This window comes from Plecotus auritus (genome assembly GCF_963455305.1).
Source record: "Plecotus auritus genome assembly, chromosome: 6".
Classification (NCBI taxonomy): Eukaryota; Metazoa; Chordata; class Mammalia; order Chiroptera; family Vespertilionidae; genus Plecotus; species Plecotus auritus.
The window spans coordinates 203747-325642 of record NC_137773.1 but is presented as its reverse complement, the minus strand read 5'-3'; the positions used below and the strand labels follow the sequence as shown (position 1 = coordinate 325642).

The 121896-nt window shown below is 63.7% G+C and overlaps 3 protein-coding genes and 1 long non-coding RNA gene across 12 annotated transcripts in view; 2 read left to right on the top strand and 2 right to left on the bottom strand.

The window, feature by feature from the left end:
* Window positions 1-3298: 3298 nt before the first annotated feature.
* DNAAF5 (dynein axonemal assembly factor 5) lies at window positions 3299-24020 on the bottom strand. 2 transcript variants are annotated; one of them, XM_080674208.1, is made up of 13 exons: window positions 23208-24020; window positions 21676-21860; window positions 19385-19509; window positions 18619-18737; window positions 15951-16183; window positions 15235-15447; window positions 13496-13639; window positions 12440-12608; window positions 11080-11227; window positions 8656-8806; window positions 7860-8019; window positions 6247-6438; window positions 3299-5098 (listed from the first exon to the last, which is right to left on the bottom strand). In XM_080674208.1, the coding sequence occupies exons 1-13, from the start codon at window positions 23812-23814 to the stop codon at window positions 4962-4964; spliced, it is 2583 nt and encodes an 860-aa protein (XP_080530334.1). In that variant the 5' UTR covers window positions 23815-24020; the 3' UTR covers window positions 3299-4961. The 2 variants fall into 2 exon arrangements, with proteins under 2 accessions (XP_080530334.1, XP_080530335.1); XM_080674209.1 differs by having other exon boundaries at window positions 7860-8016.
* Window positions 24021-29355: 5335 nt separating this feature from the next.
* On the top strand, window positions 29356-92932 carry PRKAR1B (protein kinase cAMP-dependent type I regulatory subunit beta). Of its 2 annotated transcripts, XR_013960902.1 has the most exons (12): window positions 29356-29488; window positions 30472-30658; window positions 43528-43695; window positions 44700-44791; window positions 63265-63326; window positions 64452-64498; window positions 73391-73549; window positions 79515-79575; window positions 80673-80794; window positions 91213-91294; window positions 91660-92758; window positions 92809-92932. XR_013960902.1 is itself a non-coding variant. In XM_080674210.1 (11 exons), exons 2-11 carry the CDS (start codon window positions 30485-30487, stop codon window positions 91830-91832), a joined length of 1140 nt encoding a protein of 379 aa, XP_080530336.1. In that variant the 5' UTR covers window positions 29356-29488; window positions 30472-30484; the 3' UTR covers window positions 91833-92932. The 2 variants fall into 2 exon arrangements, 1 of the variants encoding a protein (XP_080530336.1); XM_080674210.1 differs by having other exon boundaries at window positions 91660-92932.
* Window positions 92933-103257: 10325 nt separating this feature from the next.
* Window positions 103258-106559, bottom strand: LOC308249894. Of its 5 annotated transcripts, none has more exons than XR_013960789.1 (4): window positions 106442-106559; window positions 104865-105976; window positions 104340-104419; window positions 103258-103552 (listed from the first exon to the last, which is right to left on the bottom strand). It is a non-coding gene; the product is annotated as an uncharacterized lncRNA (long non-coding RNA). The 5 variants fall into 5 exon arrangements; XR_013960791.1 differs by having other exon boundaries at window positions 104340-104394; XR_013960788.1 differs by having other exon boundaries at window positions 103258-104419.
* PDGFA (platelet derived growth factor subunit A) overlaps window positions 106520-121896 on the top strand; it is a 17583-nt gene continuing 2206 nt past the window's right edge. The window contains exons 1-6 of one of the 3 annotated variants that reach the window (XM_080671950.1): window positions 106520-106837; window positions 109634-109730; window positions 114153-114263; window positions 115901-116088; window positions 120357-120483; window positions 121050-121896. The exon at window positions 121050-121896 is cut by the window's right edge and continues 1156 nt beyond it. In XM_080671950.1, coding sequence (XP_080528076.1) covers window positions 106766-106837; window positions 109634-109730; window positions 114153-114263; window positions 115901-116088; window positions 120357-120483; window positions 121050-121105 — 651 coding nt within the window. In that variant the 5' untranslated portion in view covers window positions 106520-106765 and the 3' untranslated portion in view covers window positions 121106-121896. Of the gene's footprint in view, window positions 106838-107409; window positions 108240-109633; window positions 109731-114152; window positions 114264-115900; window positions 116089-120356; window positions 120484-121049 lie in introns of those variants that run through there. The other 2 variants (XM_080671949.1, XM_080671948.1) reach the window with 2 other exon arrangements.

The window sequence follows — 121896 nt, the reverse complement described above, 5'->3', positions numbered from 1 at the left end:
GAAAACAGAGTTCCATCTACTCTTTGCCCAGTTTTCCCTGACGTGAACATCTTAGGTAATTTTAGTACATCAAAGCAAGGAAATAAATGCTGGCACAATACTATCTCAGTCCGTTTGGGCTGCTATCTATACTAATAAAAGGGTGATATGCTAATTAGGCTGGGTGACCGGACACCTTCCAGACGTCCGATTTCCTTTTGGGCAGTTGGGGGGCAGCCAGTCCGGCAGGGGGGCAGTTAGGGTGTGATCAGGCAGGCAGGCAGGCAGGCAGGTAAGCGGTTAGGAGCCAGTGGTCCTGGATTGTGAGAGGAATGTCCGACTGCTGGTTTAGGCCCAATCCCTGTGGGAGAGGGTGCAGGTGGGGCTGAGGGACCCCTCCTGCCATGCACGAATTTCGTGCACTGGGCCTCTAGTAAAAAAATAAACAACAAACTGTTATGTTGTTTGTGTCGCTGGAAGCCCAAGTCAAGGCGCCAGCAGATGTGGCGTCCGGTGGAGCCACGTGAGGCTGTCGATGGCTCTCTTCTCGCTGTGTCCTCAGTGGTGGGAAGAACAAGGGAACCCCCGGGGTCTCTTGTAGAAACAAGGGCACTGATCACATAATGAGGTCCCACCTCCTAATACCATCACACCGGGATTAGGCTTAAACATATGAACGTTTTGGGGAGGTGTGGGGAGATGAGCATTCAGTCTATAGCAAATACTGCCATAAACTCAGACTTTATCCAGAGTCCACGCTTCCCATTAATGTCCTCCCGGTCCTGCCAATCCAGGCAGCGCATGCAGTCGGTGCGGGGTCTCCGTGGCCTCCTGGGGGCTGGGCAGTCCCTCCGAACTTGACCCTTCCAGGGAGCTCGGCTCAGTTACGCTGCAGAACGTCCTGTTGGGGTTCGCTGATGTTTTCCCGGGAGGGGGCCGAGCTGATGCATTTTTGGCAGGAAAACCACAGCAGGGCCTGAGTCCTCAGGGCACCGTGTGAGGCTCCCGGTCACTATGGGCTCCGCCCAGGTCGCTGGGTTAAGGCCTGTGGTCCAGCCTCCCCATGGTGACGTCACCACGCCCCTCTGAGACTCACTCGTGTCCTGGGGGAGACCTGACGACACAGCCACCTGTGGTCTCAAACCTTCCCGCCCGCGGATCAGGGGACCACGGTGACCGCTGCTGGGAGCGGCGCTCCTCTGCTGTGGCCTCGCCTCCGCACACCTGTGGGCACCTGTGGCCGGCACATTCCCGAAGGAAGCGCTGTGCCCGCCCCCACCTGTCTGTGCTTCCGGTCCTCGTGGACTCGAGGACGTGACTGTAAGACACGGTCCGAGGCGCTGGTATTTGTCACGCTTCCGGCCCGAGCCCGCAGTTTGCCCGGGACGAGGGCGGGGCGGCGGGGCGGCGGGGCGGGCGGGCCCAGGGCGGAAGCTGCCTCAGCTGCTTGAACATGCCGCCCGCGGCGACGCAGGCTCGGCACGCACCTGTCCCCCAGACAGCACGCCGCGCGCATCTGCGCATGCCGGCCACACCCGCGCCCGATTGGCCGAGTCCGGGTCACGTGGCTGCGGCCTTGCCCTGCCGCTAGGGCAGCTGGGAACGACGGCCCGGCCCGGCGCGTGCGCGAGACGCGGACGCGGCCCCGGCGGGACGCGCGGGGAATTGGGGTGCGTTACGCGCTCGCGGCGGCTGAGACTCTGGGAGGCCGTGCCGGGCTCCCGGGCGCGGATGCAGGCGGTGCCCGCAGGCCGCGGCGGCTCCGAGCGAGCGATTCCTGATCTTGGCTCGCAGTGTCGCAGGTTTCGGGGTGACGGACCCTGGGTGTGACGTCAGGACCGGGTGCCCCTGCGGCTTCCAGCGCCGGGCACCTGCCGGTCGTGGCCAGCGCGGCTGTGTCCTGGCACTAAACCTGGAGATGCTTCCGCAGGGACGGGGCCCAAAGAGCTGATCCCGACGCTGTAAACGCCACCTCGTGCCCGGCGCCGGGGGCCTGGACGGGCGCCAGCGGCCCGCTCGGAACCGCTCCCTGCGCCCGGTCACGCCTAGTGGTCACCAGCGCTCTTCGCGCTCAGTCTTCGCCAAAACGTCAACAGTGTGGAGAGCGGGAACAGAAAGAAACGGGCACGAACGAGGATAAGGGCGCCGCTCAGGCCAGGAAGGGACACGGAGACTTCGGAATCGATCCTGCCGTCTACAGTTACCCGCTGTCAGCCAACACCTCGCCGCGCCTCGCCTGCTCAGGTGACACTTCCCAGCACATTCGGACAACCCTGCGGACACGCCGACAGCAAACGAGGACGTGCTTTGCCCGCGGCCCAGGTTCCAGGCCTCAGTGCCCTGCCAGCTCCCAGCACCATCATTTGCTGATGGGGAGGAGGCCGGGACCCCGGGGTACAAGGCCAAGGGCACCGCTAGGCCATACGAGAGGCTGAGGTTCGTTCCAGGGTGCAGGCTGCAGCCTCCCTTCCGAGACGCCCGCGGTGCCTGTAGCCTCTTAAAATGCCTTTAAAGTCATGTGACTCAGCCCTGGCCGGTTTGGTTCAGTGGATAGAGCGTTGGCCTGCGGACTCAGGGGTCCCTGGTTTGATTCCGGTCAAGGGCATGTACCTTGGTTGCGGGCACATCCCTGGTGGGGGTGTGCAGGAGGCAGCTGATTGATGTTTCTCTCTCATCAGGGTTTCTGGCTCTCTATCCCTCTCCCTTCCTCTCTGTAAAAAATCAGTAAAATATATTTAAAAAAAAAAAAAAAAGTCAACAAGAAAAAGAAGTGCCCCCCAGAGGCCACCTCTCCATACCTAAGAGTAATCGCTTCTCTTCCGCCAAACCTCACAAGGCAATGCCTGGAGGTCTGGATGGCACTGGTGTTTAGAGAATCCTGGAGGATACGGAAAAGTCGGGAAGACTTACCTTTCGGAAACATGGCCTGTTCCGGCTGCCAGGCAGCTGCTAAGGGGACCCTCTTCTCCCTCTGGTTGTAATACTTGGTTGTGACACAAGAGTCACCCATACGCGGTCGAGAGGAGTGTGACGGGCAAACGCCCATTGTGGACTCGGTGATTGGAAAGAAGGAACAGCTCCGCCTGCCCTCCCTCCACGGCCCGGGGCCTTTGCTCCGCTTCTCCAGCTCGGCCTGTGAGCTCCGCCCGGGCTGTGTGCCTTCGTCCTCTGCTCCTTTTTGTGGCAGAATAAATAAATTCTGTCGGTGGGTAAACTATACTGTTTACCCATCCATAGCTGTTGGTGGACATTTGCACTATTTCCTGTTTGGGCCGGGAACAAAGCCGCTGTGGACACGAGGGTACAAGTCTTTGCATTTCTCAACAAGACTTTATTTTTACAACTTTTATTTTTAAATCCTCACTGAGGATGTTTTTATTTTGAGAGAGGAAGGGAGAGAGAAACATCAACTGTTTGCCTCCCACATGTGCCCAGAACAAACAGTTTTCTGCGCAGACAAGGAAACCATCAACAAAACAGGTGGGTGAGTTGAGTGTGTTGTCCTCTCAGCCAAGCTCGCTGCCATTTCTGTGTGCTTCCTGTGACACCTAAGGGCTGACCAAACAGAAGATGGGTCTTCAGGCTGGGCGTGAAAGTGCCTGGTGCTTCGGGCAGGGGTCCTCCCACTTTAGGGGCCCCACCCCTTCTTATCCAGGAGGTCTGGGCTGAGGCCCAAGAACTGGCATTTCTAACAGTTTCCATGTGACACGGAGGAAGGAAAAGGCAGTTTGGGAACGAATACCTGAGCAAGACCATCGCAGAGGGCCGCCTCCATTCCTGCAGCCATCAATCAGAAACAGCTCAGAAGGGGGCACAGACGGGTGATGTCAATGGAGCCAGGGACGCATCCCCATGGGGCCTTGGCTGTGTGCACTCAGATCACACCCCTTCTGCAGGCCGCGGTCCCCCATCCCAACACCCAGCCTCTCCCCCAGAGCCCAGGGCAGCCTTGCTGATGGCATGCCATCTCGCGGGAGCTCCTGCCACCTGGTGTCCAGAGCGGGCACTGCGGCGAGCGGTGACCACCCCTTTCCCTCCACAGGCCCAGGGTTCTCCAGGCTGCCTTTCCCGTGAGGTTAAATCTAAGGAAAAAACAGTTTCTAAAAATTTCAACTAATTATCAAAACACATAAAGACAGGCATACAAAACAATTATAATAAATACTTTTAATTAAGTCAAACACCAAAACATAAATGTTAATATTTGATTGTTAGAAAACACAGCATTTGGCTTATGGAAATAACCACTTTAAATGAAATCTTTTAGGCACTTGGGTGTAGAAAGTGCTGGAGAATAAAGTACAATTTACATTCCTGCTACTGAGAGCAACGAGAATCTGATTAAATCTGTTTTCAACACTGTAAGCATTACTGACCTAAGAAAAGATACTGACTGAATTGGTCCTTAAACATTTTAAGTTCCAGTATATTTTAAACGGGAAAAATTTCACTAATAGTTCTTAAGATTTCAAATTCCTTTAAGTCTGTTCACTAAAGTGTCAACAGACAGAAGCCAAAGGAAGAATGAAAAATTTAAATCCCTTTGGCTTTTTTAATGGTCAGGAACGTCCGCGGTGGCACTGAAGCAGATGGAGCAGGAACCCGAGCCCAGCAGCGCAGAGCGCGTAGGAAGGGCCAGGGGGCCTGCCTGCAGTGTGCACGTGGACATTCAGTTTTAATGTCAAATGAGCTGTAGGCTTTTGGCTGACCTTTCAGTGAACTCTATAAACGGGACATAAAAACACAGAGCCACCCGGAGAACCCTATTTCAGAAACGGCTGGGTTTGAAACATCGCCCCACGACACTGCGCGTTTTCCTTAGGAAATACATTCTTGCTGTCAGTCTTCTTGTTCGTGTCCTGGGCTGTGACAAAAAGGCGCCCTGCTGTGGGGTGCAAGGCCGCTGACCCCAGCCAGCGGGGGCGAGGGCTGGCGCGGGCCCCACCTGCAGCGGTGGCACCGACGGCCTGCCCGGAGCCCTGTCATGGGGCGGGCGGCCGGGCCTGCACGTGCTGCAGCAGCTGCTCGCAGCGGGTGGGGGAGCGGTGCTTGTGCACCACGGCCTCGGTCTCTCGCACCAGGACGTCGGGGAACAGGACGCTGCCTGCCTGGAGCACCTCTGTAAAACAGCAAACACCCGGGGGCACAAGTAAACGCCAACCCAGAACACCAATCCCAGCGGCACGGCACGGGCACGGAGCAGACATCGGCCCTGGGACAGAGCCGAGTGCCCAGTCCACCCGTGTCTGCAGTGTTGATGCATCCGTGACAAAGGAGGCAAGAACACACAGTGGGGTAAAGAGTCTATTCAATGACGGGTGTTGGGAAACCTGGACAGAGACATGCAAAACACATGAAATCAGACCACCTTCTTAGACCGCGCACAAGGACACACTCAAGATGGGCTGAAGACTTAAGTGTAAGACCTGAGACCCTACAACAGGCAGCAGCTCGTGGCACCCCTCTTGGCGGTATCGTTTTGGATGTCTTCTCAAGGGAAGAGAAGGACAAATAAACAAATGGGATGACATCAAACTAACACGTTTTACATGCAATGGACACGTAAAACAGTGACACCTTGCTCAGTATTTGGTTTTGGGAAATACATCTTTCAGAAACACGTTATTTATGTTAACACTAGAGGCCCGATGCACGAAATTCGTGCAAGAGTAGGTCTTCCTTCCCCGGCTGCTGGCACCGGCTTCCCTCTGGACCCGGGACCCGGGCTTCCCTCACAGCCCGGCTTTGTCTGGAAGGACGTCCGGCCTAATTAGCATATTATGCTTTTATTATTATAGATTATTATAGATAGAATGGGCTTCCTGTTACATTTTTAAAAAATATTTTTATGGATTTCAGAGAGGAAGGGAGAGGGAGAGAGAAACATCGATGATGAGAGAGAATCATCGATTGGCTGCCTCCTGCACGCCCCCCACTGGGGATCAAACCTGTAACCCAGGCATGTGCCCTAACAGGGAATTGAACCGTGACCTCCTGGTTCATAGGCCAATGCTCAACCACTGAGCCATCGTGGCCAGGGTGGGCTTCCTGTTACTTTTAACAAATTAATAAATATCTCAAAATTTACTCTATTTTAATTTCTATTACAGTAACTATCGCTGGCCTCACACAAAGACCAGCATCCTTTGGGGTGTCCAGTGGCCCTGAGGGACCCCCACTGCCCTGCCTGCTGTGCTTGTGCGCCCGTCTGACAGCCAGGTAGAGCGGCTCGTACCCAAAAAGGCACAGGAGTCACCACAGGCTTACCCAAGATTGCGTCCTGCACGGCGCTGTCGGGGTCATCCAGGTACACGAGGAGCTCCTTGTACAGGTGCTGGACGTCACGCTGGTAACAGGCCTCGGCGCCGTCCTTTCTGATGCACTCCAGCCAGACGGCCAGGGCGGAGGCGGCCGCCAGCCTCACTTCAGTGGAAACGTCGTCCAGCCGTTTCAGGAGTTCTGGAGGGAGGGCAGCGTGGGGTGGGCCTGGCCTGCACGGTGCTCGCTGGGTCCCGGAGACCCCGTCCTGCACCCGGAGACCCCGTCTGCACCCGGAGACCCCGTCTGCACCCAGACCTCCTGTGTAAGGTGCTGGGGGGCGCCGCCGCGGACACTGCTGGGCCCCAGCTCCTCTGCACTCATCTGCGCACCTGCCAGGTTCCCAGGCCACTTGGGCCCCGCGATGCCCAGATTCAAAGCCTGTCACCCAGAGGCGCCATGCCTAGCCACCCACCCGCCCTGACGAGCAGACAGCACAGGGGGTGTCTGTGGCCCCGCCCTCCGAGGCTCTGGGGACGGAGACACAGCAGCTGCTAGGGAGCCAGCCTTGTTCCTGCTGAGCCTCCAGGCCTCTGCTGCTGAAACAGCCACCTCCCACTGCGGAGTCTCACCATTCACCGTGAGGCTTTGATCTAACATACGCTTGTCTCACATGCCCCCCAAGAACGCCGGCCCCCACAACTGGGCGTCCTGTGGAGACGCAGCAGGCGCTGGCACACACCACACGCACGGGGACGAGAGCTTGGCAGGACAGCGCGGCCTGTGTGGTGGGGGCCGTCCTCAGACGAGGTCACGACCTCGCACTCATGAACTGTCTCAGCGGGTCCAGTCCACCGTTATCCAGTGCCCCAAGTTTTCAGTGTCGGTAACTATTGTTCATCCCCAGGAGTCCTAAAACCATCTTTAAACTATCTCGCCATCTTTGTGGCCAGCACAGGCCATGAAAACGAGTTTGAGAAACAAGAGCCCAGCCCGGCATCCCTTCCCCAGCCCTGCGCCCGGGGCGGCTGCCCTGGGCCCTGGGCCTCAGCCCACGGGTCCACCTGCACTTCCTAGTGGATTCTCTTTCCCACGACCCTTCTTCATTCCGTCACTGTTTTGATTCTCAACTTGTAATGGGCGTTACCCATGGACCTTTTTGAGGACCGCAGACGCGTTTTAAAAGATAGCTCTGAGGGTGGATAACCCGCGTTTTGCTCTCGTGTGGGACGGAAGGAGCTAGCTTTCCCGCCTCCAGGGGCCTTGAGGCAGGGCATCTGGGATCCACCTGGTGCTTTGGCTCCTAAGAGGCAGTGGCGCCGGGGGTTCAAGTCGAGGGTGGCGCATGCCTCGCCCAGGCCTGTGCTCGCACCCAGGGGTCCCGGCCGCACGAGGGCTGCATGTGGACACCTGAGCGTCCGCCCGCTTCTGCCGGTTCGCGCCCACGGCCGGCCCATCTGCCTTGTTCCCCAAGTTGGCTACTCAGTGACCTTTTTATCTGTCACTGATGAGTTTGGCCTCTTAACGCCAACTTCCCCGGAAGTTAAAGTAGCGTTTTCTAATTTTCCAATAAAACAGCTCTCAAATACATGCAAGTGCTTTGGGAAAGAAGGATGTCCTACCAGGATAAATCTTGATGAATTTATCTGGCTCAGTCGCACCACCAGAGGATTTTAAAAACGCGCTAACAATTCGGCAGGAGGTCAGTCGGGTCATCTGGGAATCTTCTTCCAGGGCGGTCAGGACCGGGGGCAGCAGCGTCTCCCGCACGTCCTCCACCTGCTAGCACCAACGCGGGTGTGATGTGCACCTGCACGCACTGGCCGGCACGCACCGGCTGTAAGCACGGACGTGGTTTGGTGCCAATACAAGGGGTCTGGATGCTATTTTGGAATTTCTACATAGGCAGACGAAGCTGGATTTTAAAATCTAGATAATTTGAACAACTTTTGTTTAACTTGGTCAGTTGATTTTTAAAAATCATTATTCGCAAAGTCTCACTGGGACAAACCCCGCCAGCCTGCTATTTCCTAGCGCGACTGCCGTGTCCGAGCAAACCCGGGGCATTTTAACGGAAGTCAGGCTGACCGGTGCCAGGTGAGCCCGCCCCCGGGGACACGTGTCCACAAGTAGGGAAACCACGTGAACACTCTTCCCACTGCTCCCCGAGCCCCCTGCTGGCCGGGAGAGAACACGCACGTTGGTCAGGCTCCTGTGACTACGTTATCTTGGGAAGAGGAACATTCGATGCGCAAACCTAAGAGAACCCCCAAATGACCAAAGGAAAACACCCCGACTCTGCATCCACCGACTCGTCCCCCCAGGACCACACCCTCCCGAGAGGACCCTCAGCCCAGGAGACCCGGGGGGACCGCCGCAGCCCCCCGCCCGCCTGGGCCCGGGACACCCCAGCCGCACCTGTGTGGCCGACAGGACCTCGCTGCTGATGAGGGCCCAGAGGCAGGATACGGCGGCCGTGCGGATGGCCGCGGCCGTCCTCCCCGCGCGCCACTGCAGGTTGGGGACCAGGATGTCCGTGACCACGGCGTCGAGGTGGCGGTGCAGCTGCCTGGAGGAAGCAGAGGCAGGTGAGGGTGGGCCCTTCACGGGGAGCCGCCTGGCCCAGGGGGACAAGGCCAAACAGCAGAGACGGAGCCAGAGCGGCACCCGCGCAAGGGCCCTCTGCTCCCAGAGGAAGCGGGGCGTGGTCACAGCCAGGCGAGTCCCCAGGCCCCTGCTGGCCTGTCCTGGGAGCTGCCTGGGTCCGGAGCCCAGGAGCCCAGAGGAGCCCAGGGCCCCAGGACCCCGATGCTCCGAGCGCTTCCCCACCACTCCTCCGGCTCCAGGGAGGAGGTCAGCAGCCACTGCACGTGCGATGACCCTACGGAGACAGGTCTACAGTCCCACCACGCCCCTCCTCAGACAGGAACCCCAGGCTGTGCCCGGGACCCCGAGTGCAACGACAGAGACGCAGATGGTCCCAGCTCATCGGGGCTGCCTCTCTGGTGACCTCCACATCGATGCCACCAGGACACACACACACCGGACCCCAGCCCGGCACTGGTGGCTCCGAGCTGCAGGTGCCAGCTCCCTCCACATCCGAGACTGGCCTCCGCACGGCAGCCACGGCCTCCGCTCACAGATCAAAACACGTCACTGAACAAGCAACTCCTCCCTACTGTCCCAGCATCATCACAAAGCCACTTCAAAGCGGCTCACGTCTCTGCCCCTGCTGTGGAGAGCTGGGGAGACGGGGTGCAGGTCCGCGGCCTCCAGCAGGGGGCGCTGCAGAGCCGAGGACGGAGGAAAGGGCGCAGGTCTGGAGAGCACGTTTAGCTCAGGATGACTTAAGGCTTTAATCGTAGGCAGAGCTGCGGCTCCCTGGGCAGCGCTGACAGAAGCGTCTTGGAAAGACGTGCCGTGTCCTGTGCTCTGAGCAGCCCTAACGAGGCTGGAGGCCCAAGGGCCAAGCGCTGGCCTCCAGGAGCCGGGCAGTGGCCTGCGCTGCGTCCCACCCTGACCTGCCCTCGCGGCACAAGGGCTGCGGCGTGAACACCGCCCCCCGCACCAGCTCTGTGCAGGGATGCACCTGGCAGGCCCGCCTGCCCGCCCGCCCGAGGAAGGTGGGCTGGCCTCCGCCTCGCCTGCAGAGCCATACAGAAAGCCCGGCCCCAGGGGACCTGCTCGCTGTTGATCCGAGCGCTTTGCACAAAGGGGGCAGGTCAGGGTGGGAAACGGCCGTGCTCATACTCAGACCATGTCCTCACGGCTTCCACGGAGCGCCTGAGGGCGCGTGGGTCTGCGGAGACGCGACGCAGGGCCGGAGCCAGCCCCTCGCCCCAGAGCAGGGCTGACCGATGAGCGGACACCAACAGACGAGGCTCCCGGCCAGCGAGTCAGTGACATCACAGTCACCATTTCACAGCCCTAACGATCCAACCACGTGGGACTTAACCTCCTGCCTGTGGAAATAGCTCCTCCTTCCCCGAAGGAACTAAACCGCAGACTTTCTTCCCCCAACACTGGTTCCTTCCAGCGTGAAGCTCAGCACAGTTTCCCTTAAGGACTTCGTCCACACTCGGCCGCAGGTCAGCAGGTGAGTGTCCTCGGACCCGCGAGCACAGGCTCCAGGTGAGCACCTGGCTGGCAGTCACGCAGCCTCAGGTTACCCCGCGAGGGCCTGCAACGGCCGTACTGCCCGCCTCACTGCTTCCATGGTCCCTCCTGGGCCCGGTTTCTGCAGACGAGCCGAAGTCGGAGTTCCTGACTGACGTCTGGCTGGAGGCCCAGCGGAGAGGGACCCGTGCGGCAGCCAGAGGGCGTCTGGGCGGCCACGCGTCTGTGGGAACGCCACGGCGGCCTCGACACGCAGGGCTCCCTTGGGGACGGCCCCGCAGCTCCCTGCGCCCACCTGAGCCACGACCCAGTTCTGCAGGTTTAACAAAGGTCGGGGGGCCCTGGAGGCTCTGCCCCCAGGAGATGGGCGTCCACAGGCCGCTCCCGACCCTGCAGCCGCACAGCAGCCAGCGGCTCTCGAGGCTCCCACCCCCACTGCGACGCCATCAGGTCTGCGTGGGGTGGGAAAGGTGCCGGAGGCCTTTCCAACGGAGCACAGCTAACAGAGGAGCATGAACGGTCAGTGCGCCCTGAACCTTCCCGCTCAGTGGAGTTCTAACGACCACACCGAGCGAATGACTGGGATCAGGCCTCCCTGTGCACTGCCCGCACTGCCCGCCTCACTGCTTCCCCGGAGGGGCCGCTGCAGCAGGGACTCGCGTGGGGAGGCGGGTGCAGCGTGGGGGTGCGGCAGCGTGGGGCGGGCCGCAGGGGGAGCCCACATACCCTTGGGAGTCCACGGTCTCCTTGGCGCTCAGCAGCGCCCGGGACAGGACGGAGAGGAGCCTCAGGCGCATCTGGGGGTCTCTGTCCGGCTGCAGGCAGCTCCGGAGGACGGGGACCAGGTGGGGCAGTGCTTCTCCGAGGGCAGGGCCTGGAACAGAGCAGCCGGGTCCTGTCCCCGTGGGAGGCGGGAGCCCCGCCCGCACCAGACAGGCGAGCAGCCCCCCTGCGGGCGGGGCGACCCCTCCCCATCGTGGACGTGATTATCCAAGAAAAGTCACCAGAACATTCAGCCCCCACTCACGCTAATCACTCAATTTGTAAACTTCCTACTTACCTTTTCCCAAATTATTAAAAATTAAAGCCAAGCAATGTATTAAATATCAACAAAAGTCAATTACTAAAAAAAAATGGGATTCCCTGAATGCCACGCCAGGATCTCAGACAGGCCACAGACCCCCATGCGCACACGCACCCCCATGCACGCACTCCCGCACACAGAGAGGACTCAGAGGAAACCCAGTCAGGTGACTGAGCTGTGCGGCCAGTGTTTTCTGGGTAGAATGTGAGGTGTGGCCCCAAAGAGTTGGTTTTCCAAGGTGCCAATCAGTGACGCCACCACCATGAGAACCACCTTTTGAAATTGCAAGTAGGAACAGATGTTAGGAGACTGCCTCAGGGGCAGCCAACTCAGCCCTGCATGTCCCACCACGACGCAGGCTGGTCCCCGGGACACCTGCCCAGCATCCCCATCTGGGCTGTGACCCCGGAGCACCTGACTCGTGGGCCTGCTTGGGGAAGGAACATCACGGACACGCGAAACACAGCCCCTGGCCCCATGACACGAGACCCTCCAGAGCAGCAGGGGAGAGGCTGGGCTGTCACACAGGACAAACCTGCCCAGGCTCCCACCGCCCGGGGAAGGACAGGCACAGGGCGGGCAGGAGGGGCTCAGGAAGCAATACGGGGACTAACGGACACCAGCACAGGGACGCACCGCTCGCGCTCTCACCCCTTCGCGCACTCACCCCTCCGCGCATTCACAACTGTACAACGGCTCGGCCCACCCTGTCTGCACTGAATCGCTGGAATTCCGTTACTGAAAGCCCCCCTCCCCCCCCCCACCCCCGTTCATCCAGGAAAGGCCTGGCCGGAGGCCGGGGAACCTGGGAACGGCTGGGCCAGATGCCGGCAGCCACTCCACCTGCCCGCCCACGCCAAGCTCTGCCCAATGAGAGCCGTGGACACGTGTGCCGAGTGGACTTAGCTACATTCCAGCTCAGCACAATGTCCTCAGCGTTTCAAAAATTAAGGTTTGTCCCTCGCTCAGCACAGCGCTGGGGCACGGGGCCACGGGGCTCACCTGCGTGGGCGACCAGGGTGCTGAACTGCAGGAGCTCCGGGGAGTGTGCCGTCCAGCCCCGCTGGGAGCTGCCCAGCCACTCCAGGAGGGGGCCCACGTGCTGGTGGTAGAGGTCCTGGACGTCGCCACTGCTCTCCACCGTGGCCAGCGCGGCCTCGGTCTCCTGAATCTGGAAGGAGTGAGTCACAGGCTGGGACCATCTCCTCTGCTCAGCCCACTGGGGCCATGTCCCCGTGAGGAGCGCAAACCCTCGGACGCCGTCCCAGGGACCTAGGACTGCAGCGGCCGGCCGCTCCCCAAGTGATGCAGCGGCCTGGTGCACATGAGCACAGACGCACCCCACCCCGTGTCCTCTGCTCGGCTCTCGCCCCGACAGACCCGTGGGCGACAGTAACTGCTGTCCTGGACAGAGGGTGAGGGAAGCCGGGTGCCCCCACGCGCCCCTCCCTGCTTCTCCTCGGGTGGGGACAGCCAGGAAGGTCCTGGACCCCGAGCAGCCGGCATGTCTGTCTGCAGACCTGTGAGCCGATGGCTGTTACTACCTCACGCCCTGCCGCCCGAGGAGATGGCCTCTGAAAGGTGGTTATTAGAAACAAGCCAAGCTGAAGAGGCCCGGGGAAGGAGGGGGAGGGAGGAGCCCCGTCCCGTCCCGCAGGCTCTCAGAGAAGCGGCTCCTGGGCCCGCGGGGACGGACGTCCACGTTTCAAGCCTTAAGGCAGGGCCAACGGGACCGCACAGCTGCCTGAACATTAAACAGGAAGCCACGCCACCGGCGCCTCTCCAGCCTTCAGCCATGGGTGCACGTGCGTTAGCCGCGCTCACCACAGGTCTGTCTGGGCGAGGACCCTCCCCCACACTCCCTGCAGTGATGCCCACACTCAGCCGTCTTCACCGAGACCCGGAAGCTGGTGACTGGAGGGCACCCCGATCCTGGGCACCTCGAGGCCAGCTCACGGGGCTCTTCTCTCATCTTTGAGAGATTTACAGTCGTGATTGCATCGGTCAGAGGTGGGCATCGTCACCCACAAGGCCGAGCGGGGTCCCCGGCAGGCTCACCTGGTCGCCGAGGCCCGAGGCCCCTGGGAGCGCCATCACGGTCACCAGCACTTGCATGAGCTGCAGGCCGCTCGCCCGGCAGTCCTCCCCACACGTGGACACCACCGCCTGCACGCACCGCAGCAGGTGCTCCCCGTAGCGCAGCTGTGAACAGGGCGGGAGCCGTCAGCCGTCCCCTGGGCCACTGCCCACCTCACGGGGCCACGGACATGGCCACCACGAGCCACCGAAACAAGGCGTGGTGCCTGGCCACGGCGTCCAGTGACGACCATAAAGGGCATTGTTTAGACAGTGGCCAACTGAACACAGATTGGGAACGAGCACGTAATTGCTCATTTCGTTAATTGCCTAATGGTATTTTATGGGTGTTTTTAAGTTCTCATGTGTTAGGGATGCTAACTCGTAATGGAGAATTTACCAGCGAATTGACTGGGCATCTTGGATTTGCTTCAAAACACCTCAGCTCCTCCCGAGTTCAAGAAAAAGGGGGCGGACGGCACAGGAGCGCGAGAGCCAGTGACGGGCCCTGGAGGTCTGTTCTGTTCTGCTTTTGTGCATTTGGAAACACTCTGTGTCTTCACCAAAGTAAAACTCTAGGGACAAAACGGCTTCCCGATGAACGTGGGACAGGTGGCGACGTGGCGGGTCGGCCCGACGGCACTGCCTGCAGGACCTGGACGCCGGCCCCGGGAGCAGCCGTCTGGTGCTCATAACGGACCCCTGACTTCTTCCACAGTCTGGTTTCTTTTAGGCCGGGGCTGGGTGATCGGCTTTTTGAGGATGTGGTTTTGTGTAGTTCCTAAAAGGGCCTACAATGTATGTTTAAGGAGCGGCCATTTTAACATAATTACGTTGAACACAAACATAACGCACACGTGAGGAACAGCCATTAAAGTAAAAAGGAATTTGCTTTCTAAGACGGGCCTGTCCTTAGCGCGTTGGCCCTGCTGTGACCATGGCAACGCCTGGAGGAAACGCTGCAATTCTCCATCTTTAACGGGGAATTCCAACATCTACCTACACACACAGACAACGCCACCCGAGCCCCCGGGCCCCGGGAAAGCTGGGGCCGGCACCCCGCACCTCCGCGAGACAGGACGTGGGAGCCACCGGTGTCACCCGACTCCTCACTGCAGCTGCCTGTCACTAGACAACATTCCAAAGCCGAGGCCGCGTTCCTGCGCTGAGCCCCGGCGCACGCTTGGCCGGACACCTGGGGCCGTGGCACCACGCCCAGACCTGCAGCTCCCAGCGCCCCGGCCCCTCGGCGTCACAGGGGAGTTTTCCAATTTCAGGCTGTTCTTGCAACACACTTGTGGCCTGTTCTTACAGCGACTGAAGGTAATTGCAGGAAACGTCACTGCCTTCCTAAGGACACGTGGCACACACACGCTCACACACTTAGACACATGCTCACACTCATGCACACGTGCACACGCACTCACACGCTCATGTGGGTGCACATTCACACACACGGGCACATGGGTGCACTTGCCCACATGCACACACACGTCTGGGGTGGGGCAGGGTGCCCCTGCCCACACGGAGGTGCGGGACACTGGTCTGTCCAGGAGCAGAATGCGTCTCGGGGTTCGACACGCTGACTCCCTGGCCCGGGCAGGGCTGGGACGCATCCAGAGACGCACGTGTGATGGGACTTCATCATGGAGGCGTCTCTTTCTGTCAAGACCATGAAAACGTTCCCGGATAACGTGACGGCGCCCCACCCGCCCTCTTACGTTCTCCGAGCCTTGACGGATGCGCTCCCCGGCCAGCTCCATGGTGATGGCCTTCAGGTGCAGCCGCAGGGCTTCCCTCGGGCAGCCCCTGATGAGCGCGGCGAGGACCAGGAGGCCAGAGGCGGAGGGCGACTTCTTTAGCATCGGCCACAGCAGCTTCAGAAACACTTCTGGGCTGACGAACGTGCCGATCAGCTCTGCGGACCTGGTACACTGCGGAGGAAACCAGGGCTGAGGGCCGCCACCCGGCACGTCTGCTTTCTAACTAGAAATGGCCTGGGCCCCCTCGGGCCAGTGCCCGAATCAGGCCCGCGCTGCGCTCAGAACGTCCCTGAGCAGAGCTGACGCCACTGGGTGCAGGCAGTGCGTCTGCTGGTGGGAGGCTCAGTTCTGGGGGGTCCCTAACGTGGCCACCGCACAGGGCCCCTGGCTGCGAGGAGGAGGGACAGCTTGCCACACAGCTGGGTGACCCAGGGTGTGGGGATGCGAGAACACCCCCCACCCCCCACCCCCCAGGCTGTGCGTCTCCAGATGGCCTCAGAGGACGGAGCGCAGAGCGGGGTGGGGCGGGCGCGGTGAGGGTGTTGGGGACGGGGAGTGTTCTGGTCTCAGCTGTGGGGCTGGGTCCTTGGCTGTCACCCTAGAAGGTGACGGTGCCGCCCAAACAGAGCACACTGAGGGACCGGGAAGGCTGGGGAAGGTCGGGAGGGACTCACGCTGCTGACCACGGCGCCCTCCTCGTCGGCGCAGGCCAGCAGCAGGGTCCGCAGCAGGACCTCCAGGTGCTGCGTGGCGTGGTCCTCGGCGTGCAGCAGCAGCACCGCCAGCAGCCGCGCGGCCTTCACCCTGGTCTCCGCCACCCAGTCGGTGACGTCGTGGCAGATGGCGGGAAGGATCTTGGAGAGGTTTCTGAAGACGAGCTCCCGGCAGCCCAGCCCTGGGCGCGTCTCTAGGTTAAAAAGATGAGGAGTGACCGTGAGGCTCAGGGCCGCCCCGTGCCTGCAGCTTTGTCCTGTCCAGGGACATCATGTCACGTACACGAGCTGCTTGGACTGAGCGTGTGTCTGAGACCACCGTGTTGCAGCCGTGTCAGAACTCCATTCCTCTCACGGCCAAGGAACACGCGTGCCTCAGGGACCCGTGTGTGCCCCTCCGCTGCCGGGGTCACGCCCGGTGGGGCTGCTGGGAATGCCCCCGCACAAACCGGGTGGTGGACAGGCCGCCTCTCGCTGCGTGTTAAGTGGGTGCCTGGAGCCCACGTTAGCAGTTAACGTGTGGGGACGCCACCGTGCTGCTTCGGGCCACGTGTGAGGACCACATCTGCAGCCCATGCCTCTTCAGAGCTGGTTACTGATTTTTTAAAAAATGTATTTTTATTGCTTTCAGAGAGGATGGGAAAGGGCGAGAGAGATCAGTGATGAGGGAGAACCAATGATTGGCTGCCTCCGGATCCAGCCCACAACCCGGCATGTGCCCTTGACCGGAATCGAACCCGGGACCCTCCAGTCCGCAGGCCGAGCTCCATCCACTGAGCCACACCAGCTGGGGCCAGAGCTGGGTATTCTGAGGCAGACACAAGGTGAGGCCTTTGCCCGGTAGCAGAGGCGGCGACGGGTCCGGGGAGGTGCCTGGAGGCGTGTGGATGAGCACCTTCCCGCCCAGAGCGCGGACAGCCCGCGGGAGCCCAGAATGCGCAGTTACCCACCAACCTTCTCTGAAAACACAACTGGTACTTCCACAACCAAAAAGCCCGAGGCGACAAGGGCTCCCTCGGGGCAGGGAGAGGCCAGCAGGAGCCCTGCCGGGGGTGGGGCACACGGAGGCCTCGGCTGTGTGCACGTTAGACTGAGCGGAACTTAACTGCAGCAGGAGAACAGAAACGGGTGTCTTACTGCTTCCTCCAGTCCGACGGCAGGCCTGCAGGCTGACTCCCAGGCCCGCGCCGCAGGCAGGCGCTGCACTCAGCTGGGCCCAGCTGTGCCGAGGCAGAGCGCCGAGCGCGCCGGCGTGGGCCTTCCCTCCGTGCAGGGGCCGGGGGTCAACTGAGATGGGGTCAGGGAAATGACCAGGAGCCACACCTCTCGGACCTGAGACTTGGCCCAGCCAGGTGCGCACCCTTTCCCTCCTGGGCCTCCGCTGCTCCTGGCAGGAGGCGGCACTCGGGCCGTGAGCGTGAACCAGGTGCGACGTGGCTGCCGGATGGCGGAGGCCCTGTCCCGTCCCTGCCCACAACGGGCAGTACCCCGGTCCTCACACTCGGAGCTCGGACCCGCTGGGCTCCACTCGGAGCACACCTGCCCTCCAGCCGCCTCTCCTGCCTTCGCACAGCGTAACATTTCTGACGACTACTCAGGCTCTTTCCTGACACCTTCCGAACCCCTGGATGAGCTCAAAGCCGAGCTCCGGGCAGACATGGGAACAGAGAACAACGTGCTGGACGCGGAGACCTGTGCTACCGTGGACCTGGTCAACGGCTCTGCTCCTCCTAAGACGGTCAGCTAAGCCGCCTCCACGCCTGTGTCAGAGGCCCCCCCCCCCGCCACCGTGTCAGAGGCCCCCCTGCGGGGGCTTCCTTTCCCTCGAGCGTTATCAAGGAAAAGTCTCAACAGGGGACGACTTCACAGCAGAGGAGCCCGGGATGCAGTCGCCTGCCTGTGTGGGTTCAGACACCTGCCGGGTGCCCGGGGCAGGAGCACCGTCAGGTGAACACCGACGGCAAGGCAGCAGCGAGGCCCTGACCAGACTAGCCCAGGTGCTGGACGCAGGCACAGACAAGCCTGCCCTCTTGGACGACGGGAGAGCAGAGGTTTACTCAGAAGCAGCCCCGTCAGCTGTGGAGGGCGGCAGGTGGGAGGGAGGAGGCACCGAGGAGGGAGCCCCGGGCCCGCTGGGCCGCCGGGTGGGGACAAGCTGGGGACCAGGAGCCACAGAGCACGGGTCTGACCAAGGACCAGGTCCAAGACGGCAGAGAAGGCTCGACACTCCTGAACAGGATGGCCCACCCACTCAACACCACTGGGCGGTCCTGCCCAACGCCCACAAGGGGACACAGTCGCCCTGCCCGGGCCTCGGGCCCACACGGGGCAGCCCCAGCGGCCGCCGCCCAGAGCCCGCGCTCAGCATCTGCCTGGGAGGACAGCCACGCAGAACCCGTGTGCAGGTGGGACGATGGCGTCACAGGAAGTCGCCCACATGACGCGGCCGAGACGTCCTTCGAGGAGAGACAGACACAGACTCGGCACCAGGACACCTGCCCGAGAGGGGAGGCCCCAGCGACGAGCCCTGCGCAGCCCCGGCTCCAGCTCCACGCTGGGCTCGTCCTCTTCTCCGGGGCAGGCTCTCAGGCGGCCCCACCGAGTCACCGTCCGGGGAGGCGGCACCCACCTGGCGAGGGGTGATGGGCAGGTGGGGGGGAGGCGAAGTCGAGCTTGTCCTTGAGGTCCTCCTCGTTCTCCTTCTGCCACTGCAGGCCGGCCTCCTCCCAGAGGCTGGCGGCCTCCTGCCTGCAGACAGACAGACGGACAGACGGACAGACACAGGGACAGTCAGGGAGGACGGTTCTGAGTGTCCCCTGGGGACGGGCCAGGACTGCCGGGCACTTGCTCACTTTACCGACAGTACCGAGCGCTGACTGAGGTCTGTGCCCAAAGTACTAAGAAGGGAAAATTACATTTAAAAAACCAGAGCCGCCGAAACCGGTTTGGCTCAGTGGATAGAGCGTCGGCCTGCGGACTGAAGGGTCCCGGGTTCGATTCCGGTCAAGGGCATGTACCTTGGTTGCGGGCACATCCCCAGTGGGAGGTGTGCAGGAGGCAGCTGATGGATGTTTCTCTCTCATCGATGTTTCTAACTCTCTATCCCTCTCCCTTCCTCTCTGTAAAAAATCAATAAAATATATTAAAAAAATAAATAAAAACCCAGAGCCCTTTTATGCCACGTGACCTCACACATACAGACCAAGGGCACGGGCTGGGCTCCGTGAGCACACGACACTGTAGTCAGTGACGGGATCGGGAAGGCGGGTCCCTGACAACCAGCCCACAGGGACACGCAGCAGCAGCAGCAGCGGGGAGGCGGGGGGGGGGGGGGGGGGGGGGTGTCAGCCCCACCTCCCCGCACCTGGACGGGGGCCCGCGTCCCCGTCACTCACACGATGTGCGGCATCTCGTCGTCGAGGCTGCTGAGCAGCAGGGGGATGAGCTTGTGGAAGAAGGAATACCGGTCCCGCAGCGCCAGCAGCCAGCCGCCCACCACACGGGTCACCGCCTGCCGGACCTGCGGGGCAGAAAGCAAGTTTCACGCTGGGCAGACAGCGCCGAGGGCAAGTGTGGGCACGGTCGGGGAGGACAGCTCTGGGCCGGGGCCAGGGCTGAGCCCGGGTCCCAGAGCTGCTCCAGGCGCTCGCTTGGCTCGCTGGCCGATCCCGGGCCGGTCCATGCTCCGGCCCGACCCTCTGCTGGGGAGAGCGAACCTCCTGCCCCAAGCACAGTGTCTGCAGTGTTCTGTGGGGAACCTGCCGGCCACGCGTGTTTAAATCAGCTGCTGGCTACCTGCTGGGAATCTTGGGGAAGCCAGCGGGGCACCCCCAGTCCTGCTGCTGGCTGTCTGTAAAGGTGATGGGCACACCTCTACCTACCTTAACCGCCACAGGGAAGAAAGGTGCCCAGGTCTAGTTCCCTGAGGGGAGCCCCAGTTACCAGTGGGGGAAGCAGGAGGGGCAGAGACGTAGCTCGCCTGAAGCCCTGCCCCCACCTGGCCCCTGGCGATGTAGTTCATGACCAGGAATTTAGTACAAATTAACAACAACAGCCAAGAAGGTTAAAATGGCAAATCTTACGTTCTAAGTACATACATATATATATAGGCTGATCCTCACTCGAGGATTTTTCCCCATTGGTTTTTAAAGAAAGGAAAGGAAGGGGTAGGATGGTAAGGAGGGAGGGAGGGAGGGAGGGAGAGAGGGAGGGAGGGGGGGAGGGGCGGGCAGAGAGAGAGACATTGATGTGAGAGAAACACATGGGTTGCCTCCTGCACACGCCCCGACCAGGGACAGAGATCAAACCTGCAACCCAGGTAAGTACCTTTGACCTGGAATTGAACCCGAGACCCTTTGATGCGCGAGCCAACGCTCTAATCACGGAGCCAGGCCGGCCAGGGCACGTTCCATGTATTTTACCAAAAAGTAAAAAAATACAAAAGCATGGAACACTTTAAGTAAATTGTATGTCACGTGAAGTAGAGCTTAACAGAGATGTCTAACATGTTAAGCGCCCAGTCAGTCACCGGTGACTGACACTAACTTTCTGTCCAGACGACAAAACAGGCTGGGTGCCTAAGGCGTTAAAAACTAAACAAGCCCTAGCCAGTGTGGCTCAGTGGACAGAGCGTGGGCCTGCGGATCAAAGGGTCCCCAGTTCGGTTCTGGTCAAGGGCACCCACCTGGGTTTTAGGTTCCTCCCTGGCCAGACCCTGGTCGGGGGCGCGTGCAGGAGGCAACCCATCCACGTTTCTCTCACATCGACGTTTCTCTGTCTCTCCCTCTCCCTTCCACTTCCCCTAAAAATCAATGGGGAAGTACCCTCGGGTGAAGATTAACAACAAACACAAACCAAAACACCAAAGCAAAGTAACTGGGAAGAACGCCGTGCGCCTGAGGGGGGAGGCAGCCTGGTGCCACCAGGTTGGCCGGAGGCTCCCTCCAGCTGGGCGACCCTGAGCACGTCACATAGCTCAGGCCTCAGGGCAGGGAAAGCGCAGACGTGACGCGAGACACAGGAGAGGCTGGGACACAGGGTTCCATGCACGGGGCTAACCCTTCCACCGTCGGGGGGCAGGGCCATGCCACCACCCAGGGGCATTAGAGCTGACGGCAGGGGCGCCTCCTACCCCCTCTAGGGTTCCTGCCTGGGGCCGCAGCCCCTCACCCCTGTGACTGGGAGCACGGGGTCCCCTCCACGTGCCTCCCTGGGGAGACAGCTGCCTGCTGCAGCCTTCCTCTGCCCCTCGGGACGCTTTACCAGCTATGCCCTCCGAGGTGGCTTCTGCCAACAAAGAAAGCCAACGTCCCGAACTCTGTCTGTCTGTCGCTCAACGGGACCTACAGCCCAGAGGGACGCGTCAGCCCCGACCCCCCTTCTCCTCCCAGGCCCGTGTGCCACGAGGTCCGCCTCAGTGGGGGCAGGCGAAGAGGCCTCTGCACACAGACGCACACGGCTGAGGCTTCCCTCCTCCCCCTAAGGGGGAACAGTGCTCCTCGCCTTCCTCGGGCTGAGGAAAGCAGACGTATTCAGACACTTCAGCTCCCAGTTCCTGGAAGAGGTGGAACGGGCACCGGGGCTGAGGCACGGCGTCCGGTGTAACATCCTGGAGGAAAAGGAGGCCAGTGCCAGCAGCACACCAGCCTGCAGGCCGGCTCGCTCCTGGGCGGAGGGGCCCCGTTACCTGCGGGACGTCATCGAAGAGCCGCTGAGCAAAGTGCGGGAGCACGTCGTCCACCGACTTCCCGTTGCCAAACTGGATCACCGTGCCCGTGGCCTCGATGACGGCCACGCGGACCTTCCAGTGCTGGTGCGAGATGCTCTGCATCAGGGGGCCGATCAGAGACTCGGACTGCATGTGGAAGTGGTCTGCGGGCGGGGAGGCCGCAGTGAGCGGGAGGCCGCAGCCCCTGCCCAGTGCCTGGGTGCCCAGGACAGGCCACGACCCTGGGGCCTTCCCTTCCCACCAAGGTCCCTGCACAGGACGGCACTGGGAGAGGCGCAGGAGCAGGCCTGTGACCCAGCAGCACCTCTCCGACCAGGCGTGGGAGCCACGGGGAAAAAAGGCTGGGGCTTGAGCCCCTCCGCGGAAGATGGCGGCTGGGAGGAGAGCCTGAGGACTCCGACCAAGAGAAAGAAACCGAGCCAGGAAGACCCTGCCCCAGCCCCACCCGAGCTGTGCCCAAGCCAGCCCCCCAGCCCCACCCCAGCTGTGCCCAAGCCAGCCCCCCAGCCCTGCTGTGGGAAGCGGGGCCAGCGCCGCCTGCTTGAGGACTCAGCACTGGAAGACAGCCAGGCCGAGCCGGCCAGCAGGGTCAGGGGTTGAGCATTGACCTATGAGCCAGGAGGTCACAGTTGGATTCCTGGTCAGGACACATGCCTGGGTTGCAGGCTCCATCCCCAGTGGGGGGTGTGCAGGAGGCAGCCAATCAATGATTCTCATCATTGATGTTTCTATTTCTCTCTCCCTCCTTCTCTGAAACCAATAATACATATAGACAGCCAGGCCAGCCTGCTGGCCTGTCCTGCCGCTGCTTGAGACCTGTCTACAGGTCATTACCTCGTGCTCCCACCCCTCCCCTGGCTCCCACTGCACTTCATACTAAATTCAACCCCACCAGCCCCTCTCCCTCGCCCCTCCTTCCCTGAATTCAGTCACCTTGGCCTCCTCTTTGCTCCAACCTGCCAACCTTATTCCTCAAGCCTGGGTCTCTCCTGACCACCCAGCACCCACCTTCCCTTCAGGGCTCTCTCCTGCGGGAAGCCTTCCGGACCGGGACCGGACTAAGTCGGTGCTTCCCCTACCTCGTCACACCCCCGCCTGGTAAGGCAAGATGCCGCGGAAATGGCTGCTTAGGAAAAGGGGAGTCCACATGAGACAAGCGTTTCTAAAATAGGGGAGGATGGACTGACGGAAGCAGGAGAGGAGCGGCCTCCCTCCATTTGGGAGGACAGCGGTCCACGCCAGGAGACAGGGGGACCCCGGAGGAATGCGGGTGAAAAGACTGGAGCGGTGTTTCTCAAAGCGTGTTCCCCCGCGAGGGGCAGGCCCGTCCCATACCCGCTTGAACTTCAGCGGTGGGTTCTGCATGTTGAGAGAAAGGCGATGGGAAAGCGTCCAGGAGGAAAGAAGGGGCCCAGGAGGGGACAGCGCAAGGCAAGGCCGGGCAGGTGCTGTGGACGCTCCCTCCCCGCGCCCCCCTTCTCCCCGCGCACCTGGCGTGGCGCGCGCCAGCCCCGCGGCGCACTCGCAGCTCTCGCGGCGCACGGCGGCGAAGGGGTCGAGCAGCGCGCAGCGCAGTGCGCGCACCGCGTCGTCCAGGTGGGGCGCGAGCGCGGCGCCGCCCAGGTCCACGGCCACGCGCAGCAGCTGCACGAGCGCCAGGCGCAGCTCCTCGCAGGCCTCGGGCGGCGGGCGGCGCGCGGGGTCGGGTCCGGCCAGGCGCGCGGCGAGCGCGGGCAGCAGGCGTGGCAGGGCGTCGCGGGGCCGCGCAGCGCGCCGCAGGCCTAGGCCTAGCAGGTGCACGGCCAGCGCGCGGCAGCCCTCGGCCGGGTCGGCCAGGCAGCGCAGCAGGCGCGGCAGCAGCAGGCGCGCCCAGGGACCCTGGAAGGCGGCGGGGTCGGCGGCGGGCGCCTCGGGCCGCGCCGTCTCCAGGGCGCGCTGCAGCGCCTCGAGCGCGCGCCGCCGGCCCAGCTTGCTGTCGGCCTCCAGCCCGGGCAGCAGGCGGCTCAGGGCGCGGCTCAGCTCCGCCGCCTCGGCCGGCTCGGCCGCCTCCGCCGGGCCCGGGAGCGCCGCGGCCTCCGCCGCCACCAGCGCCGCCATCTTCCCGCGTTACCCGTCGCCTGGGGAGACCGGCGCTTTTACGACGGTGCGGATTACGGCCCGGCTTCCGGTGGGCTCGGAACGCGACCTGATTGGCCGCCGGGAGCCTGATTGGCACGCCCCTTGCGCCGGTGGCTGCGCGTCCGGAGCCTGGGAACCACTGCCGGAGGCTTCGCATCTGGGGTCCCGGCCTGCAGCCCGGCTCCCCCCGCAGGTAAGTGGGGCTCCGATCGGCCCCCGGCCCGCTCCCGTCTGGGACGCTGCGCGGAATGCGCTTTCAGAAAGCAAAGGGACCTTCATTTTAAGGACCGAACTTTATTTCGAACCCAACCCCTCTTTGTTGGCATTTGTTTGGTAAAGTGGTGGTGCTAATGGATGATCCTTGTGTTTTTAAGTGTCTTTAGGTCGCATTGGGTACCCCTCGTTCATGCTTCCCTCCAACCGGCGAGGGGCCACCCTGTCTGAGGCACCTGGGAGGCGAGGACCTGGAAGCGCAGGAGGCTCGCAGGCTTTACAGGGCAGGGAAGAAAGAACCGGCGAAGAGGTCCCTTGCGGTGGGGGTGTTATGGCCAGAATCGTGTCCCCCAAAGTTCCTGTCTTGGAGTCCTAGCCCCCAGGACCTCCATAATGAGAGGTAAGGCCTTTACAGAGATAAAGTTAAAACCAGGTCGTTCGGGTGGGCCCTAACCCAGCAGCACTGGTGTCCTTATCAAAAGGGGACATTGGGGGTGGACACATACAGGGAGAGCCCCGTGAACACGGATGCCATCTGCAAACCCAGGAAGGACAGAGGCGGGTGCAGGAGGCCCCAACGTGGGGACGCCTTCACCTCGCACCTCAGGCTTCCCGGATGGTGAGAAAGTAACTTCCTGGAAATCATAGCTGCCAGAGCCGTTCTGCTGTGGGAGAGGTCAGACCCTGGTGGGCAAGGTTGGGGACGGCAGATGGAGAGTAAGACGGGGAGGAGCAGGTGGCCTCTGTGCAGGCTGCTCCCAGGCCTCTCTGCCTGATGGTTCCATAGGACTGACTGCTCCTAGCCACTGAGATGACATTGGGTTTACACGTTTTTACTAGAGGCCCGATGCACGAAATTGTGCTATGGGTAGGGTCCCTAGGCCTGGCCAGTGATCAGGGCCCATCTGTGGGGCGATGCCCCCCCCCCCCCCCCCCCGCCCCGCTCCCCGGCTGGCACCCACCTTGGCTGGCCTGGGGCCTGTGGGCAGCTCCTGTGTTGACCATCTGCCCCCCGGTGGTCAGTGCACGTCATAGAGACCGGTTCCACCGTTGGGTCGATTTGCATATTAGGCTTTTATACTATAGGATTGATATTAGAGAGAGAGGAAGGGACAGGAAAAGAGAGAAACACCCATGTGAGAAACCAATCAGCTGCCTCCCTACTGAGGATCAAGCATCCGGGGCATTGTCCCTGACCGGGATTCAAACCAGTGACCTCTTGGTGCACGGGACGATGCCCAACCAGCTGAGCTACCCCAGCCAGGGCTGGGTTTATTTCTTAGCGTTAATTGTAGAACTGGGAAGTCTCTGCATCTGAGCCAAAAGGGGGCGGATCTGTCCAAGTGCGTATCGGGGGCAGAGAAAGCCCCCTCCTCTGAGTACGTGTAAAGAGCGGTGAGAGCCGGGCCGTGTGGCTCCGTGGATGGAGGGTCCTCTCATGCAGCAAGAAGTCACGGGTTTGATTCCCAGTTGGGGCACTTGCCTAGGTTGCAGGCTCGATCCCCCAGGAGGGGGTGTGCAGGGGGCAGGTGATCGATGATGTTTCTCTCCCTCTCTCTCTCAAAAAAAAAAGCGCAGTGAGAGGTAAGAAAAAGCAACTTGGTCTTGTTCCAGGCTCACGGTGTGGTGTCCTGGTTACACGCAATATAAAGTGTGCCATTTAAGCAAGTGCAATAAACTGGTTTTAGCAAATAGTACTCACTGGACTCGTTATTTCATCCAACAAGTGTTGGTGGGAGGTGTGCCCGGCCCTGGAGCGGAGTGGTGAGTCACAGCCCTCCTTCTGGAGCTGGTGGCCGGGTGGGGAGATGGCTAACGCAGTGGTAACGCCCGGGAGATGTGGTTGTGACGTGAGTGACCCGGATGGGCTGGCTTCTCGGGGGGGACGTGGGAGGTGGGATCTGAGGAATGAGGTTCTGGGGCCCTGTGATGGGGAAGCAGCAGTGGGGGGCGGTGTGTGGAGAGGGGACTTGCCTTGGAAAAGGTGTCTGTCTCCTCGCCATGCAGAGCGAACAAAGAACAAGACAAACACCACCCGTGCCCGGGAGACAATTAGCCAAACAGCCTCGTGTGTAGATACTCAGCATGTGATGAGAGCTACGAAGTACAGGGGCCCCGGGCAGCACCCCCCCACCCGGAGGTGCCCAGCGTCCCCGCAGGTGTGGGTGCCACAGGGAAGTCCCCTGCAGAGGTAATGTTTTCACGTTGAAGCGTGGCGTGGCGGGTGAACGGGCTTTGCAGTTGGATCTCTGTAAGGCTTGGACACCAAGGCCCTAACCCAGGGGTGGGCAAACTTTTTGACTCGAGGGCCACAATGGGTTCTTAAACTGGACCGGAGGGCCGGAACAAAAGCATGGATGGAGTGTTTGTGTGAACTAATATAAATTCAAAGTAAAGGAGCGGAGGGGAGAGCAAGAGAACCGGATAGAACAGCTGGATCCGGCCCGCGGGCCGTAGTTTGCCCACGGCTGCTCTAGGGCAGTGGTCGGCAAACTCCTTAGTCCACAGAGCCACATAGCAACAGGACAACGATGGAAATTTCTTTGGAGAGCCAGATTTTTTAAACTGAAACTTCTTCTAACGCCACTTCTTCAAAATAGACTCGCCCAGGCCGTGGTATTTTGTGGAAGAGCCACACTCCAGGGGCCAAAGAGCCGCATGTGGCTCGCGAGCCGCAGTTTGCCGACCACTGGTCTAGTGGAGAAGAAGGAACCCCCAGATCCAGGAATGTGAAAACCTGCTGGGGAAGGTGAAGGGCCAAGCACAGGGTGGGTCCTTCCCTGTGGGTGGAGGGACACGCTTAGACAAGCACAATTTACAGGAGTTTTGAGTGGGTAACACCGTCACTAGTTGCATATTTCCATTTTAAAGAACTTTTTTTTTTTTTTTTTTTACTGATTTCAGAGAGGAAGGGAGAGGGAGCGATAGAAACACACCAATGATGAGAGAGAATCATGGATCGGCTGCCTCCTGCACGCCCTCCACTGGGGATCAAGCCCGCAACCCAGGCATGTGCCCTTGACCAGGAATTGAACTGTGACCTGGTTCATAGGTCAACGCTCAACCACTGAGCCATGACTGCTGGCACTGGTTGCATATTTCAATAGAAGGGCGTGGATGTAAAACCAGGATTTGTCACTGTCCAGCGAGTGGCAACCTCGGCCCGGCTGCGTGTGCCAACGCTGTGGTCCGCATGTTTCACATCCAGCCCCGAAAGGGCCTTCCTCCATCCTCAGGCAAGGGCACCAGCGCCCTTGTCCAGTCCGCTTCCTTGCCTGGCCCTGTGCCCGCCAAGCACCACCCACCCCTCTTACCAGGGGCCATTTCATGGGCTTGTCTGTGGCGAGGATCGTGTTCATCAGGGGTGGACCCAGGGGATGTTTCTCCGCCGCCAAAAGCAAAACACCAACTGTGTAAACAAAGGCAGGCCAGGCCCAGGGTGAGCGTCGGCATGGTGCGATCATGGCCCGGTTCCCCCTCTCGGCGTTGGCTTCATCCTTGGGACGAAGCAGAGAGCAAGCAGGGTGTTGGGGAAGTGCTTGCCCTCCACCTGAGCTACGTGGGGGACAGCAAGAGAAACGGGAGGCTTGTCGGAGGTGGGGGCAACAGGGGGTGCCCTGCCTGCTGCTGGGGTGAGCGGGAGAGGCAGTTCACGTGGGGCCAAGTTCCTGGTGGGCTCAGGGCACCCCGTGACCGCAGGCCCCTGACCCGGGCAGGTCCTCGGCTTGCAAGTACACTGCCCAGCAGTGTGAGGGTGTGGAGGCCTCGGGGTCAGGAGGCTGTCCAGAGAGGGCCGCCCCCCACCCCCCGCCCCAGAGCAGTTATGGGGATCCTCAGTCCTCAGAGCACAAGCCAGCCCACGTAATAGGAGCGGGGAGGGGAAGCTTGGAGACAGCCAAGGGTTGAACTGGGTGGTGGGATGAAGATTTGGTTCAGATGAGACTGGACTCAGGTTCTCCAAATGATTCTCCTCCCATAGGTGTGACCAGGACAGGCGTGGTGTGCCTGAGACACGGGCAGGGCCGGGAGGCATGCTGAGGGCAGGGCTGGGGAGGCAGGAAGGAGATCCTGGTTTGTCCATCTGAGTGCAGCCTGTTCCTTCCCCTTCAAGGAGACAGAAAGAAGCAGCCGGGGCAGGGCAGCCAGCCTGTGGTGTGCCTGCATGGACAGGTGAGCAGGGATAGGAGAGTGTGGACAGGTGAGCGTGGACAGGAGAGTGTGGACAGGTGAGCGTGGACACGTGAGCAGGGACAAGTGAGTGTGAACAGGTGAGTGTGAACAGGGGAGTGTGGATGGGAGTGTGGACAGGTGAGCAGGGATAGGAGAGTGTGGACAGGTGAGCATGGAGAGGTGAGCAGGGACAAGTGAGCAGGGACAGGAGAATGTGGACAGGGGAGTATGGACAGGTCAATGTAGACAGGTGAGCATGGACAGGGGAGTGGAGACGGGAGTGTGGACAGGTGAGCGTGGACAGGTGAGCAGGGACAGGTGAGTGTGGACAGGGGAGCAGGGACAGGGGAGCAGGGACAAGTGAGTGTGAACAGGGGAGTGGAGACAGGGAGTGGACCGGAGAGCAGGTGACTTCCCCGTCAAGGCTTGGGCTCCCAGGACAGTAGGGACTCAGACTGGCTGACATGAGGTCTCTGCCACCACGGGGCAGCCTGGGGCAGCCTGGGGCAGCGGACAGCTTGCTGGGAACAGAAGAGAATGATGCCTTGGTGCAGCCTGGCCTGTGGGTGAGGCAGCCATCAGGGCTCGGGGGCCTCAGGGACGCCCTGCACACCCGGGGTCGCAGAAGAAGTTAGGGCGCCCCTGTGACTTCCCACTGGGGCGTCAGGGTGAAGCTGGCGCCCTTCAACCAGGAAAGGAAGTACGCTCCCTCTCCCTGGAGACAGACCCTGAGGGCTAAGGCACCTGCCTTGTACCTCCTGGTGTGAGCAGTCCCGGCCCTGCCATGGCTTTCAGGCCCACGGCCGGCCTGGTGGGCGTGGGGAGCGGGAGGACAGGGAGCGGGCGGTGGTCCTGGCCTGGCTGCGCATGGGTCTGGGGCCTTGTCTGTCCGCCTGTCCAGGCTCCACGTAATGCACCCCTGAAAGCCAAGGGGTGGAAAGTGGGGGGTGGGGCAGAGAGGCGGTGGGGAGAGGGAGGGGAGGGGGGAGTGGGAGGGGAAGGCGGGTAGAATGGGGAAGGGGGAGAGGTTGGTCCTTGGGGAGATGTGGGAGTGGAGTGTGGGAGACACACTGGGGTGGGGGCGGGGGGTGGGGGTGAGGGGGTGGCGGCAGCGGTGAGTCCGGCGCGGGGGGCGGGGATCCGCGCTGCCGGGGGCGGGCGGAGGGCGGAGCTGCACTGCGGACCCGCGCGCCCTCCCTGCGTCCCCGCGTCTCTCCTCCCGGCGCCCCGCGCAGCCGCCTCCCGCCTCCGGCTCCGTCCGCGCATCCAGGTGCGGGGGTCTGGGGTGGGGTCTGCGCTGGGCCTCAGCTGGCCGGGAGGCTCCGGGAAATGTGGGTCTTTGGGGAGCCCCAGCCCCCGTGGCTGGCCCCGGGCCCGCAGGGCCATGGTGGTCGGGGCGCAGAGGCCCAGTGTGCTGGGCCCACGGCGGGGGCACGGAGGCCTGGGAAAGGGCTCGGGGGCCGGGAGCGGCCGCGGGGGCCGGGGAGGGGGCGCGGGCCTGGGTCCCTGCCGCTGGGTGCGGGCGCCGACGGGCTCCTGGGCGGTCGTGGTGCCCGAGGCCACGGCGCAGGCTGAGGACGGCGGCCCTTGTTCTCCAGGCTCCATCCTCCCCAAGCCCCTCCGCGGGGTGTGGGCTGTTTTCCTTGTTCTTTTTCGGGGAAGCGCCTCCCCAGCCCCTGCCCTGTGGCGGGACCCGCCCCCCCCCCCCCCCCCAGATCTCCAGCAGCCCCAGGGGGGATCTCTTTCCCTTTCTCACAGCTGTGCTTAAAAAGGGGCGGGGGTGGGCGCGAGGGGGACCCCCGCCGCCGCTGGACACGGAGGAGTTCTCTGCCCGCACAAAGTGGGGGGCCCCTCCTCCCCGCGGGGTCTGCTGAGGGGCGAGGCTTTGCGGCTGTCGCAGCCACGTCGCAGCGGCCTCGGCTTTGGCTCCATGACGCTGAGCCTTCCGCACGTGCGTCACATGCATATTCATTCATTCATTTTATTTATTTTTTAATCCTCACCCGAGGATATTTCCCCGTTGATTTTTAGAGCGAATGGGAGGGAGAGGCACAGACAGAAACACATCCATGGGTTGCCTCCTGCGCACGCCCAACCAGGGCCGAGAGCCTGCAACTCAATCATGTGCCCTTGACCGAATGGAACCCGGGACCCTTCAGTCCGAGGCCGATGCTCCTCCTCCCCCCTCCCTCCACCCCCAGGACACGGCCGGGGCTCCGCAGGGGGTGCTGAGTAGGCGTGTGTCTCCCGCAGGACGCCGGGCACCATGGCCTCGCCGCCGCCCCACCCGGAGGAGGACGAGGGTCTGCGGGGCTGCGAGCTGTACGTGCAGCGGCACGGCGTGCAGCAGGTGCTGCGGGACTGCGTGGTGCACCTGTGCGTGGCCCGGCCAGACCGCCCCATGCGCTTCCTCCGCGAGCACTTCGAGGCGCTGGAGAAGGTCAGTGGGTCTGCGGGGCTGCCAGCTCGGCCTTCCTTCCTCCCTGTCCCTCAGGATGTGACGGCCCAGGAGACCCCGTCGTGGGCTCTCTGCAGAGAGAGAAGCCGGCGGGTCGCCCTGCGGTTGCCCTGCCAGAGTCCCTCCCCTCCCGGCGATCAGGTAGCCTCTGGGGCTCACAGGCCGGTTCACTTGAAGGGCCAGGTGGGGCCGGGCCAGGGATGGATGCCACGAGCACTTGGGAGAGAGGGAATGGCTCTGAGGGACGTGATGTGGGCGGCTGAGCTCAGACTCCCGTTAATCTGCCCACTCGGGTGGGACAGTGCCCCTCAGACGTGTGCGGGGTGGGGGAGTGGGGGAGGGAGACCCCTGCTGGGTCCACCCCCCAGGACAGGCCCGGGAGCAAGGGACACAGCCTTGAGAACTCGGCCTGCTTCCCTGACCTGCCCCCCAAGCTCTCTGGTGCCACCCAGGCTTCCTCCTCGTGGCCCGTTCGTCACCCTGAGCTGTCCCTGGCCCGTCCCAGGGGCCTGAGGGGCCCAGTATAGGCTCAGTCTGTTCAGCACCCAAGTCCCTGCAGCACCCCCTTAGGCGGGGTCTCGAGGCCGCGGAGCCCTGACCAGGGGGACGCGTTTATTCCTTCCCTTTGAAGCAATCTGTTAAAAGACATTCTATTTATTTTTTAAATATTTTTATTGATTTCAGAGAGGAAGGGAGAGGGAGAGAGAGAAACATCAATGATGAGAGAGAATCATTCATCGGCTGCCTCCTGCACGCCTCTTACTGGGGATGGAGCCCACAACCTGTGCACGTGCCCTTTGACCGGGACTCGAACCCGGGACCCTTCAGTCCACAGGCCGACTCTCTATCCACTGAGCCAGAGGAGCTAGGGCTTAAAAGACATCTTAGAGCAATGAAGCCTTTTAAAGAAAACGGAAAGTTCAGAGGAGAGAGAAGAAAGGAATCCGTCGGCTCTCCTCTCACTGTGACCATGTTATAGACGCCCCTCATGTTCCGTGTGATGTATGTATCCCAGGTCTCCCACTGTAAGTGACGGGCAAGGGTGTGCTGAGCAGTCACGTGGAGGTTCTCCCCACCTTTCCCTCGTGACGGGAAGTGGTTGTCTCTGGTTTTTCAGATTAAAAGTAACGCCACCCTAACGTGTACACGCATCTTTTCCGTGCGTACTTTTGTGGGTTCAGTGTGGCTTCTCAGCAGTGAAATTCCTGGGGTTCTCACTGCGGCCTCTGGCAGAGGGGCCCCGTCGGTGCTGCCAACAAGATTTTTAGAGAGAGTGGGAGAGAGAGGGAAAGACAGAGAAACGTGGATGTGAGAGAAACACATCCATGGGTGGCCTCCTGCACGTGCCCTAACTAGGGCCCAGGCCGGGGGAGGCGCCTGCAACCAAGGTATGTGCTCTTGACCTTGGAATCGAACCTGGGACCCTTCGCTCTGCAGGCTGGTGCTCTAGCCACTGAGGCACACCGGCCAGGGTGGCTGTTTTATTTATTTATTTTTATTTTTTAATATATTTTATTGATTTTTTACAGAGAGGAAGGGAGAGGGATAGAGAGTTAGAAACATCAATGAGAGAGAGACATCGATCAGCTGCCTCCTGCACACCCCCTACTGGGGATGTGCCCGCAACCAAGGTCCATGCCCTTGACCGGAATCGAACCCGGGACCCTTCAGTCCGCAGGCCGACGCTCTATCCACTGAGCCACACCAGTCAGGGCCAGGGTGGCTGTTTTCATTTAAACACGTTTTCCAGCGGAGAGAGGGAAATGGCCACGGGCCCCAGTCCACTTCGGTTACTTCTGAGGTCACGTGCTGGGGAGACCGGTCCCCGAGCACCAGGACAGAGGACGGGGGCGGGGAGTCCCAGCTCCCGCACATTTGAAGTGGGAGACTCAGGCAGGCGATGTCTTTAACCTTCTCCAACCGTGGCTTGGCTGGAACTGGAGCTACTGCACTTGGTCCGTTCACAGGTGACCCCCAGCCGGGGCACTGGTCTCACAGGGTGTGTGTGACGTATCAGCCGTCCCAGGCAGGGAGCCCGACAGGACGCCGAGGCCGGTCCAGGCGGGACTGAGCTGAGGGGCTCACCTGGGCGCACTTGGCACGCCGGGGACACGTTCCGTGGCTGGAGACGTTTCGGCGGTTCCATGGGGTGGGTGTGGCCGTCTCCTGGGAGGTGGGGACTGGAGGCGGAGACACGGTCAGGCGGGCCTTGCTCTGGTGGGGATGCTCCCGTCTTGCTGGCGGCCCGGGTGTGGGGTGAGGACAGAGGCCTGGGCACCACGCCTGGGGTTTAGCCTGGGCTCTCCCATGGATGGGGTGCCACTTGCCAAGAAGGGGCATGGGGAAGAGGCAGGATGGGCGGGAGAATTAGGAGTTCAGCTTTGGACGTGCGGGTGAGTCCTCCGGGAGGCTGAGGGTTTGGAGCTGGGGGAGAGGCCGGGCGAGGACGGAGGCTCAGGGAGCTCACGGGTCCCTCTTGCCCTGGGAGCTGGGGACCGCCTGCCGGGACAGGTCCAGACCGAGTCCCGTGGAGGCCGGTGGCCCGCGCAGCACAGTGAGGGACCCTCGGGTCCAGTCTCGGCTCTGAGCCGAGCATCCTGCTGTGCCCGAGGTCGTGCCTGAGTCCTTTGTTTCCAAGGCACGGTTGCCATGGCGACTGCGTCAGTAACCAAGTCCCACAAGCTGGGGCTGAAGCAGCGGGAACTGGCTCAGTGCTGGGGCTGGTGTGGGCAGGGGTGCCGGAGGCGCACAGACCGAAGGTGGCCACGGCTGACGGAAACGCGTGGACCTCTGGGCGCAGGGGAAGCGTGTGTCCGGGACCAGACCATAGGCTGTTGCAGCCGTGGGCAAACGACGGCCCGCGGGCCGGATCCGGCTGTTCTATCCGGTTCTCTTGCTCTCCCCTCCGCTCCTTTACTTTGAATTTATATCAGTTCACACAAACACTCCATCCACGCTTTTGTTCCGGCCCTCCGGTCCAGTTTAAGAACCCATGGTGGCCCTCGAGTCAAAAAGTTTGCCCACCCCTGGGCTGTTAGGTGCCGTCTTTCTGTAAGAGCTGCTGGGACAGGCTTCGGGCGATTTCGCCAATTCTTTGAAACTGGACGCGTGCGTTCATCGGTGCATCTCGGATCCTCAGGTGCCCTGCGCTCCTCAAGCAGCAAGTCCTGGCATTGCAGTGTCGGCGCCGTCCCCTCGGAGGGCCTCCCCACGGGCCGGGCCGCCGGCAGTGAGTGATAAGGGCCAGGAAGCGTTCTTTCCTCTGGGAGGCCCGGCTCAGGGCCTCGGGGGCCTCGGGCGGAAGCGCTGTCACAGGCAGGAAGGCTGTGAGCCTGAGGCTGGCGGGTGTGGCGGGCGGCACAGACCCAGGATGGCCCAGCTCTCGGGGCGCTGCCCTGGCGGGCCCCGCGTGGCACCCGGTGCCCCAGCCTCGGTGAGTGCGGGCGGCGTCTCGGGCCGGTGATTCCGGGAGGAGACGGAAGGGGTAAGACGCTCCCTGTCCCCTGGCGCGTCTGCAGGACTCGGCCTTCCAGGGGGGGTGTGTGTGACGACAACGCCACCCCCTCCTCACAGTGCGTTTTGTGCCCATCAGGGGTCCTCAGACTTTTTAAACGGGGCCAGTTCCCTGCCCCTCAGACCGTTGGAGGGCCGGACTATAGTTTAAAAAAAAACTATGAACAAATTCCTATGCGCACTGCGGGCCCGGGACACGTCGGCTGCTAAGCAGGACAGGCAGCGGCACCCGGCGGGCCGGATCCATGTCCTCGGCGGCCGCATGTGGCCCGCGGGCCGCAGTTTGAGGACCCCTGCACATAGACACACTCCGCGGCCTCCCGCCTCCAGCCCCGCGGTCGCCGATGGGCCGCGCGTGGCCGTGGCGGGATGTCAGGTGCTTGCAGTTTGCGAGGCCGGAGACCTTTCCACACACTCCTCTGCCTTGGGCGCAGCTTCCTCGGCGGAGCGTCTGCTCACGTCGCCTGCCCGTTCTATCAGGGCGTGCTCTTGCTGTGGAGCGTGACGACTCTCTGCATCTTACACGTGTGCCCTCACACACGTGGATGCGCGCTCCCCGTCAGGTAGGCGGTCGGCAGGTGCCTCTTCGCGTCCGTGGCTTCTCTTGACGACGTCTTTCACGTCTGTGCTTCCGAGGCCCCGTTGGTCAGTATTTTTATTTTTTTTATTATTTTTTTATTTTTTATTTTTTAAAAATATATTTTATTGATTTCAGAGGGGAAGGGAGAGGGGGAGAGAGATAAAAACATCAATGATGAGAATCATTGATTGGCTGCCTCCTGCATGCCCCCTACTGGGGATCAAGCCCGCAACCCAGGCATGTGCCCTTGACCGGAATCGAACCCGGGACCTTTCAGTCCGCAGGCCGACGCTCTATCCACTGAGCCACACTGGTTTCGGCTGGTCAGTATTTTTAAACAGCCCGTGCTTTGCGTTTAAGGTTGTCTCTCCGGATTCTCCGCAGGGTTGGGGGCTCCTTTGCCACCGGTCACCGGGCCACCTGTCTGGGGCCTGGTTCTGCTCCGGGATCTCCTGCCGGGGATGCCCCCCGTCTGGTGGCCGGTCCTTAGTGAGCGCCGCGGGCCTGTGTCTTCCAACCTGATTCTTTTTCAAAATTGTTTTTCTTACTTTGTTTTTATTGACTTTAGAGACGAAGGGCGCGGGGGAGAGAGAGAGAGAAATACCCATGATGAGAGAGAACCATGGACCGGCTGCCTCCTGCACGCCCACACTGGGGGATCGAGCCCGAATCCCAGGCACGTGCCCTGACCGTGAATCGCACCATGACCTCCTGGTTCATAGGTCGACGCTCAGCCCCTGAGCCACACTGGCCCGGCTCAAAATAGTTTTGTCTCCTGTAGTCTCTGTGCCTGCCCAGGTATATGGCAGCCGTGAGCAAACGACGGCCCGCGGGCCGGATCCGGCTGTTCTATCCGGTTCTCTTGCTCTCCCCTCTGCTCCTTTACTTTGAATTTATATTAGTTCACACAAACACTCCATCCATGCTTTTGTTCCGGCCCTCCGGTCCAATTTAAGAACCCATTGTGGCCCTCGAGTCAAAAAGTTTGCCCATCCCTGTGTTAGAGGACCCTGGTGACAGTGACCGAAAACCCTCTTGGGATTTTGACTGGTGTTCTATTGAACGTAGGAGTCAGTGTGGGGAGAACAGACAGCTTAACAACACGGAGTCTTCTAGCCCAGTGGTCGGCAAACTCATTCGTCCACAGAGCCAAATACCAACAGGACAACGATGGAAATTTCTTTGGAGAGCCACATTTTTTAAACTTAAACTCTATAGGTAGGTACCTTGTTATTAACTTAATTAGGGTACTTCTAAAGCTGGCCTTTGCTAAAAACTCAAGGGGCCAAAGAGCCGCCTGTGGCTCGCGAGCCGCAGTTTGCCGACCACTGTTCTAGCCCATGAACTCAGAACATCTCTCTGTCTCATGGAGTCTCCGATCTCTTTCGTGAATGAAGGAAAAACGTGTTGTTTTCGGGTTATAGGTTCTTCACGTATGTCGTTAATTTACTCCTGTTTCGTTTTTTTAGAGATTTTCGTTTTCGATTACAATTTGCATTCAACATGATTTTGTGTTTGCCTCAGGTGCATAGCGCAGTGGTTAGACCAGCCGTGGGCAAACTACGGCCCGCGGGCCGGATCCGGCTGTTCTATCCGGTTCTCTTGCTCTCCCCTCCGCTCCTTTACTTTGAATTTATATTAGTTCACACAAACACTCCATCCATGCTTTTGTTCCGGCCCTCCAGTCCAGTTTAAGAACCCATGGTGGCCCTCGAGTCAAAAAGTTTGCCCACCCCTGGGTTAGATAATCACGTGCTTTACGGAGTGGTTTCCCCCCAACATTCCCAGCGCCCACCTGGCCCCACACGCCGTGAGGACAATATCATTGACTGTGTTCCCTACGCTGTGCCCTATCTCATTTTTTATCCTCAGTGGTACTTTTTGAAAAATACCTATTTTTATTGATTTCAGAGAGAGGAAGGGAGAAGGATAGAGAGAGCAAGAGAGAAACATCCATGATGAGAGAGAATCATGGATCAGCTGCTTCCTGCACGCCCCACACTGGGGATCGAGCCCACAACCCTGGCATGTGCCCTTGACTGGAATCAAACCCGGGACCCTTCGGTCCGCAGGCCGACGCGCTATCCACTGAGCCACACGGGCCAGGGCTAAGTGGTGCTTTTAAAACTACGAACAGCCTTTCCTTTCTAGAGCAGTTTCAGGTCTGCGTGGAAACGGAGTGTAAAGTACAGGGAAGTTCCCATCACCCCCTCCTCCCACGGTCTCCCGCTCGGCGACGTACGTTTTGCACTAATGAGGTATGGCTGCTACAAATGAGGACACGGTACTGTGAACTGCAGTCTGAGGTTCCCCTTGGGGCTCAGTCCTCTGTGCGTCTGTGGGTTTTGACAGTTCGTAGAGTCACAGGGCTGACGGGACAGCTCCCGAGGCCCCGGGCGCCGTCCGCTCACCCTCCTCCCCCCACCAGCCCCTGGCAGCCACTGGCCTTTTTAATCCTCACCCGAGGACACGTTTCTTACTGATTCTTAGAGAGAAGAAGGGAGAGGGAAACATCGATGTGAGAGAGAGACTTCGATCGCTTGCCTCCTGTACGCCCCCTGGCGGGATCAAACCCGCAGCCGAGGTGTGTGCCGAGGTGTGTGCCGTGACCTGGAATGGAACCCTTTGGTGCTGGGACGACGCACCCACCGTCTGAGCCGCCGGCCAGGGTGCAGCCCCTGGCCTTCATATTGTCTTTGTCATTTTGCCTTTTGCAGAGCGTCCCATGGACGGCGCCGCACAGCCCGTCAGACTGGCTTCCGTCACGTAGTCACATAGTCACGTAGTCACAGGCAGCGAGGGTTCCTCCGTGTCTTTTCATGGCGGGCAGCGCTTTTTTTCCCCCGCTGTGTAACGCCCCACCGTCTGCGGGACCAGTTGGTTTATCGTCGCCTGCTGACGGCCGTCTGGGGGCTGCCAGGTCCTGGCGATGATGAACTCGGCTCCTGTGATCACCGTGTGCCGCTGTGGGCACGGCCCCAGGGCTCCCCGAGCCCCCGTTGGGGACAGGCCACCACGTGGTGGGTGCTGGGCACCGTGAGAGGAGAACCACGAGGCCCGAGGCCACAGCCTCGCAGCCCTGGCGCTGGGGGGCTATGTCCCCGCTGGGGGGGCCACGTCCCCATGGGGGCCGCCTGCTGAACGTCTGTCCCCTTGGTGCTGGGACCACTGGTGCTGCCCTACTGTGCGCTGCTGCTCCTCCCGTCCCGACACCCTCTCCCCCGGCCCAGGCCCAGGCCCGACGCTGCTCCGCTGGCCGGGACCTGGCTCTCGGCACCTCCCGGGGCCTCTGGCGGGAGCGACGCACCAGCACAGGACGGCCGGGAGCTCCAAACGGGCCTCTCACCGTTCCTCCACGGCCTGTCTCCGGGATGATTCTAGCACGAACGCCGTAACGGAAACCCCGTCGGGAAGGAAGTCCGTCCCGGAGAAAGCTCCCCTCTCTCCAGGTTTCTGTCCATCTCACTGTTCGTGCTGTGGGTCAGGTGTGTGTGCGGTTTTGTGCCCACGTTCCCCCCCCCCCATCACACGTGGCTGCGTGGACAGTGCTGCTCACGGGCGGGACAGGATTGGCGCTGGCGGCTGTGGTCCCGCCGTCGCGTGTGCCCGCTCCACGCAGCGTGTCCGCGCTCGCCTGCTCCTGGGACAGCGGCGTGTTTGTGCCGAGGGCGCCACGTGAACGCCTGTCTGGAGCGTTTTTTTCAAAGGGGCCTGAACCTTCCGGAAACGACCGAGTAATAGGAAGAGAGGTTGGTTCCCCCAAATTCTAGTGAATTAAGAAAGTACAGCCCTAACCGGTTTGGCTCAGTGGATAGAGCGTCGGCCTGCGGACTGGGGGGTCCCGGGTTCGATTCCAGTCAAGGGCATGTACCTGGGTTGCGGGCACACCCCCAGTGGGGGGCGTGCAGGAGGCAGCTGATCGATGTCTCTCTCTCATCGATGTTTCTAGCTTTCTGTCCCTCTCTCTTCCTCTCTGTAAAAAATCAATGAAATATATTTGAAAAAAAAAAGAAAAAAAAAAAGAAAGTACAGAAAAGGGTGAAGCCACGGAAATGTATCACCCAACGCGAGAGTGACTTGCACTCCTGGTTTGTTCCCCGGGGGTTCCTCCTGGGCGGGTCCTTCCTCTCCCTTCTCTCTGTCCCACGCGTGAGGAAGTCGGCCACTTACTGGATGTGCCTTTTATCTATTTTAATTTTTTATTTTTTAAAAAAATATTTTAAAGTTGGTTTCAGAGAGGAAGGGAGAGGGAGAGAGAGACAGAAACATCCACGAGAGAGGATCATGGATCGGCCACCACCCGCGCACCCCACCCTGGGGATCGAGCCCACACCCCGGGCAGGTGCTCTGACCGGGAATGGAACCCAGAGCTGGTTCCTAGGTGGACGCTCAGCCCCTGAGCCACGCCGGCCGGGCTGGGGGCGCCTTTTAAAGCGATAGGCTATTTCGAGAGAAGTGTTAGGTCTGCAGAAAAGCTGAGCAGGAAGTACAGCACCCCCTTCCCTGTCGTAACTTCCTGCGTCCCTGTGGCTCGTCGTGAAAACCCACGAACCGACATGGTACCCACGGGCCTGGGCAAAGCAGGTTTACAGCTGTCCGCATGGAAAACAACACAGCAATCTATTCACACAAAAGAGTAACACGCAAATCGACCGAACGGCGGAACGACCGCCCGACCAGTCACTGAGGCGCACTGACCACCTCGTGGTCCCTTCCCCCAGCCAGCAGACTCCCATTGCCTAATGGGTGGCGGCGGGGGCGGGGGCCAAGCCCCTTGCACGGATTTCGTGCATCGGGCCTCTAGTTAATAACACGAGAGCCCTAGCCGGTTTGGCTCAGTGGATAGAGCGTCGGCCTGCGGACTGAAGGGTCCCGGGTTCGATTCCGGTCAAGGGCATGTGCCTTGGTTGCGGGCACATCCCCAGTAGGGAGTGTGCAGAAGGCAGCTGATCGATGTTTCTCTCCCATTGATGTTTCTAACTCTCTGTCCCTCTCCTTTCCTCTCTGTAAAAAATCAATTAAAAAATATATTTAAAAAAATAATAAATAAATAACAGGAGAATGAACGTTCACGTACTCCCAACTGTAAGCCTGCTTTGCCCGCCCTGTGTTGGTACCCGAAGCCCCTGGTTGGCATCAGGGTCCGTGGCTGTGACTGCCGCTGGGAGAGACCCGGGGCATCTCCTGTCATTCCTGAGCCCAGTCTTACCTTTTTCTTGGTCCCTTCAGAGCGCGATCAGGGAGCATATGGAACACCGAGAAGGTGTGCAAATCAGAATTTTAGGATTTTAGGATCCAGCGTGTGCACCGTGGGACATTATTTCAAGGCATCCTAGGATGAGTTCAAATCTATTTCTCACTCAAAACCCATAGTCTTCCCCCGGCTGGTGTGGCTCAGTGGTGGAGCGTTGACCTACGAACCAGGAGGTCGGGGCACGTGCCTGGGTTGCGGGCTCAGTCCCCAGTAGGGAGTGTGCAGGAGGCAGCTGATGGATGACCCTCTCTCATCATTGATGTTTCTCTCTCTCCCTCTCCCTTCCTCTCCCTAAAATCAATAAAAATATTTAAAAAAACGTATTATTTGACAACAACCCAATAAGCTACAAGTTACTAATAAAAAGCCAGAAAGAACCGAAACCGGTTTGGCTCAGTGGATAGAGCATCGGCCTGCGGACTGAAGGGTCCTGGGTTCGATTCCGGTCAAGGGCATGTACCTTGGTTGTGGGCACATCCCCAGTGGGAGGTGTGCAGGAGGCAGCTGATCGATGTTTCTCTCTCATCGATGTTTCTAACTCTCTATCCCTCTCCCTTCCTCTCTGTAAAAAATCAATAAAATATATTAAAAAAAAAAAAAAGCCAGAAAGAGAGAGTCCCCACATACGTTTGGAAACCAGCAGTGAGCTTTTGCACTGTGTATTGGCTAAAGAAGGCTGTCAGGGAAAAGTGACGAGATCTTTAGAATTGATGACAAAGCACCTCATGTCTGACCCTGTGGGGTGCAGCACAGTGGGTAGTTAGAGGGAAATTCATAGCTTTGTGAGGAAACCAGGTCAGAATTAGTGAGCGGTGCGTCCCCGTTTCCCAGGTGCCATGGGAATGATCACGGTGGAAAGGCCGCACCCCCCTCCCCGCACCCCCCCCCCCCCCCCGCATTGTGGGGCCAGAAGCCCACGGCCAGGGCTTGGTCAGGTGGTTCCTCTGGGCTCTGAGGGGGAAGCCACCTGGGCGGGTGCTGGGTCTGCCATCTCCGCCTCCGCCACCACGGGCGTGCCTGTGCCCACACTCTCTCTTCCCATCAGGACCCCGTCATGGGGTCACCCCCCACCCCCCAATCCAGGATGACCTCGTCTCCACCTGATTAGGTCTGCAAAGATCCTCTTCCAAATAGAGACCACGCTGTGAGGTTCTGGACGGATGGGAATGTTTGAGGGAAGTCAGAGCTAGAGAAATAAAGCCAGAAAAATAAAAACAAAAACAAGGAAGAAATAATAGAGGCAGAAGCAGAAGGTAATGAAGTGGAAACTGAAGACAAGCGAGGCTGACTCTGAAGAGAGGAAGGAACAGACAGACATCTGGGAAGGCCACGGACAGAGTAAAGGAGAGACCTGCACCCCGTGGGGCAGGGGGTGCTGCCCTGAGCAGGGTGCTGGGGAGCGGCGAGGGGTGAGCTCCCAGCTGCCCCCGGGGTGTCCCCTGGGTTCGGATCTTCTCATCGGGGTCAGCGCAGAAGACACCGCCTCCAGGAGGCCCTCCGTGACTGCCCCACCAGGGAGGTCTGGGACCCTCCCCTCGCTCGCACGTCCCTCCCACCTTGTCCTTCCACGGGCTCCCCGCTTGGGACCGTTCGCGTCTGTCTGTCCTGCCAGATCGCAGCCCCCTTCACGGCAGAATGGTGCCTGCTCCTCTGGCCGCCTCCGGGAGGGCGGGTGTGCGACAGGTGCCCCGTGAGTGGCGGAGCTGCTCTCTTCACCGGCCGCCGGGTGTCTGCGTGCCCAGGACACGGCCTTGGCCCTCTCCAGCCTCGGTTTCCCCACCTCGGCCGGGCCTGCCTTCCTCTCTGAGACCCACAGCGTGACAGAAAGGCTGTGGTTCCTGGGCGGGGCTGGTGACCAGCACCCCACGTGGACCGGGCTCCTCCCCCCGGGAAGGCCCCCCGTGGGCAGGGCCTCTCCTCTGGGGCTGAGGCCAAGGAGGACTCAGGCTGCGTGATTAACGGCCCCTGGAAATCCCCTGGGCGGGGGGGCAGTGGCTGTGTCCTGGCCCAGCGGGCGGGCGTGGGGCAGGGTCCCTCCTCCCAGGTCTGCGGGGCGGGGGGGGGGGGGGGCGGGCACCTCCTGCCCAGCATTTCCTTTCTGGCTGCAAGTCGGTGACCATCACTGAGGTCCAGGCAGAGCGTGGCCCGGGGACTGACGGGGACAGTCCCTGGGCTGTGTGCCCGGTTCGGAGGCAGATGCCGGCTCGGAGCTTTCTGGAAACTGCTGTTAGGAAGGTCCCGCTGGCCGGGAAGGCCTGTCCTGACCCCGGCCCCGGCCATCCGGCCGCCAGACAGCTCACCAGCTGGGCCCAGGAGACAGGAAGGGGCCGCGAAGAATCGGGTTTTCCTGGAATCGGAGGGGCTGGGGACGGGATGCCATCCAGAAACAATGGCTGCCCGCCGCGCCTGCCTCACGTGCACAACCACCTGGATCCTGCCTGACGTGACCCGGCTGGCAAAGACGGGCACCATCCTGGTGCCAGGACGGCGATGCGCCCTGGCCCCAGGGCGGCCGGACGTGGCTCTGGGGGCTGCAGGGAAGGTCTGGGTCCCCATGGCAGCGGGACCCGAACCCCACGCCAGCCTCCCGTCTGTGAGGGCCCCTGCGGCACCAGCCCTGCATTTCCAAGCGGCCCCTCTGTCAGCCCTCAAAGCTGCTATCGAGCCGCCTCCTGGGTTTCGCCAGCTGCTGACAGGCCGCTTCCCGTGGCCACAGCGACTTCAGCCGCGACCCTCCCAGGGGCCTGTCCATCCCGATGACCCTCCCAGGGGCCGCGACCCTCCCAGGGGCCTGTCCATCCCGATGACCCTCCCAGGGGCCGCGACCCTCCCAGGGGCCTGTCCATCCCGACGACCCTCCCAGGGGCCTGTCCATCCCGACGACCCTCCCAGGGGCCTGTCCATCCCGACGACCCCCATGGCGGACACCCTGATGGGGGTGGCGTGACGGCCGTGGCTGCGTCGGGGCCCTTTCCCTGCAGGTGCTGAGGGGTGGGGCCAGCCGCTGTCTCCCTGCCCGGTGGCCGTGGGACGTCACGCTCGGCTCTGACTCCCAGCGGCTGAGTGTGGTCCGTGGTTGAGACGTTTCTATGCTGTGGGGACACGGGGCTCAACCCTCTACCTTGATCCCGTTACTTCTCCCCTTGCTCTGTCCGTGCGTTCGTTCATCCATGCGTGCGTTCACTCGTCCCAGCATCTGTAGCTCCCCTCCTGTGTGTGTGTGTTGTGGGGGGTCACAGTCGTGATGTGAGCTCCCACAGGTAGGAACGGAAATGCTTTGCAGGTGGTGGGAGGAAGGGCGAGCTGGGAGGGGGGCTTCTTGCCGGAGGTGACATTGAAACGGGCCTTGAAGCATACATAGGAGCTCGCCAGGAACGGCCTTGGTGGGTGGGCAGGGAGGTGGACACCCTGTGCCCCCAGCGCCCCTGGCTCCCGGCTCACCTGCGAGCGGACAGTTGCTGAAGTGGCCACTGGTCTCCCTTCCTCTCCCTTGTACCCGCACAGGAAGAGAACAGACAGATGTCGGCTCAGAAGTCAGCCTCCCAGTCCGACTCGCACGATGAGGAGGTCTCGCCGACGCTGCCGAACCCCGTGGTGAAAGCCCGCTGCCGCCGCGGGGGCGTGAGCGCCGAGGTGTACACCGAGGAGGACGCCGTGTCCTACGTGCGGAAGGTGGGTGCGGGCCTGGGTGGGCAGCGTCGTCATGGTCACGGCCGTGGTCGTGGTCACGGCTGCTGCCAGCCGGCCTCTGTGCGCCCGAGGCCCTTGGTGCCCCGGCTGACGCTCCAGCCACTGAGCCACACTGGCCGGGATTCTCTCCCTTTTCAGATCTGTTGACTTAGAGAGAGAGAGACATCGACTTGCTGTGCTGCCGTCCCTGCGCTCACTGGTGGGTCGCTGTGTGTGCCCCGACGGGGTGACCCCACAGCCTTGCTGTGTCGGGACGATGCGCTCGCCCCCTGAGTGACCCGGCCAAGGGCTCCGTCCTCACTGCCCACGCACCCCTCACCCCACACCTCAGTCCTGAGCGCTTTTCTTGATCAGAGCATGGAAACCAGTGAAACTTGCTTAAAGTCTGCAGGCCGCCTCACTTCTGGGGGCTCCCTCCCTAAACCCAGGACCCCCCCTACTCAGAGAAGACCCAGGATGACCGGCCAGCCCTCCTCCGGCCGGCAAGGTCACCGAAGCAAGGAGGTCACAGACCAGGGGGCCGAGGGCCGGGAGCGCTTCCAGCATCTAGGAGGCTCCGAGCCTCCAGGGCAGCCTTGGGCAAACGACGGCCCGCGGGCCGGATCCGGCTGTTCTATCCGGTTCTCTTGCTCTCCCCTCCGCTCCTTTACTTTGAATTTATATTAGTTCACACAAACACTCCATCCATGCTTTTGTTCCGGCCCTCCGGTCCAGTTTAAGAACCCATGGTGGCCCTCGAGTCAAAAAGTTTGCCCACCCCTGCTCCAGGGCCTGTCCCCCGAGACCCAGACAGTGCTGAAGCCTCCTTGGGTCCCCAGGTTTCTCTTCTTTCTTATTTCTTAAGTTAACAGCACGTGGCACTCCTGACGTCACAAGGTGCCGATCTCGAGCATGACAACGGCGAGGCAGAGTCCAGCGGGGTGACGAGCCGTGTCCGTGTCTCGGGTCGAGCAGGTGCCCAGAGCCTGACTGCCCCTCCCCCACAGGTCATCCCCAAGGACTACAAGACCATGACGGCGCTGGCCAAAGCCATCTCCAAGAACGTGCTGTTTGCTCACCTGGACGACAACGAGAGGAGGTAGGAACAGGTGGGGCCGGGGCGGGACCGATGGCCCTTCCTGGCCGCCCTGCTCAGGGCCGTGAGTCTCAGCGACAACTGTCCGGAGGCAGAGGCGCTTCCGGAATAAGGCTGTGGGAGCCCCTGGGCAGCCTCGGTCACTGGGTCAGCACCTGAAGCTCCCCCACACCTGTCCTCGGAAGGCCTGTCCCTTCGCCCGGGTCACCAGGGGCTACTTGTCCAGCACCTGCCACGGGTGAGGATCTTCCGTTCTGCCCGGAGCTCACTGCCCGTGGGGACCCGGGGTGGAGTGCCTGTCTGGCTGCGCCCGCCCATCCGAGGGGTTCGGAGGTGACAGTCACATGATCTAGAAGGGCCTGGGGGTGTCCCCTTACCTGGCACGGAGGACTGTGCAGGCGTGAAGTTAGGGTCTGGATGCGTGGGGCGGACCCCGGGTTCCCAGGTGGGCCCTAAAGGCAGTCACAGGTGTGTGAGGGACATCGGAGGGGGCGGAGCAGCCGTGTGACTCAGCCAGGGGAGGCCGGCCCCGCCCACACCTGGTGTCCACCTGGGGACTGAGTTTGGACGTCTGCCTCTGGAGTCGGGGACGGGGGGCGGGGGGACAGCACCTTTCTGTGCTCAGCCCTGAGCCAGGAGTTCGCTGGCCGCTGTGTCCTCGGTCACCAGGTGACTAAGCGTGTCTGTTTTGACCTGAACCTACACGTCACTTTAAAACGCCACGTCAGTCTGGGTGTTGAACGGGGGCTGCATTCCCGTGGCCGGGGTGAGGGGCTAGCAGACAGACCCGACCCTCAGGCCGAGGCACCTGCTCCCGGCCAGGCCGGGCCACACAGACCCACATCCTCCTTCACCCAGAGACTGGCCTGCAGGGAAGGCGCTCGCTCGTGCAGCCCGGCCCCCGACTCACTGTGGAGCCCGCGGCACCTCCCAGCGCCCCCCCCGCCCCCCCGCTCCAGGCAGCTGTGTTTCAGACAAACTCCTCTGCCCGCCAGGCCCCCCAGCCCCGAGCACTAGCTGGTTAGTAAGCGCGTCGTTCAGGGCCAGCCTGGCCCGAGAGCCAGCTGCTTGAAATCACGTCTCTGGGCATCCAGGCTGTGCGTGTCCAGGAAGGTGTGTGCTGGGGCCCTGGGCCCTGGGCCCTGGGCCCCACGTGTCCAGGCCCACAGGCCTGTGGGTGGGAGAGCCGGGTGCACAGAAGCGGAAGCAGGTGGCTGGGTTCGCATGCCTCTCCGGGCGGCCGGCGTGGAACGAGGCCTCCGTGTTGCCTGTGCTTCGGGTCTTTGGCATGTAGGGAAGCGCACTTCCCATCCCCAAGCCCCACGGCTTCTTTCTCTGGCCACGGCGCCCAAAGAACAGGCTGGTGGTCAGGACGGGTTCCGGAGGCAGTGGGCAGGGCTGCCTCACCTTCCCCAGGATGGCGCCCCGGAGGCAGCCCAGCGGCTGCTTTTCCCGGTTCTGGGAGCTGGCGCAGCGGCCTCGTCTGGCCCGGCTGCAGTTTGGCGAGGGCGGCACTGTTCTGACCAGGTTTGCAGGGCATCTGCCTGCTGCTCCCTCCGTGTTCCCACCAGCACATTCCTTTCAGATAAACCCACGTGCAGGGTGGCTGCACTTCTCTGCTTAGTGGCTCTTCCTGCTGAATTCAGGTTTAACACAGTACATCATCACTGCCGTTACCACCACCACCACCACCATCGCCACCACCACCATCACCATCACCACTATCACCACCACCATCGCCACCATCACCACCACCACCACCATCGCCACCACCACCATCACCACCACCATCACCACTATCACCACCACCATCGCCATCACCACCATCCTCATCATCACCACCATTATCACCACCACCACCACCACCATCACCACCACCACCACCACCATAACCACCACCACCATTACCACCACCACCATCACCACCACCACCATCACCATCGCCACCATCACCACCACCATCGCCACCACCATCACCATCACCACTATCACCACCACCACCATCACCATCACCGTCACCATCACCACTATCATCGCCACCACCATCACCACTATCACCACCATCACCACCACCACCACCACCACCACCACCATCGCCACCATCACCACCACCGCCATCACCATCACCACCATCACCACCGCCATCACCATCATCACCGCCATCACCATCACCACCACCGCCATCACCATCATCGCCATCATCACCACCACCATCACCATCGCCACTATCGCCACCACCACCATCCTCATCATCACCACCATTATCACCATCACCACCACTACCACCATTACCACCACCACCATCACCATCGTCACCATCACCACCCCCACCATCACAACCACCACCACCACCACCACCATCACCGCCACCACCATCACCATTGCCACCATCACCACCACCACCATCACAACCACCACCACCATCACAACCACCACCACCACCACAATCACCACCACCACCATCACCATCATTACCACCACCACCACCACCATCACCACCACCACCATCACCACCACCACCATTGCCACCACCATCACCGCCACCACCATCACCGCCACCACCACCACCAACATCACCACCACCATCATCACCATCACCACCACCACCACCACCACCATCACCACCACCACCACCACCACCACCACCATCACCACCACCACCATCGCCACCACCATCACCACCACCACCATCGCCACCACCATCACCACCACCACCATCACCATCATCACCACCACCATCGCCGCCACCACCATCACCATCACCATCACCATCATCACCACCACCATCGCCACCATCACCATCACCACCACCATCACCACCACCACCATCACCACCACCACCATCCTCATCATCACCACCATTATCACCATCACCACCATCATCGCCACCATCGCCACCATCACCATCCTCATCATCACCATCACCACCATCATTACCACCACTATCACCATTATCACCATCCTCATCATCACCACCACCACCATCCTCATCATCACCACCATTATCACCATCACCACCATCATCACCACCATCCTCATCATCACCACCATTATCACCATCACCACCATCATCACCACCATCATCGCCACCATCGCCATCCTCATCACCACCACCACCACCACCACCCCCATCATCCCCATCACCATTGCCACCTTCTTCCTGGAGGCCCTCGGGCTGTGTGGAGGGGTAAGTCAGTGGGCTTCCCCCTTGATGCCACTTTGTGCAGACCTCCACATGGACCGACAGCCATGCCTCAGTGCTCAGTCTGAGGAGGGGCTGGTGTGCCCTGAGGGCAGGCCACGGTGCCATGCTCTGCTCCGCCTGGGCCTGAGGAAGGTAAGCGGGCTGCTCTGGGGCTCAGGGCGCAGCAGCAAGGACTCTGGGAGGCCCGCGTGTCCCCTCCTCGCTGCACAGAAGGGGACCCCTTGCCCTGGCTCCAGGCAGCACGTGTCCTGCTGGGGCTGGAGCGGTGTCCTCTGCAGAGCTGAGGACTTCAGGTGAGGGGCTGCGAGGCGGCAGGTGCGGCCTCCTTGCTAGGTCAGCGGGCACGCCGGGCAGTTACTCTCTGGTCAGTGGCCCAAACAGCCCAGCAGGTGGCCCCCGGTGCTCCGGGGCCCTGAGATGTGTGGAGAACCCGGCCTGGCCCCGAGGGCGCGTCTTGGGCCTGGTGGAGCCCTTCCGGCTGCCCAACCGGGGCCCTGGAGAGGGAGCAGCGCACGCCCCGGAGAGCCGAGACGTGTGACGACAGGGAGGCTCCGAGTGGGGTGGGTGGTCCAGGCCGCAGCCCTGTGCGCCGGGCCCTCTGCCGGGGCCTCACTCCCGGGCCGCCAGGCGGGCGGGCGGGTGGGGGGGCACCCACGGTGGGGCCGCCTTCCTGGCAGCCGCTCGGCCCTCTGCGGCTCTAATGGAAACAGGCCTCTGGCTGAGCGCGGGCCGGCGGGCGGGCGGCTGCAGCTGTCTCCTGTTATCTGTCTCTCCCTCCCACCGCACATCTTCCAGCTTGTTTTTCCACAAGTTGGCTCAGGTCCCCAGGTGATGGGAAAAACAGCCGTGCTGCCCAATTCGCAGGCAGCCTGCGGGCTCCTCTCTGCCTCCCCCTGCTCCTGCTGGCCGCCCCCCCCTCCCCCGCCCCTCCCCTCCCGCTTGGCTGGGCCGAGGGACTGCTTTCCTCTCAGGCCTCGAAAAACAAACCAGCGTTTTGGACAACGCGAGGCCACATCCGAAGAGACTTAACGGCTTGAACATGCGAAGAATTTGATTTTCGCTTTGCCAAAGCCGAACTCCCGCTCTAGGCAGAGGCTGCCAGGTTAGCAAACCGGGGGCCACGTGAGCCCAGCGGGTCTGGATGCCGTGTTCCCGGGAGGCTGGGATCTGGGCTCGGCGGCTGTGTCACATGATGTGTCCTGAGCCAGTCCCGGCCCGAACAGTGCAGGCTCTCAATGCTCACGGTGCATCGGCAGGTGAGGCCCAGAGCGAGGGCTGGGAGAAGCTGGGGATGAACCCTGGCCAGGATGAGGCTGTGCTGGGCTGACCTGCCCCCCTTCCCTCCACACCCCGCCCCCCCCCACGAAGATGCCTTGCCCAGCTCCTCACTGTGCAAGGGAAAGGCCACAGCTTTAATTTTTTTAAAGATATTTTTATGGATGTCAGAGAGGAAGGGAGGGAGTGAGAGAAACATCAGTGATGAGAGAGAATCATGGGTCAGCTGCCTCCTGCACGCCTCACGCTGGGGATCGAACCCGTGACCCGGGCATGTGCCCTGAGCGGGAATCGAACTGTGACCTCCTGGTTCATAGGTCACTGAGCCACACGGCAGGGCCAGGACACACCTTTTAAAGGGAATAACTTCCATGTGCCCGGAGTTTTCCAGCGAGTCAGGCCCCTGGTTCTGTGAGTAGGATGCGCTGCAGTTTTTGCCTCTCGAGGGAGACCTTCTTAGAAAGGGACTTGCGTTCTCGAGGCGCCTCTGACCGAGGGATTTGGGGGAGGAAGGCCCTTGGGGCTCCCCCAGCCTGGGGCCACCATCTGGCATGGCAGCCCGCAGGGACCTAGCCGGGGGCAATGGTTGTGTGTGCCGTCGTGCTTTAAAACGCCCAGAATTTGGCCGGGTGCAGTCCGGCCGCTACAGACCCCACCGCGCCCCATTGTCTCACACCCACCCATTCGCCTCCTTACGTCACCTGGGTTGCCGGTGGCTTCTGTAGGCAGCACCCACTGTTTCGGTGGGGACACTGAGGCTGGAGACGGGCAGACGGCCCAGCTGCCCCCTTGCCTAGGGGCAGGAAGTGGGGCCCTTTCTTCAGACAGGAGAACACCCCCAGGGGGGAGGGGTCCGCAGTCCTGGAGGGCGGTGAGCTGGCCTCCTGCACCCCGCCCACGGGGTGAGGCCCGGGAAGGAGGGATGCCTGTTCAGCCCCGTGGGCGCCTCGAGTCCTGGCTCCCTCCTGAGCCCTCGCCACTAAAAATAGCCGTGCGTCCTGCCAGCGGGGGTGAGAGGTCACCAGTTGGCGGGGGCCGGGGAGGCTGTAGGGTCAGCCCTCACCACGGACCAGGCGGTGGCCGTGCAGGTTGGGAGACGCAAGGATGAGACCGGAGGGCCGTGGTCTCCCGTGGGGACGGTGTCTGTGCCTTCTTCCTGTCACAGGTCTCTGCACGTGGGCGCAGGGATGGCCTGGGGGGGGAGGAAGGCGTGTCAGGAAGGTGGCTGTGCGTCCGCTCCGCACCCTCCCGCTCGCTCGCCGCCTCGTGGGGAGGTTGCGCTCCAGGCCGGGGTGCCCAGGCTGGGCCGCACCGTCTGGGGCTCCGTGCTCAGGAGGCCCCGGCTCTGGTTCTGCGTCCCCCCAGGGCCAGCCTCCGAGCAGAGCCCCACGTGGTCGTCTCGTGCTGGGGGAGGGGCTGCTGGAGGGTCTGATGGCTCCTTCAGGGGGCGGGATCTCGCTTCTGTCCACCTGCTATTGGGTCTTCTGTATTAAAAAACTATACATTCTTATTGATTTCGGAGAGGAAGGGAGAGGGAGAGAGAGAGAGAAACATCAATGATGAGAATCACTGATTGGCTGCCTCCTGACCCCCACACGGGATCGAGCCCACCACCCGGGCCTGTGCCCTGACTGGGCATCGAACCCGGGGCCTCCTGGTTCACAGGTGGACGCTCAACCCCGGGGCCACGCTGGCCGGCTGGCCGTCCGTATCTCCCTGCAAATTGCCCGACTGATCCTTCACGTATGGTTCCTTCCGTTGACTAGTCACCTTTTTTCTTGTGGATTTCCACGGGTTCTCTGTAAATTAACAAGATGAGGCTGTTGATGATGAAACAGACGGCACGGACTTTTCCCAGGTGGTTGTTGGCTTGTGACTGTCACTGGAACTCTCCTGTCGTTTGGAGGTTAATCATCTTCCCCAGAATTTCTCCCAGGGGATAAACGTCCGTGAAATTGACCACTTTCCCATTACTGCGTGTCCAGTTCCGTGGCATCGAGTGCAGCACGTGGCCGGCCGGCGTGGCTCGGCGCTGGAGCGTCGATGGACGGGGTTGGTTTGTGTCGGCAGGTCCTTCCCACCCCGCGTGCCCGCAGGAGCCTTGCCTGCTCGGGACAGTAAACGCACCCCAGGACCTCCTCAGAACCCGCCCCCGTTCGGGTTGTGATCTTTCTTCCCATGATGAAGTCCTTGATCCATCAGGCGTTTCATTTCGGTGTGAGGACGTATAAACCCAGCTTCCTTTTCTCTTTCCTAACCAGCCAGTCCTGCCAACACGCCTCACTAAACGGACCCATCTCTTCGCCCGCTGATCTGAACAGCATCCCTTAAAAAAACAAGTTCCCACCCTGGCCGGTGTGGCTCAGTGGATAGAGCCTCGGCCTGTGGACTGAAGGGTCCTGGGTTCAATTCCGGTCAGGGCACAGGCCCGGGTTGTGGGCTCGATCCCCCCGGTGTGAGGCGTGCAGGAGGCAGCCGATCAATGATGCTCTCTCATCACTGATGTTTCTCTCTCCCTCTCCCTTCCTCTCTGAGATCAATAAAAATGTATTTTAAAATAAATAAGTAAAAATAAATAACCCAGTTCTGTCTGTCTGGGTCAGCCTGCTCCAGGGCTCTGTGCTGTGCGTGTGCGGCCGGCAGGGGTGGCCAGCAGGGCTGTGTGCTCTGAAGGAGGACGAGCTGAGACCCGGGTGAGGGGGGCGGTGGCCTTTCTTGGGGGCCGGAGGGGTGGGGGGTGCTGCATTTCTGAGGAGGTGGGCCAGGACTCAGCAGTTGCCGGGTGGCGTGTGGGCCTCAAGGACATGGGGGTGCAGGAAGGCACCTCAGGTTTCTGTCGTGGGTGCCCACGGGATGGTGCAGGGGAAGGCAGTGGGGGGGAGTCCAGGTTGGACTTGCTGAGGTGGGGGACGACCCAGGGGTGTGTATGTGTGTGTGTTCTTATCACCAGAAAACTTTATATCCGCTCGGTGTCAGGAAAAGCACTACAGTAATTAGGTAAAAATGACCGCAAAAGGCTTTTTACTTATTACTTTCTTTATTTTTTATTTATCTTTTTTTAAAAATATATTTTATTGATTTTTTACAGAGAGGAAGGGAGAGGGATAGAGAATTAGAAACATCGATGAGATAGAAACTTCGATCAGCTGCCTCCTGCACACCTCCTACTGGGGATGTGCCGGCAACCAAGGTACGTGCCCTTGACCGGAATCGAACCTGGGACCCTTCAGTCCGCAGGCCGACGCTCTATCCACTGAGCCAAACCGGTCAGGGCAACTTATTACTTTTTAAATATATATTCTTATTGCTTTCAGAGAGGAAGGGAGGAAGAGAGATAGAAACATCCATGATGAGAGAGCATCATTGATCGGCTGCCTCCTGCACGCCTCACACCGGGGATCGAGCCCACAACCCAGGCCTGTGCCCTGACCAGGAATCCAACCGTGACCTCTTGGTTCCTAGGTCGACGCTCACCCACGGCGCCACGCCGGCCGGGCCGCAAGAGGCTATGTGACGCAGTCGCCCACGTGGAGAATTTCGGGCGCTCACTGCAGGAGCGGGACCTGCGTCGGCGAGACCCGTGTCTGTGCAATGGCTACCCCCCTCCCCACACTGGGCAGCTGAGCAAACCAGAGGGCAGGTCCCCCCCACGACTGCCTCGGTGTCCGGTGTCCGGTGTCCGGTGTCCGGCGCGAGTGCGCTCTCGGCAGGCTGCCCGCGTCGGATGGGCAGGTTCAGGGACCGGGTTTCTCACCTGAGGGTCCAGCCGAGCTGCTTCTGGATCGGGTCCTGCCTGGCGGTGGGCGTCCCGTCTGCTCAGGGCCGGCCCCCTTTCGTGGCGCCCTGGGGGTGCGGGGGGCGGGGGGCAGTTCTGTTCGGCGGTGGGCGGCCCCAGGGCCTCCAGCCTCGCTCTTCCTGGTCTGGTCCTCCTTGGGAGGGGACAGACGGCTGACGGCTCCTCCTCCAGAAAAAGCAGCCGTTGCCCAGTCGGAAACAAAGATGCGCTTTGACTGGGGAACAGCTGTCGGGGGGTCGCCGCCGCCTCCTGCAGCTGCCGACCCGTTTGCCGCCTTTAACCCTTGGGGGCCACCGGGCCCGCCCGCCCGCCCCGCCCCGCCCGCCCCGCCCCGCCCCGCCCCGGCCCGCCCGTCCGCCCGGTAACTCCTTAACTTCGTTTTTTGGTAAGAAACGCCTCTTCGTGACTGTGGGACAGTCCTGGGTCCGAGGCTGCGTCGGGGCCATTGAGGGAGAGAGCCGGTCCGTGCGTGCGTGCGTCCGTCCGTCCGTCCAGGTGGGCTGTAGTGAACAAGCCGCTCACACGCTGTGCCTTCTCTGCAGGACGCCGTGTCTGCTCCCACGGGGAGGGTCCTAGTGGTGGAATTTCTGGGTCGTGTGCTGACCTCAGGTCTAACTTCTAAGGAAACCACCTCTTGTCCAGTGTCCACACCACTCTCCCTCCCGTCTGCAGTGTGTGTGGGGTCCCCAGTCTCTGCACCCCAAGGTGTGTGTGTGTGGGGTCCCCAGTCTCTGCACCCCGAGGGGTGTGAGTGCGGGGTCCCCAGTCTCTGCACCCTGAGGGGTGTGTGTGCAGGGTCCCCAGTCTCTGCACCCCAAGGTGTGTGAGCGGGATCCCCAGTCTCTGCACCTGAAGGTGTGTGTGTGGGGTCCCCAGTCTCTGCACCTCGAGGGGGCTGTGTGGGGTCCCCAGTCTCCGCACCCCGAGGGGGCTGTGTGGGGTCCCCAGTCTCCGCACCCCGAGGGGGCTGTGTGGGGTCCCCAGTCTCCGCACCCCGAGGGGGCTGTGTGGGGTCCCCAGTCTCCGCACCCCGAGGGGGCTGTGTGGGGTCCCCAGTCTCCGCACCCCGAGGGGGCTGTGTGGGGTCCCCAGTCTCCGCACCCCGAGGGGGCTGTGTGGGGTCCCCAGTCTCTGCACCCTGAGGGGGCTGTGTGGGGCCCCCAGTCTCTGCACCCCGAGGGGTGTGTGTGGGGGTCCCCAGTCTTCCCACCCTGAAGGTGGTGTGGGGCCCCTTTCTCCGCGTCCTTCCCCACCAGCCCTGTCTGCTGTGGCATTTCCCTCCTGACACTGAGCCCTCGTGGCTCCCTGTGCTGTGGCCGCTGGTACAGCTTCTCCCGCAAAGTGTCCGTTCCAACAGGTCTGAGTCCTCGGTCGTCTGCTCGTGGAGTCGGGAGAGCTCGCTGTATATCCGGTGTTTATCAGATCTTCTCCCCAGTCTGCGTTTCATCTGTTCGTCTTCTTACGGTGTCTTTCAAAGGACCAACGCTTTAAAGTTAGATGGAGTCCAAGTTCTCGGTTCTTTGTGGACGGTGCCTCTGTTGCTACATCTGAGAGCCCTGCCTAACTCCGGTGAACGAAGGCATTCCCCTATGTTTCTTTTACTTTTTATTATTTTTTAAAAATGTATTTTATTGATTTTTTACAGAGAGGAAGGGAGAGAGATAGTTAGAAACATCGATGAGAGAGAAACATCGATCAGCTGCCTCCTGCACACTCCCTACTGGGGATGTGCCCGCAACCAAGGTACATGCCCTTGACCGGAATCGAACCTGGGACCCTTCAGTCCGCAGGCTGACGCTCTATCCACTGAGCCACACCGGTTTCGGCCCCTATGTTTCTTTAAATGATGTTGTAGTTCTGGCCTCTCCACAGGGGTCTGTGAGCATTGCGCGTCCCTGTGTGTGTACACCAAGCATGTCAAACTCACGGCCGGTGGGCCTCATGCCTCGTTAATTTTGTGGCCCACCGGCCGTGCGTTTGACATGCTTGGTGTACGGTGTGAGGTAGGGATCTGCAGTGTGAGGCAGGGATCTACGTTCACACTTCTCACGGGCATGTCCAGCTGTCCCGACACCACGTGTGGGAAAGATGGGTCTCTCCCCGCGCCTGGCCTCGGCGCCGTACGTGTGAGGCTTGCCCCTGGACCCCGGGGCTGGCCCATGGCCCCGTGTGCCCGGCCTTGCTCAGAGCCGCACCATCTCCAGCGACGCCTGTGGCTTCACCGTGGGTTTTGAAACCAGATGTGCAATCCCTCTCACTTGGTTCTTCTATTTAAAAACCGTCTGGTGTCCTGGCCGGTGTGGCTCAGTGGTTGGGCGCCATTGCGTGTACCAAATGGTTTCGGGGTGGATCCTCCCGGTGGGGGACGTGCAGGAGGCCGCCGACCCGTGTTCCGCTCGCACGTCGACGTTTCTCTTTCTCTCTTCCTCTCTCTCTAAAAAAAAAAAAAAAAAAAAAGAAATATGTTTAAAAATGGTCCTGGCTTGCCCTTGTCATTTCTGCTCAGTGGGTAGAGCATTGGCCCTCAGACAGAAGGGTCCTGGGTTCGATTCTGGTCAAGGGCATGTACCTCAGTTTCAGGCTCCTCCCTGGCCCTGGTTAGGCACAGGCGGGAGGCAGCCAATCAATGTGTCTCTCTCACCGATGTTTCCCTTTCCCTGTCCCCCCCACGCCCGTCCCCTCTCAGAATCATGGGAAATACCCTCGGGTGAGGGTTAACAGCAGCCGCGGGCTTGGCTCTCAGGGGCCTTGGCGTTGCCATGGGAGTTTCAGATTGTTTCCGACGGAAAGGCTGCACTGGGTTGATGGATCCGTTTGATACAGACCTGGCCCCGTGTCCGCACCGAGGCTCCGGGCCGTGAGCTGGGAGGTCTCCCTTCACCTGGTGCCGAGGGCGGGCCTGGCAGGCAGGTGTCTGGTCTCCTGGCAGGTCCGTCTCCGTGTTTCATTCTTTCCCCGTCCGGGAGAAGGCGGCCATCCTGGCGGGTGGCTGTGCTCGTGGGAGCCACCGGGGGGTCTGGTGGGCGGGCTGCCCCCTGCACGGGAGGCAGGGGCTGGGCCTGGGGGAGAGTCCAAGCTGGTGTTTCGTTGTGTGGGGTGTCCACGGGCTCCTGCCCGCCGCCGCCGGGGCCAGGCCGGGGCAGCTTTGCCCGGCCAAGCGCTCGCCCCCCCGCCCCGTTATCTGGGCTCAGGGTGGCATTTCAGTGGCAGCGTGCCAGGTTGAGGGGCACAGGGGTTCCTAAGGGGACTGTGGGCTCTCACTCTGCGTCATTCTAAGGGTTGGCTGAGGGTCTGCGGGGCCCGGGGGCCCGGCCGGGTGCAGGACTGGGGTATGAGTCCCCCGGGTCTTGTCCTCCGGGAAGGCAGGTGGCACTCGGGAGCAGGGAGGCGTGGCATGCCAGGCCGATGGCTGGGACCTTCACGGATTCGCCATTTAAGCTCACGGTGACCACGGAGGCTGGGGTTATAGATGAGGAAGCTGAGCCCAGAGCAGCGAGCCGACGGCCCGGGCCCGTGGCTGTGGAGGGAAAGCCGGGGTGTGAGTCCTGCTCCACAACGCCGGGGTCAGCAGCACCGACGGGGAAGGCCTTGTCCCGCTGGGCCCGGGGAGTGGGTGGGTGGCTCGGCCGAGGCCACGCAGCCACGGGCAGCAGCTCAGAGCTGGGGGTTGGCCCAGCTGTCCTGGTTCCGCGTCCACGTGCTTCCCCCCGTTATCCTGGCCTGTCCTGGCGCCACCCCCGAGGAGGCAGCGTCTGCCATGTCCCTCCGTTTGTGTGGAGCCTGTGGCCAGCTCGGGGCTTAGGAGGAGGCCTGCCCGCCCCCCCCACCCCACGCTCTGCCCACTTCCTCCCAGGGAGGTCCCAGCTGCTCCAGACAGGACAGTGTGAGGCAGGGTGGTGCCCACCCTAGGCCAGGAGGAGAGAGAGAGAGGGAGAGACAGAGAGGGAGAGACAGAGAGGGAGAGACAGAGGGAGAGACAGAGAGGGGGAGAGAGAGAGGGAGAGAGTCTCAGAGAGAGAGGGAGAGACAGAGAGGGAGAGACAGAGAGGGAGAGACAGAGGGAGAGACAGAGAGGGAGAGACAGAGAGGGAGAGAGTCTCAGAGAGAGAGGGAGAGACAGAGAGACAGGGAGAGACAGAGGGAGAGACAGAGAGGGAGAGACAGAGAGGGAGAGAGTCTCAGAGAGAGAGGGAGAGACAGAGAGACAGGGAGAGACAGAGAGGGAGAGACAGAGAGGGAGAGAGTCGCAGAGAGAGAGAGTCGCAGAGAGAGAGGGAGAGACAGAGAGGGAGAGAGGGAGAGACAGAGGGAGAGAGAAGGAGAGACAGAGAGGGAGAGACAGAGAGGGAGAGAGTCTCAGAGAGAGAGGGAGAGACAGAGAGACAGGGAGAGACAGAGGGAGAGACAGAGAGGGGGAGACAGAGGGAGAGTCACAGAGAGAGAGGGAGAGGGGACCTGCCCAGGACGGCTCGGGGAGCTCTGTGGTGAGAGGCTGTGTCCCAGGCCGGGAGGTGCCGCCACCTGGTGTCACTGTGCCCTAGCCGTTGGAGAGGGAGGGAGCAGCTGGGACTAGTGACCATCTGGGTGGGGAGGAGGGACCAGGCCCGCAGGCTCGGAGAAGCACATGAGGCCTGCACCCCGTGGGAGGCGGGGGGCTTTGGGCGAGGAGGGTCCCAGTGGCGTGGGGCGTACGGGGCCGTGGCGGGGGTGGAGCGCGTGCCGGGGCCCAGACCTTGCTCTCAGGAGCCTCTTCACAGAGGACGCTGAGGCTCAGCCTGGCCTGCGGGTGAGGACGGGCTGCGCTCCGACCGCCTCCTGGCCCTGCAGCCTGAGCCTCCCGCCCCTGTCCTCGTCCCCGCCCGGCCAGCTGCTGTCATGGAGGGGGGAGAGGGGGTCCTGGGAAGCTGTTCCAGGATCGAGGCCCCGGGGTCCTTGGGGCGGAAACGCCTCTAAGCCTCAGGCTCCAGGCCTGCGGTCCGTGTCCTGGGGGCGGCCTGTGCGGCTGGACGTGGGCCTGGTGGGAGTGGATCGTGGGAGTTGGGCTCAGGTGTGCCCGCACCCTGACATCCACGCACGGCCCGTCCTCACGCCGCCTCCGTGGCCCGGCCCTGGGATGAGGCCTGTTGGGTGGCTGTGGGCCTGGTCCCTGCCCATCTGTCTACCCAGCCTGTCGGGCGCCTCGTGCGCGTGGCCTGGGGTGCATGGGCGGGGCCTGTGGTGCGTGGGCGGGGGGCCTTGGGTGTGCGGGCGTGGCCGGGGCGGTACGTGGGCGTGGCCTGGGGTGTGTGGGCGTGACCTGGGGTGTGTGGGCGGGGCCATGGCGGTGCGTGGGCGTGGCCTGGGTATGTGGGCGTGGCCTGGGGTGCATGGGCGGGGCCTGGGGTGTGCAGGCGTGGCTGGGGTGCGTGGGCGTGGCCCGGGGCCTGTCCCGTGCCTTCCGCAGGAAGGGGTGGCAGTGAGGGCCAGAGGAGCAGCCACTCTCCGGCAGCCTTCTCTCGGGATAAAGGCCAGGCAGATCAATAAGACGAAGCGCACCGAGTCCCCCTCCCTGTCGGGGGCCACCCTCTGGGAGCCCCGCACATCACACGCCTTCCAGCGTACACATTCCTGCCAGACCCCCCGCAGGTCATGCAGCCCCCACTCCTGGTTTGGTTTCTCGGCTCCACGGGGAGGTCACCGACGGGGCCCGCCCAGAAGCTGACCGAGCGGCTCTCGCCCCTGGGGGCTCTCACACCGTGTCCCCTGCCCCCACCGCGGACGGGGTCCTGCACACGTGCACCTGCCCGCCCCGTGGTCAGGCCCCCGCCCCGTGGTCAGGCCCGTGCCGGCCCTCGGGGACACTGGGAGCCGCCGATGGTCCCGCAGCTGCGAAAGAGCTCAGGCATCCAGGATCCCTGGGGGCTCCCCGCCTCCCGCCCACGGGCTGGAGGGCAGGAGGCTGGGCGACACCAGCTGCCGGATCTCATGATCGCTCCGTGGGCCGCGGCGTTTAAAATAAGCAAGGTGCCGTTACCCGGGAGGTGAAGTGGTGGGGAGGGGAGGCCAGCAGCCGGGGCTGGAGCGGCTCCAGGATCTCCGGGCCTCCACCCCAGACACCGGGCGTGGCCGCACGGAAGGCCTGAGCCCGGGTCACGCCTGCCTGTGGTGACTGGGTGGCTCAGTGACTGGTCGGCAGGGTTCCCCAGATGCCTAGTCCATCCGGGCTTCTCACTGGCCACCTGCAGAACGGCCCCCCCTCGGGCGGGGGGCAGGGGGCCGACTCCAGCTTCCTACAAGCGAGTGTGGGGACCGAGGAGCCCTGATGGGTGGTGATGGGGGGAGGGATCCCAGGGGGCTTCTTGGAGGAGGTGAGGACAGGGCTGTTCAGGTGGGAGGGACGGATGAGGACGTGGGTCTCTGCAGACCCCTGTGCTCCTGTGCCGGCCAGGCCCGTGTTGCACCCGAGGAAGCGGAGCCCAGGGAGTGGACGTGCTGGCCGCCGTGTCCAGCTGCCGGTGGGGAGGCCATGCGGACCCAGGCCTGCACCGCAGGTGGCTCTGCACTGGACGGGCCCTCTCAGGCCCCAGCGGCTCCAGCTTTGCTGCTGAAATGCCCCCTGGGCAGCCGGTGTGACCGCAGGCAGCGTGTCCCCCTTTTCCTCGGGAACGGGGTTTTTGAAGAGTCTCGGAGAGAGGCCTTGGAGGTGACCCGCCCCCCGCCCCGACCTCCGCTGAACCCGAGAGTTGGGGGCCACCCACATGCGGTTCCCGAGCCCTCGGAGCAGAGGCTGTGATGAGTTTTCCAGCTCCGAGCGAGCCGGGTTAGTGTGGGAGGCAGGGACCTCGGTGCCCATCCTCCGTCCCTGCTCGACCGGCTGTGAAAACCATCGGCCGCTTTTGGGGTCTCCTGACCGCCCGGCCGGCCAAGGAAGCCGTGTGACGGTGGATGGCTGTCCAGGGAGGGGTGTCCCTTCCTCCCCATCTGTTGCCGGCGCTGTGTGTGGTGTGGGAGGCTGGCCCCAGGTCGCCCTCCCTGTTTGTTGAGTGAATGAGTGACACCCTGTTTGGTGGTCTCCCGTTGTGCTGTTGACTTGGGCCGGGGACTGCGTTTGCCTGGGTCCCTGTCCCCTCCCTGGGCTGACGCAGAGTCCAGCTCGGGCCCCCCCGGCCCCGACCGTGGGCTGCTCCCCGCCCCTGTGTGCCTCCAGGGGAGCGTGTGGGGGACGGGCTCTTGAGGGGCGGCTCCCGGAGCCCCTGCCCCCCCTGGCAGGGAGTTGGTTTCCTCCTAGGATGGTGGCTGGCAGGGTCGTCTGCCGGGGAGCCAGCGTTCCATCCTGGGGGCCCCCCAGCCAGCGCGACGGTCACCCCACCCTCCCAGCCTCGGGAACTGTGTGGTGCTGGTCCCTCTCATTGTTTATTCTTCAACGTCCGCGGGATCCGTGGTGATGGCCCCCTTCCGTTTCTGACGTTAGAGATGTGTGTCTTTTTTTTGGGGGGTGTGGGTGGGGGGGTAGCCTGCCTGGATGTTTCTAGGATTTTTAAATCTTTTTAAAGAGCTCGCTTTGGTTTCGTGGACTTTCTCTGTTCGTGTCCTGCTTTAAGTCCCGCTGACTTCCAGTTGTAACGTTCTTTGTTTATTTCCTCCTGCTTACTTGGGATTTAATTTGTGCTCATTTTTTAGGTTCCTAAGGTGGGAGCTGGCATTTGATGTTAGCGCGTCTCCCTTTTCTGGCGCAGGCACTCAAGGCTATAAATTTCCCTCTGAGTCCTGCTTTAGCTGCACCCTACGTGCGTTCCGATAAGCGGTGTCTTCCTTTCCATCGAGTCCCTCGTCTTTCCTGCGTCCTCGGGGCTTCTTTACGTTATTAAGTGTGTTCGTACTCGGCAGCTCCTTCACCTGTCCGTGACGACACCCTGCACCGTGGCCACATCTTATCCACGGGGCGGGTGAGAGCACGGAAAACAGCACGACAGTGAATAAGCGGTGACACGGGAGTGAACCCTGTTTTGTGTGCTCACAACTGTAAACGTGTGTCTGCCCCCCCCCGCCCCCCCCCCCCCCGCACAGTTCAACTCTTTCTTCGGTGAAGATGCTCAGAAGGAAGGTGTAAACCCTGGGTCCAAGGGCACGTGCCTTTATGTGCGTGGTTCTTTAAAAGATGTTTTCACCAGTGTTGATGTCAGAGAGGAAGGGAGAGGGGGAGAGAGAGAAACATCCACGGCGAGAGAATCACGGATCGGCTGCCTCCTGCGCGCCCCACACTGGAGATCGAGCCCGCCATCCGGGCATGTGCCCTGACCGGGAATTGACCTGTGACCTCCTGGTTCCTAGGTCGACACTCAGCCTCCGAGCCCCACCGGCCGGGCTGGGCAGGCTCATTTTGAAGGGAAAAGTGCACGTTCGCCAGCCTGCGCCTTCGTCATGCCCGGGAAGAGAAGTGGGCGCGTGCCCAGGCCGTGGCCCGAAGCAGAGACAGCGCTGTGTGCGGGCATCAGCCCGGCGGGTGGCGGTGCGCAGGGTCCTGCTGTGGTGGCTCTGGAGGAATTCACTTGTCAATGTGACCAGACGTGTCCACAGGCCGAGAATCCCGGCCGGCAGGGGACAGAGGCCGGGCTGGGCGGCCGGTCGGGGGGGTCTGGGAGGGGCCCCACAAACCTCCCCGGAGCCCCTGCCGCCTCCCTGGGGAGAGACCCCGTCTGAAGTAGAGAGAAGAGAGCTGCTGTTTAAGGACTTACCTACGTCTTCTGGGGCCTGGAAGCGGGAGGTGCAGGCTGTGGGTTCTGAGTTGGGGTGCTTCCTGCAGCTCAGCCTGACCGTCGCACAGCTTCTCAGGAGCCCCCCTTCATTAGCCGGCGGGCAGGGAGCCGGCCCCCTGAGCTCCAGGGTGCACCCCTACCTGCCGGCCGGCTTCACATTTCTCTTTGGGGAACCACGCGCCGTGGGTGGGCGCAGCCTCGAGGGTGGTCATTGCATCTGGGGTGCGGACGCCGACCTCCGACTCTGCGTTCTGGCTGGGGTCCTGGTGCCCACCTCCCGAGGGCCGGCTGGGGGGCGTCTCCGCCTCCGTCCACTCCACAGCGAGATTTAGGAAGTTACGTGGCAGCTGCCGTGGCACAGCCCTGGGCGAGGTCTTGCAGGTGCAGCTCGTGGAGCAGCTGGTCGGGGCCTGGTGTCGAACGCGGAGGCGCGGCCTTGGATCCTGTCTCGGATCCAGCCGCTCAGGGTGCCTGCGACGGGAAGTGCCGGGTTCTCGGGGGGCCCCGCCCACGTGAGGGTGTGCAGCCTGTTGCTCCTTCGTTTCCTAAGTTGGGGTCCAAAGCGGCGTTGGCAGGGTGACCCCGTTTCTGTAAAAACCGGACAGCAAACCCGCCCGGGGGCAGAGGTGGACCAGGAGGGCCCAGGCCACTCCCTGGACAGCGGGGTCACGAAGCACCTTATAATTTATTTATTTAGGTTAATCCTCACCTGAGGTCGTTTTCCCGTTGGTTTTTAGAGAGTGGGAGGGAGGAGAGACAGAGACACAGCAACTGGTTGCCTCCTGCACGCACCCTGACCAGGGCCGGCGAACCTCCCACCCAGGCATGTGCCCTTGACCAGAATCGAACCCGGGACCCTTCAGTTTACAGGCTGATGCTCTATCCACTGAGCCAAACCGTCCAGGGTGGATTTTTTTTTTTTAAATATATTTTATTGATTTTTTACAGAGAGGAAGGAAGAGGGAGAGAGAGCTAGAAACATCAATCAGCTGCCTCTTGCACACCTCCCACTGGGGATGTGCCCGCAAGCAAGGTACATGCCCTTGACCGGAATCGAACCTGGGACCTTTCAGTCCACAGGCTGATGCTCTATCCACTGAGCCAAACCAGTTAGGGCAAGGGTGGATTTTATTTATTATTTTATGTATTGAATTTTAGAGAGAGAGAGGAAGGGAGAAAGAGAAAGGGAGGGAGAGAGAGAGAGAGAGAGACATTGATTTGTTGTTCCCCTTATTCACGCGTTCATGGGTTGATTTGTGTATGTGTCCTGACTGGGGATCGAACCCGCAACCGTGGCGTATCGGGACGACGCTGTAACCAGCTGAGCCTCCCGGGCAGGGCACGAAGGGTTGACTTCCCCCTTTTCCTGACGGGACGGCCTTCTTCCAACAAGACTGAGCCCCTGTGAGGTGAGGGACGCCGGCCGGGGCCCGCGGGTCTCACGTTTGCTGTGTCTTCTTTCCAGCGACATATTCGACGCCATGTTTCCCGTCACACACATCGCCGGGGAGACCGTCATACAGCAAGGTAGGGTCCCCTCCTCTCTGAGCGAGCCGACGGGGGCATCGGGCTGTTCCCCTAAAGTTCCTTATTTGTTTATTTTTTTAAAAAAATATATTTTATTGATTCTTTACAGAGAGAAAGGGAGAGGGAGAGAGAGTTAGAAACATCGATGAGAGAGAAACATCCATCAGCTGCCTCCTGCACACCCCCTACTGGGGATGTGCCCGCAACCAAGGTACATGCCCTTGACCGGAATCGAACCCGGGACCCTTCAGTCCGCAGGCCGACGCTCTGTCCACTGAGCCACACCCGTTAGGGCTATTTGTTTATTTTTAAGATACGTATTTATTGATTTCAGAGAGGGAGAGATAGAAACATCAAGGATGAGAGAGAATCATGGGTCGGCTGCCTCCTGCACGCCCCACACTGGGCGTCGAGCCCGCAACCCGGGCCTGTGCCTGACGGGGAATGGTGAGCCACCGGCTGGGCTCACTGAGAGTCATTAATGTAAAGTCTCGTGTGTCTTGGGGAAAAGTCACCAACGAAACAGCAATTTCCTGAACAAGCGAACCCGACCTCCTTCGGTGACCTTGCTGTCAAGTCCACGACCTGAGCCCTGGGAACATGCCGAATGGGGGGTCGGGTGAGGTCCCCTCACAAGCATTAGGGACCGGGGGGAGGTGAGATGTTGGCCGGCTGACTGAAGGGAGTTCGTAGGGAATGTGCACAGCAAAGCGCTGTGTTGCACACCTGCCAGACAGACCACTTTTATTTAAATGTTTTTTGTGAATCCTCACCCGAGGGTATTTTCCATTGACTTTCAGAGAGTGGAAGAGGGAGGGAACGACAGAGAGAAACATCGATGGGTTGCCTCCTGCACGAGCCCCGACCGGGGCCCGGCCAGGGAGGAGCCTGCAACCAAGTACGTGCCCTTGACTGGAATCGAACCCGGGACTGACGCTCTATCCACTGAGCCAAACCGGCCAGGGCTATTTAAATACGTTTTAAAAATAGACGAGACCCAGGACTCCTTGGCCGGTATAGGCGGCAGCGCAGAGAGGCTGCGAGACAAACAGGCCGAAACTGTGTCCTTGGCGTGAAACATTGTATCTCCTTTGCGTGAAACATTGTATCTCTTTGTTGTTTCAGGGGACGAAGGCGATAACTTCTACGTCATTGACCAAGGGGAAGTGGATGTAAGTACCTCCTGGCTGGTTTGGGGAAGTAGCGCCTCGGTCCACGCCCCGTTTTGGTGTGACACCGGGTCACTGGTAGGCTGAGGCCTGGGAAGACCTTCCTGAGTGGTAGATGTTCATCCGAAGAGTAATCCATTGCATTTAACGGCTGGTGGGGACGTATGGAGCTCCCGTGGGCAGCGCGTCCGCGTCTGGTGTCCCCGTCTGCGGGCCCGTCGGTGGCCGAGAGGTTGGGCGCATCGGGTGTTAAGGTGCCGTCTGTCTCCCAGAGTGTGGTTGCTCCTGTTTTTTACTGTTTATTTACTCCCACCCGTCTCAGGGGTTGGGGGACCCACACTTTTATGGAACTGCTCTCCTTCAATCGCGGTTGGGTCGGCCCCTGCCCATGGCTCTGGGCATCTTCCACTGGCTACACCCACAGTGCGCCCGGCAGCAGCCCTCCGACCTGACCACAGGGCGTGGCCTGGATGCCACAGCCTCTTGGTTCCTGCAACCCCTCGCCCGGGCCCTGTGCCGGGAGCCCCACCTTCGGTAGCCCGTCCGCTCCTGCCTCTCCTTTCGTCCCCCCACACACTACCTGGGTGTCGGCATGGCAGGTGCCCCTCGGGCGTGGCCTCTGTGGTCCCCGCCGCCCTGAGTGGGACTGCTTCTGGTGTGCACTTCGACGTGACCACGTGTGCTAGGCTGCCCCGGCAGTGTGGGGTCCGTGCCCTGGTGCACATTCAGGGTGTGTCTGCCAGACCCCGCAGCCGCCGCGTCTCAGGCTGGCCCCCGAGTCACCCCTGGACCTCAGACACCAGCCCCGGGGACAGGGCATCTAGTGGCTTCCACGCCCACCCCCTCCTTTGCAAACCGTAGCCCCTCGAGGTGGGCCCCTGCTGCCCGGGGATGCCGCCCAGCCAGGGTGTTTCAGGGCTCGGCCTCCGGTTCAGCCGAGCTATTCTGGGGGACAGGGACTTATTATCTCCCCAGCAGCCCGTCTGTGTGCGCTGTGGCCACGTTCTGGGAACCGGGCAGGCGGCCCTCGCTTCCGGAGGTGGTGGCAGAGGAAATGAGTCACCACGGAGATCTCGGTGAGGTCACGCGCGTCGTCCGAGGGCCGCAGCCCGCAGCCGGGAGCCGGGGTTTCTGTGCATGCCGAGCGCAGGCCCTGGGCCAGGCAGGCCTTCCTGTCTGGGTGGGGGGCGGACTTCTCTCTCCCACCAAAGAGGGACACTGAGGCAGGAGCCGAGGCCACAGAGGAAGTGTGGAGGCGGGAGGCTCGGGCCGTCAGCCCACAGAGCCCGCTGCCGCTGGCTTCACTGGGTTAAAAAAAACTCCAGCCCAGGAAACAGAGAAGACAGACGCGGGTGCGGCCAGGGCCCGGCTGGGCAGCGTCCTCAGCGTGGACGCTGGACGGCCTGCTTCAGAGCCGCTGGGCAGGGGCAGGGGGGGGGGCCCTGGGGGTGTTTGGGCTCCTTCCTGGTTCAGATCCAGCTCCCCCTCCGCCCTCGCCGTCCCCAGACTCCCCGCTCCCCTTTGTTTAAGGGGCTCTGGCTGTGTGCGGGGCCCTGGCACAGCCCCCGTGTGCACTGGGGTGGCGATGTGGGGGTGGGAGGTGGCCAACAGGCAGGAAACGCACGAGTGAAGGTCTTGCCTCTGGGCCTGCACCCCTCTGTCTCCTCTGACGCCTGCTCTGCCCTGCAAACCCCGGTGCCTCCTTCGAGGCCCTGCCCAGCGGCCCGGCTCCCCTCTCGGCCGCCCACCCGGCAGGAGCCCACGTGGTCCGGACCTTGGTTCCCACTGCCCCTCGCCCTGAAACGTGCTTCCCTCCCCTGCGTTCACGGAGTCACGGAATCTTCCCGTTACATCCCAAAGGCATCTTACCGGTGCCGATCAGGTCCGGGAAGCTGGGCCGTGCTGAGCGTGGAAACCCGAGCTCTGCCGAGCGAGCAGGTGTGGGGGCATCCCTTCTGCCCAGAGTTCTTTGCCATTTCTTTCTTTTTTTAAAAAATATATTTTATTGATTTTTTACAGAGAGGAAGGAAGATGGATAGAGAGCTAGAAACATCGATGAGAGAGAAACATCGATCAGCTGCCTCTTGCACACCTCCCACTGGGGATGTGCCCGCAACCAAGGTACATGCCCTTGACCGGAATCGAACCCGGGACCCTTCAGTCCGCAGGCCGACGCTCTAACCACTGAGCCACACCGGTTTCGGCGCCATTTCTTTCTTTTTTAAAAAAGATGTATTTTTATTGATTTCAGAGAGGAAGGGAGAGGGAGAGAGAGAAACACCCATGATGAGAGAATCATCAATTGGTTGCCCCCTGCATGCCCCACACTGGGGATGGAGCCCGCCACCCGGGCATGTGCCCTGACCAGGAATCGAACCTTGACCTCCTGGTTCATAGGTCAATGCTCAACCACTGAGCCACGCCGGCCGGGCTGTTTCTTTCAAGGAGCCTGGGGGCCCAGCGTTGGGGTCTCCAGAGCTGTTTCCCATCCCTGTGGGCAGACAGCGGGTCAGACACCCCTTGCTTGGGCCCGAGGCTCAGGCCCGTTCCCTGCTGCTGGCAGCTGAGCCTCCATGTCCCCGTTAGTTCGCCCGGAGAACAGGCCGGATGAGACCACAGTCCTGGCGCGGGGCTGGTGGGGCTGGTGGGGCTGGTGGGCGTGGACTGTCTGGCCCTCTGCCCCCCCCCACCCCCCGTCCTGCTCGGGGGACCCCACACCTGTCTGTGGAGCAGAGGGGGACCCCGAATCTGCATGGGTGCCCCTGCTGCCCAAAGCCCCCTGAGGACCCAGCCTGCCTGTCGGCGGGTGGGGCACCCTGACCACCCCCTTCTGCGGGCGGGCACTGCCCTCTGACCAGTGGTGCCCGAGGGGTCGGCCGGGCGACCAAACGCCACAAACACCAGGTTTCGTTGGAACTGTGGTTTCCGGAGTCGGTGGCAGTGCCCGCGGCGGCCTGCGTGTTGCCAGAGCTATAATCCGCTTTCTAAGTATAAAGACACCTTCCGATTGGTTTTATTCCTGGAGCGGGGCATCGCCACCTGAGAGGGCACTCGGCACCGGCCCTGTGGGCTCAGGAAATGCCAGTTCCTCCCCGGCCTTTGTGTGGGGCTCTCGTACCCCTCCCCATTCCCCCAGATTCCCCCCCCCCACACACACACACGTTCCCCCGATTCCCTCTGGTTTCACCCGAGGGTCTGGAAGGAGAGCCTTCGGCCCCCATGGTGGGAACGAGGCCTCGTGCAGCGGCTGGGACAGGGCGCCCGGGACATGGCTGTCTGCTCTGCGGGTCACCACGTTGCTCGGCGTGGGCCTGAGGTCGTTCTGTTGTGCTGAGGATTAAAAACACGTATTTTATTGGTTTCAGAGCGGAAGGGAGAGGGAGCGATAGAAACACCAACGAGGAGAGAGAATCATTGATCAGCCGCCCCCTGCACGCCCCCCCACTGGGGATCGAGCTGCAACCCGGGCATGTGCCCTGAGTGGGACTCGAACCACGACCTCCTGGTTCCTAGGTCGACGCTCAGCCACGGAGCCCCGCCGGCCGGGCTGCGTTGATGATTTTTAGGTGCACAGTTCAGGGGCCTTGAGCACATTCACCCTGCTGTGCACCCACCACCACCAGCATCTCCGGAACTTTCCATCTTCCCAACCTGAGACTGTCCCCAGTGAACACTCACTCCCCCTCCCCCAGCCCCTGGCCCCACCCTCCTACTTCCCGGCTGTGAATCTGAGGACCCAGGGACCTTGTAGGGACCAAGTGTGTGTCCTTGACGGGCGGATCTCCCTGAGCACATGCCCTCCAGGCTCAGGCACACACAGCGTGTCATTTTCCTTCCTGCGTGAGGCCGAGGGGTACTCCGCGGTCTGGATGGACCCCACTGCTTATCCGTTCGCCCACCGGTGCCCACCTGGCTGCTCCCACCTGTCGGCTGCCGGGAATGCGCAGCTGGAACGGGGGTGTGCAGGTGTCCCCCGCCCTCAGGGCATCTCTGTTAATTACCACGCGGGTCACTGCGTGGCCGTGGCCCAGAGCTGGCTGGGATATTTTCCTGCAGCACCTCGGTGCCTTCCGGCCTGTCTCACCCACAGACCTTTGGGGGCCCCGTGTGCGTGGGGTCAACGGCATAGGGCAGGCGGGGGACCCTGAGCCATGATGGACTTGGGGTTCCGTTGGAGGGAGCCTGCCCGGCCACCTGCCACCCCGAGGCTGTTCCACGTGCCCAGAGCCACAGACAGGAGCTTTGGGGGGAACGCCTTGGCCGGGGTGGCGCCTCGAGCAAAACCCAAACAAATCAGCTGCCAGGTGCTCTGGGCTGAAGGCCATTGAGGGGGGGTCTGGGGTTCCTGGCGGGAGGAGCAGTATCGAGGGGTTCCCGGAGGAGCAGGTGGCGTGGCTGGGGACGCCTCAGGGGGCACCTCCAGGGGACGCGGGGAAGGCGACGTTCCCGGGCCAGGTGCCCGCGCACCTGCACAGATGCCCCACTCCCGGCGGCGGGGGCCTGGGAGACGGGAGGAGACGGGCCACGAGCGTTTGTCAGCACCCGAGAAAGCACTCGCAGGGCCTGCTGCCCGCGGGAGTGACCTTCGCCCCGGCTGTGGCGACGGCGCAGGAGCTGGGGCGCGCCGGTGTCTGCCTCGGCCACGTGGGCAGCTCAGGTGACTGGCTTCTGTGTCCAGTTCCCCAGACAGCTGTTTCAGCTGCATTTACTTCCTGTGGGGTCTGGGCTCGGGGGCAGGCGACGGAGCGAGACAGCGGGTCCTCCCCCACCCCCGGCTCCCGGCTTCTCCTGGCAGTTTCCCCAGGTCTCAGCGGCCCCCGCTGCCTGTCCGGCTGGGCGCGGCTAGGTGGGCACGGCCAGGTGGGCGATGTTCTCAGTTCCGCTCTGCACCTGACGTTCTGTGCTGCCCGGGGCGGCTTCTGGGGTTTCGTTGAGGAGGCTGCTGTGCCTTCCCTCAGCATCGTCTCCACCTCCAGCCACGTCGGGTCAGAGCGTGTCCAACCGAGCCTCTGTCAGAACCGCCTGCTGCCGACGGGCCGCTGGGCCCTGTCCCTGGCGCCCGACGTCCACAGGTGCCACCAGCCCCCGGCGGCTCTTCGGACCCTGGTCGGTGCCCTGCGCTCCTCGCTGCCCCCCACAGGCTGCCCCGGCTGCTCTCCACGCAGCACCCCGGGCACAGATGTCAACCATGGCGTGCCCAGGGGGCCTCCCGCGGCTCCCGGGGGAACGGCCACGCTCTCCCTGCCCGGGCATCTCCCCACGGGGTGCGGCTGCCTCCAGGGCCTGCGTCCTGGCCCTCCGCTCAGACCTCTCTCCACCGACTGAGCATGAGCTTCCGGAAGCCTCCGCCCCGTTCTCTCCTGGCTCGTTGGTGACGAGTGTGTGTGTGTGCCATCGTTGCCCGCAGCCTGTCTCCGGGGTGGGCAGTGTGTCCCGGGAACCGAACTCACCTGCCTTCTGCTGCTGGCCCCAAGCGCACGGGTCTCCGGGTTCGACCAGAGAAGCCACAGTCGACGGTGATCGCGTAAACGTGGCCCACGGGGCCTCCCACCATTTTTCTTTTAAAAGAAGAAGAAAAACAACAACAAAATGAAACAAAGCAAGAAGCAGCCCTGTGCGTGCCAGCTGGGGCAGGGCCGGCACGCGGCGGGTGACAGAGGCCACTGTCCGGGAGAGACGGCCCTTTGTGCCGGGGCCGGCGTCCGGCCGCACAATGCCATCCTCTGACTCCTCGCGGGCGTGCGGTCCTGGGCGCTGGGCGGCCACCCGCGGGGCCCAGGTCCCCGTCCTGCCCCCCGCCCCCGTTGGGGATGTGCCCTGGGAAAGCTGGGGGCGCAGCCATCCTGCCGGCTCTGCTGCCACACCCCCGTTCCTGGGTCCCTGTGCCGTGACGGGGCGTCTGGCCTGCCCGGCAGCCGTTCTGGGCGCAGCCGCCTGGATTCTGGCCACGTGAGGGAGAAGCCACCCTCCCCAGCCCCCTGAGCTGCGTCTCCTCACGATGCGGTGCCTTCGCGATGCGGTGGGGCCTCTGCAGGGACAGCGTGGGGGGGCCGGGGGAGGGCCTTTGGGGACAACCTCGGGAAACCCACGTGACGCCCTGGGACGCAGCCAAGGCCGCCCCGGAACGTCCCCGTGCGGGAGGGCGGGGTGGGAGCCCGGGCCGTGTGCGTGCCGGCGTTCCGGGTCACGGCCCAAACTGGAACCGCCGTCACCCCCGGGCCGGTCCCCGCTGTGTGGCCGAGAAGACGGGCCGGGCCCGCTCACCGACACCGGTGGCAGCGGGGCATTGGCTGCGTGATCCCTTAATGCACGTGGTCCTCACGGACCTGTCCCTGGCAGGGGCTCCAGGAGACCCCACCCCGTGACCGGAGCGGTGGGAAAAGGAACCGCACACCCGGGTTCGTGCGCGTTGATGTTTGCGGGTGCAGCTCCGCGGTGGGGCTCCCGGGAGCGTAGGCGTCGGGAAGAGCAGCTGAGGGGCCCGAGGTGCCAGCCCTGGGCTGTACCCTGACTTGTCAACCGCCCCCCCCCCCTCACCCCAGCTCCAGGCGTAGCGTGCTCTCTGCTGTCCCTTCTGCCCGAGCCCGGGATGGGCCCCCCGTCCACGCTGCCTCCTGGGAGGACGGACAGCGTGTGCAGCTCCCTTGGGCCTGGTCAAGTGCCCGGCGTTTCTTCTTGCCGGGACCCGGCTCCCCGCTGGGCGAGGGCACTGTGGGGGCTGAGGCGAGGCTGGGAGCAGGGGCGGGCCCGGGGTGGAGGCGGGAAGGCTCCCCAGGTGCAGGCCCTCGGGGTGGACGCTGGACGCTGGACGCTGCGGGAAGCTCTGCCTCGTGTTTCCCTCGAAACTTCGCGGTCGGCTCGTCCCTGTCCCGGGCCTCCCGCGGGCGCGGAGGTATCACCTGCCCGCTCTCCTCAGCTGGGCGGCTCTGGGCACCACTTATCACCGAGATAATGACTCGTTGATTTCGACAAGAATGGCTTCCATGACTCATCGCAGCCCGTTCTCCCCCAGGCCGCGCCCACTTCCCCAATGGGGGCTATTCTTCATGCTCATTGACACGCGGGGGGAACGGATAAAGCCGCTTTGTGCCCTGGACGTGGCCGCTCTGCGTAACCCACAATCCGCGCTGTTCTCGCTCGGATGCGGGGCCTGCGCCGGGGCACAGTGGGATCAGGGCACAGTGGGAACGCGGTGCAGCCGCACCCTCGCGGCTGAAAGGGAATCTTGTCCGGCCTCTCCCGGGCCCATTGACGGCCTGGGAGGACAGCCGGGGAGAGACCCAGGCTGCGGGGTGGGGGCGGGCCCCGGGGCGGGAAGAGGAGGCAGATGATGAATGAAGAGGCGGGAGCCTGCCGTGGAAGTGCCGTGACTCATGGGTGTGCAGTCAGGGAAACTGAGGCGAGCGGGGCCCATCTCGAGTGGCGATCCCCCTAGGCAGCCACCTCCAGCTCCAGGCCGTCCCTCAGCCTTGACCAGAGGCCTCCTGCCTCCGGGGGATTGAGCAGGGCTGCGGGGCGGGCACCGTGGCCAGGGCTGGGGGATTGAGCAGGGCTGTGGGGTGGGCACCGTGGCCAGACTGGGGGATTGAGCAGGGATGTGGGGTGGGCACCGTGACCAGACTGGGGGATTGAGCAGGGCTGTGGAGTGGGCACCGTGGCCAGGGTTGGGGGGATTGAGCAGGGCTGCGGGGTGGGCACCGTGGCCAGGGCTGGGGGATTGAGCAGGGATGTGGGGTGGGCACCGTGGCCAGGGTTGGGGGATTGAGCAGGGCTGCGGGGCGGGCACCGTGGCCAGGGCTGGGGGATTGAGCAGGGATGTGGGGGTGGGCACCGTGGCCAGGGTTGGGGGATTGAGCAGGGCTGCGGGGCGGGCACTGTGGCCAGGGTTGGGGGGATTGAGCAGGGCTGTGGGGGCGGGCACCGTGGCCAGGGTTGGGGGGATTGAGCAGGGCTGTGGGGGTGGGCATCGTGGCCAGGGTTGGGGGGATTGAGCAGGGCTGCGGGGCGGGCACCGTGGCCAGGGTTGGGGGGATTGAGCAGGGCTGTGGGGGCGGGCACCGTGGCCAGGGTTGGGGGGATTGAGCAGGGATGTGGGGCGGGCACCGTGGCCAGGGTTGGGGGGATTGAGCAGGGATGTGGGGTGGGCACCGTGGCCAGGGTTGGGGGGATTGAGCAGGGATGTGGGGCGGGCACTGTGGCCAGGGTTGGGGGGATTGAGCAGGGATGTGGGGTGGGCACCGTGGCCAGGGTTGGGGGGATTGAGCAGGGATGTGGGGTGGGCACTGTGGCCAGGGTTGGGGGGATTGAGCAGGGCTACGGGGTGGGCACCGTGGCCAGGGTTGGGGGGATTGAGCAGGGATGTGGTGTGGGCACCGTGGCCAGGGTTGGGGGGATTGAGCAGGGATGTGGGGTGGGCACCGTGGCCAGGGCTGGGGGATTGAGCAGGGCTGTGGGGGTGGGCACGGTGGCCAGGGTTGGGGGGATTGAGCAGGGATGTGGGGTGGGCACCGTGGCCAGGGTTGGGGGGATTGAGCAGGGATGTGGGGGTGGGCACGGTGGCCAGGGTTGGGGGGATTGAGCAGGGCTGCGGGGCGGGCACGGTGGCCAGGGTTGGGGGGATTGAGCAGGGCTGTGGGGGTGGGCACCATGGCCAGGGCTGGGGGATTGAGCAGGGCTGTGGGGGTGGGCACCGTGGCCAGGGCTGGGGGATTGAGCAGGGCTGCGGGGCGGGCACTGTGGCCAGGGTTGGGGGGATTGAGCAGGGCTGTGGGGGTGGGCACCATGGCCAGGGCGGGGGAGGAGAGCACGGCGTCCCACCACCAGCCAGAGCCTCTGGTGGCGGCCATGTTGTCCCTGACCCCACGTGTCTCGTGACCTTTCTCATGTCGCCCCCAGGTGTACGTGAACGGGGAGTGGGTGACCAACATCAGCGAGGGCGGCAGCTTCGGGGAGCTCGCGCTCATCTACGGCACCCCCAGGGCCGCCACCGTGAAAGCCAAGACCGACCTCAAGCTGTGGGGCATTGACCGTGACAGCTACCGCCGCATCCTCATGGTGAGGGGGCTGCGGGCTCCTCAGGGCCCACACCTGAGCCTGGGGCGTGGGGGGGGGCTTGACTTCCCAGCTCCCCGTGGGCAGGGCCTGCGAGCTGGTGGGGTGTGGAGGGGATTGTGGGAGCTTGTTCAAAGGTGGCCTGTGGTCACACAGGTGCTTTTCTGAGCTGAGGGTGCCCCGGAGAACCGGGCAGGGTGGGCATGTAGCTGAGGGTGCCTGGGAGAACCAGGCGGGCATGTAGCTGAGGGTGCCCCAGAGAACCAGGTGGGCATGTAGCTGAGGGTGCCCCGGAGAACCAGGCGGGCATGTAGCTGAGGGTGCCCCGGAGAACCGGGCAGGGTGGGCATGTAGCTGAGGGTGCTTGGGAGAACCAGGCGGGCATGTAGCTGAGGGTGCCCCGGAGAACCAGGTGGGCATGTAGCTGAGGGTGCCCCGGAGAACCAGGCGGACATGTAGCTGAGGGTGCCCCGGAGAACCAGGCGGACATGTAGCTGAGGGTGCCCCGGAGAACTGGGCAGGGTGGGCATGTAGCTGAGGGTGCCCCGGAGAACCGGGCAGGGTGGGCGTGTAGCTGAGGGTGCCCCGGAGAACTGGGCAGGGTGGGCATGTAGCTGAGGGTGCCCCGGAGAACCAGGCAGGGTGGACGTGTAGCTGAGGGTGCCCCGGAGAACCAGGTGGGCATGTAGCTGAGGGTGCCCCGGAGAACCAGGTGGGCATGTAGCTGAGGGTGCCCTGGAGAACCGGGCAGGGTGGACGTGTCGGGATAGGAACCCCTGCATCAGGAGGGAGGTGAGAAGAGAGGTTGCTGGGAGACCGGCCTCTTCTGCCCTCTCCCCTGGGCCTGCCCGTGCTTGCTGCCACCTGCCCCTGGGGCTTGTTACCTTGCAAAGGCCAGCCCGGGTGGGGCAGTTTCCAGCGAGCGGCTGTGGTTGAAGGACGGGAGTCTCGGAGCCTTGTGAGCTGGGCCAGGTGTGAGCCTGGAGGGGGTGCCCCTCTCGGGAATGAGGGACGGGTGTGGCTGGTCTGTCACGATGGGGGGTTCGGCTCGGGGTTGGGGCACATGGGGAGCTCCTCATTCGTGCCCGTGGCAGGGGACCCTGAGTGCCCACCATGGCCGCACCAGGAACGGCCAGCCCCCAGGACGCTGCCTGTGGACATGGTGTCTCCTCTGCCTTGAGCCTGCTCACCTGCTCACCTGCTCACCTGCTCTCTCTGTCTGTCCTGAGGCCTCCTCCACCTGGCCCCGGGGGGTGGGGGGTGGGGTGCGAGCCCTTGTTTCCCGCCAGGCTGCTGAGCCCTGCCTGGCTGTGGGATTTTTGTGGCCGGAGCCTTATATTTAGGGAAGTTCCCAAACCAGCGAGGCAGTTGGCACTTCCTCTGAGTTAACTCTGGTCCCCGGGCACCTAAGAATAGCCCGGCTGTGCTGCCGGCAGGAAAAGGACAGTGCGCCCGCAGGGCGTGCCCCAGGGCGTGTCTGCAGGACCCACCGCTTCGGCCTCAGGCCCTCATGTGGGCAATTCGCTGCTGTGAAATAGTGGGTCCCAGGCGTTCGCCGAGCACCGGGCTGGGCAGGAGCTGGGAGATGCTGCTGTGGGGCACGGGAACTGGGGGGAGGACACTGGTGATGTCGCCAGGGAGGGGGCTGCCTCCCGCAATGTTCGCTCCGGTTCTGGGTTCCCTAGAGTGTCCCCTGTTTTCCCCGCACTGTACCCAGAGGGAGGCCCTGCCCAGCTTCACGGGCCGGGCTCGGCCCTCCTCCAGGCTCCTGGCGGGCGCCCGGCACGGGCTGGCTCACCCCACCGTCTCCTTTCTTTGAAGCTTCAGGACCCTTTCTTCACCTGAACCTTACGTGGGAGCCAAGGGCTTGGAACTCAGAATTCTGTGGTAGAGGCCGGGCTGGGGTGTCAGGTCCCAGGAGCAGGCACGGGCCCACCCAGCCCCCTGGGTCCTGAGCCAGGGCACCGAGACCCTCCCGCTGGCTGGGCCTCTGGCTCCCGGGCCGTGAAGTGCCCGTCCAGCAGGCACGTGTGACAGATGCTCCACTTCTCCAGCAGGTGGCTGAGAAGTCCCCTGGGTCCCAGGTGGTGGGTCCTGGGGTGAGTGCACCTTGGCCTGGACTTTCCAGACTTTTCCATCCTAGTCTCAGGACAGACGCTTCCCTGGGCCAGCAGGGTGGCCATATGCCCGGGATCAGGGTGGGGACGGGGGCCAGGTCCTGCATCCCCATCCCCTCGGCTCCCTGCCAGCCTGTCCCTTCTGTGGCCCTGGGTGGCCCCATACCCGTGAAACGAGTCAGCTCCGGCCGCCTGGCAGAACCCCCCAGGTTGGGGCATGCGGGCAGATGCCCTGCAAAGCCCCTAGGATCATAGCTGGCCTCCTGGACGCCCGCTCAGAGCGAGCCCATGACCCGGGTCCCAGCCCAGCCTCACCTGCGGTCTCACCACAGAGGAAACTTTCTGAAGCGGCGGGGGCAGGGGGTGGGGGAGGGTGTCCCATCAGCCTTTGGGGCGGGTCTCCTTCCCCGAGGGTTTCGGGCCGCCCTCCGCTGTCATTCTGCGCAGGAGACAGATGGGCCTTTGCACTGAGCTTTCGAGTCTCGGGGCCCCGGGCAAACGTGCCTGCATTCCACCAGCGGGCGGACCTGCCGGGGTCAACGTGAGTTATAAATTGTTGTTCAAAAGAAATGCCTTTGTCGTGACCGGCGGGGACTGGGATGACGGGCCGGGCAGCCAGGCTGGGTCTCCCTTCCTCGGGTGAGAGAGGCCGGAGGGCGGTCGTCCATGGAACAGGGCAAGCACGTGGGTGTCGGGCGGGCCGTGCCGGCCCCTCTGGGGGAGAGAAGTTGTTTCCAGAGCAGCGTGGAGCTCTGGGGTGTGGGCATCGATACTGTTTCAACCTTGGGTCCACGGCTTAGCAGCCGCGTGGACAAGAGCAGGCTGCGGCCCCTCCTCGAGCCTCCACACCTGGAAAGACCTGAAGGGGCAGGGGAAGCCGCTGACCCGGAGGCCCGGTGTCCGGAAGCTCCCCGTGCTTCCTCTGTCCACTCCCCCCGGGGCCGGACCGTGTGTGTGTCTCTCACACCATCAGGCAGTGGGCGTGTTGTCCCGAGGGTCGACCCTGCCACCCCACGGGAAGCAGGCTGAGGTGGAGACGCCATCGGCAGGGCACTGGCAGCAAGGCAGGGAGGGAGGAGCCCAGATCAGAGACAGACACAGGAGGTGGTGCCGGGTCACCCTCCTGATGGAGAAACTGAGGCCCAGAAAGACTAGATGGGTCTAAGAGTGAGGGGTCATGGGCAGTCTGGGGTTGGAGTTAGAGTGTGCTGACCCTCCAATAGTCCTCCTTGAAGAGTGCAGTACTACCATCATCACCGCTACCACCATCACCATCATCGTAACCACCACCACCACCACCTTCATCACCACCATCACCACCATCTCCACCACCACCACCATCATCACCACCATCACCACCATCACCAACACCATCACCACCATCACCATCACCACCACCACTACCACCATCACCACCATCACCACCACCACCATCACCATCACCACCATCATCGCCACCATCACTACCACCATTACCACCATCACCACCATCATCACCATCATCATCACCACTATCACCATCACCACCATCATCACCACCACCATCACCATCACCACCACCACCACCATCACCATCACCACCACCACCACCATCACCACCATCATCACCACCATCATCACCACCATCACCAACACCATCACCATCATCATCACCACCATCACCATCATCACCACCATCACCACCATCACCACCATCATCACCACCACCATCACCATCACCACCACCATCACCACCATCATCACCACCATCATCACCACCACCATCACCATCACCACCATCATCACCACCACTACCACCATCACCACCATCACCATCACCATCACCACCATCATCACCACCATCACTACCACCGTCACCACCATCATCACCACCACCATCACCATCACCACCATCATCACCACCATCACTACCACCATCACCACCACCATCACCACCACCATCACCACCATCACCATCACCATCACCACCATCATCACCACCATCACTACCACCGTCACCACCATCATCACCACCACCATCACCATCACCACCATCATCACCACCATCACTACCACCACCACCACCACCACCACCATCACCATCACCACCACCACCATCACCATCACCACCATCATCACCACCATCACTACCACCACCACCATCACTACCACCACCACCATCATCACCATCACCACCACCACCACCACCATCACCACCATCATCATCACCACCACCACCACCATCACCATCACCACCATCATCACCACCATCACTACCACCACCACCACCATCACCATCACCACCATCACCATCACCTTCATCACCACCATCATCACCATCATAATCACCATCACCTTCATCACCACCATCACCATCATAACCACCATCACCACCATCACCACCACCATCACCACCATCACCATCATCGTAGGAAACAGTTGTTGAGAGTCTGTCCTTCATGGTCAGTGAGGTGGGTGTTCCTAACGGCATGTCACTGAGGCTCAGGACACAGGGCACCCAGCTCACACTGTCCAGCGGACAGTGCCCTCTCCTAGGCAGGCTGCCTGAGTGTCCTCTGTGCGGAGGCCCCAGAGTGTGTGGCTGGAGGCATCCTTAGGCCTGTGCCCGCCGTGGGCGCAGTCTCCTCCTGCAGGAGGGGCTCCTGGGTTTCTGGATGTTGAGGGGCACTCGGGGGACACGGGGGACTCCATGCCCAGCAGCCTGAGTCCGGAGGGAGAGGCCAGCCGTGCCCTGGAGTCCGCAGGGGCGTCTGTGGGAAACCCCATTCCTGGGGCAGCATTCCTGCCCGCACTCCACGGCTGTCGCATTTTTGTCATAGTTGTCTGGGGACAGGCAGTGCGTGCCACGTGGCCCATTCCCTGTTTCCCTCCCGCCTCCACCTCTCCCACCCTTCAGGCCGGGAGGCCGGAGCAGGGGTCTGCCCCCCGCGCAGCCAGGGGCTAAGACAGAGGAGCTGGGGGCCGCGGCTGCTCGCTCGCTGCTCACGGCTCGTTCCCACCGGCCGCGTCCCTCTCCCTCCCGCCCACAGCGGTGCCCTGTGCTCCTGTGCGAGGAAGGTAACGGGGCCTGACGGAGGAGCACCGCTGGCGGAGCCTGCCTCGGAGCCGAGAGCCTCAGCCTTGGTCTGGGAGGGGGCGCGGCTGGTGGCCCCGCGGGGCCCTCTCCGGGCTGGGCGGTCCGGGGTGTGATGGGGCGGAGGCTCCTTTCCGGCGGCTCGCCCGCGGGTCCCAGACAGCGTAGCTCCAGTGCGGCCTCCCCGTCGAGGCCAGTGTGGCTTTGGAAGTCCAGCCGTCACCCCTTCGTGTGCTCTTGGGTCACCAGTTAGCCCTGTCCCCGAAGACGGTGAGTGAGTCCCAGGAGGCGGGGTCAGGGCCTGGCTGCCACACTGCGTGTGACAAACACGGACAGCGTGGCCTCAGCCACGTGGCTGCCGCTCACGCTCGGGCTGCTCTGTGGGGCGGGGCGGCTCCCTCAGCTTGCACCTCGGCTCACGAAGGCCCGCGGCTCCGGCCACGGCCTCCACGTCCCACCAGCAGGAGGGAAGGGGGCGGGCCCTGCTCTCGAAGGACGTGCTCAGGGTGCCTCCAGGGTCACGCCTGCCCAGTGGCCAGGGCGTGGTCCTCGGGGCGTGGTCAGGGTCCTGCAGGGGACGGAGGGACGATTTTCTGTCTTGGGGACGAGATGCTGGGCATTGGAAACGGCGGCCGCTCCCTCGACGCTGTCATCGGAGGGGCTTTGGGGACGCGGAGGGCTCAAAGGGGGCCTTCGGAAGAGCCGGGGTCCCTCGGGGCAACGTGGGCGTGCCAGGGACCCGGGCACCAAGCCCACCGCTTGTTCCCTCTCCGCACAGGGCAGCACGCTGCGGAAACGCAAGATGTACGAGGAGTTCCTCAGCAAGGTCTCCATCCTCGGTCAGTCCCGCCCCGCCGTCCGGCGGCGGCGTCCGTGGGCCGGGTGCTGGGCAAGGCGGGCACACACACGTCTCGGCCACATGTGCTTGCTCACAGATGTGCGCCTGTGCACGGCTCGCGTATGTGCGCACACGCGCATGCATATGCACCCACCTGCATGCGCGCGCACACACATGAACACGTGGACACACGTGTGGACACACTGCTGTTGGTCAGAATCAAGCCGTCTTTGTCCGCAGGCATGTTTGCTGGTTTGTCTGTCCCTCCACGGTCAGTGCCCTTGTCTCCAGCTTATCCTCCAACTCTGAGCATCCCTGCCAACAGCTCTCGGGCATCCCCCCCCCAACCCAGGGCACCCCCTGACCCAGGGCTGGTGGAAAGGGTGGCCTTTGCCAGGTGCCACACGGACAGGCGTTCTAAAGCGGGGAGAGCGGGCCCCTAACCCAGATCTGAAATAGAGGCTTTTTTCGCATCGTATTTTTAGCCGCTGACCCACATCCGTGCATCTGGTGAGCCCAGGCCCGGGAAGTGTCTTTTGCCAAAGGCAGTGAATCAGGCGAGGGCGTCTCCTACAAGGAGCGCGTGGGGGTTCCTTCCCGAGGGCGAGAGGGGTCGCGCGGAGGGGCCCGCGCCCCCGCCTGCCAGCCTTGAAGGTACACACGGGTGTGGCACCAGGCGCTTTGCCCTAAAGGGTGGACACGCCCTGGCCTCCGTGCGGCCCTGGAAACCAGCCGCGTCCTCTGCGCACTGGCGTGCACGGCCTGAGCCGCGGGCATCGCTCCGGCCCTTTCAGACCTGCAGCCCGCACGTCCGCCGTGGTTCTGTTGTTTGCAAAGCGCAGCAGCTCGAATCGCCCGGAGGTCCAGAGAGTATGGAACACTCATTAGCTTACACGTGGTCATGGGGACGTGGGGCGTGTGGCACGTGGCGTGTGCTGGAGCCCCACATCTGAGCCACGTCCCGCGAGGCCGGTCTGTGCATCCGGCCCCCGGCCCCTCAGCCTCTTCCTCCAGTTCCCTCGCACAGATCTCACCGTGGGCTGGGGCGGGGTGTCTGAGGTGACATTGGGGTGACGCTGCCGCCCCCCGCCCCCCCAGAGTCCCTGGAGAAGTGGGAGCGCCTGACGGTGGCCGACGCCCTGGAGCCCGTGCAGTTTGAAGACGGGGAGAAGATCGTGGTTCAGGGGGAGCCCGGGGACGACTTCTTCATCATCACGGAGGTGAGTCCTGCGAAGGCAGCGTGTGTGTGTGTGTGTGTGTGTGGGGGGGGTGGGCGTGCAGGTTGTGTGGCCGTGGGCGCGAGGGTGGGCGTGCAGGTTGTGTGGCCATGGGCGCGGGGGGGGGTGTGCAGGTTGTGTGGCCGTGGGCGCGGGGGGGGTGTGCAGGTTGTGTGGCCATGGGCGCGGGGGGGGGAGTGTGCAGGTTGTGTGGCCATGGGCGCGGGGCGGGGGCGTGCAGGTTGTGTGGCCGTGGGCGCGAGGGTGGGCGTGCAGGTTGTGTGGCCATGGGCGCGGGGGGGGGGGCGTGCAGGTTGTGTGGCCATGGGCGCGGGGGGGGGAGTGTGCAGGTTGTGTGGCCATGGGCGCGGGGGGGGGGCGTGCAGGTCACACGACCATGGGTGCAGCCGGGAGGTGGAGGCAAGCGCCCGTGTGTGCCCTGAGCCCGCACCCTCACCCTCTGCACCTGGGGCAGCGGCAGCCCCACGCCCGCTCCAATGAGTCCCTCTGGGACCCGAGGCTGTGTTCTGTACACACGGCGTCCCGTCCCCACGTGTGCGATGACACGCACAGTACACGTGAGGGCGGGCTCTGGGCCAGGTCGGCGGCTGCTCCCTCGTCAGAATCTGGGCGCGAGGAGGGACTTGGGTTTTCGGGGTGCGTGGCCAGTGAGGGCCCGTGGGGTCCCCCGTGCTGTTTCGTACAGCAGCGCGTGGTCTGTAACGTGATCTCGGTTAAAGGTTTGATTTTAGAAAATGGCGCCGGGCTTCTCAGCTGCACACGCGTGACTCTTCCTGTCTGCGAGGCCGGCGGAGTGAGGGCCTGTGACAGGTGGCTCTGGGGCCTTAATCCCCGCGGCCGTGCGGAGCTGCCACGGATGGGGGCTGTCACTGATGGCAGCGTGCAGCTGTTGTGGCCGGCGTCCCCCCCAGAGGTCCCAGGTTCGAGTCCAGTCAAGGGCATGGGCGTCCCCCCCAAAGGGTCCCAGGTTCGAGTCCAGTCAAGGGCATGGGCGTCCCCCCCAGAGGGTCCCAGGTTCGAGTCCAGTCAAGGGCATGGGCGTCCCCCCCAGAGGGTCCCAGGTTCGAGTCCAGTCAAGGGCATGTACCTGGGTTGCAGGCTCCTCCCCGGCCCAGGGCCTGGTTGGGTGCAGGAGGCAACCAGTTGGTGAGTTCCTCTCACATCAATGTCTCTCTGTTTTTCCCTCTCTAAAAAAAAAAAAAAAGATCAATGGAAGTAAAATATCCTCAGGTGAGGATTAACAAAAACACAAAAACGATGAGAGAATCATGGATCGGCTGCCTCCTGCACACCCCGCACTGGGGATCGAGCCCAGAACCCAGGCATGTGCCCTGACCAGGACTCGAACCGTGACCTCCTGGTTCCTAGGTCGGCGCTCAGCCCCTGAGCCGCGCTGGCCGGACGCTGCGTGTGACTCTTGCTGGGCTCCCTGAGGCCTAGAAGGAGGCACCTGTCGGGTTGGGGAGGCCCCACAGACAGAGCTGCTTGTCCCCTCCCAGAGCAGCCCAGGCTGCGGGGGGCCAGAGGGCCGGTGGGCACCGTCCTCCCCCTGCAGACCGGCCGGGACCCTCGGACACAGGCCCCGCGTCGCCCTGCAGGCTGTGGTGTCCGCCCTGCGGGGCGCCCGTCGCCGTCTCTGACCCTCCGCCCCGTCGGCGGCCATGGGAGTGACCTTGGACGAGACGCCCCTCCGGGAGTCGGCCTGGCGTTTCCCGTGAAAAGAAGGGAGGTCTTCCTGGGGTGGGGGTCCCTTCAGCCTCTGCGCTCAGCCGCCCGCCCACACCGGCGTGGCTGAGGGCGGTGCCACCTCGCGGCATTCCTATGGGATTCTCGTGGGAAAGTGGCGCCGAATCCCCTGAATCTGGTTCGGGTTCTCCCGCGGGCGGCGGGCGGGGCGGCGATGGCTGGGAGGTGCGGCTGGGTCACCCTCCCGGGCCCTGTCCGTGGAGCCTACGGGCGGAGGCTCATCTCCAGCCGCCGGTCACGCGCGCCCACCGTGGACATGGACGTCCAGCCAGTGGGTCCTCGGGGAAGCAGCCCCATCAGCACCTGTGGCCGCAGAGATGCAGGGGGGCCCGCTGGCCGGCAGGGCCAGCCCAGGACCCCCTTGCCTCCCGACGTGGTGGCCCCGAAGCCCTGCACGGTGGGCAGAGGCAGGCCCTCCTGCTCCCTGCCCCGCGTGCGTCCTGTGCTCACGGCCCGCCTGGCCCAGGAACATATGTGTCGACCCGCACGCTGGTGTCTTCACCATTTGAGTGAATAAGTTGCTGGTATTTAAAAATCAGGATATTTCACATAAAAACCTGCCTCTCTTCTCTTGGTGCCTGGCTCCTGGACGGCCCGGCCACAGCCGGGATGGGGGGGCGCTGAGGGTGGCGGCCCTGGTGCGGACGCTGCCGTCCCCCAGTCCCCACCCGGCCCTGTGGCCTGGCCGTAGGCTCTACAGCCTCAGAGTTGCTGGTCTGGAAGTGAGGGACAGCCGCTGGCCAGCGCAGACAGTCGTCCATTCTTCTCTGTGGCCCGGCCTCCTCCCAGCTGGGCCAAGGCCGGGGAGGAAACATGGCAGCGATGTGTGTGAGAGGCGTGGACGGGCGGGAGGTCCGCGCAGATGCTCAGGGCGAGGAGGGCGTCCCCACCCTAGGACTGTCGTCGACCGTGATAACGGAGCCTGAGCTTAGATGTGCCACGTGTTGTCTGAAACCAGCCCCCACCCCCGGTCCGGGGGATCTGGCTGCGCCCGTGAGGGAGGCTGGGCAGGGAGGGCTGGTCTTTTGCCCAAGGACACACGGCCAGCAAGGGACAGATCCACGGGTCAGCCTGCACCTCACTCCCACGTCCTGGAGGCTCTGCTCCTGCACTCTCTGCTGGGCAGTTCCTGCGCATGTGTGTATGTGTGACTGTGCATGTGTGACTGTGCATGCGTGCACGTGCGACTGTGTGTGCACATGTGACTGCATCTGTGAGACCGCATGTGTGCGCGTGTGACTGCGTGTGTGGCTGTGCGTGTGTGCACATGTGACTGCATGTGAGATTGTGCATGTGTGCGCGTGTGACTGCATGTGTGGCTGTGTGTGTGTGACTGTGTGCATGTGTGTGTGCCTCTCGAGCTTCTCGTCCTAGAGCGGGTCCACACTGCTGCTGCTTCCTGTGTTCCACACGCCGCCCCTCTCCCCGCCTGTGGAGGACGGTGGAGATCTGACTGCTGCTCGTCCACTAAAGGCCGTCGGGGTCATTTTCACGCCGACTTTGAGGTGCTCCTGGTGCTGAGGCCACGTGGTTACGGGCGGCTGATGCTCAGAGAGCTCCCTGCCTCCTGCCGTGTGGGGCCCTGACCAGCCGCCTCTCCAGCTCCGGTGCTGCCAGCACAGAACCATCGCCAGGAACGGCCCTGAGGGCGACCCGGTGATGGTGATGCCCTGGCCTGGGCACGCTCTGGCTCTGTGCAGGCGAGTCCGCCACGGGACAGAGTGCCTGTGTGTGTGTGTCGGGGGGGGGGGGCGGGGGGTCCCCATCCACAGTGTCTCACACAGGCCTCCGGAAGGTGTAGTTTTCACAGCCTCGCGAAGTGTGTTTGAAGTGGTCTCCGTGGCAACTTGGATTTTCTTCCCCTTTTTCCTCTGTGATCAACCGAATCTGGTGTCACAGCGGGTCCCGGGGCTCGCAGGGATCAGACACCCTCAGAACCGAAGCACAACTTAATGGACGCGGCAGCCTCGGCTGTCGGTTCCCCGCGGCCACCCCCAGCCAGACCATGGGGTCGGCCCGGCCGCAGCCCCGTTCTCTGCCGGGGCTTTCGTGGACGGGGCTGGCGAGTGGTCCTCGAGGCCGCCCACCCCGTGGGGCTGCCGCCTGTGGTGCGGGAGGCACCGGGGCCTCCGCGCTGCCGGCTGGGTAATACGGCGGGAGGGAGCGCGCCACGCGCCTGGGACGACGCGACGACGGCCTTCATCCTGACCACCGACTTCGCAGATGCTCCGGTTTCTCTTCAGACCGCGTGCGTCTTCCGCATCTCACTGAGGATTTCCGTGGGGAGGAGCCGTTGTGAGTTTCCACTCAATTTTCTGAGGCCTCGTTTTTATGAGAGGAAAAAAAAAGGCTTTGCAGAAAGTGTTGGGGGCGGGACCACGCCGGTCGGAGCTGTTTTCTTTCACAGCTCAGGGCGCCCTGGCCGGTGTGGCTCAGTGGACAGAGTGTCGGCCTGCGGACTGAAGGGTCCCGGGTTCGGTTCCGGTCAAGGGCACGTACCTCCGTTGCAGGCTTGATCCCCAGCCCTGGTTGGGGCCCGTGTGGGAGGCAACCAGTTGATGTGTCTTTCTCACATCGATGCTTTGCTCTCTCTCTCTCTGTCTTTCCTCTTCTCTTCTTTCTTAAAAAAAAAAAATCAATGGAAAAACATCCTCTGGTGAGGATGGACAAAAAAATAAAAACAGGCTAACGGTGCGTCTGTACATTTTTAAAAAAATATATATTCTATTGATTTTTTACAGAGAGGAAGGGAGAGGGACAGAGAGCTAGAAACATCGATCAGCTGCCTCCTGCACACCTCCTGCTGGGGATGTGTCCGCAACCAAGGCACATGCCCTTGACCGGAATCGAACCTGGGACCCTTCCGTCCACAGGCCGACGCTCTATCCACTGAGCCACACCGGCCAGGGCACGTTTGTACATTTTAAGGCATTGTTCACCGCAGCTTCTTCTGATGCTCATGACTCTCCTCTGGCCCACGGCCCCCGGTGAGGGTGAATTTCACGGGTCCACGTGGCCAGCCCGCCGGCCCCCCATGTCAGGTCAGACACTCCCCTCGCTGTTTCCGTGAAGCTGTTCTCAGGTGTGATGAGCGCAGACATCACTCACTCTGAGCAAAGCTGAGACCCGCCTGCCGTGGGTGGGCCTTGCCCCATCAATGGAAGGGGTTCCTCAACAGCAAAAGGACTGAGGCCCAGAGGGGGGCGGGGGTCCTGCCGGCAGGGGCCCTCGGACGAGTCCCGGCAGCCGTTCCTTGACACAGAGGTCTCCCTGCGCTCACCCCGTTGGTTCTGTTTCTCCGGGAAATCCCGACTCCCACTCCTGCCCCCCGACTCTTCCGGAACAGCCAGGCCCCTAGTGGGAGGGGGGAGGGGGGGGCGGCCTGCGCCTCGGGTTCCCTCTGCTGCGTCCTGTGTGTGGCCCCGTGCCTGTGCCCACGGGAACCTCCGTGCGGCCCCGGGGACAGCCGGACCCCACCAGCCGGTTCCCATAAAATCTGGGAGTGAAATTCCGCTGCTCACGCACCAGCTGCGCCCGGCGGCGTTGCCATAGAAACGCCGGGTGGGTTTTATCTCCTCTCGGCACACTCTGTCGCGAACGTCCACCGCTGCAGAGCCGCCCGTTTGGGAGCCGCAGGGGCGTGTGGAGACTTCGCCATCATCTCGGGACACGTAGGCCGGAGCCCGCCCGGCCCCACGCACGGGCCCTCCGCCTGCACCTGCCGCGCCCCCACTGTGCGCCAGCCTGAGGCACGGGTGCTGCTGGGCGGGGCGTGGCGGCCGCCGGCTGTGTATTTGCCGAGGCAGGAAACCCTCTGACCCGCTCTCTGGGGATCTGCCGGGCGTCCTGCGTGGAGAAGAGGCCAGGTCGAAGCAGGAAGACCAGGGACTTGGCCCCGGAGGAGCAGGGGCCGTCCCGCCCGAGGGGGCTGGTGTGGGTAGGAGGTGGGCTGGGTTTTGAAGGGTGAAGAGAAGTTTTCCAGATGGAGAAGGAGGGGCAGGGCACCCAGGTGTGGTGGGCGGGTGGCGCCGGCCGTGGGGGGCGCAGACACAGCGGGGGAGGCCTGCAGGGCACCACCCCTGGTGCCCGGGACACGTGTGGGCGTCTGCTCCCCATGGCCACGGGTTGGCATCGCACGGGGTCAGGCCTGTCTTGGGCTCCGTCCAGGAGCGAGTGTTGCGATTTCGTGGCCGATGCCAGGCCATCTCCGCCAGGGGATCGTAGAGCGGTGCCCACACTGGCCACGGGTCAGTGCTGAGGGCGGCCTGCTCGGTCCAGCCTCTCTCAGCAGAAAATTAAAAACGTCCCGCCCGGGCCGCGCTGAAGGAACGCTTTTGCAGACAGCCTGGCTGGCGAGGAGCCCGTGGCCGTCCCCGGCCTGGTCCGCCCCGGGAGCTCGCGGGCCGCGTCCTCCTGTCTGTGGATCGGCCCCTCCAGGCCTTACACAAGGGGAGTCGGTGCGTGTCCTCCTGCGTCTGGCTGACCACCGAGCACGGTGTCCTGGGGGCCTGGCCGCCTGGTAGCAGGGTCAGTGTTTCCCTCCTTTTCGAGGCTGACACACCACTGAACGGGGGGACCACGTTGTGTTTATCCCGCCAGCCCCCCGTTTCACGGCTGATACGTTGGTGACGACCGTGATCACTCCTGCGCCTTTAGCGTGTCACTCACCTCTGTGCTCAGCCCATTTGACCCCGGGAGCCCCCAAGGGGGTGACGGTTATCCTCCCGGCTCTCCGAGGAGTCCCAGCGTCCAGAGGACACCAGCCCCGAGCCTTCACGCCCGACACCTCCCATCTGCCCCTGAGCCTCAGAGCCCAGGCCGCGGGTAGCTCCGGCCGGCCCCTCGCACCCGCCTGGTCCTGCCGAGCCCAGAAAAGCCCACAGCGACGGACAGTTTTCCTTTTATTATTATTTTTAACGTATTTTTATTGATTTCAGAGAGGAAGGCAGAGGGAGAGAGAAACATCAGTGATGAGAGAGAATCATGGATCGGCTGCCTCCTGCACGCCTCACACTGGGACCGAGCCCACAGCCCGGGCCTGTGCCCTGACCGGGATTCCTAGGTCGACGCTGAACCACTGAGCTAGCCGGCGGGGTGTGACTGACCGTTTCAAACCGCGATTCAGGAATAAAAATCAATAATTTGCCACCTGTCGGTGCCTCTCGCGTGTCCCTCGGCTGCTGTGGTGGGGCGGGCAGGGAGCTCTCGAGCATGGGACTACCCCGATCAGAGATGGGGACACCCCAAAACGCCGAGCAGCTCTGCAGAGGCAGCTTTGTCCCAGCCCCAGGGTGTGGCAGCCCCTCCACCACCCCCCTCCTTTGGGCTGAGGGACAGGTCACTCTCCCAGACCCACCCCCCTCGCTCGTCACCCAGAGGGGAGCTAGCTCTACTCCCAGGGGTCCCTGTCCGGTCCCCGAGGGGCACTGCCCCCTGGGAGCACGGGGCACCCCTGAGTGTGCAGCGAGCGCTCGCCAGGCGGGGCCCTGCGGCTCTCGGTCTGGGGCCACCTGTTCCCGGCCTCCGGCCCCAGAGCCACTTGTGCTGTTTTCCCACGGAAGCCGCCGGCCTGTGCCCGCGCCAAGGCCCCGACCTCGGGGAGGATCCATCGAAGGCTGGCACAGAGCCGGCCTCGGGCGCCTCGCCAGCCCAGGGTGTTTTTGCAGTTGTTTTGACGACGGTCTGCAGCCCAGAGTGTGTGATGGACGTGCACAGCAGAGGTGGGCGGGGCCCGCAGGGGTCACGTAGCCGGAGAGCCGCAGCGGACGCTCGGAGCCACGGGTGGCGGGGAGCCCTCAGGGAACAATGGGCTGGAGGGAGCGGCTTGAGCGATGCTTCTCCACGCGGAGAAACCGCGCCTGCCTCCATGATGGCTCCTTTAAAAACGTCTGCAGAGGCCCGTCTGCTCTGAGGAAACCCCAGAGCTGTTCACAGGCACAGGCTGTGTGATCTGTGCGCGCACATGCATGTTGCATGTGCGTGCACCTGTGCACATGCATGTCTCTGGATGCGTGTGTCTGTGTGTATTCCAACGCATCAGTTTGTGGGTCTGTACGCGTGTGCGTGAGAGTGTGCACGGCGTGTGCGTGAGAGTGTGCAGCTGCCTGCATGCATGTGTGTGCGCACACATGGTACTGGGAGTCTATACAGCAGGTCCTCGGGTCACGTCGGAGACCCGTTCCTACGGCGACGTAATGCGATTTTCGCCGTCAGCCGGAACCCACCCCCATAAGCACCTCCGTCACTCCCATGGGGCACAGACACAGCAGTAAGGAAGCGAAACAGTAAAAAAATGTAAAAGAAAGGTAACAATCCCCGACCTTTACTTGTGGGAAATAAATAATAAAAAGCATGAAGCACATATGTACATACGTCGCAACGACGGAACTTTTTTTTTTTTTAATAAATAAATGGGAGATGGCGACGGACATCGAAGCCGACGTGCCCCGAGGGCTGCCGGTATCTGCCTAACTACAGAAAGAGACCGGCAGGGACCCTCCGCGTCGGGCGTAAGGTGCCGCGAGTGGCTTTCGGCTCCCAAGGCTGTGGTTAGTCGTCACCAAGGATATTCCCGTTGATCTTGAGAGACAGAGAGGACGGGAGAGGGAGAGACAGAGAGGAACGTGGATGTGAGAGAATCATCGATGGGGGGCCTCCTGCACGTGCCCCGACCAGGGCCCGGGCCGGGGAGGGGCCTGCAGTCCAGGCGTGTGCCCTTGACAGGAATCGAACCCGGGACCCTTGGGTCCACAGGCCGATGCTCTATCCACTGAGCCACACTGGCCAGGGCTCGGTTTTGGTTTTGATTTTGTGGGAAGAGGTTTAAAAATCAGAAGCTGAAAGGAAAGTGGCATGAGCCCTCAGGAGCTGCCCCCTCCCGTCCGCGGCGCCGCCCCTGGTCTGGGACCTGCTTTGCTTTAGAGTCGGGTTAGAGTTGGCGACTGAACGTGGAATAGGGTCTGGAGTTTCGGCAAGAATCCAGCTCACTGTCCCGAGGTGTCTGTGCTGCGGGGCAGCGTCGGGAAGCCGGCCTGGATGGCGCCGTTTCCTGGCCTGTACGGCTTCGCGGGCACCTGTGGTCACGTGTGTCCCCCGTGTCATGGGGACGTGGCTGTGCTGGTTGGTGGGAGCGCCCTCCTGGCCGTCCGGGGCGGCGTCTCGTGCTGAGGTGCAGGGGCAGAGCGGTCCCAGGAAGGGGCGTCCTGTGGGGGGCGTGTCGGTCAGCGAGACGCCTTAGCTGTGTGACAGGGAGTCCCCCCCCCCCCCCCCCGACGAGGCGGCTGAAAGGGCGAAGTGTCCTGTGGGTCCTCCCCTTGGCCCCTGCCCCGGGGGCTCGGCCACTAACACCCCACAGCCTGGTGGTGACGTCTGTCATCTGGGGTTCTGACGATGCCTTCGGCCCGCGTCTGGCCAAGGAGCCCTGAGCCCCACCCGGTCCTCAGAGGCGAGGGGGCCCGTGTGGGACGGGAGCTGCTCTGCGGTGGGCGGGAAGGCGTGTGCCACGAATAAGAAGGTACCGGTTGTGCGGGGCGTCCGGCGCATCACGCCTGGCACAGCGGCTCATGACGCGGGGGCCCCACGGTGGCCGGACCCGGGTGTCACCTTAGCCATTGCCCCAGCGTGGCCCTGAGCCCGGGGCGGTGCCAGGGCCTGGGCCCACCCAGACCCAGGGCAATGGGGGTCCTGGTGGGAGGGTAGGGGGCTCCCCGCCGCGCTCCTTGTCTCTGTGGCGGCGTTCAGCTCGGTCCAGACGGTCAGCCGTGTACCCGTTCTGCTCAAGGGCGACATCACGGGGTCCCCTGACCTGCTCGCTCCCAGACGGTGGGCGTTACACATTAACTCGGCGCCGTGGAGGAGGCTGGGTCTGGTGAGCGGGAACGGAGCCCACGGGAGCCAGGTCACGCTCCCCGGTGCTGCATGGGTGGCGGGCGTGCCAGACGTGCCTGGCGCTGTGGGTCCTCGGCTGTGAAGGGGACGCAGCCCGGGAGGCGGAAGGAAGGGAGCTGTGACCCTCCGGAGGCTCAGAATTAAAATCGGGAGGCGATGGAGTCCAGCCGGCGACACTGTACTGGCCGTTCGTAACTCACTCTCCCCCCAGTGCCTGCTTAGAGGACAGGCCGTCGGGGTCCCCCAATTCCCCGCAGGCGAGGGGCCGGGGCGAGCCCTTCACGCCAGTGTCCCCCCGGGACCCTCCCACCCAGGCTGCCCAGCCGTCCTGCCACCAAGGCAGAGGCCCTCGGGGTCACGGCTCCGGGCTGTCTGGTCCTCACACCTCCTGTTAATCATTGAGCCGCGAGGCCACAGACGCTGCCCTACTGGGGTTGGGAGGGGCCCCAGCACTCCCGGACGCGACCCCGAGACGGGCTCTCCTGCTCGCCGGGCGTGACGCGCTCCCAGCCCTTGGGCCTTAGCGAAGGTCGGCCGGTGGCCACGCGCAGACGCCCGGTTCTCACGAAGACACGGCCGCTGGGAGGTGCATCAGCGATCACGGGCCATGGCTCAGCCCCACGCCCCCGTCCACGGGGGAGGGGGGAGCAGGGAATTCGGTTGGGGGGTGTGGGAAGGAGCTGGTGGGAGGGGGAGCCCCATCACAGGGGATCCCTGGGGGGTGACCTCGGCCCGGCGACCCTCACCTGTCCCCTTGGCGTCCACAGGGCACGGCCTCCGTGTTGCAGCGCCGGTCCCCGAATGAGGAGTACGTGGAAGTGGGGCGTCTCGGGCCCTCCGACTACTTTGGTGAGTGGGACCGGCTCCCGCACTCCGGGACCTGGGTGGGTACGGGGATGGAGACCTGCAGGGAGACGGCCCAGCCGGGGTGAGGCCTCGACTGACCCCCGTCCTGGCTGAGCGGGGGGTGGGGGGGGGCACCCGGGGAGCGTGGGATCCCCCATGCGTGGGACAGGCACGGTGCTGAATGTGGATGTCAGACGTCCAAGGGGACCCGTCGGCGTAAGTACGGGCACCACCCACGCCTGTGCTTGCACCCAAGGTTTATCGGTTTATCGGTGTCAGATGTACGCGAGGGTCCCGGGTTTTTGGCGGTTTTCCCCAAATCGGCAGCCGGGCCCCAGGCCGGGCCCTGACCCCCCTCTTGCCCCCAGGGGAGATCGCGCTGCTCCTGAACCGGCCCCGGGCAGCCACCGTCGTGGCCCGCGGGACCCTCAAGTGCGTGAAGCTGGACCGGCCCCGCTTCGAGCGCGTGCTGGGGCCCTGCTCCGAGATCCTCAAGCGTAGCATCCAGCGTTACAACAGCTTCATCTCCCTCACCGTCTGAGCCCCCGCCCGCAGCACCCCGCCTCCCGCGTGCGGTGGCTCCTCTGTGTCCAGGGCCCGAGGGGCTGGGGTCCCGCCGGCTCCCGCCGGCTCCCGTGTGGAATGGAGGAGCCACCCGTGTATTGGGGAACGAGGGCCAGCAGGAGCCCCAGACTGAGGAGCAGTCGCTGCCCCGCCCCGCGCACTCCCATCGCTCCACGCCCTGTGGGCTCATCTTAGGGACCCCTCCCCCGTCCCTGCGTCTTCTGGGGGACACGCCGAAGCGTGCTCACCCCGCGGCGGGAGGGTGAGGGCCCCGGCCACCTGTGACCCAGGTCACCAGGTCTCACGTGGGGCGACGATGTCCAAGCGGGGGTCCCGCAGGCCTGGGGCTCCGAGCGAGCGGGAAGTCGAGGCTGAGGAAAGAGAGGGTCCAGCCCCCCAGGGGGTCCTGTGGGAGATGCCCCGGGTCAGGGGCGCCTCGGAAGGAGGAGCCCGCCAGTCCTGCCTCGGGCCGCAGGGGACCCCCACGGGCGGGCACGGGAGAGGCGGACGCTCACCTGTCTCGGAAAGTCCTTGTGGGTCTGGGACACTCTCCGGGTGCCAGCTGGCCCTGCTGTCGCCCCGGCCGGGCCGAGACGCCCAGGACGGGAGGAAACCTCGTGAGCGTAGGACTTGCCGAGACGGGGAGCGCCGTTCTGGAGCCGGGGCCCGAGCCAGGTGTGCGTCCCATTCGCAAAGCCGCCCCTGGGAGACGGAATCGGGAGGGATTCCCAGACGGCTCTGGATGAAGTTGTCAGAACCACGTCCCGGGGCGGGGGCCTCGCCCTGCGCAGTCCCTCACCTGTGCTCAGGCCCCGGGCCCCACACCCCCAGTCGCCATCTCAGACATCCCCCCCAAACGCCTTTCCAATCCTATGACGCCCCAAGCCGGGCCAGCGGGGCTCGGCAGCGCCGGCGCTTGGCAGTTCCTGGTGCCCTGGGCACGGCGGGAATAGCGCCATGAGCACTGCGTGCCCGTCGGGGTGCGCGTGTGGCCGTGTGCGGGTGACGGACGTGTGCCCGCCTGTGTATGTGTCCCGTGCTGCATGTGCCATTAAACGTGTGCTGAAGCCCCTCCTGCTCGGTGTGTCTCAGTCGCTCAGAAGCAGCTCTTCCTCGGTTTGTGTGAATAAGGTAAAGCTCGCCACCTGGCCCGCGTTTCAGTGTCCGGTTCGTGGGCGTTAAGTATGTTGACACCGCTGTGCGGCCGTCCCCACGGTCCGTCCCGGAACTTTCCATCGTCCCAGACGGAGGCTCTGTCCCTTGGGAAGCCGTGCAGAGGCCCAGCGGGGAGGAGCCGCGAGCTCGGCCACCTCAAATGTGACCACCTCCTCCCTCTCCGGGCGCCCGGGGCCCTGGGCTGGTCTGGCAGGGCCCCCTCCTCGGCCCCCCGCCTGCTGGCAGCTGCAGGAAGTCCCTGCGTGCTGTCCGGGGTGGGGGGGGGGGGCGTGGGCTGCAGCAGCATCTTCCCAGCTGGGCACTGGCCTGTTCCCTCTGGCACCGGGCAGGCACAGACCCTGTCTTGTGGGCCGTGAAAGCGTGCTGTGTGCCCGGGACACAAGCCGGGCGATTGTTCCCGCCATCTCGGGCCCGGGGCGGTGCCAGGGGCACTGGAGGGAACAGGCTCGGGGAAGGGTCCACGTTGGCTGGCGGGGCACTGTCCACCCTGGGGTCCTGGCCTCGGTCCCTGGGTGTCCCTGTTCCTCTCGGCTGCTCTGGGGGCCTGATGTGGGCACCCCCTCCCCAGGCAGCTTCTGGGGGGGCTCAGGGTGTGGCGGGGGCAGCGCCTCCCGGGAGCCTGGAGGCAGGTGCGGGCTGCTCACTCACCTGAGGGCCCAGGACCTGCCAGGCCGGGCATGGAGTCAGCCCCCAAGACATTTGAACACGTTTTAAAACATGAATAAATGGGGGGTTGAAGGAGGGAAATTTTGGGACATTTGGGCTCTGGCTTCCATGGGCCAAAAAAAAAAAAAAAAAAAAGGAACTTTGAGCAAAGGCTCGCACTGATGTAAAAATTAACTTACACAGCTCACGGGTGACATTGTTCTTCGCGGGACCACGGAAGGGAATCGGAAAAACAGGAATTGCTGGGAAGGAGAAACGTCGGCCCGCACAGGGCCTGGGTGGGGTAGGAGACGCATAGACGAGGGTGGAGGGGGACGTGGGCGCCCGGGTACCACACAGGCTCCTGTCTGCAGCACCCAGGACTCCCAGAACTCACCAGGACAAGCACACAGCCCACGAGGAGGCGGGCGCAGACGCAGCCCCGAGTGGGTGCCTGCTGCCTGTCGGGGAACGGGGGTGACAGGGTGCTGGGCCAGCTGCTCGGTGGTGCCCACGGGGCGGGTGGCGGGGCCTGCAGGGACGGCCTCCCCAGGGACGGTCTCGCCTCCCCTCCCCGCCTGGGTGGCTGAATCAGAGGGCGGAGGTGACTCATCTGAGGTTGGGCATTTCCCTCCCGGCTCCCCGCTGCCAGGCCGGGAGATGGGCAGGCCTCACGGCGGGACCGGGAGGGGGGACTCCTTGCCTGCGAGACCCTGGCCGTGGCCTGGCCTGACGTGGGGTCCCCGCCCTGCCTTCCAGAGCCCCCACTGGCTGCTGTAGGCCGCGGGGCGCTGGTCCCCGAGATTCAGAGCCAGACAGTCCCCACGTCGGCCGTGGCCTCATCCGAGTGCAGCTCGGCCCACCCCCTTCCAGGAAGCTGGTCCGCTGTCACCAGCCACGCTGACCTCTCTCTCCCCTCTCCGACCTCGCGCCTCTCGGGATGGGAGCAGATTAGGAGGTTGCTGACTCACATCTCTGCCCCAGCCGCCCCTGTGCTGGGCAGACCGGGGTCCAGGGGGCGTCTGGCCCGGTTCGACAGGAGCTCCTAGGACCCTCGGCACCTTCCCGTGGGGACTCTTACCGAGGCGGGCCTGGCATGCGTCCCGCCGACTCCCCCTTCCACGGTGGGACTCTTCGCCTCGAGGAAGGGCCCGGGGTGAGGCTGGGTCATGCCCTGGGAGACCTCCCTGCCCCTCCTTAGTCAGCCTCCTTCCTGCTGCTGTTGGAGGCGTCCGGCTGGTGTATTCCTGGAACTCACTGGACGATGGGCCTGGCCGTCCCCGACCCCCCGGGCCGTGACCGGGCCAGCGCCAGGGGGCCCCGACCACAGGTGTGTGTAACGCCTGCCGCGCCTCGTGTCCCGGCCCCGCGTCTCATGAGCTCTGTGGCATCCGCAAGCTCCGGTCCTCGGGGCCTCGACCGTCTCCCTGTGAAGCGGGAACGCTAACCCTCACCTCCTGGGCCTGGACGTGCTGGTGATAGGGTCAGCGTGGTGGCCAGTGCCAGTCGGGAGCTGCTGCGTGGACCATGCCAACTTACCACACGCATGAGGCCCCCCGAACGCGCCCGGTGTGGAGCCTGTGTGTCCCGCCTCTCTGGCTGCAGGGGGCCCTGAGCCCCCTCCCCCGCCCCACAGGGTCGGGTCCCCATCCCTAGGACCAGGGACACAGCACAGCGTCACCTGCTCCGTGACCTGACCGGAGCCGCCTGGGTCGGCCGTGCCCCGGGAGCTTCGAGGGCTTTGCTGTGTCCGCCCCCGAGCTGTGGGCCTGTGCCCCGCCCGGCGTCCCCAGCACAGGGACCCGCTGTCCCCAGCCCCAGGGGCACAGAGGAGACACAAACGTGGGCTGAAGGAAGGCACGACCGACGAAGCCCCGGGAACCCCCGCAGGCGCAGCCTGGATCCGAGCGACGGAGCTGCTGCGTGGAGGCGCCGGGCACTTGGCTGGGCGAGGTGTCCGCCGGGCACAGGGCTTTGCCGGTCCCGGCGGGGATGCCAGCGCCGAGGCTGGAACCCTGCCTGGCCCCCAGGCCCACGAACTCCTCCACACCACCGAGTCAGAAGACACGTTTATTTTGTTGGGGTCAGACCATACTTGCTTCCCAGACCCCAGCAGACGTACGTGCTTGGGAGGAGAGAGCCCTGGTCCCACGCGGAACTCCTGGGAGCGCCCGTGTTGCACCGTGGTGGGCAGCCCACGAACGTGGACGTCCGGTGCGACTCCTGCACATTTGCCCGTGGTCCGCGGTGCCCCCACACGGCTGTTTGAGTGACGGCCGGGAGGGGGCGGGCGGCAGGATCCGTTTCAGTGCTTGCGGCCTGGTGGACCCAGGGTGCCCTGCGCAGGCCATGGCCACGCCCCGGATACTGGGGTTTGGATGCTCTGGTCCGGGGATGGGAGGTCGGAGGGCCGAATGGGAGGAGGGGCCAGGGGACATGGGCCAGACCCAGCACCCCCTGCGCTGGAGAAGGGCTGTGCCAAGGTCACTTCCTCTCCAGCCGTGGGCACCTCGCCCAGACCAGCCGTCCCGGCCCCCTGTGCCTGCCGCCCCCGCATGTTCTGTCTCAGACTCTGCCTCTGGCTTCCTTCTGCTCACCTCCGGCCGCCCCCCTGGCTGCAGGCCCTGGGTCGGTCACCAGCCTCCACTGTCTCCCCCATCCCCGGCCCTCCCCAGAGTCCAGCCCAGATGGGCCCTGGGAACCTGCAGACAGACCAGCCGGGCCTCTGGGCCTTGCCTGACCACCTGCCTCTCGCTGCCTGGAGCTCTGACCCCCGACCTAACCTCTTCCTTCCTCTCTGAAGTCAATAAAAATAGACGGCAAAACAAAAGCGCTGTGTATGCATGTGGGGACCCAGCAGGGGGACCCCAGGCCTTGCCTGAGGGTGGGTGGACCTTGGGAATGGCCCCCTGCACACCCACCAGCCCAGCCCTCCCCGGGTTCAGCCCTGCTGAAGGCTGCCGAGCTGACCAGGTGCCCCGCTCCACATGGGCCGCTGACGGGAGGGCTCGCCCAAAGCTCTGTGGCCCCTCACCAAGGCTGCACCCGCCAGTGGGTGCCCACCCCACCTGGGGGGCCTTGCAGGTGCCATCCAGGCTGGAGCCTTGGCCCATGTTGCAAACACAGAGATGCTGGCCTCTGGGTGTTCACCTGCCTTGCAGGTGCCTGAGCCCGTGGGTGGGTGGAGTGCCATCCTGGGGCAGGAGGGCCATGGGGGCACCCGGGGCCGACGGCCAGGGAAGTACAGCACTTGGGGGCTCTGACCACCTCAGTGGCTCTGGGACAGCCTGGGAGGGCAGGTGGCTGAGGCAGGGGAGCTGAGGCAGGGGAGCGACCTGGGGAGAGAGACTGTGTCTGGGAAGCTGGTGGGAAGGGCAGGGCTGCTCCCGGGGAGGAGGGGCCTCCTGTGGACTCTGTCCTCTTCTCAGCACCTGTGGGCCACACCCCGTCCAGCCCCTGTCGGGGCCACAGCCAAGGACAGGGAGGCCATGGGAGCCGGGCCAGCCTGAGCCTGAGAGGGGCACACGGTGGGCAGGTGCTGCCCCAGACACGAGGGGGCGGGTGCCTGGGAGAGACATGGCCCTCCTCCAAGGGGGGACCCCAGGAAGAGAAAGGCCTTGAGGTACAGGAGGTGGGAGCTGTCTTTCCCCTCTGGCTGGAGGGTTTGGGGGAGGTTCTTGAGGAAACCCCACCCCCTGGCATAGGGTGCCACCCCCCTCCTGCCCCGCCCATGGGTGGCGGGATCCTGGAAATCCCCAGGGGCAGGTCCGGAGTGATGGGCTGGTGGGGGGTGGGGGGAGAGGGGAGGACCGGGATGGAGACAGAAGGGGGAGGAGAGGGGAAGCCAGGGATGGGGCGAGGTGGGGAGAGGGCGGAGGGGGGAGGGGGGGCTGAGTGCATTCCTGGCGGGTGACGTAGCTCTGCGCCGCGGGAGGGGGAGGGGAGCCGCCTTCCTGGGGAGGCCCCTGGGAGCTGCTTCCCTGAGAGCGAGATAAGACGGGCGTGGCCGGCTGGAAGGAGAATTCCTGGCCCGGGGAGCCCTCGCTGGCTGCTGGTCTTTAAGGCTCTGCTCAAATGCCGCCTCCTCCTGGAAGCCTTCTGGGACTCCTCCTTGGCCCTGGGAGCCTGGCTTCCTCCCCATTGGACGGGGCAGGGCCGGTGGGCCTTCTGGGGTCCTGATCCCGTGCAGCTCAGACGCAGGCCGGCCCGATAGGCTGTCCACGCTCGCTGGCCCTTCGGGGCCTTGGGCGGCGAGTAGGGGGCTCCCTTCTCAAAGGCAGAGCTGTGACGGGTGGGCAGGGTGCCGGGCGCTGGCTGGGTGGGTGTGGGGAGGGAACCTCAGGGGCGTGATAAGCCAGGCCCCCTCCCCTCCGCCGCCGGAAGGGACTGTCCCTTCATGCAACAGGGCCCAGCCCGGGCCCTATGGCTTCTGCTTCGTCTGGGAGATTCAGGCTGCTTCTTGGGGGCCTGGAGGGTTTCGGCCCCTGGACGTCTCCTGAGCGGCCGAGGGGACGCCGGGAGCCAAGCCTCCCCCCGGCTCCTCACCGGGCACTCTGCTCGTGAGCTGGCTTAACCCTGGCAAAGGCCCTGAGTCCAGGGGCCGCCGGCCCCCAGGTGCCCGGTGATCCCCACTCCTGGCCGCCTCCTCCAGGAAGCGGGACTGGTCGGGGCCTGAGGGAGACTGTGCGTGAGGGAGGGCCTCTGCGGACCGGCCAGTGAGGACGCGGCTCTCGAGGAAGCCAGGTGCCCGTGGCAGGGACATGCGGGGGCGCCAGAGGCCTCCAGCCCTGGCAGACACCTGGCAGCCGCTCTGCTTCCCATCAGGCCCCGCGGCCTCGCGGACAGGCCACCCAGCCCAGCCACGCCGACTTCCTGACCTACAGAAGCGGGGATCCGTCTTCGTTGTGGCTTTACGCTCCCAGTCTTGGGGTAGCTGGTCATCTCCGCTGGAAACTGAGGTCCAGGATCGTCACATGACTTATCCATGGAACATGCTAGAAAGAGACGGAGTCTGACGTTGGAGCTGGTCCTCGGGGCTGAGCTGCCCTCGTCCCGGGTCCCGTGTCCCGTGGCCGCGATGGAGTCACCCCACGACCCCGCAGCCTGTCGCACGCACAGGACCCCCCGCCTGCGGAAGGCGTGCGCAGAGTTGCGGCCGCGAGGGCGTGGAGAGTGGGCAGCCCTGACTCCCCCCCCCCACCCCGATCTCGTGGGAGGCAGCTGGGCTGGGGCCAGGGCCGAGCTGCTAATGGAAGCGTCCTGGGCCCCAGCGGCTGCGGCTGCTTCTGCCCACGTCAGCTCTGCAGGGAGCCTGGCGGGTGCACCGGGCTATTGATAACCGGCTGCCGGGAAAGCAGGACCGGGAGGCGCAGTGTGAGGAGGGGCCTTCGAGCGTCTGTTGTGGATCCGGAGCCGTGGGGGGACTCGGCGTAGAGGGGACCTGGGCTGAGGGAAGGGCGGGGTGGGGCCAGGGGGGCGGGTTCTGGGGAACCGGCCAGGGTTGGGAGACACTGAGGGGCGAGTGGACAGGGAGGCGCGGTGGGTGGGAGAGGCTCAAGTTGGCTCGATGCTGGGCCGAGCGGCCGAGGAGGATGGGCCCCAGGGCCAGAGCGCAGGTGTGGGTCTGCCCTGGTTGTGAGAAGGTTGACGAGGCCACTGGACACCAAGTCAAGGTGCTGAGTGGACGGTTGGACTTAGGGATCTGGGCTCGAGGTCCTGCTGCGGAATGGTCAGCCCCAAGGGGTGTGGCAGCCCTGAGGCCGGTCAGCGCACCCGGGGAGGGAGGGGATGGAAGTCCCTGGGCCCAGCAGGGCAGAGGGGCCCCTGGGGACGAGACTGCGCAGCCAGGGGGACTTAGAAAGTCAGCAAGGGGGATCCCTGGAGCGGGCGAAGGACTGAGTCCGGAGGAGGGCGTGCCCGCGGGGTCGAGCGCTGCCCTTAGGTCAGCCAGAGACCTGAGGCCTGGCCAGTCCTCATGTCGCGAGCTTGGGACTGACCATCGGCCGTGTGGGCTGGACGCAGGAATGGGCCGCTGAGCCGTCCTGGCCAGGGGTGTGTCCTCCTCCTCGCTCAGTGGGGACGGGAGGCAAGCTGTGTCTGGCAGCTGCTTTGTCACCATGAGGCCATCAGCCGAAAGAAGCCGTCATGGGGAGGGCCCTGGGACCTGGGTCTCGGGGCTGTCTGCGCCGGCCAGTCCCGGTTCCCGAGGCCGAGAGCACCGGCAAAGCGGCAGGGAAGCCCCTGGTTAGGTCAGCGCCGTGAGGGCAGGTCAGTGTGGCTTACACTGTGTCCGGTGATGGGGTGCGCCGCACGCAGATGTAGTGAACGTGTGCTGTTGGATGGATGCGCCTCAGAGAGACCGACGCTGCGTGCGACCAGCCACCAGAACCTCGGCCTACACGGGGGACAAAGCCGGGTCTGGGTGCCGGTGCTTCCGTCTCGGGCTTCCTGGGCCGCAGGTGAGGCTCCCGAGGGCTGAGCTGAGCTCTGTGCCGGGTAAACGCAGCGGCTGGCCAGGGCCAGGACAACCCGGGGCCTGTCCCCAACCGGGCAGGGGTGCCAGGCCGCGAGGTGCTCTGTGCTGCAGGTGGAACCCTCGGCACAGTGAGCACCTTCTGTATGCCAGGCTCAGCCCGTCCACACGGGTCCGTGAAGCCTGGTGGGCACGTGGGCGGTGCCGGGTGCTGGGCGTGTCCTCGCTGACCGGAGCAACCCCACGGGCAGCGAACTCTGCCTGCATTACCCCCTTTCATCTTTGAGGCTCCGAGGAGTGACCTACCTGCCACAGTTTGCACAACCAGCAGGGGTGGAGCGGTCCTCGAACCCAGGACCGGTCCTGCCGGCCGTGGGCCTGGGCTCCTTCCTCTTGAGAGGTGTCGGCCCCTCTGAGCCCTCGCGGTGGGCGCGTAGCAGTGCTGAGGCCCACCCGCCCCTCCCCTCCCACTGTTTGCCGCAGAGGCTGCGCGCCCGCCACCCCCCCCCCCCCAACGCTGGGGTCACGGCAGGACAAGGATAAGATTATCTGACAGTACTTTGCTCTCTCCTGTTGAGAAAAACAGCCATGAAGAAATGCCTCTCCAGCAGTCACGAGCAGGGAGGGTTTGCGAGTCCACCCTCTGCGGGGCCCAAACCCCCTCCTCAAGGTCCAAGGGCAGATGGCGAGTCCCCAGGGAGGAAGGACACTGTCAGGGTCACTCAGGACAGAGCGAGCCCCGAATCCCAGTGCCCCCCCCCCTCGGTGCTGGCCAGGGGGCGTGGTGGCCTCCTCGGCTGGAGGCCCGAGGGTGACCCAGCGAGGCCGGGACACTGGGTCCAGCCAGGCCAGCCGGGGAGCCGTGTCCCCCAGACAGGGCCTGTGACACGCAGCCTCAGTGCCCTGGGACGTTCGGGGGCAGGAGGCTGTTGGGTGGGGGCCACCTTCCCTGGGGGGAAAGTGTCTTTTAAAAAATGTATTTATTGATTTTGAGAGATTTGTTGTTCCACTTATTTATGCATTCATTGGTTGATTCTTTTTTTCAGGGTGCGAAGTTCTTTGTTCGTTTTTTTAATTTTATTTTATTGTCGACAGCATGACAGAGGCCTCTCCTTATCGCCCTGTTTGCCCCCTCCACCCAGCCCCTGCCCCACCCAGGCCTCCCATGCTATTGTCTGTGTCAGGGGCCATGCACGTATGCAGACATGTTCTTTGTTAATCTCTTCCTGCCCTCCCACCTCCACTGGGGTCTGTTACCCTGTCCCCTGCATCCATGCCTCCGGACCGATGTCGTGCATTGGTTTATTTTGTTCTTTAGATGCCACTTACAAGTGAGGTCAGGTGATGCTTGTCTTTCTCTAACGGGCTTATTTCGCTTAGCATAACCGTCTCCAGGTCCCCCCATTGCTGTCTCAAAGGGTAGGAGATCCTTCTCTTGTACAGCTGCGTAGATTCCATGGTGTAAATGTGTCATTGGTTGATTCTTGTATGTGCCCTGACTGGGCGTCAAACCCGAGACACTGGGCTACCGGGACGGCGCTCTAACCTACGGGGCCATGTGGCCCGGGGCCGGGCGTGTCTGGTCCAACCGCACCTGGAGCGGCTGCCTGCAGAGCCTGGCGGTTGTGTGGGCGACGCCTGCAGCTCCCTCGGGCCACTCCGAGTCGGGTTCTTGTCACAACCACGGAACTGGAGGTGGGGTGAGCGGTGCTTCCCTTCCTGACAGGGAGTGGGGGTCCTCCAGGCGGGCCCGGCCCAGGGCTTCCCTGGCCCGGATGCAGGGGTCTCCCCGGAGCCCCTCCCTCTGGGCTCCCGGGCCAGGGCAGCACCGTTGGCTCAGAGGGAACTTCAGGCCCGGAGAGGGGAGGGGACCTGCCGCCCTCCAGCCCAGAGCCCGTGGCTTCTGTGCCCAGACGTCTGCTTTAAAATAGAAGTGACTGAGCTTCCTAGACAAGTAACACCAACACATCACAGACCACCGGGCGCTGGGCGAAAAGGCACCGCCCATCAGCCCTGCGCGCAGACCCGCTCCGCAGGGTGCCCAGCTTGGAGGACTCGGACCGCACGCGGCCTGGGGACGCTGGGCCTGAACCAACAGCCGCCCCTGGCAGGGACCCCGCTCCCTACAACAGGACAAGCGAGGGACCCGGTTGTTTGCAAGGTTTGTGACTTCAGGTTGTGCCGCTCTGAACCCTTGGAGGATGTGGCCATTTCTCTGCCAGGCGTTCAGTGTGGGACTCCAGGTGGGGCCGTGGCCACCCAACGGCTCCTCGAGGGCGCCGGCTGGCAGCTCTGAGTTCGATGGGCACCAGCTCTGGGGATGGGGCGCTGACCCCACGGCCCCCCTCCCGCCCCCCGAAATAAAATCCTAATTCCCTACTTTGTGCTCAAGGTCTAAGCCATCTGCCCCACTGCCTTCCTCCCCCAGCCAGCTCGGTGCTTCCTTCCTGCCACACCCACCTCCCTTGTTCCTTGGACAAGCCAAGCCAGCTCCTGCCCCAGGGCCTTTGATCGTGCTACTGTTCTCTCTGCCTTGAAGGCTCCAAATTGTCTCAAAGTTGCTCCCTCTCAAAGGCGCCTCCCTGACCACCCGACTCCTTTTCTGGAAGAGTGTATGCTCGGGGCGCAGTGCAGACACCGGCTCAGTGTGGGGGTGGCCGTAATGTTGTGTTTGTGGAAGGAACGAGGGGGCATTTCCAAAAGCAACCCTCTGAGCCGGCTGTTACCCAGGGGAGGTCGCTGAGGTTCCAAGGTGCTAAACAGCTCCCGGTTACACAGCCCTGCGGCTGGGGGCACGTGAGACCCCAGGCTCTGCCCGTCCTCCACCCGCACCCGCTTGGCTCTGCCGTGTAGGTGTGACTCCGGTCCGAGCAACACGGCATTGTAGACGTTCGAGTAGCCATACTAAACAAGGGAGACCCAAACGGGAAGTTAATTGCAATCATATAGTTTATTTATCTCAATGGTATCACCCTCACGCGGTTCATATGAAAATTACCAACGAGACACGTTACGCTCTTTACCTTCCTATGAAGTCGGCGGAGGCCGTGGGCTTTACCCGTGGAGCATCCCGGCCTGGGGCAACCCACCGTCCAGGCCTAGCCTTCACTAGTGCCCGTGACACGGATCTTCATTCACAAAACAGTTACAAATCAGTTCTGGGTTTTCAATATATATATATTTTTATTGATTTCAGAAAGGAAGGGAGAGGGAGAGAAACATCAAGGATGAGAGAGAATCATGGATCGGTTGCCTCCTGCACTCCCCCTACTGGGGATCCAGCCCACAACCCGGGCCTGAGCCCTGGTTGGAATCGAACCGTGACCTCCGGGTTCATACATAGGTTGATGCTCAACCACGGAGCCACGCCCATCAGGCATTCTGGGGTATTTTAAACTTCCTTTCTGTTTGTAAGTTTTGGAAATAAAATAAAAATAATAGGGAGTTAAAAACAACCCCGAGAATGGCTCCCCTGCTTGCTGGCGGCTTCTCCCTTTCTGGGGAGCCTGGACTAGTCACAGGGCCCGGGGCCCCGAGATGATGACTTAATTAACGCCTGCCTGGGCACTTTTGATCTTCAAGGAGTGGTGCCCACTCGGCTGAGGCTGCTGCTGTGTTAATTGCCCTGAACCGAGAAAGCCTTGCCAGAGATAAAGGGCACCGAGGGGTTTCATCATGACAAATTGTTCCGAAATCCGCTCTGGCACCAGCGGGGGCCTGGGTTTGGACGCCCAGCTGGCCCCCACCTGCACAGCTGGGTGCCGGCAGCTGTGCCCTGCCTGTGTGCCCAGGGGCATGTGCCCTGCGGAGGCAGTGGTGCATGCAGGGTCTCCATTTTCCAGATGAGAGAACTAAGACGTGGGGCAGCGGGGCCTGGGTGTGGCCCCTCCCCATTCCCCTCTGGACCAGGGATCAGGTGGGCATGGGCCCCAGGACTGCGGGCGACTCTCCCCGTGACAGCACCCTTCACGATCCTGCGGGGAGCTGCAGGACTGATCCTGCGGGGAGCTGCAGGACCAATGCACCCGAGTGACCTCGGCACATCACCAGTCTGGGCAGAGCAGCAGGGACCACGGGAGCTGGTGCCCAGGGAGGGGGCCCCTCATCAGTTCTGGGACCGTCTGGAAAGTGGGTTTCAGGGTGACCGTGGGCTGAGCACCACCAGGCGCTGGGCTCTCTGGCAGTTCTCACCTGAGGACATTTTCCCATCGATCTTCCCGAGAGAAGGAAAGACAGACACATCCATCTGAAACACATCGATTGGCTGCCTCCTGCACCGAGGTACACGCCCTTGACTGGAATCGAACCCAGGACTCTTCGGTCCATAGGCCGACACTCTATCCACTGAGCAAAACCAGCCAGGGCTCTGACAGCCCTTAATAAAGGCACCTTGCCCTTCTCCAGCCCTGCCTGGCTCTGAGGTGGACCAGGCCTTCCTGACCCTCCCTGGGTCCCGGGAGGGGCCTCCAGGGGCGGGTGCCCAGCCAGTCATCTCAGCTGTGTGGTGGCCTCTCGCCACCTATTTGGAGCACCTGACTCACCTTAATTACGGGCCTTGGGCATGTCGGGCAAGGCTGGGCTCCCGAGATAGCTCCGGAGGCGGGTGGGCACCCCCTGCCCGGGTGCACCTTCCCTCCCACCAGCAGCTCCCCAGCCTGGGGACCCCTGCCCCCCCCCCTTCCACCAGGTCTCTCCTGCTGGCCTCCCGACACACACCTTTGGCCTGAGTTTTCCTGGGTCCCCGCCCACGGAACCCGGAACCGGGCCTTGGCTTCCTCCTACTCAAGTATGTTTAGCCTTGTTATCAAATGTTTGCAGCGATCCGTGCGAACCTCACGGGCTGAGGGAAACTCCGTTCCCGGCGGAAAGCAGGACGAGACCACGCCTAACCTGTGGAGAACACCCAGGGGGTGGGGCGGGCTGGGCAGGTGTGGTGCCCCCCCCCCCCGCAACAGTCAGGCTGCAGATGTCCCCTCAGCCGAGCATCCCACAACCACCTCCCCACACAGCCCCAGCTCCAGGTGCTGGAGCCTGAATAGGGGGTGCTGAGGAGGAACCAAGGTCCGGGAGGAAGGGGCGTGCAGGAGTGGTTCTCCCCAGGTCACCTCTTGGTCCAGTCAGTCCTCCATCTCCATTTCCAGTTCTCAAAACAGCTGCTGCCAGTTCCTTCTGAGGACCGGGGAGGGTGGGGTGGGCTGGGTGCTGGGGTCCCCGTCTCACCCCAGGGCAGGCCTTGGTGCTGCGACCCGTGTGGTGCCCCAACACCCCCAGGCGGCTGTCGCGTGGCTGCGGAAGTTTTTGCCACCCTCCCGAAGCCACAGCCGCTGTTGTGGTGGTCGCTATGACGACGCGAGCGGGTTTTATTTTTAATAGCGGCTTGAGATTAGAGGGAGGGAGGGAGGGAGGGAGGCCCGCCTGCTCCCCCCAAAGCTTTCCAGCCTGGGGCAGGCTTGACCCTGCTCCCCTTCCCGCTCTGGTCTGAGATGATCCGTGCCCCCAGATCTCCCTGCTGGCCCCAAATTGGAACAGGGTGTCCCTGAAGTGCCAGGCGCTCAGGGGGCATGGACCCCCACGAGCGGATCCCGTGCAGCGCCCTTTTCTCCCTCGTTTCCACCCCTGGTACCAAGCCGGCTCCTTTAATAACCCCAGGGAATGTCCTGGGCCCTGCCTGCCCAATACCAGGGTCTCAGCTGCGTGGTGCGGCCACTCTCGGATGTGTGGGCATCAGACGGCTCCCACCGGCTCCAGCCAGAGGCCTGGCAGCGGTGTCTGCCTGCTTTCCAGAAACTTCCAGGGGCCTCTCTCTCCGAAGCTATAGGAGGTCCCACCTGGACAGACAAGGTTGGCTTTCACGTGCTCCTCCCGGTCTCCAAGTTGCCCTGCTTCTGCCTGGGTCCCCCATCCCGCCTCTCCATGGGCTGCGGGGCTGCAGGGCCCCGTGTTGTGGGGAGGCCGCAGGGGCGTGAAGGCCTCTGGAAGGAACGTCCACCGAGGTCCTCTGCTCTGGGAACCGCTGGGGAAGCTCCCCACCCCCAGGATCTGGGAGACGGCAAGCGCCCCGAAGCCCCTCCGGACTCGGCCTTTGAAATGCCAGGGGCGGCCCAGGCCGGGAGGAAAGCGGGCGGCGCCTTCACTGCCTGGGCTGGGGGTGGTCTGCCAGCCGCCAGGGCCCTGGCTCTATGGCTTTGGGGTCGCTTGCCCCGCACTATCCGTGCTCTGGCCCTGAACTCGTCTCCCGCTCGAGGGACGAGCACTGGCGGGCGACGGGGTCGACGCCGGGGTTCCTAACCCACCTGGTCGAGGAGGGTGAGTCCTCCAGGTCCGGGCGCACCCACCCTTCGGGGAGGCAAGCGGTCCAGCCGCGCACAGGCCTCGGCTCCCCGCTGGTGCTGCCCCCGCACCGCCGCATCGCGCCCAGGCGGGAGGTGGCGCTCTGTGCGCCCCGCGGATCCGTCGTCCGAGGCCCACACTCTCTCAGGGGGTTCCCGACGAGCGGCTCCCTTCTTTCCCTTCCCCACCATCCCCTCGAGTTCCCGGCTCAGGCCGCGGCCCGGCCTTCCACGCAGGAGTGGGGACTTGGGGGACCCTGCAGCCCCCGGGCGCTCCCGCACCTCGGGATGTGGGTGGAGGCTCCGCACTCAGACGCCCCAGGCATCGGGTCGTGGGCTGGGGCGCGTGGCCGCCACCAGGTGAGTGCCCAGCAGCGCCACGAACCCCGCCCCACTTTCCACCACGGCCTCACTCCCCTCCTTTTATGGCGAGGGGGAGGGGACCCTGGGTCCCAACGTGGAGAGGCCGGAGCGCCGCGCGGGGCGGCCTGCTTTTGCCCTTTTTGGCGTCGCAGCTCCGGCGCTGCCCTCGGCTGCCGCTGGGGCCGAGGCGAGTCGGCTTCTGCGCGGCCTCCTCCCTCCCGGCCGGTACCGCAGGACCGCAGCGGGCGCTGGGGGTGGGCGAGGCCGCGGGAGGGGCGCGGCCCCCGCGGCTGTGCTCGGAGCGGGCGCGAGGTTTGGATGGGTTTTCCTGCCCGCGTGAGCTTGTGTGTGTGCTCCGTGCGGCGGCGGCCGGGCCCGTGCGGCCCCCGCGTGCTTCCGAGGTGCGGGTCCCGGGCCTGGAATCCGGGGGAGGCGGGAGGGAGGGGGCGGGGGAGGGGCGCGGCGGCGGCGCTATAACCCCCTCCCGCCGCCGGCCGGCTCCACACGCGCGCCCCGAGGAGCCCGCACCACTCCCGCGAGCCGGGCCTGCCTGCGCCTGTCCCTCTGCCGGTGGCGGCTGCTGCCCGGCTCGGTCCTGCGCCCGCCCTCAGGCCCCCGCGGCGAGGCCCCGTGCGGCCGGCGGCTGCTGCCCGGCTCGGGCCGGCGGAGGGCGGAGCACGGCGCGGAGCCGAGGGCGCGCCGCGGAGGGGCGCACGCAGGCCGCCGGGCCGCGCTGTGCTGGGCCGCGCCGTGCCCGGCCTGGCGGCGGCGGCGGCGGCGGCGGCGCCGAAAAGAGGCCGGAGGCGAGCGCGGGGCCGACGGTGGGCGCGCAGGGCCGCCCGCAGCCCGCAGAGCGCGCGAGCCCGAGGCCGAGTCTGGCCGGGCGTCCAGACAGGTGATGGGTGGTGCGGCGGCGGCTCCGGCCTCGCTCCGGGCTCCCTCCCGGGGCTGATGCCCGCAAACGTGCAGAATTCCCGGCCAGGTCGCTCCTAAAGCTGCGCCCGGGAGCGAGCGCGGCGGCGGCGGCCAGCACCGGGGACACACCAAGGAAGAAGCCCAGCCCCCGCCCTCCGCCCCTTCCGTCCCCACCCCCTACCGGCGGCCCAGGAGGATCCCGGCGCGACGGGCGCGCACTCCTGCTCCTCCTCCTCGCCGCGCTGCCTCCTCTGCACTCGCTGCTCGCGCCGGGCGCGCTCCGCCTGCTCGCAGCTCCGCGCCACCCTCCGGGCCGCGCTCCCTGAGGGATGGTACTGAATCTCGCCGCCACAGGAGCCCGGCTGGAGTGCCCGCCCCGCGGCCTCGCCTCCTCGCCGAGCCGCCAGCGCCTCGGGACGCGATGAGGACCTGGGCTTGCCTGCTGCTCCTCGGCTGCGGATACCTCGCCCATGCCCTGGCCGAGGTAGGTGCCACCCCGCCCCGTACCCTCTGACTGCCGGGCGCACGCCCCCTGCAGTCGCCCGCGGCCGGGGCGCCCCTGGCTCGGCTCTGCAGGGCGCGTTTTGATTTCTGTTGGGTGCTCGGTTTTTAAATTTTCCCAACTGGGTTCTATTTTCCGCCCGAGTGGTGCTGGTGAGTTTCCAGCGTGTGGCGTCGCTCTGCCGAGGAGGGACGAGTGGCGGCAGGGTGGACGAGTGGGGAGAAACTTCGGGGGGCGCGGGCTTCTCTCCGGGGAGGGAACCCGGGCGCGGCGGGCAATGCAGTGTCGGGGTGCGGGGACCGAGGAAGGGGGTGTGTGTGAGCCGGTGGAGCCGGGGAGGGGGAAGAGCGGCCGGTAAGCAGGTAGGGGCCCCCGGCGGTCCGGGTGGGCAGCGCGGAGCCGCAGCTCCGGGTACCCGTGGGCCAAGCCTGGCTGAGCGGCTGGGCCGGCGCAGTCCCGCCCGCCTGGGCCTGCTTACAGGTGGCTGAGCAGGGCGAGCCGGGCCGGCGCCCGCGCCCGCCCTGAGCTGGCGTCTTTCCCCCACCCCTCGCCCCCATCTCCAATCCCGAATCCCAGGAGCTCGCTGTGATAAATGACTCTCTCCAGACCCCCGTCGTGGGAACTTAGTGCCCGAGACCCCCAGGAACCCCCCAGTCCCTTTAAAAATCGGGACGGAGTCGGGAGGCCGAGCGGTGGGGGTTGTCTGGGCAGGGACCCGGGAGCCGCCGGAGGTAGAGATTTAACCCTCACATCCCTGCAGCTTCCCCCGGCCGCCGGCTGGATTTGGGGCGTCCTCGTCGGCGCTAGGGCCGCTGCTGGGCCGGAGCGGGTGGGGCGCGTGAGTGTGTGTGTGTGGGTGTGTGTGCGTGTGGGAGCCGCAGACCCTCTCCCCCGCAGGGTCGCCGGGGTTCCGGGGGTGAAATCCAAGCCCCGGCTGGATTAAAGTGTTAGGGCTGCCGTGACTCCCGTCGCCCATCCGTGACGCATTTCAACTTGAGCTTCTGCATGTTGATTTCACTCCTGAATCAGAAACTCCCGGGCCCCGCGCGGCACCCAGGCCGCCTGTAACTGACACCCCACGCGGAGGGGCTGGAATCCGGGGTGGGGGGGGGGTCTTTGGTTTGAAAATTTAAAGGCGGGGCGGGCTTTTTTTTTTTTTTTTTTTTGCAGAGGGCAGACATGGATGGGGACGGGTAATTTGGGGTCTCCCTCAGCCCCATCCCCGACCTCTGGCTTCACGGCCAGGGCGGGGGTCGGGTGGCCTCTTGTGCGAGGTGCTCACGTGGGGCGGGGCCGGGAGCTGTCTGGGGCGGGGGCCGCGCGCTCGGGGCGGGGGCCGGGGGCCGCCCGGGCTGACCGTGTGGCTCTGCTTGCAGGAGGCCGAGATCCCCCGCGAGGTGATCGAGCGGCTGGCGCACAGTCAGATCCACAGCATCCGGGACCTCCAGCGACTCCTGGAGATAGACTCCGTAGGTAAATCGCGCCCCTTCCCTCGCGCGCGGGGAGGGCGCGGGGAGTGAGTGCGCCCCGCGAGGCCTCCTGCGTTCGGGTTCGGGCCGCCTCCCGCGCTCGGGCCGGGCGCCCGGAGGAGCGCACCGAAAGGTCAGAATCCAATCCCGGGCCATAAAAGCCCAGGCGGATGAGTCAGGAGTTTCTCTTCCAATCACCACTTTCTCTCCCGCCGCGCCGCGGGCTGCGCGCTCGCCCGGAGGTTGTTTTTGCCTTTAAGGAACTTGCCGCGTGTGTCACCGAGAGTTCAGCCACACAGAGGGCGCCGGTGCCCGGCCAGGTGCGCCTGCCTGGGGCCTGCCCTCCAGCTGGGAGGCGGGGTGGGCGCCGGCCCAGGCCCCGGGCTCACAGCCCTGGAGGTGGACCGGGGCCAGGGGTGCAGGCTGGGCGGGTGACCCGGGCGGGGGTCCCTTTGCGTCCCCAAGAACTTGCCCCACGCCTGCCCGAGGCTGCGCTTTTCTGCTTGCTGGAGGCCTTGTCTTCTCTGTTTTCACAAGGCAATAAAAAGGTGCGCCCGGGACAGACACATCTGGTGTTTGGGGACTATTTCGGGGCTGGCCCTTGGGCGCTGGAGCCCAGCCACGGCAGACACGTTGATTTGTGAGGCGGACAGGACACGCTCTGGGGTCTGGACCGGGGCGCAGGTCGGGACCCGGGGTGGCTGGTGAAGGGGAACAGGGGGCGTTGGGTGGCTTTGCCGGGGTGTGGGCCAGAGAGGGCCGGTCCAGGAGGAAGACACGTGTCTATCGTGAGAACAACACGCCTATCAGTCTGCTGTGGAGTGAAACAGGAGGACAGTGAAAGCAGCAGGAGGTTGGGGGAGGTGGGCGGGAGACTCGGGGAAGATCTCTCTGGAAAGAGGTGGGTGGGTGTGGGGGCATGGAGGGCAGTCCCCTGGTCCCGCCATTTGGAAATTTGTACCTAATTGCGGTGGAGAGGCCTGCACTGTTTTCATTTCGTGCCAAGACCGTCCTCCAGCGGGGCCGGCGGTGTCTGTGTCTCCTGACCCAGGAAATCCTTTGGCCTGGCGGATCCTTATCGGCAGGGGTAGGGTTTCACTGGGAGATCAGAGCTGGGCTGGGGGGGAGTGTTATCTCTCCTTGATGTGTAGCCCCGGGGAGAAGGGTTTGTTTTGGGGGAGCCAGGGAGGCGGGTCCCTGTGGATTTGGGGGTGGGGTGGGGAAGACTGCCTCCCAGAGAGAGCTCCCCAGCTTTCTTTTTTCTTGTTCTGGCTCGAGGAAGGGAAGGCCTGAGGAGCCGGGGTCCCTGCGGGAGGGCTGTGGGACGCCCAGGAAATGGGCCATCGACTCTCTGCAGGGCCCATTCTTATTCCGGTGTCTGCAGCCCCGCCTCCCTGCCCCCACCATGAATGCCTTGCTGGTGGCTTTCCTGCGGGGGGGGGGGGGGGGGGGCTCCAGGCCCAGAGCCTCTGGGGGAGAGGGGTCGGGATTCACCAGTCAGTTCTTGGCTGGTTTCGAATTGCCCCTCATAAAAAGCCCAGGGCTCCCCTCCCCCCGACCCCCCAAGGAGCGGGGGTGGCTCACCTGCCCTGGCCTACCTGTCTGACTTTTGTGCAGGAGATTTGGGTGAGAGGAGAGCAGAGCCTCCCTTGCTCGCTATCTCACCCCAGGGGGTCCTTTGTGACCCACCCCCCCAAGGATTTACCCTGGTCTCCTCCCCTTCCTCAGACCTGGAAGCTGGAAAGCAGAGAAGACCATGGCCTCTGGCTGAGCACAGGGGTTGCACCTGTTGCTTCTAGAGCTCGCGGGGGGGGGGGGGGGGTTCCCCCAACCCCTGTTCCTGCCCAGAGCGGAGAGGGGCCACAGCGGGGCTGCTGGGAAGGCTGGAAGCAGCTGTGGAGGATCAGGCTGCCCTCCCGGCCATTGCCAGCCCCCCCCCCCCCCGGGGTCAGTGGGGAGGGGCTGGGTGCCGAGAAACCCCTCCACCCGGCGGGGGGGCGTGTTTCCAAGTTGACCCCAGCGGGAGGCCAAACCCCAGAAATGAGAACTGAGTGTTTTTGAACGGAGTGGCTCCTCCCTCCTGTGCACGGAGCTTTGTGATTGGAGTGTGGGGTTGGGGGCTCCTCCCCGTGACGGGGCTGCAGTCCCATTTCACAGGTGAGAACAGCCTGCAGCTACGGGAGGTGTGGTTGGAGGCCCTGAGGCACAGGGTCCCCTCACTGAGCCTGTGAATTCCATTCCGAGTGTGCGGGAGACGGGGCTCGACTTCCCGTGTGCGTGCGTGTGTGCGCGTGTGCCTGTGTGTGTGTGTGCGTGTGTGTGTGTGTGTGTGTGTGTGTGTGCGTGTGTGCCTGTGTGTGTGTGTGTGTGTGTGTGTGTGTGTGTGGAGTGTGGGGCCTGTTTGTCCAGGCCCCGGGAGCTTTGTTCTGAGCTGTCTGGCCCAGTGCCCGCGGGTCATTGAGTAAGCGATACATAGAGATCCCATCTCGGGCCATTAACTCTGCTCCAGGACTGAAGGCCTGGGGACTCCTTTGCTGTGCCTGAAAGACAAAGGGAGACAGGTTACCTGTCCCCGGAGCAGAGCGGGCAGCCCTCTCTGAGTCACCAGCGGGAGGGAGGCCGCTCCCGGGCCCGCAGTCCGGCGGGTGTGCTGACCGCCCATCGTGATGGGTGGAGGGTGGGCTTGCGTGACCAGAAGCCATTTCTGCCGTCCCTTCTCCAAAGCTGGGTCGGATTTCTGCGGCGGTGGGTGAGCGGGGAGGCCCGTCATCTGTTTATTGGGCTGGAGGAGGCCTGGGGGGAGGCGAGGGCCGAGGGACACCGGGTCCTGTCAGATGTGTCCCTCTTTGTCACGCCTCCTCGTGGGCCTCAGTAGGCCCAGAGAGGTGCGGTGCCCCCAGTACACACGGTGGGGGGGGGCCTGCATGTTGAGGTCAGAGGTCAGCAGTCAGCGCCAGGCTGTGGGAAGGCGTCGGGAACGGTGCTGAGCGCTGAATCCTCTTTCCGCCGAGAGTGGACCGGCTGCTCTCTGCTCTCCAGTTCAGCGATAGCGAGTGGGCCACCACGGGCCGTGACTCATAAACGTCCCTCTTTTCGTGAAAGAGGGCTTCTTGGAACCGTTGGTTGATGGGAAATTCTTCCAGCATGAGTACTTCTGTTCTGATCTTATTTTGGGTCTCAAAAAAACAGTGGTCGTGGGACATTGAGTCATTTTAAGTGAAAAGTTGGGTTCCGCTCAGACTTCAGAAGAGCGCGTCCCTTGCCCTTGGCCCCGTGGGCACGGTGCTCGTTCTTGGTTTAGAACGAGTGGGCAGTGTCCCGGCCTCGTGGGGCCAGGGTGTGCCTGGCGGGCGAGGAGGGGCAGACCGGGATCTGTGTGCAGCTGCTGGAGCTTCTGGCTACGGCACGGCTTCTCAGGACCCCGACTTCTCAGGACCCCGACTTCTCAGGACCCCGACTTCTCAGGACCCCGGCCCCTGGGCATCACTGGGAGGCGGGGGTGGAGGGAGAAGTGGCAAAGCCCCCCTGCTGGGTCTGGGCAAAGGCAGGAAGGCAGCTGACCCACCTTTTCCCTCATTCCTATGAGACCTGGGGGCCCTGGGGAGGAGAGGCTGGGGGGAGTGTGTTTGGGGGGCTCTCGCCAGCCCGGGGGAGCAGGGTCCAGTTCTGATTGGAGCTCTGCCCCCCCCCACCCCCACAGTGTGCTTTGGGACCCTTAGGGACTTGGGGGCCGAGGCCTTTTCTTCCTGCAAGTGCCTGCATCTGTCAGTCACCCCACTCAGTCCTGCCGCTGTTCCCCGCTCCGCTCCGTGGGGGCTCGCTCCCCTCTCGTTTCTTGGGGGGTCTCCCCCTCAGTGGACTTGCTTCGGGAACAGTGGGGTTTGCTGTCAGCCCACTGTCTGGCCCTGTCTCCAACGCCTCCGAGGCTAGGACCCTCCGTGAGGGTCGGGTGACGGGGTGCGGGGGGGGGGGGGGGAGAGACGCGGGCACGTCCAGCAGCACCCGCCTGGCTGTCCTCCGTTCAGCCCCTTCCCAGGGGCCGTCTGGGAGGTGGGCCCAGCTGGAAGCAACTAGCCTGTGGGTTCTGGGTCTGTGGACCCAGAGGGCCGCCTTGGGCTTCCCTACCTGGGCATCCTTGGAGGAGGCGCCATAGGGGACACCCTGCCCTTCCCACAAGTCCACAGCTTTGCCGCGCACTGCGGTGAGGGCTCCACACGTGGGGGACTCAGGGCAGGCTTTGTGGGGTCGGTGGGGTGCCGGGCAGCTGAGAGTCTTTCACACCCCGCACATCCCGACACTCCCCATGTGGGATGGACGTCTCCCAGGGCACCCTCTGTCTTGGGGAGTGAGGGTGGGGCTGAGCTGCAGGAGTGCCGTGGTCGGGCCTGGGGGGTCGCTGGTCACCGAGTCTTCTTTGTGCCTTTAGGGGTCGAGGATGCTCTGGAAAGCAGCCTGAGGGTCCACGGGGGCCGCGCCTCCAAGCACACCCCCGAGAAGGAGAAGCGCCCCGTGCCCGTTCGGAGGAAGAGAAGCATTGGTGAGCGAGGGGCTGGGGGCTGCGGGGGCCGGACAGGGGCCCCAAGGCAGCTTCCCTCCTTCCTCCTTCCAACAAAGGCCCAGCCTGCTCAGGGGCCCCTCCCTGCTGCAGGGGTGTCTCCCTGCCCAGCCCGACCCTGCCTGCCTGCCGAGAGCCCCTGGAGAGGGAGCCGTCATAAATTCCTGAAGTGCCGGTCTTGTTGGGGCCTGCTCCCGGGAGGCCGCGCTGGGAGACGCGAGTTTCATTTCCAGTTCGTCATGCGGATCCTGGCTGCGCAGAGGCCCCTTCGTGCCCCCCACCCCCCACCCCCCACTCCCTGCTCGGCTCCTGGGGCTCCACCTCGGCCTGGGTTTGGGGATGTTGGTTCTTGTCCGTCTCACAGAGCAGCCCAGGTCTGCTCGCTTTGGAGCCTGGCGGGGCTCTGCACCTTCCTGCCCTGGGGCTCGGTCGGGGCTGTGGCCTATCCCGCCCCACGCCATCGGGCTGCCTGCTCCCCCGGCTGCGGCCTGTGGGCCCTGCCTGGCCTTGGGCAGGTGACCCCCACCCCAGCTTTAGGTCCCTCCGAGGTGGGTCTTGTGGCTTCTGCTGCTGAGCATGGCGTGTGGGTGTGACTCCTGGTCCAGGTAGACAGGCCCTCCCCGGTGATATGCGCTGTGTTGTGACCACGTAGGTCACGTCCTTGCAGCAGCCGGACTCCCTGGAGGGTTCGGGGCCCATCCAGCCCGGGAGGGGCCTCCTTGAGGAAAATAAGGAGGGGCCTCTCCTGGCTCCACCCCCAGCCCATCTGGTCAGGTTCCCCGGGACCCTCTCACCCGGTGGTGCTGGGAGTGCAGGGCTTCTCTCGGGGGACAGCAGTTGGGTGGCTTATTCTCGGGGCGCAGGTCCCTGCTGGGTCTCCCAGGCTCCCCCAGGTCTTCCCGCCCGTGTGAGGAGGGGTGTGGCAGCTGACACGGGGTGGAGGCAGAGGATGGTCCTCCGTCTGCAGGGTGGCGCCCCCTCCGTGCTGGCCGCTGGGCTTGTGCGGGCCCGGGGTGTGCGAGTGGGTGCTGGGGCCGTGGTGGGCCCCGCACGCTGGGGAGCCTCCTTCCAGCTCCGGCCCTGGGGTCCCGGGGGCCCCGAGTGTTGCTGGGAGGCAGCTTCGGTGGGTGGTCACAGACCCTGCTGGCCGGGTTCCCGGGGCACGTGTCTGGGGCCCAGGGGTGGGTTTCTCGTCTGTCGGTCCCACCCCGGTGTCCTGTCCGTAAGGCTTCGGGCTGGCCTGTGGACCATGCAAGGAGCACAGAGCAGAAAGAACCAGGTCCTCCTTGGGGGGCTCGGGGGCTGGGTGTCCGGGCCTGGCTTGGTCCATGTCCCTCCCTGCTGTGCAGGCCGTGTCCTTCCCCTGGGTTCTCCCCATGGGGCCCTCGAGCCCCCGCTCACCCTGGGACAGCTCAGCGACCCCCTGTGGGGTGTTCGGACCCTGGGGCTGTGACACATGTCCCATTGGAGGAAGCAGCAGCTGCACGCCTGGTCGCCCCGGGCCCAGCCCCAGCCCCAGCCCCAGCCCCAGCTCCCGGAGGGGCTGCAGCCCTGGCTGGAGCGGGGCGGGGTCAGTAGGCAGGCATGGCCTCCACCCTCACCAGGCTCTCCCCCTGCAGAGGAAGCCGTGCCCGCCGTCTGCAAGACCAGGACGGTCATTTACGAGATACCTCGGAGCCAGGTGGACCCCACGTCCGCCAACTTCCTGATCTGGCCCCCGTGCGTGGAGGTGAAGCGCTGCACCGGCTGCTGCAACACCAGCAGCGTCAAGTGCCAGCCGTCCCGCGTGCACCACCGCAGCGTCAAGGTGAGCCCGCGCCACGGCCACCCCGCGGCACCCACAGAGCTGGGGGGGCACCCGCACCGGGGAGGCGGGGCCGTGCAGGCCATGGGTCTCGTCTCCTGCTCCGGATGGGTGTCTGGCGTCCCCTGCATGACAGGAAACCGTCGGGAGGAAAAGTCTTCCTTCACGTAGGCACCTGGGTGGGGGCCGGGGTGCTTGGCAGGTGGGGTTGGGTCCCTCAGCCTGCAGGGACCCTCAAGCCTCTCCCCGGGACACGTGGGACAGGAAGGGGCTGTTGGGGTGGCCCCTGGGCATGTTGCCTGTCAATTGGGGAGGGCACCCCCCTTTCATGGTGTCGATGGAGTGTTTCTCTGGGAGGGTCCTTCTGGGGGTGCTGCAAGGCCAAGCCTCCCCTTGTTTCAGGAGGGACAGGTGGCTGGGGTGACTCACTGGGAGCCCTCTTCTCCCTCAGGCTGGGCTGGCCGAGGTGCCCTCCAGGGCAGCACTGGGGGCGGGGGCAGCGGGGGGTGCAGGAAGGTCACGTAGGAGTTCCTTGTGCTTCCCACCTGAGTCCTGGGGGCGGAATTCTGCTTCTTCAGGTCACCCCGGGTGGCCAACGGCTGGCAGCTCCTCTTGGGACCTGGGTCCTCCCTCCGCCTGCACTAACCTCATCTGTAAAGTGGGTCTGAAGCTGGGCAACCGGGTGTCTGGGCTGGGAGCCCTAGAGAGCCAGCCCTTTAGGAAGGAGAGCATTGAAGGGAGGCTTGGGGGCGCCTCCTGGCTTCTCGGGGGTGAGGCTGAGGCTGTGACGCCCGTGGGCCCCCCCGTCTAGGCCCCTGGGTGTGGGTCCTTCCTGGGCAGCAGGCCTGCGCCCCCGCTGAGCCTCCCTGGCAGGTGCGCCCACCCTCCTGGGCGGAAGGGGTCAGTCGGGGTGTGTAGAACTCATTCCTTGACTACGTGTTACTTCGAGCCCTCGGTGCCCTGCGGCCCAGCTCCTGACGTCGGCCCCGCCTCCGTGTGAGGTGCGGGGGGAACTTCCTCAGGGAGGACCCGGTCTCGGCCGGCCAGCTGTCACACAAGAAGGCCCTTTAGACCCAAACCTGGGCCTCCCTGGCCTCGGGGACCAGGGCTCTGCCCCGCGCGGAAGCTGAGGTAGCACATTCCACGCCCGGGGCCCACGGCCACACGGAAGGTGCTCCCGGTCCTGGCTCAGACACCCGGCAGCAGGGAGGGTGGCAGCAGCAGAGTGGGTGTGTGGGGCTGGCCCTCCCGGGAGGGCGCGTCTCTGCCTGGGGCTCAGGGCGGGTGGCGGGGCTGGACCGGGGCCTCCCCCTCGGGCCTTCATTGCCCCAACGGGGTCACGGTCAGCCCAGGAGGGGCGGGGGACTCCATCCTGCAGCTGGTTCCGCCCGCGCCCTGCCCTGCTCTGCCCTGCCCACCCTTGGAGGGCTGGCAGGAAAACATCCGGGCCAGACACTGGGGTTCTGGCTGGAAGGGGACAAAAGGTCAGTGGGAACAGGGGGCCATTGTGAGGGGGCCGATCCGCTCCGTTCGGGTGGAGGCGCAGAGCGGGCCCTGGGCACCCAGGCCGAGGCCGAGGCCTGGATGGGCTGGGGGCAGGTGGGAGTCCTGGCGGGGATGGCTCCTCCCTGGTTTTCTGCCTTTCCCAGCCTTTTGAGTCACAAAGGCCTCTTACAAACGGAGATAACAGTCGGGCTGGGCGTGGCCACCCCCTGAGGCCCAGGAGAGTGAACTTGGCCAAAGCCTGCCCACGGAGCCCAGGCCCTGGGTGTCTGGACATGCTGGGGTCGAAGGCCAGTGCCCTACGCTCATCTCTATGAGGTCACAGGTGTGGGCCTGGAGCAGGGCTCCCCCCTCCTCGGGGACCTGGCCCCCCTCCCCTGTAGCAGCATCTGGAAGCAGGGGCCCCAGACCCCCCACAGGCCCCCCAGACCCCCACAGGCCCCCCAGGGTAGGCAGGGACAGCCTGCCCTCAGAGGTGGGCTGGGGTTGGGGGCCGACTTCCCTGAGCGGGGCCTGCTGTGGTCAGTGCTTGCTGTCCGCTCTCTGACGGGCTTCCCTGAGGAGCATGTCCTCCTTGGCTGCCCGTGTGGCCGGCCCCGGGCCCTGTCCCCCAGGTCCAAGCCTCGGGGTCAGGACGGTGGCGGCCAGGACTCCGGTGGTGTGCCCAGTGGCTCAGGCTCCGCCCCGAGCAGAGGCCGCGGTGGGTCAGGGTGAAGGAGCTGCTGGGAGCCCCTCTCCTGGGAGGGAACGGTGGATTGGGGCTCCCGTTTTGTCTGAGGGCCGCCTGTGGGCACGGACCAAAGCCCTTCAGTAATGAGCTCGGGCTGCCCTCGGCTCCAGCGGCTGGACCCAGCTCTGCCTGCTGGACTCTCTGAAGGCAGGGCGCGTGGTACCCCTGTGGGGCCCGGGGCCGGCCTCTGCATCCTGTGGACCGAGTTGGGGGCACTTTGGGACCTCATGGCTGTATGGGTCCAGCTTAGAGCCTGGGGGCGAAGGTCTCCAGCGAGAGCCTCCGAGGCCCTGGTGGGCAGGGATGCCCTGAGCTTGTGTGGGGACAGACCTAGCGGCCAGGGAGACCAACAGCTTGGGCTTGGGAAGCTGGCCATGGCCCCAGGGGCACTGCCCATCAGACCCAGGAGCCTCTGGGGTTGGCTTCGGTCCTGGATGGCTGTGGAGCCGGGCTGGGACACGGGAATGCGGTGCCTGGGACTGCGGTTTCCGGAGCCGTCACACCCGAGGGGACGGCCTTCCTCCAGTTAGGACGTCCCCTGGTTAAGGACCGGCTCGGGGCCCCTGCTGTTTCCCGGTCCAGGCCTCCTCCTAGCAAAGGAAAAAGCCTTGTCTGCTGCCTCAGTTTCCTCGTCTGTAAAGTGGGCGTGCTTGAGCCCTCGGTGGCTGTGAGCCTTACAGGGACTTGCACGAAGAGCTTGGTCAGTGCTGGGTGTCACGGAGGGTGCTCTGCCCTGACTCTGCCTGTCAGTCAGGACACAACCTGGTGGCGTCCCCTGCAGGGCGTGGCTCTCCCCAGTCCTCCTGGGGGCGTCCTGCTTCACGGCAGTGCCTCCTGGGGAGCGGCAGGAGCGCAAGCCTCCCCTGTGTAGAGGGGGTGGCGTCCCCGCTGGATTCTGGGGTGCATTTGCCTGTGGTTCATTACACGGGCACCCTCAACAGTGGGGAGTTGGGTGTTTGTTTTTAAGGTGCAGCCCAGACACCAAGATGCAAAGAAAGGGGGAAGGGAGGAGGGACATGGGGACCCCACGTGGGCTCCAGTGTGGGTCTGGGGCTGAGGTTACGGGAACGGGGGTCCCTGGGGCGTAGATGTCTGGTTCTGTGGGCCTGGCTGGTGTGAAGGATGCTTCTGAGAATTTAACATTCACAGCATGTTCTTGGGGGGAACTGTGCCGTTTCCTTCCTGGACAGAGGTGCGGGCGTCCGGAACACGAGCAGGCCCAGAGCAGGTGCATCGTAAATCGCTGCTTGTTTCTCTCCGATAAGAACGGGCCACGGGAAGTGGTCAGTGTTGTGTGTGCGCTTTGCCAGGGGCCTGGCCGGAGGTGTTTCTGGAATGTGCACCCCTCCTCCCCTGCCCCGTGGTGGAGCACGCCTTGCCCCACTATGCCCAGGAGTCTGGGGGTCTCGGGGTCTCGGGGTCTCGGCTGAGCTGGGTCCCGGAGTCAGCCCCACAGAGGAAACTGGGTGAGGCCCGGGAGCAAGAGGCCCTGCTCGCCAAGGCTCCCCCCGTAATAACCAGGTGCCCGTTGGGGAGCGCTGCCCTTTGCCCAGATGCACCTAAAACACCTTCCCTCACCACCACTCTTCCCACCCCTCTCACCCCCCACCCAGCTCCCACTTTGAAGCACATCCTTTAGGCCCACTGGCACGCATGTGGGGTTTATTTTTTATTTTTTAAATATATTTTTATTGATTTCAGAGAGGAAGGGAGAGAGAGAGAGAAACATCCATGATGAGAGAGAATCATGGATCAGCTGCCTCCTGCACACCCACTCCTGGGGATGGAGCCCTCAACCCAGGCACGCGCCCTTGACCGGAATCGAATCTGGGACCCTTCAGTCTGCAGGCCGACGCTCTCTCCACTGAGCCACACTGCCAGGGCTCTGAGGTTTATTTTAAGTAAAATGGGACCAGACCACAAACACTGTCCGAAGCTTGTTTTAACTCCCGCCTTTCCACTGGGAGGAGTTTGGAGGTCGGAGGTCGGAGGTGGAGGAGAGGCGCCCTCCTGGCTCACGCTGGGTCTGTCTCGGCAGGTGGCCAAGGTGGAGTACGTCAGGAAGAAGCCAAAGTTAAAGGAAGTGCAGGTCCGGCTGGAGGAGCACCTGGAGTGTACGTGCACGCCCTCCGGCCCGAGCCCGGACTTCCGCGAGGAGGAGACGGGTGAGCCAGCCCCTCCCTGCTCTCCCCCTGCCTAGGGCTCTGGGGCCGAGCTGAGCAGGGTCCCGGGGGCCGTGGGATCTGGCTGCTGTGAGCTCCGTCAGACGCGTGCTGACCAACCGGCATGCCCCGGGGACCTGCTGGGGCGGATTCTGCCACCGTGGGCCTCGGCGGGGATGGGTCGAGCTGTGTGGCTCGGCAGGAGAGGGTCAGGCTGCAGTGAGGGGGTGGGGTGGGGTGTGCGTTCTAAGTCTCTGGCCCTGGTGGGTCGGCCGGTGCTGGGCCGCTGGCTGCAGCGTTGCTGGGGGGCGGGGCGGGGGGGTCCTGGCCTCCCCTGCGGACAGGCTGCCCAGCGGCGGTGCGGCGCCCAGGGGGCGGGGCGGTCCTGGCCTCTCCTGCGGACAGGCTGCCCAGCGGCGGTGCGGCACCCAGGGGGCCAGGAGGTCGTGTGGCGCTGATGGGTTAGGTTTCCTCCAGGAGACAAGCCGCTGGGGTGCTCCTTACTCAGTGCCCGCCGCCGGACGGCCCTCTCTCAGGCCCGCTCACCCTCCCTGCCCTTCTGTTGACAGGAAGGCGTAGGGAGTCAGGTAGGAAGCGGAAAAGGAAAAGGTTAAAACCCACCTAACCAGCCAACCAGGTAGGAGCTGTGGCTGGTCGGGCCACGTCCCGCGGGGGAGGCGCGGCGGCTGATCACAGGGCTAATCACGGCACGGAGAGGCCGCGGCCGCGATGATTGGCCGTGATTGGCCGTGATTGATGGGCCGTGATTGATGGGCCGCGATGATTGGCCGTGATTGGCCGTGATTGATTGGCCGTGATTGATGGGCCGTGATTGATGGGCCGTGATTGCTCCGCGAGCTTGGTGTCCAGCTGGGCTGTGGGTCCCCTGCTCCCGTCCCCGATGCCTCTCCTCCTGCCACACGGAAGGAAGCCTCACCCACGGCCCTTCTGCCCGGAGGCCTGCTCTGGCTCCAGTCTTTTCCGTGACGGGGCAAAGGCGTCTCCTGAGTGGAGTGATGGGGGTTTCCTGGCAGCACTGGGTCAGCTCAGGCAGGTCACTTGCTCCATTTGACAGGTGAGCACGCTGAGGCTGATAGACACTGCAGGTGAGGGTTGCCGGAGGCTGAGGAGGTCTTTTAAGGGAGACGTTGGTGCCTCGTGGAGAGACAGGGAGACCAGAGCGTGCGAAGGGGTCGCGAGGTATCAGCAGGGACCCTCTTCTGTCCAGGACCGGTGCTGTCCATCCTCAGAGGTGCCTCCTGGCCCAAAATGGCTGCTAAAGCTCCAGAAATCACATCCACACTCCAGGCTGAAAGAACGAGTAAGGTGGGAAGGAGAAATCTCACCCAGGGGCTCGCTTTGATTGCGTCGGCCATCCCTCAGCAGCAAGGGAACCTGGGAAATAGAGTCTTTCAG

What these genes read in the sequence shown, in the direction of transcription:
- DNAAF5 (XM_080674208.1), bottom strand. Translation starts at nt 23,814, where the DNA reads ATGGCGGCGCTGGTGGCGGCGGAGGCCGCGGCGCTCCCGGGCCCGGCG. An exon ending in AGGTCCTGTCGGCCACACAG is followed by an intron (nt 8,020 to 8,655) that starts GTGCGGCTGGGG and finishes CGTTGGTGCTAG; the next exon opens with CAGGTGGAGGACGTGCGGGA. An exon ending in CGTGCAGGACGCAATCTTGG is followed by an intron (nt 5,099 to 6,246) that starts GTAAGCCTGTGG and finishes GCTGTTTTACAG; the next exon opens with AGGTGCTCCAGGCAGGCAGC.
- PRKAR1B (XM_080674210.1), top strand. Translation starts at nt 30,485, where the DNA reads ATGGCCTCGCCGCCGCCCCACCCGGAGGAGGACGAGGGTCTGCGGGGC. An exon ending in TTGACCAAGGGGAAGTGGAT is followed by an intron (nt 64,499 to 73,390) that starts GTAAGTACCTCC and finishes TGTCGCCCCCAG; the next exon opens with GTGTACGTGAACGGGGAGTG. An exon ending in GCTACCGCCGCATCCTCATG is followed by an intron (nt 73,550 to 79,514) that starts GTGAGGGGGCTG and finishes CTCTCCGCACAG; the next exon opens with GGCAGCACGCTGCGGAAACG.